The sequence below is a fragment of the Canis aureus genome, chromosome 29 (genome assembly GCF_053574225.1).
Source record: "Canis aureus isolate CA01 chromosome 29, VMU_Caureus_v.1.0, whole genome shotgun sequence".
NCBI lineage: Eukaryota > Metazoa > Chordata > Mammalia > Carnivora > Canidae > Canis > Canis aureus.
The window spans coordinates 7,718,352-7,840,247 of record NC_135639.1 but is presented as its reverse complement, the minus strand read 5'-3'; the positions used below and the strand labels follow the sequence as shown (position 1 = coordinate 7,840,247).

Below are 121,896 nucleotides of genomic sequence, written 5' to 3'. Positions count from 1 at the left end.
GCATCACTCATGTGATCAAGTCAGGCCTCTCCCTGGGCCTGGAAGTGTGGCATCAGCCCTGCCCCACCTCCAGCAGTCCCCCGGACTTGGGAAGATGGTCACAGACAACAAAGTGGCAAGCCCGGCATTGCCTCCACCCCAGCTCCGCCCCAGCTCCGAGCCCATGACTGTGCTCTTCCCTGAGGTGGGACAGCACGGGAGGCCTGTCTGGCGGGATGGGGAGTGTTGGAAGCAGGGAGTGGGGTGCAGGAGGGCTCAGGGGTCTGTCTAGGCTTCAACATGCTTACCTTTCACCCAGCTGAGGACATCGCATTAACAGATGAATTTCAGAATTCCTTCTTTAATAATTTTCTCCTCACGGCTAAGGCCAAAGAGCTCTTCGTGTGCTTTTCTGGCTTTCTTCTGCACATAAGACTTTCTAATGTGACCTTCCAATTTTCTACCTCATTTCCCCTATACCCGCTTTTCCTTTTTTTCTCCAATTTCTTCTGACTCGTCTATAGATTTTGTACATTGATGCTATCATATTCCCTCTGCAAGAGGTCTCCTTGGGGCTCTGCCGGGGAACATGCAGTGTGATAACAGCCCGCCCTCCACTCTCTCCCCTCCCATACCTGCTTCAAAACTTCAGAAAGACTGTGTAGGTTCTAATCATATAGCATCTTCCAAACCCTTCCCAATGTGTCCTCACCGTCCATGACCACAGTAACTAACGCACATCTCCCAAGGGACAGAGGCAAAGAGGCAGGAGGGAACCTGCGGCGTTCGCCTTCCATGGGCCCTGTCTTCTACGCGGGCACAGCGTGCCCCATCACTTAGGTCCTGGTCCCCCACCGTCCAGACACTTCCTTCCTCCTGATGGAGGGAGGCTCAAACAAATATGCCTCAGTTTACCTTTTTTACTGCTATGCACTTTGCACAGCATGCCCCCATCGGCCTCCTCCAGCCCCCCTTCCACCCCCTTCATCCTTCACACATTTGCTTTCTAAATTTGGAACAGTCCCGTGTGTTCCAAACCCAGTCTGGGAAACATTGCCACCTAAAATACACACATACACACATGCACACATACGCACACATCAAACTTCCAGGGAGAGAGTTGGTGGCCTAACCTGCAGTCCTCAGCCTTCAGGATTTCAGGAATCTGAAACTACTTTCAATTTTGAGTTGAATCAGGGGCTGACATTGGGTTGCCAGCTTGAGAAAAAGCAACAAATACACAGAACAACGCAGAGCAAGAGCAAGCAAAGCGCCGTCTCCTATCCCCACACTTCCACTACAGGAATCCCATCAAACAGCAACGAGGATGGGAACGGAGGACGCGCCATGCAGAGGGCATTCCTGTAAGTCGAATACCCTCAGCTTTATGAAAAACTCATTACATTTTTTAAATTTTCCATATTTTGCCTTAGAGCAGGAAACGCTTGGTTCTTTCCTCATTTATCCACAGAGACCACAGTTTGGAAATTTCTTCTTCAAAGCATGTGAGAGGCAAAAATTCAGAAGCCACGATGTTAACACAGAGTCATGCCGGTTCCCAGATTCCTGGGGCAGGGGTAGAAGCGGAGAGGAAAGGGAGGAGACCAAGATTCAGAAGGCCTGGCGGTGGCCGTGGCTTGCCCCAGGTCTGCTTGACTATCCGGCCTGCCCTGGCTCGGACGGCGCTGCTCGTGCACCTGTTCCTAAGCTCATCTCCCCCAGGAGGGAGTCTAGACCGTAAGCTCTTTGGAATGACACGCTTTGCTTTGGTTTTCTTCTTCTCCCCCAGGCCAGGACTAGGGGGGAGTTCATCACTTTGGGGGCCCCCGTCTTGCTGCTCTCCCGGCACCACCACACTCACCGGCTCCCTGGTCTCTCTCCAGGCCGCTCGCCCCTCGGCCAGTGCCCTCCCTTCTGCCTTCCCAAATGCTCTGGAACCCCCCACCCACTCGGGGTGCCTTCCCGGGAAGCCTCAGGAGCCTCCCTGTCCCCCGCAGCCAGCTCCCCTTCCTTCTCAGCTACCTCCAGCCATTCTCGAGCGCCGCACCCCATGCTGGTGGCATCACACACTGCCATAAACGTGGGAGCCTGCCTTCACCCAGGAGAGGGTTTCCCCAGGCCTGGGCTCCCCTTCCTCCCTGGGAACGAGGGCGGACTGTGCAGGACCAAGCTCTTAGGCAAGAGGAAGAGACCTGGCACCTGAGGGTAGGACGGAGCTGGGCCTTCTCGGCGTGCTGGGGCCCGCTGTGGCCCCTTGCCCTATGTAGGGGACACTCGGCCACTTGCGGCCACACCCCAACCCTCCTAGCCTTTCTGCAGGCTCCCGGGGCCCAGTCCAAGCACCGCAGATATGGTGCTGGCGAATGACCGTGCCCACAAATATGACAGTCCCGGGGCTATATTAAGGTTTTATGAGTCTCTTTGTAAAACAGATTAAGAGATTCAGTGTGAAATTCTTCTCCTCTTTTTAAGAGTCCCCCCTTCCCCTCGGCTCCCATCAGTCACACCAACCCTGGCTCCAGTTGCCTTCTCTCTGTGTTTTGCAAGTTAAAATAAAAGCTTCTTTTGCAGAAACAGATGGGATGAGCTTTCCTCCCCTTCCCATCCAGTGTTACTACTGGATTGGGTTACCGATCCCATTTTTCTTGGCACATGGGCATCGGGGAGGCTTTCTAAATGGTGTGTCTTTCCCTCCCCAAAAGCTGCTTCAGCGAGGACATGATAGGATGGCCAACTGGCCTTGCCTTCCCGGCTTCAGTACCGAAGCCTCCATCCTGGGCAAACCAACATGGTTGGTGCCCTAGAAGGAGGGCTTGCTGCAGAATCATCGAATGTTCGAGCCCTGGATGTGAAGATTTCCAAATGATACGAGCTGCAGAATCCTTATTTCAAATAAACACTTTCTAGAGCACCGTGGGTGGACAGCAGGCGGGCGGGAGCCTGCAGCTCGAGGCTGCTTCACTCTGTGCTGCTGAAAGAACAAGCCTGGGACTCCCAGTCTCCCCAGTTGCCTTCCAACTCCCTCCAACCCCTAAGCAGATGGGGGTCCCTCCTCACCCCAAGCACAGCCCTGGGGGAGACTGTGCAGTGGCCGTAATGACAGCAGATGAGAAGTGGCAGCCCCAGAGGGAAACGCCTCTCCAAGACCGCACGGCAGGCGGCCAGAGGGCTCCGACTAGAACTCTTCTTCATTTCCAGCAGAGGCACCGAGATGCACCAGCCCGCACCTTCTGGCAGCGCCCCCTTCATCCTTCACACATTTGCTTTCTAAATTTGGAACAGTCCCATGTGTTCCAAACCCAGTCTGGGAAACACTGCCACCTAAAATACACACATACACACACACACATGCACACACGCATGCGCGTGCACACACGCGGGCCACCTGGGCCGTGGCTGTGAAGGGAGGCCGGCCGCCCACTATCCGGCGCTCTGACTTTCCATGGCTTGGTCGGAACGGACAGAAGGAAATGCAGTGTTGAGGGGTGTGGTTCGCGTGTCTACACTGGGCCCTCCACCCGCTGCATCTCCAAGACTAATACCAACCTTCTTCGAAAGACGGTGGGTACTTACCAGCCACTGCTCACACCTGGTGCCCAGTGCCCACATTCTCAGCACACGGAGCCTCCGCATGGTGCTGAGTCCACCCTCCTCGTACCTCCGCAGTGGCCAGGCCCCCCGTTTACCCTGAGCCGACAAGCCTGCACCCTCCAACACTTGGATTCTGCTCCCCAGCCAGACCCGCAGACCCACCGGGATGAGAAATGGCCTGACTCATTTTGGGAGGCCTGCCCATCTCCCACCCTTCATGATGCTGGAGGGGTCCTGGGGTGTGAGGGCCCACTCCCCAGGCTGCTAGTGACAGCTGCCCCAGGGCAAGGGCTGGTTTCCAAGGACTTGTGCCCCCAGAACTGAAAACATGTCTCCGTCCCTGAGCCACCTGCAGGGGCGCCCCCTCCCCGTCTCCACCCGGACACCTGCTCTCCCCACAGGGGCTGGAGGAGGCCGATGGGGGTGTGCTGTGCAAAGTGCTTAGAGGTAAAAAAGGTAAACTGAGGCATATTTGTTTGAGCATACATCGATTTGAATCGAAAGGTTAGGAACACCTCACTGACAGGCCCTGGGGGAGAGGCTTTTATAGAGAAGACGCAGAAGCAAAGCAAAGAAATTTATTTGATTGACTATAGCTTAAGTGGTTGCTTTCCTGGCAGAAAGCTAGCTCTCTGCGATTCACTATTCTTAAGGGTTCATTTTCCGCCATTAAGGGCACCGACTCGGGCTTCGGTTTGGGTTAGCTTAGGTCAGCTGCCAAGGCATCAGAGCCACCCAGGCTAACGGCCTCCTCGTTTAATACTTTAACGCTGGTGACACGGTTCTTTAATTCCCCACTCTCACCAACTAGACAGGCAGCACCAGTAGCCTTGGTTGTCATAACTGTCAGCTCCTCTTGGACTTTTCTTGCTAGAAAGGCTCTTAGAGACTCCATGTTCTCCTTATAACACTGTGAAATGAAACAAACTGTAGCATTGCCCCCATTCTATGCACAGATAGGGAAACTGAGGCTCTGATCTGCCCAAGGACCCCTGGCACATCTATGAGTGCTGGTTTCCTGGCCCCCCATCCAGCATGAGCCAGCGTGGCCACTCTCCCTCATCCTGCCTCTGTGACAGCAGAGCCCCGATGTCACCCATCACCCCAGGGCGGGGAGGAGGTCCAAGGCCCTGGGGTCCTCATTTGATGAATGACAGAAGCAGGAAAGGAAGAGCTCCATGTCTCCTCCCCTTGTCCCAAACCCACAGTCAAAAGGTGGCTACACGTTGCTCCAGACCTTTCCAAGAAGGCCCGAGCTCCTGCTGGGGCTTCCTGCGTTCATGGGTCATTCTAGTGCTTTGCTCCTTGCAGGCAGACCAGTGCTAGAAATGCAAGCTGAGTCAGCAGCGGCATAGAAGCAAGCCCTGAGGACCAAGGAAAGGGCTCAGGAGGCCTGGATTCAAGACCTTGTCTCACTCTGCCAGCGGCTGGTGACGGAGGACAAGTCACTCCTTGGATCCTTTGTTTATGAAGGAGCCAGACCAAGTCACCTCCAGCTCTGTGCACCTGGCCATCTCTTTAGAATTAACATTTCAACTGGTCATGGGAGTCAGAGGAAAACCAAGAAAATGAAGATGATGAACCCAAAAAGATTTCATATGGGAATTCACACAATGCACACATTCGATTAAAATATGGGGAGATGCAGCAGAAGCCAGCCCGTGCTGAGGAAGCAAAGAAGGAACAGAGCCACTCCCAGTGGACTTCGTTGGAAAGAATGGCCTGTCGGGATGGTCTGGGGTGGGTCGGGGGCCTGCGTCAACCTCAAAAGCAAACCCAGGGCTGGGGTTAACCCAGATTAAGGGGCTTCGTGCAGGGCCCCAGTCTCCCGTGATGGGACCCAAACGGGGTACACAAGCACTCCCCGGGCAGTGCTGCATCCTCTGCGGCATCCACGCCCCGGCCTCCTCTGGCCACATGAGAGCCCTTGGCTCAGCGTCAGCCTCCTGTGCCCAGGCCACCAGGGAGGCCATGAGGAGGCTTTGCGGCTCCTCATAGCTCTCAGCAGTCTTGCATATCTCTGGGGGCTCCTGGAATGATCCAGACTCATATATAATTTCAGGGTTTCCTTACTTTTCCAGCCTGGCACTGAAACTCAACCTCTAAGTCCTTAAGAGAAAGAGCAAGAAAACTCCATCCCCTTTCTTTCCGCGGCACTTTGCAGTTTCACGTCTCTTTCGAAGACAACAGAGCAGGAGTCACCGCTGATCTCTGGTCGCAGGAGCCCAGAGATCAGGTGGCGGCTGACGAAGCTCACACACAAGCAGGCTTCTGATTGGTGAGGGGCAGCCCCCGCTCTACCTGCGGGCACCCGGCCTAGGGATACTGAGGTCACTGAGGGTTTCAAGTAGAAAACCAAAATGTCCCACAGCATCAGAAAATCGTGTGTATGGGACACCTGGGTGGCTCAGGGATTGAGCGTCTGCCTTCGCCTCAGGGCATGATCCCAGGGTCCCGGGATTGAGTCCCATGTCGGGCTCCCCGCAGGGAGCCTGCTTCTCCCTCTGCCTGTGTTTCTGCCTCTCTCTCCGTGTCTCTCATGAATAAATAAATAAAATCTTTAAAAGAAAGAAAATCGTGTATATCTGCTCTATCACCTATCATCTATCTACTAGGTATCTATCGATTGCCGATTATATCACAGACACTCTTCCAAGCAGTTCTCCAATATGAACCCATTGAGCCCCATTTTAGAGATGAGAAAACAAAGTGCGGAGAGCCGAGGTCACTTCGCACCAGCCGGTAGAGCCCGGGCTGGTCTAGAATGCGGGCTCCTATCCTCTGTGCCAGGCTGTCTAGGCAGAAAGGGGTAGAACCGAGGGGGGCCGTGGGGTGGCCCGGGGCTGCCCTGTGGGCTCAGCGGGCCCAGAGCTGGCTAAACTGAGCAGCCCCAAAGAAGCAGCAGGAAGGAGAGAGGGAGCCAGCCATCTCTCAAGCCCCCAGAACCCCAGGCCCCAGGAGCCAGGCGAGCCAGGCCATTCCTACTGATGGAGTAGGGCAGGGCACCTACTGATGGAGTAAGGCAGGAAGGGAAGGGGACCCTGCTGAGAACTCCCAGAGCCCTTCTCTCTGACGGGGAGTAACCTGGGTCCTGGCGGGGCCAGCGGGGAGAGGGAGTCACAGATTCAGGCATCCGTGGGCTCTTGCTTGGGAAGCGGGCGCCTCCCATTTGGAGTCGCCTCCAGCGCATTCCCAGGGCCAGCCTGCCCTCTGCTGGGCCTGTCTCGGGACCTGAAAACGGAGTCCTCATTCTCACGTCGGGGACTCAGGTGTCCCTTTCAGGTCCACGCTCCTAACCTGGGAGCGACAACTCACAAAATCAGTAATAGAGTGCCGCATAGCCCTGTGCCATCCACTCTACCCACTGATCTGGACCGAGAACTGTTAGTTTATGTCCTGCTGGTCAGTGAAATTGCTCCTTGAATTGCACAAAATGTGTGAACAGCATACTTTCTCCCAGCCGGATGGCAGAGGCGGTGGAGGGCGGGGGGTGAGAGGGCTGGGCTCCAGGTCACCCCGTCCCCACAGGCCCCAGTCCCTTCACATGTAAGTAGAAGGCAAGAGTATCGCTCTATTGTCAGAGTTAGAGCCCCTTGACCGACGGCCAATAGGTCCCTAACACGGGACCTTGTGACACAAGCCGTGGTTCAGAGTCCAGAGGCTACTTGGAGTTCAGCACTCAAGGCTCAAATGCCTAAAACATTTGCCCCAGGGCCTAACTGAAACCGTCGACATTGAGGGACAAGGATTGAGGTGGCACCTCACTTGGGAGTCCAGCCCCCTTTCCCCTAATAGCAGCAAGTGGCATCTAGACCCAGGGGCTCCTGTCCGGGAGGACCAGCTTCTCTCGGCCCTAGCTGTGCTTTCTCCCTCCAATCTCCACTTTTCCTCCGGATCAAAGTGTGTCTCCCTGCAGGTGACTCCCATTTCTCCCTGGGGACCAGCCCTCTCCCGGTGCTTGGGACTGGGACCCGCACAATAGAACAGAAGTGCTGTTCCCGACCACAGAAACATCCCGTCTCCCCCTAGGCCATCCCGTCTGATGCCCAGGCCAAAGCCGCTCTCCTCCTGCCCGAATCCAAGTGTCTGGGGTCCCTCTCCCAAATGCATCCCTAGTGTGGCTCCTCTACCAGCCTCCTGCCTTCCATTCTCATCCACGATTCTAGAACTGCAGCGTTCACAGAGCCTCTGGCCATGTCGCAACTTACATTTCAATCATTTAAAAGAACGTGAAATTCGACACCCAGCTCCTTGATCACACTAGCCAGGCTCCGGGGCTCGGTGGCCACACGTCGCCGGCGGCCACCGCCCTAGACAGCACAGGTACAGAATGTCTCCACCTCGGCAGAAAGTCCTGAGGGACAGCGCTGCCCCAGGATCTGTCAGGGAATGAAAGAGCCCAGGGTCCCCGCCTGTCCTGGGTGTCCTGCCCCCACGCCAGTCCATCTTCCACGTGGCAGGTGGAAGGGGCGAGGGTCACACTTTTGCTTAAACCCTCCCAATTGCCCATGACTGCAGCCAGAAAAAAATTCAAGTTCCTTCCGTGGCCGACCAGGGCTCAAGTTTACCATCATTCAATGGCATCTACGGAGCATGAACCCGCTACTGGGCGCCAGCCTGGGAGCTCCCAATAGGAGACGTCAGGGAGCAAAAAGTCAAGACTCCCTACCTCTGCGGAGCTATTTAGGGGGAGGTGGGAAAACAATAAGCCAACGTGGTAAATACATGATCATTGTATGGAAGATGAAAAGCACTATGAGAAAAAGAAGAAGAGCAGGGAGTCAGGTGGCTTCCTTGCCAGGTGACGGGATGCCCAGGCAGGGGCATCCCAGGGCAGAGGCCCCAAGGCAGGGGTATCCCTGGGGTCTGAGGAATGGCCAGGGGCCCATGGGCCTGGGACGAGGGAGCGAGGGGACATGGCAGGAACCGGGTCCCCGGGGATGAGAGCAGGCCGTGTAGAGGCCACGAGAGAGACTTGGCGCACGGCTGAGTAGTGGGGAGTCGGGGCAGAGGGACGGCCTCCAGCTCCCGCTCAGGGTGCCTCTCGGGCTGCCGCATGTAAGGAGACCGGGCGAGGGCCGAGAGCGCGGAGACCAGCGTCAGCCACTCGCCAGGAGAACGAAGCGGGCGTGGACGGCAGCCGTGGAGATGCGAGGGCGGTCAGAGTCCAGACTCGGTTGGAGGACTCGCCTGCAGCACCCCAGCCCGTGGGGTGTGGGTGAGAGGCCGGAGGCGAGGATGCTCCTGGCCGGGGCCTAGGCCATGGGAAGGAGGTGGGCAGCAGGTCTCCAGAGGTGGTGAAGGTCAGAGAGGGTCAAGAGTGCGAGGTGCCCCCTAGGCGTCCTGGAGGAAAAGGCCAATAGGCTGCTGGACGTGACAGTCCCGAGCTCTGGAGAGCAGTGTGGCCGGAGGAATGTCCTGGGGGCTGCCCCTCCTCGCCCCCCCTCAGCGTGACCGCCCGCACCCCTGCTCCCTTCCCGCCCTGGCCTCCTGGCCACCACCCTCCACCCTCCCGCACTACCCGGTCTCACGCTTTCCACGGCACAGCCCAGCCCCGAAAGGACCTCGCCTGGCTCTGCGTGGTCCAGCCTCCTCCAGGGGGTGCCCTGAGCTCCTCCAGGACGGACGCACATCTTGCTCGGGCTACGTCCCCAGCCGTCCAGCAGCCCTCGGGCCCTGGCGAACACTGCCGACCAGCACCCCCCTCCCAGGCCTCTTCTGCCCTGGGCCCTGCAGCCACCTGCTGCTCTTGTGCCAACGCCCGGAACGGGGCGGGGGGCCCCGCGACCTGGGGCCCCGGGATCCAGAGGGCCTCTGCTGCTCCGGGGACCCTAATGGAAAGGAACATCCTTCCTGAATGTGCAGGACCCAACCCGGAAGCCTCAGGGTACTAGATACACACACACACACACACACACACACACACACACGCACACACACACAGGGTTTGACCCTCTTTTCTCCTCCCTCCTCCCCCATCCATCCCTGGCTGAGAGCCTTAGGCAGGGAGCCCAGGAAAAGCCTGAGAAGCCAACTCGACCTGACTCTACGTACTTCTTAAAATGTGCCGCAGTGTACTGAGTATTGATTACTCCTGTGATTCATGACGAGGAGCGACTCCGACCCTTCTTTTCTAGGCAGTGGGACCAGTCAGAAGGCGCCTAAGGGGAAGGTACCAGGCGGGCAGCGCATCTTGTCCTGACCCCTGAGCCAACCCTGCCCGCAAAGCTCTTACATTGTCAGGAAAGTGCTAGAAAATGCGGGTAAGCACTGCAGAGACAGCGGCGATGCAGATCAATCTATTTGGGGGTGGGAGTCCCCGCTTCCCGGGAGGAGCACCCCCTGGAGGGGACTCCGTGCCCCCAGCACCTCCCGGGAGGTCCCCACCACCCTGCACCAGTCGGTGGCTCCCTAGAGCCGTGAGGTCGGTTCCTGCAGAGGGTGGCCTGGCGGGAGGACAGCGAGCTGCTTCATCTTCTCTGCCGGGATATGGTCAAGTCATTTGTGTGCTACTTTAATATTCTGGATGAGTGTCCTCTAGTTCCCAGCCTAGGAAGCTGGTGGGGGAAGGGCAGTCAAGAGGAAGGGGGCTTCACCGTACCCGCTGTGCGCCCACCTAGCAGGCACCCAGTGGGGAGGGGTGGGCAGCTGGCACTGGGCACAGTGGGTTGCACCAGGCTCCCCACCATCAGCTGCACCCAGGGAGGGGTCTCGGCTGCAGACCCCCAGGCCTTGGTCCCGCTCTTCTGTGTTTATGGGTGCTTCCCATAACGTTCTTGTCCCTCGGAATGCGCAGGCAGCACTGGGGACCCCAAGCCCTCACCCTCACCTCCTGACCCACAGCTCAGGAAGGCAGGACTCAGCAGAGGGACAGAATTTGGGGATCCCACCTTCCAGCTCAGCCTGTACTTCCAGCCCAGTAGCCCTACTGGGGGGACCAGGACCAAAGGAATATTCCAGAAAGCACTGAAATGAGCAAAGTCCTAGGTAAACCCAGCCAAGCAGGTCCCCCTGTGGTCAGCCCCACCTCCAGCCGCCCCAGCAGCAATTCCCCAGAGATTGTGTTTACTTTGTTCCCTCCGGATGTCACTATTTCTAGATCTTGACACCCTCTACGGGAGCAGGAATATGCTTTTGATGCCTGCAAGCCCGCAGTCGTTTATAAATTCCTAATTTGGGGCCAGCGGGGCTGCAGTGTAGCTGCTAGCACCAGGCCCGGCCAGCAACTTGCAGGGCAAGGCCCCTTGTCTTCTCGCCGGGTTCTGGCACCTTCTCGACTATGCTTCTCCACAGTGCCGGTCACCTTGTCATCTTCCCCAGACACCGCTGCTACCTTTTATTTTCAGCCCTCTGGCTGCTGCCCTCGGAGAAGCTGATGTGCTCAGGCCCTGAGCCCGGGTCCCCCCTGAAGCTCGGCAGTGCCGTGGTCCCTGTGCCACTTCCCCAGAAGGCCCGCTCCCGGCCACCTGGTTTTGCTGCAGCTGGAAGGGAAGCTACTGTTCGGGAAGGAAGACATTTGAGCAGATCTTTCTCAACTTTGTGTTTAGCATTAGACCACAGCTCTTGACGTCACAAGCCAGGAACCTGCCATGCTCCATGCTTTGTTTTTATTTGCGACGTGCCCTCCCCCAGGACTGTGGTGGTCCTCCTAACCAGCAATGCAGTTAGAGGGGTTTGTGGGATTAGAAGGAGCCCATGGGTTCATTTCCCCCAGGCCATGCTGCAGGGTTGAGGCAGGTGGAGTCTGATTTGTCTGCTCTCCAAGCTAACCCGATGGTTTGTCTGTCTTCTCCCCCCTGATCAGCAGGGAGCCTGCTCCTCCCTCTCTTTCAGCCCCTCTCCTCTCCCCACTCATGCTCTCTCTCTCTCTCTCTTAAATAAATAAATAAAATCTGGGACGCTTGTGGCTCAGTGGTTGAGCGTCTGCCTTTGGCTCAGGTCATGATCCTGGGGTCCTGGGATCGATGCCCACATCAATCTCCCTGCAGGGAGCCTGTTTCTCTCTCTGCCCATATCTCTGCCTCTCTCTCTCTGTGTCTCTCATAAATAAATAAATAAATAAATAAATAAATAAATAAATAAATAAATAAAATCTTTTTTAAAAAACCTTTTAAAAATGAATAAAATCTTTTAAAAAATAAAATGTAGAATCAAAATGCATCACAATAACAGAAAAGGGTAAGAAAATACAGTGTTCTAAGATCTGAACACTGTGTGGAAGAAATAAAAGTCTTAAATTATGTTAGATGGTAATAAGGAGGGGATATATATTGTAATTTCCAGGACAATTATGAACATACAAATAAAAGTATAATTTAGTGCCAAGTTTGGATAGGGAAAATAGAGTGATAAAGCTATCAACCTGTAAAGAAAATACGAAAACAATGGTGTGGAAAAGCAACATAAAACAGGTGCAACAAATAGCAAATACATAGTAAAATTGTACCTTAAAAAATCCCAACATATTAATGATTATGTTAAATGTAAATGGACTAAATATTCCGAGGAAGACTAAAATTGTCCTATCAGAGTTTTCTTAAAACTGACTTATAAATTAGTTACAAGAGATTCAAACAAGAGCAAGAGATGATAACACTGAAAACGACGCCCGATAAGCCCCAAATTGGAGGAAGAGACAAACCCACAATAATATTAGCAGATATTAGCACAGTCCTCTCGACAGAAATAGAAAATCAGTAAGGATGAAGTCTCAACAGCACGATCAGCTTGACCTAATTAACATCGTCTCCAACATTGACAGGACACACCTTTTTAAGGGCACATTTAATAAAATGAACCATATGTCGAGTCGTGAAGCAACCGCCAACAGATTTTAAGGGATTGACATCATTCACAGCTAAGTCAGTCCTCTGGTCACCGTGTCATTAATCTAGGAATGAATAACAAAAGGTCATTTCGAGAACTCCCATCTCTGCCCCACTAACCATCTCTGCCCCCAAAATCTATGTCCAGTTCTCTGCAAATCGTGGGCAAGCCCGAAAGAAGGAAAGGGAGCACTTCTCGAGCCAGACGTAGAGCAGCAACCGCAAGCCAGAGGGATCATTCAGGAGCCAAGACCATCCAAACCCAGGGGAGTATCAGATGCAAGTACGTGTCCTCAGGGCTGGGGGTTATTTATTTGTTTATGAAGATTTAATTGGCTTGATTAAGCAATTTGGGAATCGTGTTGCCTCTCATTTGGCAAGTAGAGGGGATCTCGCCGGGGCTGGGTTTTCGTGCTTATAGGAGAGGAGTCACAGCTCTGACATACAAGAGACAGAGGTGAACTAGGAACTCTGAACAAAGCCAGGGCCCTGGAAGACTGGCCCTCCCTTCTAAGAGAGACTAGGAAAACCAGAGATACACCTCAGGAATGAAGCTCGACTCTGCTCAGAAATGGTGAAGGTGGAAAAAGGCTCCCATTTGAAACCAAAGCTCCAAACCCACCCCACACCAGGCCTAGGTAGAGTTGCAGCGTGCACTGCCCACAACGGAAGGACATCCCAAACCAGAAAGTCTTTGCAAAATTTGGCTTCAGAAATGTGACCGCTTGGATCCAGGCCAAAGCAGAGACAAACACTTGCCTGGAGATACTTTCCTGCTCTGGGCTGGAAAGGCTCCCATAATAAAAACTGGTGACACCAGCTGAAGAAAGACTCACAATAATTTCTTTAAATCACAAACTGCACAAGGAAACAATTCTCAGTGAGGCCAAGTCAGCAGGGAAAGGGGACTAGATCCCCCAAGCATTTGCAATAACAAAACAGTTCAAATGAAACTATAAATCATACTTAAATGTAGGACTTACATTTTATGACGTGTGAAACTACAAATCATATTTAAATCATACATAAATTTAAATCATTTATAAATCACATTTAAATAACAGACTAGTTCAGTTGAGATGATAAATCATACTTAAAGCATGTTTAAAATGATTATGTAAAGAAGGAATGAGAACCGTATGGAAAGAACAGGATTCTGTGCAAAAATTAAATTTGAAAATGAACCACGTTGAAGTCCCACAACTGAAAACGATCCTGAAAAAAGTCATTTGAAGCCGAAAAACGATAGCTGAGCTCGCAGAGCTGGTGGTTTAGCAAGCAGAAAGATTTGGGGAGCGGAGAGAGGAAGGTAAGGATATTTCACAGAGTATGGTGCAGATAAAATGTGGGGAGCAGCTAGAACCTGGAAGGGATGAAGGACTGGGGAGGGGAGTGAGGAGGGCCAGGCAGGGGTCAGGGAGGATGGCCGTGAAATGACGGGTCTCCATCCGGGCACTTGCTAGCCCACCTGCCTCAGGTGGGCTCTGGCCACCACGACAGGAACCGACTGTTCTGGGCTCACTTCTCAGAGGAGGCAGGGGTGAGCTCTCTCCTCTGATGCCCATCCCAGAAGCTCGAGTGTTCCAGAGACGGCGGCCCCAGCTGGCGAGGGAGAAGCCTCGGAGCCCCTGGGATTGTGTGAAAGCCTGAGAGCCCAGAGCCTGAGGAGCCACAGGAAAGTGTCTCAGCAGATGCGAGCAAACTGGGATCACTTCCTGTGCTGCTTTCACTGTTTCTCTGAATGTCCTGGTGATGTGGGGCACGGGGGTTTCTCTGGGTTGTGATCTGCCCTTCAGAACCCGAGCTCAGCCCAGCCCAGCCATGCCCAGTCTAGCCCAGCCATGCCCAGTCCAGCCCAGCCATGCCCAGTCCAGCCCAGCCGTGCCCAGTCCAGTCCAGCCCAACCATGCCCAGTCCAGCAAACTCCTTCTGGAAGGACAGCAATTGAGGAGGGAGAAGAGAGGAAGTGGGAGGAAGGAGCAGAAAGTCAAAGGCAAAGGGGACAGAGGGAGGTCAGGTCTGTCCTGTTAGACGGGTCAAGCAGGATGAGTTACCGCTGCCCGTGGAGGTCCCAGACCCCAGGGTGTCTAAACTAAGGCAGGACAGGTGCTCCGTTAGCACAGGGAGGCCCTGGGAACAGAAGCCGGGGTGGGAGCCCAGCAGCCCCTGGGACCCCCGGAGCTCCTCCCTCCCCACCTAGGGAAGATTGGCCTGAGGCCAGGGGGAGCCGAGAGGTCACAGACCAAGGCCCCCAGAGGTGGGGCCTGCAGCCAGGCAGGCCTTTTGCAGGGAGCAGAGAGCAGAGAGGAGAGCACAGCAGGGAGATGATGCAGGGGAGGAGCGCGATGGTGCAAGCAGGACAAGGACATGCAGGGAGGGAGTGCTGAGGTCTGGGGCAGAGGCCGCAAGCCAGGCCCTCCAACCACCCACAGCCCCACCTTGGAGGCCTGCCGGGTAGGTGATGGCTCCCTTGGGGCCCTCCTTGGCCACCCACAGGCTGGCTCAGGACTGGGTGCTTGGAAGGGGGGGTTGGGAGTGAGGGTTGGGAAGGGGAGGCATCCCAGGTGGAAGGACCAAGGTGGGGAGGAGGTGTCTGGACTGCTGCCAGGTACAAAGAGGCTGGAGGAGCCTCAGCTCAGCCCATCGGAGCCACGTCCTGGAGGCGCCAGGTGGAGTGGAGGGAGCACTGGAGGGGGAGTCAGGCCGGTTCCCAAGGAGCCTCGGCTCTGCCCCTGGCCTTCGCCCAGCCTTCCTTTCCCTATGGACACTTTGGGTGTGACCATGCCTAGAGCCTGGAGGCCAAGAGGCAGGCAGGCGGGGTGCACGCCGGGAACACCCAGGACCACACTCCTCCCACATCCAGGAGCCTTCAGAGGGAGGCTCCGAACTGGCCGGAGGGAGACTTTGAGTCCTTCCGCCCTTGGATGCCCCGTGACTGGGCTTCCCCTTGGTTCCAGGGAGCTCCCTGGCCTAGGTGAGAGGCGGGTGGGGGGCAGCGGGGGTCCAGGTGGGTGGTGGACGTCGATCATCCATCATCGATCATCGATGCCCGGGTCGGCCTCCTGGCTGCAGGGCCCGCGCCGGCCACACGGGGGCAGCGCGGGGCTGTGTTTCCGTCCCTCCTGCTCCCCGTCCGCTGCCCCCCTGCACCCCAGAAGGCTGGGGACCGGCTGCCAGTCCCCGCCTCGCCCCTTTCCCCACCCCCTCTCCACACCCCGCCTCTGCAAAAACGCCTTAGGAAGTCAAGAGTCGTGGGGCGAGCGGCAGGTTTTTAAAATGCAACCCAGAGACCAGCAGATCTGAAATCCTCCAGGCCCTGAGCCTGGTCAGCAGCTAGGGAAACTGAGGCTCAGAGCAGTTACGCCGCTTGCCCAATATCGTCCCGCTCCCTAGCTCCCCGTCCAGCCTTCTCTCCAGGCACCCACTGCCTCCCTCGCCCGGCTGCTGGTTATGGGGTGGGGAGTCCCCCAGGCTTCGCTGTCTGGATGGCCGGGGGGCACACAAACGACTGCGGAGCCAGGTAGAAAGCCATGAATGCCACACTGGGTGGGAGAGGGACTATGAGGGGGGCCTCCTCATGCAGGTGGGAGGGAGGGTGGAATCCGGGGGCCGTCATGGAGGAGGAGGCGCCGCCCGAGCTTGTCCCTGGGGTGGAGCAAGAGGCTGACTCAGCTGAGCAGGGGGCAGGCGGGCGGGCACTCTGACGGGTAACGCCTTGGGCAGAGGCAGGGAGGCAGAGGCAGGGAGGCAGAACAGAGCATCGGTGGGGGGGACCCGGGCCTCGAGGGGGAGGAGGAGGTTAGAGGCTGACAGGGACGTCGCTGAGCCTGGCGTCCACGCGAGCTGCCTCGGTCTCTGTCTGTAGCACCCGGCCGGGGGGCGGGGGGTGCTGGCTTGGCTTTGGGAATTTCCTGAATTCCATTATGTTGAAAGTACAGAAAATGGCAGTTCTCCAGATTATCTCATGTGGAGGTAGGAGTCAACAAATGGTCTCCGCGGCGACCGTGGGGCCTAAGAGGAGACGTCTGGCGCCCCGTGAGCTCTGGAGGCCAGCCCCGAGGTGGGGGGGGGGGTGGCCTCTCCCCATTCCTCAGTCGTGACTCGAACTCGCAGCGGAAGGAGCGGGAACTGGGACGCTGAGCTCCGCCAAGGCCTCGGGCCGGGCGTCAGGGCCCAGGGAGCGCGCAGGCCGGAGACGTCAGGGGCTCCTCTGGAGGCCCAGCAGCCCGCTCGGGACACAGAGGGGATGCAGGGAGCGGGGCAGGAGGCCAGGGTGGAGGCCAGGGTGGATTCTCGGCCTCAACGTCCCCGGCAAGGCTGGGCACCGGGGCCGGGGCGGGGGGGCGGAGAGAGAAGGGGCGCCGTCGTCTGGATCCGTTCAGCTGTGTCCACAAGGCAATGCCCTTGAAGATGCCACCCGGGCCTGGCGGCAGCCCCAGCACCTTTGTCAGCCTCCCCACCCAGGCGGGAAGGCAATGCGACCACCCAGCCCCACCCACCTCTTTGCACACTCAGACTCCAGGGACCCAGAACTGAGGTGTGCAGGGTAAGACCCGGGTCCTGGAGACCAGCAGGCCTGACACCAAGGACCACCCCTGCCGCGTAGGAGCCGGTAGGGGCCCTGTCCTGCCTGTTCCCCATCCGCACGATGGTCGGCCCCAATAATGATAGGACCCCCCTCTGGGCTGAAGGGGAGGATCCAGGGGACCACGAAGGTGCGCTTGGCACAGCAGGTGCTCAGTAAACAGCTGGCGCCGTGATTACTGTCGCCACCACTGACCCGGCCTCCCCGGTCAGCAGATGTCCCTGAGTCTCCTCCGCTCCTGGCTGACGCTCGGGGCCTGCTCGGTGCTCTTGGCCATTCTGCAAAGTGCCCTCCAGTGGATTCCGTTTCCCACGAGTCAGTCATGTCTGTTCCCAAATCCATCCTATGCCACTTGCGCCTGACCTTATAAACGCGCGATTTAATTAAACACACAAAGCCGCGGTTCTCAGACTGTTTCGGATTAAGACTCCTTTCTATGCTTAAAAATTATCCAAGGCCCCAGAGATTCTGGTTATCTGGTTTCCATCCCTCGATGCTCACCCGGTTGGAAGCGACCACCCAGGGATTTGTGGAGCACCTGCACAGACCCCAACAGCTGGGCGACGTCGCTTGTACCCCGAGAAGGACAGGGACTGTGTGAGGGCAAACAACCTCTGGGTATGATCGTGAAACCAGTTTGGGCGGGGGCATCTCCCCGAGAGATTTCAGCACCCGGACCCCGTGGGAGCCACTGCTGTGGACTCACGACCCGGGAGAGCCAACAGGAACTGCTCGCTGCCAACCAGCCTGGAAGCTTTGAGGACGTCCTAGCACAGATGAGGGAGATGCGGTGGGAAAATGCCACAAAGGAGGAAGGACTCTGCCTTCAGACTTCGAGGCTGCTGCCTTGGGGTCCCCGTGCCCTACAGGGAGCCCAAACCAGAGCCCGGCACTGATTTATCAGGACGCTGCCTCTGCGAGTCACGGCCCAGGGCTCCTCTCTGCGCGCCCACCTAGGGAGGAAAGGCACTGGCCCTAATACTACAGGATGGACAAACTAATGCCCTTTAAATATTGTATGTAAAAATAAAATGTTAAAAACCATATATATGGTTCAGTAGGATTTCCCCTTTACCCAAGTTCCTGGATGAATTCCAGAGTTCCAGAGGCCGCCAGCACAGTGACTACCCTCCTCCCCGCCCCAGCCAGCCCATGGCCTCCCACCACAAATTTCCAGAAGGTCAGGTCGCCAGCCTTGCCAAGGCCTGGGAGGGTGTGTCCCGGGCTGGGGACAGCGAGGGCTGGGTGGGCATGAGGGACGGCTGCGAGGTCGGCGCTGGAGTCGAGGGGGGCCGGGTGAGTGGGTGGGGGGAGCTGGGGCTCAGGGGTCAGTCAGCAGGGCGAGTCAGGGAGGACCTGGCAGGGGCTCCACATTTCATCCTGAGCAAGCTGGGGGATTGAGGAGGGTTTCCGGGTACAGAGGGACGTGGTTTGAGGGATGTGTTAACAGGTTGCCTTGGCTGCAGGTTGCAGGGAAAGAGCTTGGGGGGTGGGGGGCAGGGGTGCTTGGCAGGGGTCCCACCATCGGGGGTGGGATGGTTTTACATGTAGGTGTTTTGTGTTTCTTTTAAGATTTATTTATTTGAGGGGGGGGGAGAGCAGGGAGGGGCAGAGGGAGAGGGAGGGAGAAACCTCAGCAGACTCTGGGCGGATCCCATGACCTTGAGATCATGACCTGAGCCAAAACCAGGAGTCTGAAGTTGTGCCAGATGCACCACCCGGGCGCCCCTACATGGAGGTTTTATCATTATTCAGGCCCAGTGAGGCCCACAGACCAGAAGACAAGTGCCACTGAAGACACAACGTGTCACTCACAGCTCCCAAGAGGAGGGGGCCTGCCAGGCCGCGCGGGGCCACCCCGGGGGTCAACCAGGGTGGGCCAGCACGCAAGAGCCTCTACGGTGGTTTCCAGGGCAGAAGTGGGTGAAGAGGGTGGTCACGCTAAGCAGGGTTAGGACGGCCAGTGGGAGTGACTTGGAAAATCTCACCAGGAAATACCGGTGGCAATGTGCTTTTCCTCCTGTTAAACAGGAGCCTGCGTATCTTCTATTTTGCTCGCTCCCAGGAGGATCCGGGCACAGGGGCGCCGAGCAGGAGCCCCGGCCTGGTCTGAGGCATGCTGGCTCTGCTGCCCGGGCCATTTGGGGGAAGCCGGGCCGCCAATCCCTACTCGGTTTCTGCCACAGACAGGGAGGGGAGGTCGCACGTGGGATGCAGTGGCCTCAGGAGGGGCCGAGGTCACAGCAGGAACGGGCCGCTGCCCTCAGCACCTCTCCCGGGGCCACCCAGGGGTGCTGCAGTTCTGCACTGCTTGGGTGATGCTCTGGTCTGTATCTAAGTGCTGCACGAGATCCCAGGTCCACACGGACAGGGACCGGGTCTGCTCTCCCGGGAGCCTCCGGCGCCGGGCACCCAGGCAGCACTCCGAAAACACCTGGTGAAGGAAGCAGCAAAGGAAGCGGCGAGGGAGCAGATACGCAGCCCCCACCCCAGCCCACCCCAACCTCTGGCCCACTGCCTCCTGCCAAGTAGATGTTCAGAAAATCTTTGCTAAGAAATTAAATTTTGAGTCTTTGTGCACTTTCTAGCTGCAGGGTGTCCCTTGGTGCCTCTGAGGCGGCGGGGTGGGGCTGGGCCCAGGGGTGGGCAGCCCACTTCTGAGGACTCTGCTGGCTCCTATGGGGGGAGCCGGTAGGTCGGTAGGTGGGAGGCCCAGGGGATTCTACTGCCCGTTCCATTGGGCAGAACAGAGTTCATTTCCTCTTGTTTTCCCCTAGAAGCTCCAGTCACCACCCAGAGCCCTGGGACAAAGGTCTGCAGAAACCGCTGCCCCATCCCCGAGGGCCTTCCAAATGGGGGTTGGTCGAGGGAGGAGTGCGGTACCTGAAAGGCTGGGGTACCGGCTGGGGAGCCCTGCTGGGGGCACGGTGCCTATACAGGTGGCACAGCGGGTAAAGGCATCGGCTTCGAAATTAGTAAGTAGAAAACCAGTTGCCATTCTGCTGCGACTGGGGATCAGGCCATGTGACCTCAGGCAGGTGGGCAGCCTCTCTGATCCTGTTTGTCCTTTTGTAGACCGTGGTCTTATTAACTGTCCCACTCGCTCACGAGGCCCCCACACCTGGGGATGTGGGAAAGGCCAATCTCAAGGTGATGGGGTGGGCGCCTCTCAGGTGTTCTCAAGGTGATGGGGTGGGCGCCTCTCAGGTGTTCTCAAGGTGATGGGGTGGGCGCCTCTCAGGCCTCCACTGGGGAACCTGGGCCTTGAACCCACCCTGTCTGGCTCCAGGCCTGGGGCTTATCTTCCTCCCATACCGTCCCTCTTTGGGCGCAGTTCGGTGGGTGCAAGTCAAACCATCCCTCTTGGTGGAAGAATGGTGAAGAATGGCTCCTGACTTGGGGGGGAAGCTGGACACGGTCCCGTCAGGACTCCCCGGGCCCGGCCTTTCTCTGCTCCACTGGGTCCCCGCTCTTATGTCACCATGTGGCCTTGGGAAAGCCATGCAACTCAGAGAGGCCCAGGTGTCAGCCTTGCAGAGACCTCCCTGCTTCTAAATCCTACCGCGAAGGGGCTCTGGGGGCCGGCAGAGCCAGGGTGCATGCTGGAAACCCACGAGAGCCCCAGTGGCCTCCCTGCTCTCCCCATGCCGTGCCCCAAGTAAGGAATCCCCACCGTGGGAGGGGGGCCCCCTTCCCATACCCCCCACACCCCACCCACAGGGCGGCCAGCAGATAATGGGCCCATCTGGCTCCTTGCCTAGTCCTCAGCGCAACAGTGAAGGGCGTGGGGGCAGCCTGCGTCCGGTCTCAGGAGCCCGCGGCAGGAGGATGGGCAGCCGCGCTCGGGAGGGCATGCTGTTGTCCCTCACAGGCCGGCTGCAGGTGCCCAGGGCGCCACCGTGTCCGCCCGGGCGTTCAGCCCCGGCCCGTGTCGGCTCTGGGGGAGCAGGCCGTGCAGCCCCGAGACACCCTGGGCTGCCATCAGTCCTCCCCCCTTCTGCCCAAGACCTGGGCTGGAGCAGGTGAGCAGAGGGGAAGGCGGAGGGGGCCGGGGGATGGCCGGGTGGGAGGGCTGGGGACAAGGTGGGGCCTGCCAGGGCGCCAGGAGCAGGGACAGAGTGGACTGCAGTCCAGCCGGCCCCAGGCTGCCCCCAGACGTGAGCCCGTGGAGGTCACGGCCCCGGGCCTCTCTCGGGGACCAGAAACCATGCGAACTATTTTGGTGGCTTTCAGAAGCTGCTCCCCTTGAAGCATGACTAACCCGGAAACAGCTGAACTTCAGAAACTCTCAACTGCCCTTGTGGCTGAGGCGGGTCTCCTGGGGAACCGAGAAAGTGACTTTAAAGGAAAAAACAGAACTTCTAAGCACTCAGCAATCTATCTGGGGTGGGGGGCCCCTGGGCTCACCTGGAGAAACACCCAGAACGGCTTGCAAGGTGACTTTGGGAGAAAAGTGGGTCTGTGGCCTGCCTGGCCTCCCCCCGTCCCGCTCACCCCAGCCACAGGACCTGCTGGACAGGAAGACGCACCACCTCGGGACGGATGGGTCGGGAGGGAAGCTTGGTCCTCTGCTGGGCAGCCGCCTGCCCCTTCAGATCTGCTTGGGCCCCACAGGGCAAAGATGCAAAGGCTGGGCCGGGGGCGTCCACTCCCTTGGCTGCCCGGCTGCCTCCCGGGGCCGCCCTCCTGGGGGTGACTGAACAATGACCCCCGAAGATGTCCACATCCTAATCCCTGGAGCCTCTAAGTCACCTTATGTGGCAAAAGGGCCTTTACTCAGGCCCTGAGACGGGGAGAGGACCCTGCATTACCTGGGGGGCCCAGAGTCATCCCTGGAGTCTTTCCGAGGGCAGGGAGAGGGGGACAGTCAGAGAAGGCCGATGTGACCCCGGAACTAGTCAGAGATTCGAGGATGCTACACTGAGGACCGGGGCAGGGATCACGAGCCATGGAAAGGGGAGGCTTCCAGAAGCTGGAGATGCCAAGGGAGCGGGTCCTCCCCCAGCATCTCCAGAAGGCACGGAGCCCACACCTTGGCCTTCGCCCCAGGAGACTGATTCCGGATTTCTCATCTCCGGAGCTGCCAGATAATCAACTCGTGTTGTTTTAAGGCGCTAGTCTGGCATAATTAGCGCCAGCAGCCGAGGGATCCTGGTCCGGTTCCCCAGGGCCACCCGCCCACGGGCCTGCCCCCTCCTGGCTGCTCGGCGGGAGCCCTGGCCCGGGAGGTTCTGGGAAGGTGCCTCTTCCTGCAAGTCTTAACAGGATCTGCCTCGCCCACAAGGAGAGCGGCTCCCCCAGGGTGAGATTTCGGGAGCAACAGGGAAACACCCGCCCACACCCAAGGCCTCTCTCCCTCCCTGCTGGCTGAGACCAGAAATTCCTCCAGAGCACGGCCTTTGCTTGTTCCCAAATAGGGGCATGGGGAAGAGGTCATTCCAAAGGGAGGTCAACATTAAGCTGTAAATGAGCGTTCCCTGTGAACTGGATCCCGAAGAGGGGGGCGCCCACACAGGGGAGAGGGTTTCCCAGGACAGGGAATCAAGGGACCTCAAGGCTCACCCGTCCATCCTGCCCCTCGTGTCCCACCCACCCCTCTCCTCTCAGGCTGGCTTTCTCTGCTGAGCCAAACTGGTCCTGGCTCCCTCATCAGGAGATGGGGTCCTCCTCTTTCCGGGTCTGGACTTGCTGGCCCCCCTCCCACAATACACAACTACGGGGGAGAGTGCTGGGGGAGAGACTCTCCCAAGGTGGTCTTTTCAGAAAAGGGGGACCAACCTGTGGTCCACACTGACCCCCTGAAAGCCCAGGCCTCTGGAACCCCAAATGTGGGTCAACCCCATCTCCTCTACCTGGCTGGCCCATCCCCCTGCAGCCAGAGGACCCTGAAGTGACACACACTCACTGCCCCCGGGTATGAGGGAAGCAGCCATCCTGGGAGCAGCCCGTGGGCACAGCAGGGCCTGTGGTCAGTCACCCCACCTTCCAACCCACACGGCCGACAATCACATGAGGCTGGTCTGTGGGCACGGTGGGCCCTGGCACCCGCACACCCATGGCAGGCCACTCGTGGGTTGTCCCTGGTGATGTCAGAGCTCTTCCCTCTCCCGTCCCATATGCAGGGGGTCCCCTCCCCCGGTGTGTGCAGAGAGCACACAGGTGAGACCCTGAACGATCTCGACGACTCATCTGTAAGCAGCAGGTGTGGTGGAGGACCTACCCCGGGCGCGCAGGGGGGCGAGGCACCGCATGCACTCCCGGGCCGGGTCACGGGGGCCACATTTAATTATGTTAAATATTAATAAAAGTACAGAGTAACTGTGGTTCACTTAGCATACCTTCCACTACCGAGGGTGTACAACTGAATACAGTCCGATACGCGGCTTTGGGGACACACAGTATCTTCAATACCAGGTCATGAGAAACGCTCCCATTCACTTTGGTTTTGGACGACAGGCTCTAGGACCGCCGTCCGGAACGACACCCGGGCCATCAGCAAGAACCGGGCTGCCTGTGAGAAAGCAGGGGCGCCAGGGGCGCCCTCCGGAGAAAGGCCCCTCGAGAGGAACTGTCTGGATGGCACTGATTGGCACCGAAGGGCTGGGCCTGCGTCTATAAAAAGATTTGTATCATAAACCAAATAATATTGGAAATAATACCTCCGGGAATACTTCTGTAAGAAGCAGAATCACACTACATGTTATTCACATGCATCCGAGTGCGTAGGAAAAGTCCTCTGTCGTAGTCGTGGGTGGGGCGGGAGAGCGAAATGTGTCCTCAAGTGACAAGTTCGTTGGCAGAGAAATCAATCCATGAAAAGGTGGTGTCCAGAGCGGAGGTGCCTCATCAGCAACAGAAGTGGAAGGTGCCCACGCACGCATGCGCGTGCACACCCGGGACTGTGAATAAATACACACGCACGCTGCCGTGACATCTCCCTGCAGCCCCTGGTGCTCAGGCCGGATCCCCTGCTGGCTGCCTGTGAGGGACTTAGGGCCAGGTAACTATCCCACAAAGCAGGTCTTCAGGACACACAGCTCCTTCAGTAGCAGGAACAGCTCGGCTACGGCCATACTGATGACCCTTGCACGCCTTCACCCGGGCGGCGCATCCCACCTCTTGGTGGCAGAAAGATGAGGACGCCAGAGCTGGACAGCTGAGCAAATCCTCACGTCTGCACACATGGCTGGACACAAAGGCATCCGCATGTTCTGACTTTGGCGTATGGGACTTGTCCAGAGAGCTCTGGTTCCCAGGAAGCTTCCCTTGGAAACACTCCAGTGCAAAACTCCATCGAGGTCCCACCTGGGGCTGTGTGCCAAGTGGGCTCGTGTTCTCTTCACTCTCTCCCCATCATTTCCAAGAAATGATGAGACCTTTAGCCCATCCACTGGTAAACCAAGCTGCCGAGCGGCCCAGTAAGTTCCATTAAGAATCCCAGCATACCATGCGCGGCCCACGTATAGCTCACTCATTGTGTTTCTGAATCAGAGCAAGCATCTTGTAGTCTGTGAACATAGGAAGGGCCTCTGGCCACACGTGGTGGAGAATGTGCGTAATGAGCTCATTTGGGGGGTGGGCGGCGGAGGCAGAGCAACAGAGAGCGTCCTTGGCCGGAACTAAAACTTGAAACACCTTCCAGGCCTGGTGGTGACCTTGAGTGTACGAGGAGAGTCCAAGAGGCCCAGATTTCCCAGGAAGAGTTCAACCCCTGGAAGGTGCTCAGTCTGGCATTAACTGCAACAACTTCCCTTCCAGTTAGAAACGGACTCTGTATTCTGATTATAAACTGAGTAAACTCTTGAGGAAACATCTAAAGAGGCAGAAAAGGGAGCTACGGCTAACGAGATACAGAAAGTGGTTTCAAACATTCATTTTCTAGTTAAACGTAAGTAACGCACAAGGATAGAATGGGAGATGGTCCGAGAAACAAATGTGCTACCAAAAATTGATGATTTTTTTTCTTCTCTCTCATGAAAGTGAAGTTAAGAGGGTTTATATCTGAAGAGAAAAAGGGTGGACTTTGGAGTAAAAGGAAAAAAAGGAAAGAGGCTCCATTCTCTGCCCAAACGAAGGTATTGGCCTGAACAGTGCTTCCAAACTGAATGGAAGTGTAAGCTCTGGCAATGCCATGGTGTGACCTCCGGCATGGTGGCACGACCTCCAGTGTGGTGGTGTGACCTCTAGCATGGTGACATGACCCCTAGCATGGTGGCATAACCTCAGTGTGGTGGCATGACCTCCGGCATGGTGACATGACCTCCAGCGTGGCGGCGTGACCTCTGGCGTGCTCAATCGGATCCCAGCATCGTCAGCCCCCAGCTATGCCCGTCCCCCAGCGCCCCCACCAGCACCGCCCGCCTCACCCCCGCAGCCTGGCCACGCTGCTGCAGGAGGGAACAGTTTCCCAAGTGGATTTCCAATGGCCTCGGCTGGAGAGGCCCTGCGAAGGGTCAGTTCCCAGATTATTTCACACCACAAATGGTTATGCTAAACACGTGCCTCGGGAGGGGAAGAAGAATCTTGGGGTTTTCTCCACACTGTGAGTAAAAGGGCCCCCCCACAAAGAGAGACTTTTCAATCGTGGTACAGTGGAAACCACAGCGGGAACGCAGCCCTCAGGTCTTCCTCCAGGCGAACGCCTCGTCAGCGAGCACCTGCGCCAGCCTGGTGTTGAAAGGCCCGTAGAAGTCCTGCAGGATCCTCTGGGTGACAGGCCACATGGGCCCCAGGTTCCGGTCCTCAGGACGCCGTGCATTGGACGCGGGGCTCTTTGTCATCAGGGTCTCTTGTTTCTCACCTAAGGGCCCTGAACAGAGAGAAAAGGCTCCCATGAGGCCAGAGGCACGGCAGGATGGAACCCCACAAAGCTCCCAGCCATGCTTCGTGTGTCGAGAGAGGAGTTCCCCTTCAGTGTGCGGAGATTAAAATGCTTCAGCTGGACCCATTCTGGAGTCGCTGAGGGTGAAAAGCAGAAGTGTCATCATGAAATAGCAGGGACTCCTGGGCCTGGGGTTGCACTCTTGCCCTCGGAAGTGTGGCTGGACCTGTGGGATGCAGCTCACCTGGGCCTCACCTCCTGGCTTCCTGGCCAGATACCCCTCGAGGGCAGGCACTCTTGGCCGCCAGCCTGTCCTTTGATAACTGTCCAACCTGCACATCCATGTGCTTAGATCCTCCTGCTAACCAGCCTGCCAGAATTTTTGTCCCTGTTCTTTCCACTTCAGGCTGCTGATGCAAAGGGCCTGTGGCTGGGCCATACTTCACCCTGTGTGTTGTGCTATGCAGGGTCCATGGGGGCAGGTAGAGGCCACCTATGCCCAGAGACTCCATGAGCTGAACTTTCTCCTGCAGCAAGGTCGTAGGGAGCGAGGCCCAGGAACAAGCCAGCCACCTCCACCCCCAGCCCTCTAGACCATAGGCCTCTCACTGGCTTAACCAACCGGATCAACGCTCAGGCCCTCGGGATGGTGACAAGGCCAAGGTCCTAAGCCTTTACACAGAAAACCCTATTCCAGTGTCCTTGGGTTGCATGTAATAGAAGGAACAGAGCTGCCTCACTGTCCGTCTCAGGGACCAAAGGCAAGCTCATCAAGGCAAGGAATCTACCAGCGGCCAAATCAAAGAAAAATGGTTCTGGGCCTTCAAAGGGAAGAGTAATCACACTCCCTCATATCACCAGCTCACCTATGACAAAGAGTCCCAAGGCCAGTGGTGGGCACACATACTTCAGGAAATATTCCCTCAACAAAATTCCCAGGCCGGATAATTAGACGGGGCTGCGGGAGATGAATGATGAGCTCTGCTCTAGACTTCAAGCAATCCTTGGGGGCACATCCACATGGGCAGCACGCCGTGTCCACATGCCCACCCCTACCAGCCATCACCATGGCCAGGAGCAGTGGGCCTTCCCAGACGTACCACCAGCCATGTGGCCCTGACAACATCAGGGGTCGCCAGAAATCTGGGACGAGGCAATGACCTGTCCATGCCCTCCTCCAAGCCTTGCGGCCTCTGCAACACTATTCCAGGCACACACTGACATCTCACCCATCCTCAGGGCTCAGGCCACTGACCATTCCTTCCATGAAGCCTTCCATCCTGTCCTTCAGCAGCTGGGACCCCAGGTCACATGTACAAACCTACTGCGAGGACACTAACCTTCCCCATCGTTCTATCAGTGCCTTGGGTTCCTTGAGCTGAGGCTTTCCTTCTCCTCTCTGTCTGCTACCCTGAAAGCTTCCAGATGAGGGGCCATCCCCTCACTACCCCAGCACAAGGCTCGGCGCCTGACAAACAGCTACTGAACTAGCCACCCAGGTCGGCCCACCCCTGCCAGGTGCACGGAGTCCAGATGTGACGCAGCGAGCACCGTGGCCAGCCAGTGTCCACGGAGCTCATGCCGGCTCCACGGTCTCCAGCGCGACATTCATACCGAGGTTGAGGAACTGGAAGACCCTGTGCATGGTGTACTTGACGTTGGATGCGTGGTCTTCCAGGCGAAGAATGAGGAATTGGTCTTTGTTAAAAACAGTGAGCCAATCCAGAAGGTACACAGCATACAGACCGACCTGGAGCCTCACCTAGAGCCAAAGAAGAAGGCAGGCGTTACCTCAGGAGTGATTCCCCCAACATTTTTCCCCAAGTATGATGGCATGTGTACAAGCCAACCCCAAAAGACTTATCCAAGCAAACAACTGCCTTCAAAGGATGGATTTTAAATGCCATGCATGCTCGAGTCCTCATGGAGGGTTCTGAGCTACCCACACAAGGGGTTCCTACTTGGCGTCACGTTTAACCCTCACGATGACCCTCTAGGTAGCTCCGTGACACATTAGTAGTAAAGACTGTGGTGAAGGAAGTGCCCCAGACTGTTTGCATGAACAGTGCCGACATTCTTTGCACAACGTCCTGGCTGTTTCTGCTCCTACACCCAGCACATGACGACCATGAGAAACACCAGTCAACGCCTCAGAGACAAGCCAGGTGAGGGAACTGCCATGTGCCCGGTGCCACCCGAACACCCGTGCCAGATGGCTGTGTGTACGTCCCGGCACAGCAGTGTTACATGCAGCCACTGCACGTCCGGGGTCCTCGTCCTTCTCTGCCTTCTCTCACGCCCAACTGCAAGCTTGCACAATGAATAACCTTGCCCAAGGGAAGTCTGACCCCTTGTCCCTGGATCCTAGGAGGTGACCTCTAGGTCACCTGGATGTCCTACCTCATAAGCATCTTTGCTCATCTGGGGCATCTGGCCACCCGACAGTACAGAGCATGAGTCGCCCCAGGAGCTTTGGGCCACACAGGCTCAGTCTGACCTGCAGCAGGGGCTGGGCAGTAAAGGCCAGCCACGTGGAGGTATGTGACTGAGCCCAGGCAAGAGCCTGGACACCAGGGCTTCGGTGGGCTTCCCTGGTAGGCAATGCTCAGTGCGTAGCGTCACGTGTGCTTCTTCCCCGCACAGGCTGATGGGTGATGGTTGTCCCTTCCCTGCTGTAAATCGTAACCACGAATACCACCGTCTTCAGTGCGCCCTGGGATTCCTTCCAATTACTGAGCCCCATGGGATCCCTGGGTGGCGCAGCGGTTTAGTGCCTGCCTTGGCCCGGGGTGCGATCCTGGAGACCCAGGATCGAATCCCATGTCGGGCTCCTGGTGCATGAAGCCTGCTTCTCCCTCTGCCTATGTCTCTGCCTCTCTCTCTCTCCCTCTGTGTGACTATCATAAATAAATTTTAAAAATTAAAAAAAAATACTGAGCCCCCAAACCACTTTTGGGGACCCCTGACTTACAAACACGTCATGACTCAGAGTGGTCCTGGCATGTTCCCGTTAACCTCGCAGCTGCTATTAAGCTCCTCAAAGCTTCAGGAAAGAACAGTCCTCTCCCCTTCCACCAAGGCCCCTTGTCCTGCACTCCTACTCCTGCGCCCCGGCCTCCCCACGTCCTCGGGACCCCACTCCTCTTCCTGTCTGCTGCTCTGTCTCTGCCACCTTCCCAGATGTTTCCATCCGCTGCCCCTCCGGTCAGGCCCCACTGCACGGTCTCCTCACTGCTGCTCCTGTCTAGTCTCCAGCAGCCAGCCCTCGCCTGCCACTACCGTAAACGGTCCCCACTCCCAACCCGCGCCCCCCCCCCCCACGGTGTCCAAGTGTGGAGAGAATTGGTCTGGCTTGTGCTCAGCCCCCAGGTGCCCCCTCCAAGCCTCGGCCCCTTTGGGCTCCTCCTGTCTTCCCCTAGCAGGGCTCTGGAGGCCCTGGCGGCCGTGCCCACTGCCGTGGGAGCAGACGACGATGGTGAGACAGTTGACCAGATTGACAACTTGTTTCCTCTCCCGCTATTCTTTTCTCATTCTGTTATTTTTCTTATCATGTGGGAGGACACAAAGGAAGAAAAACAGGGAGGGGGATCAGCTGTCTCCAAAATTCATCAGCTGCCTCCAGCACCCAGGTGGTTGCCTCTTTGTGTGCCAACCTGTACAGAAGACCCCAAGCTGGGCCAAAGCCACAGGGAAATGAGTATGTGCCAGCCTCAGAAATCACGTGTGCGTCGCCTCTAACACAGACAAACCTTTACAAGAACGTCTGCTTGAGTCATCAGCCTCACAGAACATTTCAATTCTCTGTCAGGCTCACGGCTGGCCCCTCTCAGGGAGGCCCTGCCTCACAAGGGCCATATCTTCCAGAGAGCCCGCTTTTGGAACTGGGGAACTTTCTAGAATCAAAGAAGCTGGTGTTTGTGACACGAAGGAGCACTGTATAATAGCCGGGATCCCACTCCTGACCTGGCCACAGGTGACAGACTATTTCTGGGCAGGCCTGCTATGTCCATCATGGGCAGAGCCCCCACCACTGCTCCCAGGGGGACAGAACCTGCTGGCTGAGGTCCTCCTGCAGCCGGAAACAGACTCGGGCGCTCTGCAGAAGGGAGGCGGGCTGGCTCCCATAGCAGCAGGCTCCCTGGTCTCCTGAACACCCCTCCCCCAGCCCGCCGCCCCTGTACCACTCCAGGAAAGCTCTGGTCACCCCGACTGACACTTTCTGGTGCAAGCAGCATCTCTGCTACAACTGTGCGCCATTAAGACCAACCTAGGACAGGCCCACTCAGAATTCTTCGCCTCTCCCCCGGCAGAGTTGGAGAATCAAAATGGAATGAAGATAAAAAGAGTATTTAGGGGAAGTGTCCGATTGATATAAAATTACAAAACATCAGAGCTGAGAGAAGCCTTTGAGGTGATCTGCCCCAGCCAACTCTTGATGGAAAAACAGAAGCCCAGGGAGGGGTGGGAGGGCCGGCTCAGGGTCAGCTGGGAGCACCCACCAGTTCTCAGTTCCCAATCGGGGCTTAGGTGGAACTCCCACCCAGCCTATCTGCTGTCTGCTAGTGCCAAAAACTCCTCGTTCATTCATTCACTTGTTCTGCAAATAATCAAGTGCATGCTACACACCAAATGCCCCACTTGCCAGTGGAGATGTGCTGCTACGTAACAGACACGGCCCCTGGCCTCCTGGAGCCTGGAACCTAGTGGGGGACCCAAGAAACCAACACCTGTAACCAGCAGCTGCAGTCCACGCTATCGGGACACACGCAGGGTGGGGACAGGGAGCAGACGGTAGATGAAAGCAAGACCGGGAGAATGAGAAGCCCTCCAACACCCAGGAGAGGCCTGTCCCCCGGAAAGGAAAGTGGGAAAAGGCGCTGGAACCTGTCTCTTCAACCTCAGGGGACAACGCTCTGTCTGGAGGGCTGCTAGACGGATTGCCGGGCCCACCCCCAAGGCGCTCGATTCTGGGGTCTGGGGCTCAGCCCGGCAGTCTGTGTTTCTGACAAGTTCCCAGGGGGCATCGATGCTGCTGGTCCAGGGACCCGCTCTGCAAACCCCTGCTCCGAGGCAAGAGGCTGGCCTGAGGACTGAACAGGAGAGCGTGTGGCCGCAGAGCAGTGATGGAGAGGGGGTGGCGGGGAGGAGGTGGGGGTGGCAGCCGGGCCGGCTCGCTCCTTCTGGTGCTGCAGGAGGGCAGTGAATGTCTTCAGAAGGGTCGTACCAAGGTCCACCCTGGGCTGTGGTTGAGCTGGGATTCAGCTGGAGGGAAATCTGCTTCCCTCATCCCAGAATTAAAGATTCAATCTCCTTTGCCTGGCTCTCCCCGCTGAGCAGGAGCTGGCCAGGGGCTGAAGAGTAACGGCCAATCTGCGATCTGTGAAACCCGCCCCCCTCTGTCCTGTGTACAGATGCTGCCCCTGGGCTTCTCTCTCTGACCAGAGGTGTCTGCTAAGCCACCACCTTGTGGTGGCTTCCCCCTTTTATCCCACCACCTCATCCTCATCCAACCCATCTGCACTTCTCTTCCACTATGCCTCCTAATTGTTTCTAGAAACCTGCATCCCCTCCTACCCTGACTCAGCCACCAGTTCTCTTACAGAAATCTCATCTCACCCCACCCCCACTGGCTTCCCTGTCTCTGGGATACACCCCACCCTCCCACCCCTGAGGGCCCTGTACACTGGGCACCTTTCTGAAATGCACAACTGCTACAACTATCCTCCCCTCAAGCCCTCCCTGGGGTCCCAGCACCCTCAGGATGAAGTCCAGACTTCCAAGGCTCACCAGAGCTCCTCGGTGATGCAGGCTCACACCTTCCTCTTACCATCACCCCACCACCCACATGACTATGTGCTGTGCTGACTGTAGTAAACACGGTCTGTGCCCACCTCTCATCTTTTGCATATTCTGCTCCCCTCACCTGGACATGTCACCAACTCCACATCCCTGGATGACTCATCCTTTCAGCTTCAACACAAACATTACCTCTCTGAGAGAGTCCCTCTGATGCCCTATGTCCGGGTAGCCTCTGCTGGGAGGCACAGCTCCTGTCCCAGCCTGTCACTCTCCCTGCTAGGGCTGAGGCTGCACTGGGCAGTCTGTCCTGCCATGGCTGCCATCCCAGCCCGCGGGCCACTCACACACATAGTGAAGTGGTGAATGCACGTGAAGGGTAGCAGAATACGCAGCCCTGAAATATACCACTTGGCGTAAGGATTATTTTGAAGGCAACTGAGAAGAAACAATTAAGAAAAGCTCTCTGCCCTCACTCTGTTTGCCTAAAAGCAGTAAATTTGTGAGGGTGCCCTCCTCCCCTCTTGGCCATGATGGACCAAAGTTAATCACTGGAGAAACTCTAAACCTCTGTCGGCCTGAAGACAGCACCAAAGATTTGACAGAACAAACCTTGCTAAAACTAGCCCTTATCACCCCCACCCGTTTATTTGCCTTCCCACAGTTTCCTGCCCTAGAAACTCAGTCTTTTTCCTTTGTCTGGTCACCTCTTTACAAACGCATTGTTCTCTTACCACGTCACATGAGCCTGAGTTCTAACCACCCCTGTGAGTTACTCATCGAGGATGCGTGTATCTGCAACACAGACATTAATAAGCTGGTGGTTCTTTCCCCTCTTGTTAATGTGTCTTTTGTCATCTAATTTATGGGGTCCCAACCAATGACTCTAAGACGGCCAGAGCCAAGGGATGATTTATTTCTCCCCTCCATGTGAATGAATATCACTCTGATCCTTCCAACAGCCTGGTAAAGCAGTAGTATTACTCCATTTTATGGGAAGCAACAGAGTCTCAGAGAAGCTCAAACAATCGTTCAGAGTCACACAGCTGGTAAATCCCCAGGCTGGGAACTGCACCCACACCACCATCTGACTCCACAGGCCACTCCTCTACCCTACACCCCTGGCCAGATTCTGTGCGGATCTGTGCCCTGGTCTGCAGCATCCTTGACAAACTAAAAACTCCAGCAGGAGAGCCTCAATCCAACCCACTGCCCAATGCACTCTGCCTTCCAGATGACACCCCCTCTGATAACGAGACAGTGAAACCCCTTGAGAGGTTTGTGAAGCTCCCCATGCCCAGGGGGTTCCCAGCCTCCACCTCCAGCACATCTGTGGGTGGTTTACCACATGATGCACTCTGCAGAGCAGCACTTGTGAACCACACCCCGGGACAGGGGCAGCGCTGGCTTCACTGTGAAAGGCTTTCCTGCTGCACAAATCTACTACAAAGGTACGCCCACAACCCAAAAGTGGTGCAGCAGAAATCCACCCTTAGCTAAAGTGTGTGGAATTCACCACCAGCAGTTTCTTTTGCATAAAAAAAAAAAAAGCAAGATGCATATGGCTATATTCCTGAAGGCGAACAAGAGAAAAGAAAAGAGAGATCAAGGAAAAAACATTTTTCCATTTAGGCCCTGCCAAAGAAACACTGAAAGTCACCGGTGGGCAATTTTTTTTTTAACCACCATTACAATCCACCACTGGAGAACATGCTTAAGACAGTTTGAGAGCTGGGTCCCCGTGTCTGCCAATCCTAATTGCAGGGTGCATTTTCGGAGCCTCGCTACATGGTAATCTTCCTAAATGCGCCCTCATTCCCTGCGGAGGGAGGAGAGAATTGTACCGGGGAGATCAGCAGGGAAGAAAGCCTGGTGCCAGCTGAAAGGGCCCATCCCTCTTACAGTTTTTATGTCCGTGCATATTTGTGTGTGCATTAGCCGCCGCGCAGAGGCCTGGGGAGAGGCATCTGCACATTCAAATGCTTCTCTGTGTTTATATGCTCCCATCCCATCCACCATGCCGCCTGCATAATAAGCACCACAGAGCCTGTTCTGAGGGGGGCCGGGCTTCCAGGATACGCACAGGCATGGCATTGTTGAGCGTGTTGTTGTAGACACAGGCACGCAAGGAATAATCGAGCATGCAATTTTCAAACAGCTGCAGAGCTTCCGTCACTTTTTCATGAAAGTCGTCGGCAGATTTATTCGAACTTGCGAAGTAGAGATAGTCGGAGTACAACCTGTGAATAAAATAAATGGATATTTTTACCGCCCAGGAATGTGAAATCATGCTTCTTGGGTGACAATGACAATCAACGTGCAATCACAGATCTCGTCTTGTTCATTAAGACTCTGGCATTTCTTTGTTCCCTTGCACATGGGCCACTTCCCTACCTCTTCTCACACCTCCCCACCCCTGCCAGGGCTACCCACACTCTCCTGGACTCAGACTCATCTACACTGGCCCCAGACAAGCCACCAGCACTTTCTTTGTTCTTTCCAGCCACTTGAGCGTGCAGCCCTGCTTTCCCTGTCCTAGTGAGCTCAGAAATGAGAGCAAAGTCAGGCCATGAAAATGTTATCTTCCTTCCGGTCTGTCTTCTCTCCTCCATCCGAGGCAACAAGAACATCTGTCGCTCTTATAACATTACAGTTCCTTGGGAAATTCCTGCCCATTCCACAGACATTCCAATTTTTTTTTTTAATACCACTTGATGGGATGAGCACTGGGTGTTATACTACATGTCGGCAAATTGAATTTAAATTTTTAAAAATGTAAAAAAATAAGTAAAAAGGTTTTTTAAAAAATACATGAAATGTATCTTCCTAGATTGGTAGGGAACCTATTTTTCAACGCAGTATAAAAACACGCCCAGATATGCATGCAGTCACCTCTAAATCTGTTTGCTTGTCCACGTCCATGGGTCCATTCATGCGGATCCCACCACATGGATGTGCCAGGTTTTCCTACAGGAACTGGTGGTGTGGGTTCCTTGGCTGAACTTTACTGAGGCTCCTCTAAACCTTCTTCCCAGCTTGTAAACGGCCACATCATCTCTGAATTGCCCAATTTCAGCAAGAATTCTGATGGGTCAGTTTAGCCAGAATCCCCCACCCTCTGATATCTGATTATCCTGGATGTGTGGTGGGTTCTTCATCCCCCCCAACACTTGGGGCATGTCTCATCCCCTCAGCCTGCCTTCAGTGGGAATCCTGCTACATCGGGTTGGCCAGAGCCCTGACTCGCTTACCCTGATGTGTCCTCTCAATAATTTCCAACCCACTGATCCCCACCCTTCCTTGGCTATAAATCCCCACTTTTCCCTGCTGTACCTTGAATGGAGGCCAGTATCTGTCCCCTACAGGAAACCCCACACCATGTCCTGACCTCCCTGCAATGGTCCTCAATGAAGCCTGCCTTCAGTCTTGAACAAGCACCAGAAGGACCTGCTTGCTTGCTTGCTTTCTCTTTCTTTCTATCTTTTCTTCCTTCAATAAATCTTCTGCAAATATATTTTACTGAACTCTCTGCATTACAGACAGATTTTTTTTTTAAGCATGGGATATTTCTTTTTCTTACATCACATAAATAAGCGGTAAGACAAGATGAGTTCTAACAACATAATAAATCCATCTCTCTTGGAAAGCCTTCCTGCCCAGGTTCTCTGGTGGTCCTAACTGGGAGTCTTGCTCCCCAAAGATGAGCTTCATTATCAGTTGCTGAAAAAGCCTTTGAGAAATTTTCTTTGCCTACTCAGGCATCTATCTGCATATTTTGTATTTTTGAAAACGCAGACGGCATCAGATTACATCGGATGGAGTCAGGCTGCAGACCTACCACTGTGGCACTCTCCTAATCACCTGGTTTGGAGGATTCTGAGCATCCATGAGAGCAGCTAACATGGTACACTGCAGCCTGACAGACACCTGATTCTACTTGTCGCCAAATAACTTTTTTCTTTAACAGAACTGAGCTGTGAGTTCCCACCCCTCTTCTTCTTTCTGCTTACAGAGAGGCTAAGTCTTTGTGCCTTTTCGATGCCCATCGCCACGTGACCTCCCTGCTGCACCCTTGCCTCATACACCATCCTCGGCCTGCCTGTGGGAACACGGAGCTGACGAGGGGCGGCCCCCTGACTCCAAGGACCCACATTCTCTCTTCTGCTAACACCATATTAACCCCCCCAACTTCTCCAAAGTGGCTTCACTCATTCCAGTGAAGGCAATTCAGTGAACCTTACTATGTACCGTATGTCTGAGGAGTACACATCTGTCCTGCCAATGGTGCTCCAGCCCCTCCCTGGGACTCAGCCACACTCACTGGAGCAGAAACCACAGGGCCCCCACTGCACAGGTCAGCTGCAAATGCTCCTCCCACACCTCTCCCCTCCAACTACTGTCATGGGAGAATATGCAGATGTACCGGTACCTCGAGCATGGCTTGTCAGGGACAAGAGCTTCTTCACCTCTGGCACAGTGCCTTTGACATGACCCTGAGAATTCATCCACAGCCAGTATTCACAGAGGACACCTGTGAGAAGTCTGAAGATGCCTGGGATCTGCCCAGAGATTGCCTAGAGTCTACATACACCCTGGCATGGGAGTTTTGTAGACCTCAACCTGTTCCATTAAACACTTCAAAAGGCTGTTTCCAGACTTGTCCTCAGTGATGCTCAGTGACTGGTGAGTTCACACCCCTCAGATCCGTGCCCACCTGAGCATATTACCCAGGATGATACCACATCTGCCCGTTACAGTGTCTCCCAACATCAGTAGGTTCATCATGGCATCCATTGCTGCAGGTTAGTCATAATATAATCTAGAAGCTGATGGTTAAATGCCAAAATCAGCTTTGCATGGACCTCACAGCAATTCAGTTGTATGTGCCAAGGCGTACCATGTGGTCATGAGTCCGATGGGGTACCATTCCCAGCTCACGTGTTTCTTATCAGTCCAACTGATATTATGGCCCAGGCCAAGAAAGTATGTCCAGGAAAAGTAACAGACACCTCTGAAACTGTCATCAAAATCTATTATTTAATAGGAAATCCAAAACCAATGACTCCTATAAGACTATCCACATTCTTTGGTGGTACTGGAATTCTATCCCATAAATTACTATCTAAAAACCCAACCACCAAGTCAAGTTTTCCATACTGAGAGTTGATTTTGTAGCAATATTTCTTGTGGACGTTAGGCTCATAAATAAAACAAGAGCCCCTAAAGCTGCCTCAATTTTAAGTACAAAGTAACTTCATGAAGAATCTGCTGATTCTATACAATTGTTTAGGGATTAGGAAGTAATTCCAGGGCACACACTGGAACATGTCTGATGTTCCAACCAGGTCAACCCAGCTCTGCCGGCGGGCAGGAGGATGGATTTTCATCTTTTGGAGGTGACGTGAAATGAACACAGGGGTCCCACCTTCTGTGAGTCAGACCCACTTCCTCAGGAGAGTGGAGGGGGGATGTCTCTGGCCTCTCAGACTCCCAGGAACCCTGGATCTGCCCACAGAACGTACAGCAGGCCTCGGGGTTCCCTGAAGCCCACATGCATGCCCAGATTTATATCTGCAAAAATACATCCTTCACGCTCCACTTTGTCAAAAACATCTGAGCAGAGTCTTTGTTCATCACAACAAATGGCCATCCTTCCCATCCAGATTCTATAGATCCCCTCAAAATATGTACCCAGTACCTGTGAATAGGATCTAATTTGGAAATAGGGCTCTTTGCAGATGAAATTATGTGGAAGATCTTGAAATGAGATCATCCTGGATACAGGGTGGGTTGTAAGTCCAATGACGGTGTCCTTACAAAGGAGAGACAGACACAGGGGAGAAGGCCCCATGAAGACAGAGGGAGAGGATGGGTGATACCACCATAAGCCAGGGAATACCAAGAGCTGTGGGACACCAGCAGCAGCTGGACACAAGCCTGGGACAGTCCCTTCCTCAGAAGCCCCAGAAGGAACCTACCCTCCTGATACCTGGACTTTAGACTTCTAACCATCAGAACTTCCAGAGAAGAAATTTCTGTTGCTTTAAGCCACCAGGCTTATGGAAATCTGTTGCAATGGCCCCGGGAAATACATGCAGGTTCTAACCTCCAAATGCCAGGAAGACTGGGGAGTCATTTCTGCCAGCACCTCTCTCCTATCCTGAAACCTCAGCAGAGTCCTGAGTGTGCAGCTGGATGGGGGCAGGTGGTCGGCTTTCCCAGAGACACAAGAAGGAAGGCGAAGGAAAAGCACTGTTTGGGTCCCCTGAAGAATGAGGCTCATGCTTCACAAGAATGTTGGCAATAGGGGATCCCTGGGTGGCGCAGCGGTTTGGCGCCTGCCTTTGGCCCAGGGCGTGATCCTGGAGACCCGGGATCGAATCCCACGTCGGGCTCCCGGTGCATGGAGCCTGCTTCTCCCTCTGCCTGTGTCTCTGCCTCTCTCTCTCTGTGTGACTATCATAAATAAATAAAAATTTAAAAAAAAAAAAAAAAAAAGAATGTTGGCAATAATCAATGCTGTGATTTCCCCACAGCTACCCTCTGGGAGGAACGGACCAGGTAGTGGCCATGGATGACTAAAAGCCACCTGCATGGTTTAAAGCCATTCAGAAAATGTTGAGAAGGGCAGCAAATGTATCAAGAATAAGTGTCCAAAAGCTGGAGTAGGCACACTCACGTAACAAGAGCTAAATCTAAACATCCACATTTTGGTCTTGAAAATCAACTGTACGATGATGAAACGGGGGAGAGAAGCCAAAAGGGAAAATACACAATAGGTTTAGCTGACATAAGCTCGTAATGAATCACCACAGAACTGCCTGGACACTTAAGCAGATCTCAGGATGCATTCACAAAGGTATGACATTGAGGACATGGGAGGGTGTCACCTTGCTCCACCCTAGCAGGTGGGGACCCCAGAGGAGGCTTGCCTACTTCAGTGCTAGGTACCAAATGGTGGGAGGAATGAGCTGTTGCATCTGAAGAAGCAAGCCTTAGGAGGAAGGACAAATGTTTCAATGACCAAAAGGCTGTCCTGTGCTGGAAGGAGACCTGAACCATCCTCCTGAAGGACCGACTAGTGAGTAGAAGGTTCTGTAATTAGTTTGATGTGAGGGAAAAAAAATCTCCAGCTGGGCCAGTCCAGTAGGAAACAAATGCCCCAGGGCAGGAGCAGTCAAGGCTGGGGGCGTTGCTGAGGGAGAGCCGGCTGACACCGACACCCAGCAGGCCCCCTTACAGCGTAGGGGCTGCCAAGGCCCCTTCTGCTGAACCACCTAATTTTCTTCTTCTTCAACCATCCCAAACAGATGGGTGTTACATTTGGCCAGGACTGTTTCCAACAGCAATTCCAAATATAAGTCCGAATACATTCCAGGCCTTCTGTGCTGTGGTTATTTTAGAAGGCTGCTGGGCGGCCCCATGCCGGGGGGTCGGCCCTTGTGGAGGTGCACTCAGCTCCTGCTTGTGCTGTGGCGGGGGGAGGGGGGGTCCTGGGTCCTAGCATTGCCATGAGGGAGAGTGGGAGAAAACATATGTGCCCGGCGGGGAGGGGGGGGGTGGCTTCCTCCAGAAGGGACCACATCTCTCCCATGGAAACAGAGGAATGGCCGTCAGGACCATCACAAAGACCCCACAATGTAAAATCGGGCTGGTTATGCCAAGGCCAGTGCTGATCTCTGCAATGACACAGCCAGGGTGCTGCTCTGAACCTACGTGAGCAGAGGTGGGGGCACTGATCGCCCCACACTGGAGGCAGCCACTACTCCACGGGCCGCCCCTGCAGGTCAGGCTCACACAAGTGGGCTGTGGGCTTCCATCCCCGATGCGGCTGCCCCTCACCAGGTCCTGTGCTGGGTTCCACATGCCTGTCCTTACTCCCTGTTCAAGACCTGCCCTCTGACCCAAGACACAAGCTGAGTATCGCCACCCTGTCTTAGGAGGGGAAGACTGGCCTTTGGAGAGATTAGGGGACTTCCCAAGGTTACGCAGCCCAGGCGACTTTGCGGCTGGGGTCCAGACAAACCCCAGTTTGCCTGAGTCCTGAGTCCCCTGAGCCAACAGGCCTGGCCCCAGCCTCAGAGCTTAGGGACGGAGCAAGTAGCAGCTGATGAGAGCAGGGTGCTAACCATCTGAGCCAATGGGCTTGGGTTTTGATGTTTTGATTGTTTTAGGTGCACAGTGATTTAGAAGCAGAAGTCAATGCTGTTAGAGAACTGGTTAATGAGGTACAGGAGACAGAAAAGCAATCACAACATGTAATAGAGCAAACACACACTCAGAATAAACACGGGGAGCTTCACTGCCACAATCAGGGAAAGCCAGTGTTTATGGAGAACCACACCGGACATCCAGAAAATGACAGCGACAACAAACAGGTGTTCAGGTAAGAGCTCCTGGAGTGACCTCTGAGCACGTGCGTAAGCTGACAGTCATTGGCTGTTGCAACAACTCATTTGCTTTGAATGGTTTTAGTTCTTAAATGGTGATGTGCTCATTGGTCAGCCTTGCTGCCATAAGGAGACCCACGCAAGTTCCAGCTCAAATGTCCCTAGTTCGGGGAGGCTGGTTTCTCCTCCTTCTGTTAATGGTCTTGTTCGTATCATTTTTAAGTTGAGATGTAATCCACATAGCGACAATTCAGTAGTTCTTAGCAGACACGCAAAGCTGTGCAAGCACCACCACCATCCAATTCCAGAAGGTTTTCATCACCCCGGAAAGTCGCTCTAGGTTTTAACTCCTCCGTTCCCAGGGAGGCTCACATGAGAAGTCACAGAGATTCCCACGCCCGCAGGGCCACACGTAAGGTTCACCTTCACCAGCTCCGTCTCGAGAGCCTGAGCAGTGCCACTGCTCCCAGTTACTGCTCCACGCATCAGACATCGGAGAGGGCCAGGCTCTGAGAAAAGATTGGGGGCAGACGCTGAGGTGGTGGGTGGTGGGGAGCAGCCGATGGCTCCTGGGCTGGCTCACTGCAGGCTGCGCCGGCCCTGACTTCACTGTGCGCCCACAGCGCCCGCCAGCTGCCTTCTCAACGACATACATGTGATGGTCCTATTTCCACCACCAGAAGCCCCCAGGAAGTGGGCATGCTCTCGTCTCACGCGTCACTCTCCTCCCACCAATGACATCACCAAGGTTCTGCAGCCACCCAGAGGATGATTACAAAAATGAAACCCAGAAAGCCCCCTCAGCACTCTCTATTTGCCGGCATCCAGATTCAAATCACCGATCAATAACTTCCTGACCTCTGATATGGTGCCATCAATAATGATTTATGTATATTTTTCCTACAAGGAAATAAAGACCATTTAATATGGCCGGGAGGCCCTTCTGTCTCACTGAATCATAAGCTGTGACTCTCTCACCAAGAGGAACGATGAAGCAGGACTGCCCGGGCCAGCTCATTGGGGGGAAAAGCCAAGAGTCATCCAAGGCCGTCCACATGGGTGACACTGATGAGGCTCATTTTCTGCCACAGAAGAACATCCAGGTTTGGGTCTAAACACATCCACATGGATGCAACATCTCCAGCTCACTGAGGTCATTTGGGCTGCGTTTTCTCCTCCTTTGGTGCAGCAGTGGAGTTCTGGGTTCACCTTTGTTTCTTCTAGAGCATCCAATCATGGGTCTTTAGTCAACATTCATGGAACAAAGAGTAGAACCTCTCAGAGGCAACACCAAACATCCCTTTGATCTATGAGCCTGGCATGGCTTACAGGCACTTTCACAGTTTGCCAGTGATCCTGATAGCAAGTGTCTGGTAGCAGGAAAGAAAAGGCAGTGCACAGGATCACCGGGCTACCCCTGGTTACAGCAGCAATGAAGCCAGGCCTGGATCCCAGGATCCCAGGATGTGGGACCTCATCACAGAGTGTGGCCATTGCCCCCTTCAGCTGGGGTGTGGCATGTGCTATCCCTCCCCTCCAAAAAAAAAACCAGCTCTAACTCACCAACCTCACTAATCCGAGGTCCCTGAAGTGACCTTGGATTCAGAGTGGGCTGAGTGTCCTCCCCCATCCTGGCCTGGTGGGCACACAGCTCACAGCCTCTGCAGACTGAGCGATGGGGGCCCCTCTCCCCGGTGTTTCTTGCCTTGCGCAAACAACCCGTGTTGGAATCATCAGGACTGCCGAAGACTCTGTAAATGTTTCCCAAAAAACTAAATAGTGTCAGACACACGGGAATTTTCAGCTTGACCATTCTTTTCTCCCCAGTAACAAGATGCGGTCCCTCACCAGGTGGCTACCCCAGAACGGAGTCACAAAGGCCCACGTTGTCCTGGCCACGACGTGGCCAGCTCACCCTCCCTGCTCTGATGTCTGAGGTCCCCCGGGCCCCTGGCCCCTGGGTGGCTCACAGTTCAGCCCAATGAAGGTGACCTCATGCCATCTTTAGGGCTCATTAAAGGCATACCAGTGACACCCAGACAGACAGCTCATTCTGAGAAGCAAAATGCCTAAATTGGCCAGAAAACTAATAGGCCGCTGAGAGCCTCACTACGGTCTCCTCCAGACTGCCGCTCATCCTTCATCCTCCAGGGTTTTAAAGACAAGGGCGAGGGTGGGAGCCAGAGGGAGGGAGGCAGGGCGTGCAATTGATCTGCGGCTGCTGTCACCACCTCGACACTCCAATAGCCTCTCCCCCCTCTAGCCCTTGCCCACAGAGGAGCTCTCTGAATTTCCCTTTAAGATAATTGACCTTAATAATTGATCTATCAGTGCTGAGGAACAGCGTGCTTTCTGATCCTCATGCGAATGTGTGATAGAGGAAACGTCACGTGACCCCAGAGCAACAGCTCTCTTCTCCTGCCTGGGACGTGTCTGTGGCACTAAATCAGTGCTTCCAGGGACCGAGAGTTGAGCTATTCAGAGAAGATCTTCAGCACAGGCCAAGCGGCGAGAGAAATCCTGGTTTCAGGTCAGAGGTCTACAGCAATTCCAAAGCATGGATCGGCACGGCTTCCAGCCATCTGAGCTCGAGGCCGGCCCTGGGATCACCATCCTGCTCACTAATGTGGAGTCCGTGCTTGGGCACCATGAAGACAGGGGTCCTTACTGCTTACAGTGCTTTGCAAATGCAGGGAGTCATCCTGCTGCTGGCTCACATGCCAGTCCCAGCAGCATCTGCCCTCAGCTGAGAAGATCTGCTCCACCCACAGTTAAGCCTCCCCAGGGCAGACCACGTACAGTGGCCCATGGGCGAGAGAAGCCTCACGGGCGACAGCTCTGAAGGGCCATCCCAGCCACACAAGTCCCGATGGCATCAAGAAGCCATCCATGTGACTGCATCACGGCCCAACTCTCCACCCCGTCACCCCCCCACACACCCAAGCTTTTCCCACAATGGGTCGCATAAACCTCCTGCATGCACACAGTGCTGTCTCCACATCCGCATCCTGAGGACCAGCCTATGATAGCAAGGACAGCTTGACTCTTCCATCAAACCAACACGGGCTCCAATCCAGCCTAGCCGCTACTAACCAGGTACTGTGGGTAGGGGACGTAGCCCCACAGAGCCCGCACACCTCCTTGCCAAGTTCAAAGGAGGCAATGCCTGAACCAGGCTTAGCACAGAGGGTGCCTGGAGTTAACGCTGAGGTCACTTAATCGAGGGCTGTCCCCACTCCTTCCATGAGACACAGGTTCCAGGAGGGCAGACAAGGATTTTGCTCTCCAATGTACATACATCTAACACATCAAAGGTGTCCAGTGACTGTTTAGTGAGCAAAGGAGTGCTCAGTCTGGCTACTGCAATTATTTACTACTACTGTAACCTAGTAATAATAGCTAACGATTACATAATATTTTGCATTTGTCCAGCACTGATTAAATACGTTACATACATTAAGTTATTCTCACAACCCTGAAAGCAGGACTATTTTCTCCCATTTCACCAATAAGTAAATGGGGCACAGAGTGGTCAAGTAGCTTGCCCAAGGTCACAGAACCAGTGAGTTACAGAGCTGGGGTTCCAATGTGGACCATTTGGCCCCCCAAGGCTATGACTCTATCAAGGTGACCCTGGTTTGCCGCTTGCCACCCGCACGCCCTACCCACCCCTGCTTTGCAGATGGAGTAAAATCCATAAAACTAGGATTGCTGTCTAAAGGCTTAACATCACTCATTACTCTGTCTGAATGACCAAACTACATGCAAATGGATGCGTTTCATTAAGTGCTTCATTCCCTCCCTTCCTAGTGCATCATCAGAAATAGATTAATTATTGATCCAGTCTAGTGGATTGTTGAAAAGTCCCTTTCTACAAGCAGATGAAGAAAACAACGCTCCAGGTGCCAAGGCTCAAGGAGTCAGGGTTAAAATCAAGTTCTCACTCGTAACTGAGTGGAGTTTTCCTTTCCGTTTGACCCATCATGGAACATGAGCACCCAGCATCCTGTGCAGGTCACTGCTGTACCTTGCATTAAGACTACATGCAGGTCCCTGGGTGGCGCAGCGGTTTGGCGCCTGCCTTTGGCCCAGGGCGCGATCCTGGAGACCCGGGATCGAATCCCACGTCGGGCTCCCGGTGCATGGAGCCTGCTTCTCCCTCTGCCTATGTCTCTGCCTCTCTCTCTGTGACTATCATAAAAAAAGAAAAAAAAAAAAAAAGACTACATGCAGGGGCAGCCCTGGTGGCTCAGCGGTTTAGTGCCACCTTCAGCCAGGGGTGTGATCCTGGAGACCTGGGATCGAGTCCCACATCGGGCTCCCTGCAGGGGGCCTGCTTCTCCCTCTGTGTCTCTGCCTCTCTCTGTCTCTCTCATGAATAAATTTTTAAAAATCTTTCTAAAAAAAAAAAGACTACACACGGAATTAAACCCAAAAAAATGGATACGGTAAAATCCTTAACAGATGGCGTGTGACCCTACTCCAAGGATCCCCTGAATGAACTACATCAGAGAGCTCAGCACCTCCCAGCCATTTGTCACAGTTAATGGAGGCGGCCTCCAAATTACAAGGCAAACTCTGTCAATCGCTCACAAATGAAGAGGCAGGAGGCTAACGGGAGATGTGTTGAAAAGAACAGTTTTTCTTACTATAGAGTCGAATTAAAGTAAGAAAAAAAATCTGCTTCTTAATTAACTAGGCCAATTTGGCCTACAAATGCTTCACTTTTTAAAACTGTCATTATCCCTTACGTAGAGAAACTTGCAGCGTGAAATTTGGCTGGCCCTTCTGGCCATAAGAACCAGCCTATCCACGTCCCACTATTCTTCTGTTCTCCTCCAGGGCGTGGGGGTGGGGGACTGGAGGCAAACTTACCATTTATATCTTTCTCTGAAAACTTAAAAGCAATTGATTTGATTCTTTTTGCAACTCCAACATTTTTAAAATCCTCTACCTCAGATCAATTCTAGAAATAAAGGCTAAATGTGAATCTGGAACTTGAAATAAAATCTACCCCCACCCCACCAATTTGTAGATGGAAAGAACAGTTTAGCCTAATCCCACTGGCAGCAAGCAACCCCCAGAACCTTCCCTTGCAGAAGAGCAAGGTCGCAGAACGACCCATGTGGGCTGATGGCCTGGGACCCAGTTAGACCAATGGGAACAGGAGTTCCAAGTGTTTGTTTCTTCAAAAAATCTAAACATTGAGTATCTATCATCCTTTCCGGCAGGGATGGCAAATAAGCCAGGCATTTAAGATAGGCCATGAGTCACGGGTTCCAAAAAAGAAATTCCTATTGTTGTATACTTTTCATCAATGTTTAAAAAGCAAATGGAACAGCTGTTGCTGTCAGTAACCCACACAGAATATGTGCATATGAACACACACTCCACTGTGCATGTGGAGGTTCTGCCTCCGGACACGGTGCCGCACTGCCAGCTTCCCTGCTCCAGGCTGCAGGGCGGGCACCCAGGTTCCTGGAGGGACAGACAGGGAAATGGAGTGCAGGTGTGGTAGGCAATAACCCCTGTTCCTTGGCATGCACACCCTGTAATCTCCTCCCCTTGGGTGTGGCCTGGCCCTTGTAGCTTGGTTCTAACCAACACAATGTGGTCAAGGGGATGGGCTGACACTCTAATGATCAGATTACAAAAGTTTATGACTTCTGACCTGTTAGATTCTCCCCCATGCTGGTTGTGATGAAGCAAGCAGCCATGTTGGCAAGACCCAGAAGGAAGGCACTGAGGGTAGACCATAGCCAACAGTCAGCAAAGAAAGGAGGCCCTCCTTCCAATGGCCATTGAGAAACTGAATTTCGCAAATGAGCATGTGAGCTTGGAAGCAGAGCCTTCCCCAGTCAAGCCTTTGGATGAGACCTCACCCTGGTGAAGCCTTCACGGCAGCCTTGAGAGACATCCTGAAGGAGAAGACATAGTAAGTTGTGCCAGATTCTGACCCACAGACACTGGAATAGTAAGTGTGTGGTGTTTTAATCTGCTAAGTTTTCGGGTGATTTGTTATGCAGTAGATGACTAATGTAACACACCAGGCAACCCAACGAGTGGGGTAGCCTCCTAACGAAGGCTGCCACCATGGCATCCCACCACTCCCCTCCTCAGCACCATGACATCCACCGTGAGACAGTCAAGGCCTCACTTCTCTGAAAAATCGCCAGCTCCCAAAGAGTAGGCAATGGGTGGGCCTTCATCCTTCATGGATATGTATATGCTCAGCACCCAGCACAGTGCCCAACATGTTGTCAGGGCTCAATAAATCTGTGAACTGATGAACTATCTCTGTTGAGGACCAGAATAGCAAGAAACCTTCACTTTCAGCTCCTACAATAAATAGTATTTATTCCAGAAAGCAAGCAAGCAAACAAAACAAAACATGGTGACTACTTGGAATGGCCATCTTGTGGCCCTTGAGCCTTCTAAAGGAAGGCAGACTTTTGGCTAGGTCTGAGAGGCAAGTTGGGCAGGTCTTGCTTCTGGCTCACTGTCTAACCCTGGGTGGCACCAGGACCCATCCCTATTCAAAGGCTCGCCTTATGGCACTTGCGTCCTCAGGTGTAGAATCAGATCTGCAGGGAGAGAGAGACACACGTAGGGAGGTTGACTCCACTCTCCAACAAGAAAACCCATGGTCTTTACTTTTGTCCACACTGATTCCCTGCTCAGAATGCTTCTTCCTCAAGCATGTTCCTTCTTTGTTGGCTCGGCAAATTCTTACTCATCCTCTAAAACCCAGCCTGGCTTCAGCTCCTCCGGAATAACTTTTCTAGGCCTCCCCACCTGGAGCTCATTCCCGCTTCTGTACACTTCTCACCCTCCCTCTTGCTCTGGCTGACTCCACAGGCCATAACCACCACAGCCATTCCTGGCTTACGACCAGCCGTGAGCTCCCCAAGCCCAGGGCCTAGAACAGGGTGGACACACACTGAACAGGCCCAGATGCAGACTGGTTCCCACTGCTCTATGACAGTGACAAAATGTCACAGTCTTGGCCCTCTGAGGTAGAGGCATGGCGTGACCTTCCTCAGAAGGAGAAACTCAGGAGATGTGACAGGAAGACATTCAGTGAGCAGAAAGCACACTCTTGAGAGAATGTTCCGACCTTGTGAACTGCTGCTTGGGGCTGTCTGGGGGAGGGAGGCAGAGCAGCTGTGAAAACACCTCAGTGGGCGGCAAGGGGTCACTTAGTCACTGAGCCTCTCCTTTCAAGGCTGACAGTTACATAATCGTGTCTACACGAGAGCACCACTGGTTTGTGTCAACTGTTCTCAGGCCGAGGGGGACTGGCCTACTCCATGAGCAGAAGGGCCAAACTCCCTGCTTCCCAAGTGTGGGAACTGGCAGGTAGGATGAGGGAGCTGCTCTGAGGTCAGTGGCTGCCTCAGAACTGGACCAGATAGATTCCTGAGGCTGAAAGGACAGAGCCAGAGTGGAACCATCTGGGCCATATAGATGTGTCTTATGGCGTAGCACCAGGAGGGCTGCCAGGGTGGAGACGGTGGGGAATAATCCAGTTCTCCTCTGACTAGATCACATTCGGAGCCGCAGGGCCCATTTCAAGAACTCCACCAGAAGGACAGAGATAAATTCAGGGAGGAGAGAAGAGGGCAGGACTTTAAGGCATATCTTTCTGGGGGCAACAATGTGAAACAAAGTGAGACAGGAAACCGCATGTGCATACAGTTGTGTGCATGCACACATACACACACCACTTATCTGCATAGATAAGCAGTCTGGAAGAAAATATATCAAATATAAATACCAGCTATTGGGTGGGAGATTATAGATTCTTTTTATAATAGTTTTCCTTGACAGATTTCCAGTGTACCTCCTAAAATTTCCACAGCAAACACGTCTTATTAGCATCACTGGCAAGGATGGTGAGGCCAGGAATGTGTGCCATCCAAGGAAGGCATTAGGGGTGTATTAGATTCCTAGGGCTGCTACCACAGCACTGCTACCACAGTCTCGTGGCTTGTAACTGCAGGAATTTATTCTCTGGCATTTCTGAAAGCTAAAAGTCTGAAATCCTGGTGTCGGCAGGATGGGTTCCTAGTGAGGGTTCTGAGGGTCTGTTCCAGGCCCATCTCTAGCTGCTGGTGCTGTTTGGCAATCCTAGGTGTTCCTTGGCGTGCAGACACATCACTCCGATCTCTGCCTCCATCACCACCTGGTGCTCTCCCCGTCTGTGTCTCCCCGGTCCAAACTTCCTCTTTCATAAGGACACCAACCACCCAATCAGGGGCCACCTTAACCCAATATGACTTCATCTTAAGTCCATCTGCAAAGACCCGTTTTCAAACAAGATCACATTCACATGTATGGGGTGGGGGTAGAACTACAACACATCCTTGTGAAGGGCATAATTCAACCCGTAACAAGAGGCAGGTCACCCAGTGGAAAGGGACACAGAGGGCTGGGTTGGCTTCAACACCTGGCTGGCCCTCCCATTTAGGGAGAGTGACACTTGGGTCTAGATGGTTCTACGTGAATAAACAGATCCAGCATGGATGCTCCCAAAAGACAAATGTGGTTTCAAAACAGGAGGGGTATTCTCACAGATTTGGAGTGGTCATCTTGGGTAGGGGGACTCCCGCCCAAGGGTCCAGCCTGAGGGCCCCTTATCTCTGATGTGGCAGTACCACGTGGATCACTGCAAAGTGATCGTCAGGTCCTGAAGCCTTCAGTTTCTGCCACGCACACTGGCTTTGTCGTGACTCAAGCATCACCAGCATTGGCCCAGCCACCCCCGCATCACCCAGTCCCACACTGGCTGTGTCTTGGCTGTACTGGGCAACCCCAGCTTTTTTACAACAAAGCAGCTCTGCCCGTCATTTCTGGAGACTGAACACAGTTTCTTTGAGACTAAACGCTGAGAACTGATGGAGATAAAGGCATCACACAAGGAATCATAGGAACCAAACCCCTCGCCAAACCCTGACGTCCCCTGAGTCCAAGGGGGTTTCACATGCCCTGACAGTACCCAAGGTGGGGGTCGCATGTCCCCAGGTCAAACAGGCCAGAGGGTGAGGGCCCACAGCCAGACCATGGGCAGGATGTCTAAGAAAACAATCCACAATTTGTTTAGACCCAGTGAAGATTGCACCAACAATAACATTTACATAAGAAATAGCAGTAACATTGCAAGTTAAGCTTGTTTATTTAAAAAAAAAAGAGAGAGAGAGCAGATCTTATTTATGACGAGAAGTCAGGCTGTTGCTTCAAAACTGCCTTTTCGCCCCAGATACGAGAACTCCAGAGTGCTCACCTCTCTACGGGGTCCCTGAGCATGACAATCAATTTTGCGTCCGGCTGGAAGGCGTGGATGAAGTCCTGGGTGAGAAAGGGCGGCTCTCCGTCTGTGCTGTTGTCGTAGAAGAACGTCCACGCATTGTTGTCCCACATGGTGGAGGCGCTGGCCTCCCCTAGAAACAGAGAACGCTGTGGATGAGCAGGGCTGAGTTCCAGGCCCCCCCAGGGCAGCCTGTGCTGGGGGCCAGACCTGGCTCCACCACCAGCATGCAGGCCTCCAGGAAGATGAGGCCAACAAGCAGCCTCTGCCACAGTGACCTCCCCTGCATCCACCCAGCGGTCTCTGGAAAGCAAGGTGATCCAGGCAACACTGAGCATCTGCTTCCTCCCAGCTCCTCTCTAGGATGTGTTTTTTAAAAAAAAAAAACCTTCTAGCAGCATCTGGGTCTCAATTTCACGACACTTGACTTTGCTCATGGTGCACAGCTCTGTGGCGTTTTAAGGGCCCACTGAGAATGTACTAGATGGTTTCCTTCAAAGAGCACCAAGGATGAAGGAGTAGTTTGGGTAAGCTGACCCTCATTAGGAAATCAGATGCAATCTGCATCGGATTTTCCCTGAAATCACAACCAACGGCTGGCTCTGAGACCAAATGAGACAAAGAATTTGCGGGAAGGCTCACGGGACCTCAGTCTTGGGTGCCCTGTCCTGTGTGCCCACCCACCCCATCACCCTGCACACAGCTGGCATTCATTCCATGCTGACTAGATGGACAGGAAGTTGGTCCTGCCCTTGTTTTATCATGGTCTGCATGAATAAGGGATAAAATGTTAAGTACACATTCTAGGACAGCGATGAGGCCAAGATATACACATTTCAACATCTCTCACTCAGATACTTGAACCAATTCCCTGACTTTTTTATATTTTTTTTTTTTTAGGAGAGTCTTCAGAGATTTAGAAAGAAAGGCAAATCGATCAATTACATACAAATTCAATTTCCCGACATTTTACATGGGTATTTGATACATCTCAAAACCACTTATTCAGGGAAAATCTGAGCCAAAAGCCTAGGGTCTTTGATCAGTGATGAGTGCATCACAGTAATGCAGGGAGTTGGCAGGGTCCTATCTATTCTGTTGGATGTGCAATCACATCCAGGTGAGCACTTCTGTTCTAGTCTTTTCTTTTTCTTTTTTTTAAGAGAATACCACAGAATTCAGGAAACGCAAGTCAATCAGAAGTCCTTTGAAAATTCTACTCACACTGAAACAAGAATATTAGAACAGAAGAAGTATCTAAAACCAAGTTAGCATAACTCTGTCAAATCTCATAAACTACTTCTCTAACCACAGAAATATTGGTCCATCCACGGTCCATCTATACATCCATCCACCCATTCATTCATCCTCCATTCATTTCATATCCATCTATCCCAAAAGCATTCATCTGGTGTCTACTAGGTGCCTGGCGCTGTTTGGCATCAGGATAGAGAAGGGAAATAAGACAGACAACACCCTCTCCTCTCTGACCTTATGACCCAAGGGAAGGCTGACAACTCTATAAATAAACAATCAGATCCTCAGGTGAGCACTTGGACAGGGCAGAGCGGGTGCCGTGAGAGTAGAGGCAGTGGCCTTTCATTGTGTCTAGAGCCTGTCCCACCCCTGAGAACCCGGTCACTTGAATCCTTCATGACTCCAGCCATTAGCCCAGACCACTGAAGAAAGGCTCTCTCTGATCCCTGAGCCAAGATGAAGACCGACCCTTACACTCTACCAAAGACCTAACCAGAGGAAGCTGAAGCAGAACTGAATCACATTCCAGGGCCTGGAGGAGCCAGAATGAAGGCTGCTCCAACAAGTCCATTGTACGGATGTGCAGGCTGAGCTCAGGAACGTGGAGACTGACTCATCATGTGGCACGTGGCTGGTGGCATGGGCGGGCTCACTGCCAGCTTTCCCCACGCCTCTCCACTACCAGAAAACTCCCCAAACTCTGCTTTAGGTAAATATCAGGGCAGAGAATTTTTTCTTTAATCTTCCTTTTTAAATCTGGAAATAAGTAAAATTAGAAAACCAAACTAAGGCTTTCCTTTTTCATTCATTATCTTAGTCTCTATTTCCTAGCCCTAGGATGTATATTTTTAGCTCTTTCATAAGAACATGAGACTCTCCCAGAGGCATACAGTGTGGGAGTCACAGTCAAATATTAATTAGACTTGTGATCTGAGGTGTGTGGACCCAAGGCAGCCAGAAAATAGCTAGTAGTCAACTCACACCAGGGTGGGGGTGGTATATGATCTCATCAGGCTCTCAGAACTTGATTTAAAAAATAAAACAATAAACAAATCAGGGCTTAGGCATGTAAGCCTCTCTCCTTGGACAGGAGAGTCAAAAGCAAAGAGACAGCTTTCACATGGCTGATTACAATTCCTCTCAGTCACTAACAGATTCATTCAATTTGGAGAATCAAAATATAACAAATTTAGGAAAATACAAAAACAGATTCCTGTCTCAGGTAACCAATTTAAGTAAACTACGTGGCCAGATTTCTCTCTTTCAGAAAGTATAAGTGGGTAAATGTCTTCTCCTAAGCTGAATCTAATACAAAAAGCAAATAGGGCTCTTTATAAAACTTTGTGAATTAAAAAAAATATTAATCAAACCACTTCACTTTGAATGTCTGAGGACATTAAGTTGATGAGGGCTAGGCTTTTTCAACAGCAATTCATCACCAACTATGAGTTAAGGCGGCATCTTGTTTCTGGAGAGATTGCTTCTGTCTTCACTGCATCCTGGGGCCAGGTATTCCAATAGCCACAATATTCAATCAATGACTAATTGGCTAATTACGTTTATGATCCCCCATCCAAACTTAGATCAGTATGTCATGAAAAGAAACCAAGCATGTGTACTTAATTTAAATAAAAACAAAGAAATGTCAACTTTTATAAAAAGCCATTTCAGGTATACTGGAGCCCCCACAGAACGAAAAAGTCTGCTAAATATTTCTGCTTTAGACAAATTGTGTCAGTGATATGAACATTTTACACAGGAGTAGGAGTGATGGCCAGGTCAGGAAGTGCACCCTCCACAGAGGTGGCAGGCAGAACAAAAGCTGGGCCAGCCCCAGAGCAGAAGGGGCCCGGCAGGAGCGGGGGGCCACCCCAGGGCAGGGGTGGCCCTGAAGGGAGCCACACAGAAGCCGTACCGATGATGATTCTGGTCATCCTGCTCTGCTCCTTTGCAGAGCTGGCCTGCAATCCTTGATGAATCTGGTGTGCAGCCAGGTCAAAGAGGTCCAGGTAATCTTCCACGGGGTAGCGGTCCCGAAGCCCATCTCTCAGGCGCACAATTCCTATGAGAACCAAGAGGCAGGAGTTACTGAGCACGAAGCTGCCAATGCTGGGTGGCGGCCTCCTGGGGAGTGACCAGGGAGAGATGTGAAGGCCAGGGGCCCAGCTGCGGCAGCCTAGGCTCCATCCAAGTAAACTGCAGGAGGAGGCTCCCAGGGAGAATGTTTCACCGATGCTCACCTCAAGGGGTGGAAAACCATCATTTGCAAGCGGCAGCCTCAAGCATGGCACACCTATTCAAGAATTCTAAATGCATCTGCTTAGAGGGCCAGCCTTTGGGGCTGGCTGACATACATACGTACCAGGTGGGGCCCCAAAGTGGCTGAGCAACAACAGCATTCAGAATGCACACACTTTATTAAACAGAAAAGGGAGTTGGGTTTTGTGGGCTTTTTTGAAGATTTTGAGAGAGAGAGAGAGAGAGAGAGAGAAAGAACCAGTAGGACAGGGACAGAGACAGAAGCAGGCTCCGTGCTGAGCAGGGAGCCCAACATGGGGCTTAATCCCAAGACCCTGGGATCATGACCTGAGCCGAAGGCAGATGCTTAACCCACTGAACCACCCAGGTGCCCCAGAGAAGGTGGTTTTTATCTAGCTTCTATCTCTAGCCTCTTTGATCAGGCAACTTGTCTGTACAAACAAGGGGAATTGTCCCAGAACCCAGGGACAAACAGCTGAAGTCACTAGTTATTTTGGCACTGGCCAATGCAGCCTAAACTTACCCCCTTGCCTTAAAAATGGGTGAATTTTGGGGATCCCTGGGTGGCTCAGTGGTTTGATGCGTGCCTTTGGCTCAGGGCGTAATCCTGGAGTCCAAGTCCTGGGATTCTCCTGGCATGGAGCCTACTTCTCCCTCTGCCTGTGTCTCTGCGCCCCCCTCCCCCCGCCTCTGTGCATCTCCCATGAATAAATAAATATTTGTTTTTAAATGGGTGATTTTCACGTGCAACAACATTAACAACACACTGCCCAAAACCACAGCTGCCAAGGTCAATGGAAAGGGGAGAGAAAACGTCCATGTGCACAAGAGCAAGAGGTTCCAGGAGACTCTGAGTCCCGGGTCCCAGAAGCACGCCCCTGCACTTCCCTCATCCCTGCCAGCAGGAGGCTGGTTCTCATTCGGGCGAATGGTGAGCGCTGCAAGGAGAGGGCCTGCCCACGTGAAACCCTGAAGCCGGGGCTCCCACAGCTGCCTCCGCCAAACCACAAAAGACACATTTACACTTCTGTCCGCTAGCTCCAGGAAGAACATCAAAAGGATTAAGTCAATTTGTCAGGAAACAAACAGGACTTGGGCTCCACTTGGGCCCTACAAAGGAAAAACACGTTAAGATTCCCTTCTAAGCAACCTGGTCCTGGACGTTGAAACACGCCCTGGAATCCCTCCCACCTCTGACATTTGTCAAAGTGACCAAACGTCTCCTGGCAGAAGGGAAAAGGTTAAGAAGAGGAAACAGTGACCCGAGGGCTGCAGAGTGGCTCAGGCTGGGCGGGGGGCCGGGTCCACAGTCACCCCTGGGGGGAAGGGGTGCTGGAGGCGAGGTCCCCCAGAATCCCATCCATGTGCTTTTCCTCCAGAGCAGCTCAGGGAAATGAGCCCCGAAGCAGCTGGAGGAGTGTTGGCCGCCCTGGAGGAGCCAGGCAGCAGCTCAAACCTCACCCGGAGAGGCAGCCTTCCTTCCTACAGTGTCCCCCCAGGGAGGGGTGGGGGGCTCCAGGGGCAGTGGCGCTGCAGAGCTGGGGATGGGTGCCCCCGGAGAAACACCCATCTGGCACCTGGCACTCACCGATGGCAGGTGTCCCAAAGCTCTTAAGAACGGCTGCCATTCTGCACCTTCCCCTTGCCCTGCATACAGCTGGCACTCAATAAGTGTCCTTGGGGCGCGCGGGAGCGGAGTCCAGCCCCGCGGATGTTTGTGGAGGGGACCCTGGACTAGCGAACTGTGCACTCTCCGCGTCTCAGGTGAGGGTCCTCCCCTCCTGCTGCCCTGCCTCCCTGGCGGCGCTCAGCACCACACCTGGCGCCCGCCCCACCGACCCCCGGGCCGGACAGATGGGACCCACGTGGACCAAGTTGCGCAAGAGGCAGGAGGCGGGGACAGGGAGAGGCGCATGCGCACGCAGGCCCCGCCCTCACGGCAGGCCCCGCCCCTCGCGGCAGGGGGGTGGGGGCTCGTGCGCATGCGCTCACCAAAGCGCTTCCGGGTCCACCAGTGGGGCTCCTTGATGGCGGAGAACTTGACTTCCGGGTGCAGCCGGAGGCGGTCGTAGAGGTCGGTGGTGCCGCACTTGGGCTGCCCGATGATGTAGAAGCGCGGCAGGCAGCGGAGGCGGAAGTGCTTCCCGCTGGCGTGGGACAGGTGGCCCCAGAAGGCCTTGCGCAGGGCGTCGAAGGTGGAGCGGAAGCGCTTGGAGTAGAGCACGTAGGAGTTGGTCAGGTACGGGTCGGTGGTGTTCCTGCCCGTGAACTCCTCGTACCAACACGGGCTCTTGCTATTTGGAAGAAATTTATTGGGGATTACTGAAAACATCTGCAGCGGGAGAGAGAGAGGGGGAGAGAGACACCCGGAGGCGGCGAATTAGCGAAAAACACGTTCTAAGCACGATGCGGTCACGCCCGATGCTCGCTACGGGTGTTCTCGCGAGAAGTCTCCTTGGACAATAGCTAAACCCGAAAATAAAGCAGACCTGGGTAAGTGGCCACGTTTTCCCTTGGCCCAACATTAAACTAAAACTTGGGAGAGAATGAAGATAAAATCAGGCTCAAAATCCGTTCTGCGGCGCTGGGCTCGGCAATCTTAATTAAATTTCACAGTTGGAATCTTTTTTTTTTTTTTTTTTTTTTTTACTAGATGTGTATTTAAATGACCCCATTCGAGGCAAAAATACTAATGAGGACCTGATAGGAGCAGGACGACGGTGATCTACAAAAACAACGGCAACCACCCCAGCCACCTTTCAAGTCCTACGATGGCATTACGGGAAGGGGTGGCCCTGCGCCCCTGCTACCCGGACTTCCCTCCTGGGGGCGAACACCGTCAACGGAGAGCCCTGGCACAGTGCCCTCTGATCCATGAGGCTGTCAAGTCCCCCTTGTTACACCTGAGACATTTTTGGGTCACGTTTCTTTACTGTGTTCCCAAAGGTGGTGATGGAAAAGGAAGCATCTGTTTAAAAAAAAAAAAATCAGCAAATGGAGATTAGCACAAGGCTACTCACGTGCAATTCTTGCTTCTTGAGATCTTCTATGTCTGGGAGCTGCCTGGTGGTGAACTCTATCCTGGCTGTGATGCTGTTGATAATTAATTTAATGCTTGGGTAGTCTTTGACATACGAAATATTATTTACAGAGGGTTGGTGATGGTGCTCTTTCCCGTCACTCGGGTTTTCACCGTCCATCAAGCTGGGATTGCTGGGGAAGGCTCCGTAATGGAAAGGCGAGGAGATGAGAAGCTCTTGGTGGGCCCCAGAAAGGATGTAAGACGCCATCACCAAGGTCATTATCATCAATCCAAAAACGAGGCTGCATCGCTTCCCCTTCTTGAAGCGCAGAAACCTGCCCCAGCTCTCGTTCCCCTCAGCCCTCACCTCGAGAACAGCAAGCAAGTTCATCTGCTTACCGTCCACACGAAGCACAATTTTGTTCTCGCCCTTGCACGCGGGGCACTCCGGGTGACTGTGAAGAGGGCCTCCTCCGCAGCCCACCTGCTGTTTGCGCTCGTTCTTGGGCAACAACTGTATGCAGCAATTAATGCAGTGCCTCATGGTAATGCCCTTGGACTGCTGGCGCACAGAGCCATGGGCGAGCCCCTGAGGAGCCCAGATATATGCAAGGTGTGCTGGAAAACGTTAAAGGAGGTCTTTTGATTATACGAGATGGTTTTAAGGCACCAGCAACGGAAACAAATATAATGTAAAAATGAGTAGGCACCAACGCACTAGAGAACGAGGAAGGGCCTTCTTTGGTTCAAGTTTGAAAGACAACAAAAAGAAGTGATCTCCAATTGTCATGTTCTGTAAGAGCCACTACAATCTTAGAAAAATCCCCAAGTTTGGGAGCAACGCTGCCTGTTTCAGGTTTTTCCCATGGCACAAAACAAAGTAGAAGAATTCTCGCTGGAGAACATGGAAACATCCAAGAGATTAGAAGAGATCATGGTCTCAGTGAGGGATGGGTCGGCATGCCATCCTTGGAGAGGCCTGTGAAGATTTCTTCTTCTACATCCCGTGTTCCTTTATAATGTTTCCTCTTCAGGGGGAGCAAAATCTTTAAGATGTCGGATTACCTAAACAACAAAGAAGTTTTATTACATTACATGATGATAGCAATATCCCTGGGATCACCTTCCAAGGAGACAAGTTCTCTTTTCTACTCCCGGTAGTTTTCGTTAATCTGCTCGGTCACAAGCAAGTCATAGAAAATCACATAGGATAAAAGGAGAGATTTGAGGTCCTTGGTGCTTGGCTCTGGGGCTCAATCTCTGCCACCAAATGTGGCTGCAGCACCAGCACCGCCAACCTCATATCAAACACCTCGGATTTTGTACCGCCCATATATCCTTTAACGTCCCAGCCATGCCACAGCTAAGTACTGAATCCCCAAATCTCAGAACGTCACAGTCCTTCTCAGATGCATGCCCAGTCAGTGACTATAAAAGTTGAGAGATTAACTGAAGTACCTGTGCTTTTAAATCAACAAAATATCCAAAAAAGCACCTGGTAGGGTAGGAGCATGCAGAGAAAATATGTTTTTTTCTCTCCCAATAGCACCAATAGTCTCTTACCGAGAACTAACCTTTATTATCAGTTTAGGAGGCAAAAGTTAATGAAAATTTAGAAACACTGCAATGATTCTCTCCTTCAGCAGAGTGTATCATATAAAAAACCATTTGACTTTAAGTTATTAAGCAATTAAACCCAACGTGCAGTATTCCCCTGAGTAACATAACACTCAGACCCTGAAATCATTTTTCACTTTCATCATCCTGGGGAAAACATGATTCTTAAAAATCCATTAACAGAATTCTGTGGTTATAAAATGTATTGTTGCCCACATGACACTTCTTTGTAGGTGTTGTAAAAAAAGCAAAAAAAAAAAAAAAAAAAAAAGACTTAGTTTCCAATAATGGTAAACCAACACTAATTAGCTGTGTGACTTCGAGTGGGCCATATAACTTCTCTGAGCTTTGCCTCCCTCCCTAGTAAAATTAGGGTAAGAGTACCTCCTTTATAAGCATATAGGAAGTACTAAATTAGTTAAGACATGTGGAGAGTTTGCATAATGCCTACATGTAGTTATTAGCGGCCCCTAAAAGGTAGGCAATTTTTATAATAGCATCATCAATGACCATTACTATTATGATTTTTAATTGTCAGTGAATGCCAAGAACATTCAAAGTGGAATCAAAGAGGGGAGATCCTATCATGTTATTTTTCCTACTGCGCTTGAGGGTTACCCAAGAGCAGTAGACTCACCCCTCCAGCTTGGCCCACATGCACAGCCCTCAAACAGTCCTGCTTGTCCCCAGAGAAAGTGGGATTAACTAAGCCTGCATTAAGGCCTCCTCGTATTAGCTAGAAGGCTGAACAATGAGGACTCACCAGCAGAAACCTTCCCTTCCCTTCCCTTGGACAGAAAACCCATGCTTTATCAAAATACGTTGACCAAGAAATAGCCAAGCAGTGCTTCCTAAAATGTCTTCCACTCAGTGTTCTGCACGTTGTTGATATGTGTTCTGTGCCTAAATTACTTGGTGGAAAGGTAAGAAGGCCAAAAATCAAACAAACTTCTTTACAACAGGACTTTTTGGGGAACCTTTAATATGCCAGTGAGCCCTGTGGCTCCGCAGGAGAGGAATATAATACGCAAACCTTCCAAAACATAATTGGCCATGGAATTCTCACGAATGTCGCAAGGAACAAGCTTGAGAAATGCTCGTTAGTAAAGGCTGAGATTGGGGTCAGGACGGTTCCGGGAAGGGCAGAAGAGCGGGGGTGTGCAGGGAGCAAACCACTCTGGAGCCAGGCCAACATCCGGGGCTCTGCCCCTCATCTCTGAGAGAGGTTGGAGGGACGTGACAGGAGCCTCAAGGCTCGAATCTGCCTCCCACTCGCTCCACCACCCTTGACCCATCACTTGGTACAAACAATTCTTCCAAACCAAAGAAACAAAAGGGCAAGATCCCCTACTTGGAAATCCTATCACTAAGCCAAGAAAACATTTTTTTTACATTTTGAAGACAAGGCCAAGCAGGGCTAAAAGGAGGCTCCAACCAGGATCTCAGTGGGGAACGTGTTCGCACCCTTCTGTGCAGAAAGTCTAATTAGATTTTTTTTCAAAACAGTCTTTGAAGCCCTAAGACAACAATGTACAAAAAAAAAAAATCTGGACAAAATATTCCTAAACAAAAACAAGGTTTGTTTTACAAGCCAAGGAAGTGAACAGATCTGGATAGTTGGGGAAGTTGACAGTCTTAACAGGAGGCTCTGGGATTCGGTGAGCCCAAGCATTTGTACCCTTAGGGTGGCTGCACACTCCAGCTAGGCCTCTTCCAGTCTTGCTTCTTGAACATAAATTGGGGAGCAGAGAACTGGGGTGACGACACGTTCGTTTGTCCTTGTGCTCCGCAGATCTTTTCTAAAGAGCAAGTGTGGACCAGCCAGTGCTGCAGATGCAGTGGACCTGAGGGCCCTAAACCAATAGAAGATGGGGAGTAACAGAATAAAAAATAAACATGTGGTCTCTGTCCCCAGTTCCTGGCAAATAGCTCCTAAAACCCTTGAAATCTCCTAAGTGAAAGGGTGAGAGGAACATCTTTTTTGTTATTCATAACAAGCCCCCATTCGACCACAGTGGAATTTATGCTGTGACTCTGGGCAGCACCCCTGAGAGCTTCAGCTTGGGGCTGGTGGCCAGAAAGCACAAACCTTGGTTAGACAGTCAGAGGTTGGGACTTACAGCCCCACATACCCAACCTCCAGGGAGGCAAGTGAGTTCATCACCAAGGGCCAATGATTTATTCATCACGCCTATGTCACGGAACCGCCATAAAAACCCTGAAATGACAGGATTCCGAGAGCCTTCTAGTTGGTGAACATGTGGAGGTGCTGGGAGGTGGCTCGCCCAGAGAGGAAGGCATGGAAGTTCCACACCCATCCCCCCATATCTTGCCCCACGCACACGTTTTCCATCTGGCTATTCCTGAGCAGTAAGTATCCTTTACAACAAACTGGTAATAGTAAAGAAGGCATTTTCCTGAATTTTCTGCCTTGTTCTAGCTGAATTATCAGACCTAAGGAGAGTATTTGTAGCCAGGTTAGACAGAAGTTGCATAGCCTAGGGACCCAGTACTTGCAACTGGCGTCTGAAGTGGGGGCAGTCTTGGGGGCCCGAGCCCTTAACTTATGGGGTCTGTGTGAGCTCCAGGTAGTTACTATGAACTGAACTGAATTGTTGGACACCCAGCTGGTGTCTGGAGAGTTGGAGTTTGCTGGCATGAGGAAACATCAGGGGGACCCTCTTTGAGAAAAAACATAAACTATCTTACATTTACAAGTTTTACCAAAACATACAACTGGTTTTTAGTATATAAGATACCCCTTGATGTCAATGAAAAAAAAAGTCCTATGACTATATCCCACTCGTGGCTGGGTCCCTGTAAGTGCAGAGCCTGGAGCTTTGAGGCTCCCAGCCCAAACCTTGTCTGACCGGACGGGAGTGGTACAGAAGTGCCCAGGACAGGGAGGCTTTTCCCCACCTGGAGCTTACATCCCACCAGGAGTGAGGGGCTACAGGGCAACAGACAATAAACGTGACAAAGGTGTAAGATCATCCCAGACAACGATAAAGGCTATGAAGAAAATACAAAGAATACAATGAAACCATGACAACAGGCATTCTCCAAGGCAGCACTAGGGCCAGATAACTCTTTGCATCAGGGGCTGTTCTGTGCACTGAACTCCACCCCCAGGTGAGACTTGCAGTCCAGAAGAAAAGGGGTCCAGCAGCAGGATGTCCAGGGAAGACTAGTTGGGAGGGGCCACCTGAATGATAAGAAGGAAGCCATCCATGTGGGGATCGGGAAAAACAAAGACCCCGTGAAGGGGAGAAGCTGGGGATCAAAGCCGAGGGGGACCACCAGGAAGGTAGAACCCTGGGCTTTGGGGCAGGTAAGGGGTAGGAACCAGATGAGAGAGGAAGCAGGAGCCAGATCCTGTAGGGCCCGGGAGGCAAGAGTCAGGGCTGAGATTTGTTCAAGTGCAAAAAAAGGATGCATGCCATGTATTCTCTCGAAAGGATCTTTACAATACGTATTACTATTAACTAACATAACCGATGAAGAAAAATCGAATTACTGTGACTGTATTGAAGGGAAAAGGGACTGCCGTTATACTCATGAATTGGCCTTTTCCATCCGCCACAAATCACCCTGAGAACAGTCACACAGAAACCTAACACTTAGGTGGTTCTTCTTTAAAATATAAAGTGATGCATGTCCCTTGCACTTTACCTGTCTGGAATGTCCACATTTTGGTGCCAGTCCTCAGATAAGCGAGGACCCTTGGCGTTCCCATGCAGCTACTAAACCAAAGTACTCAGGTATACATTTCAGTGAGATCCCTTCCCAGCCTGGGCTCAGTGCTGCGCCCTATGGAGGCAGACAGTGAGTGTGGGAACCCATACCCCCCTGCGAGATCAGATGACTGGTCCCAAAATAGAAAGCGTTCAATTACCCAGCCCTGGCTAGGATGCCCCCTATTAACCTATGCACCCCAAGCATCATTAGCAAGCCATTTATAACAAAATTGTAATTGAGAGACCCAGAAATACCACTTTAGAGTAAGTAATTGAATGCCCCCTCGGTGTAAGATCGATAAAGGGCATCCAATTTCACCCTAGGAGAAACTTATTAAATTATTGTAGCTATGAGCTGATAGAGCAAAAGAAAGATGTACAAAACTTCAAAAGAAATCTGGACAGATTTAAATAAATAGCTTCATTTAGGTAGACCATTTACATCTACCCTCTGGGAGGAGAGAGGGAAAAAATAGCTAATTACATTATTTTACTTGCATGTTTTAAGGGAAAAAAATTTGATGGGTCTTAAGTAACCTTTACTAAAACACAAGGCTTTCTTCTGATTAGCATGTCTCACTGCTGACATTTCTCTTTGGGCTATGTATATGGAAATACATTTCTTCAAGGAATATTCATCAACAACTACAAGAAGGAACATTTTTCATATTTAGCTCAAAGACATCATAAGATTGTCTCTGAGACTGAGAAGCAGCAAGCCTGGAGAGTCCCGTACAAACAACAGATTATCAGCTTCAACCTCGTACCTGGAGTTTTACGCTTTTAATCACAATGCAGTCAGTCAACAGAACAAAGCCAAGACCCCTGATTATCCCTCACTGGCCACAGCACAGTAGAAGGAAGCCAGTCAGCAGTCCTGCGGGCCAGGATACCAACGCGATGTCCACCTGGTGACTTCAGGCAAGTCACTCAAGTGATCTGGGCCTCTGTGTTCTCAAAAGAAATCCTTGATGGTAATAAATCACATATAGCATTGGAGCTTGGGTGCCAAAGCCAGAACCTGGCTTTGACATTGGCCAAGTCATTATAGTCCTCTCCTGTTTTCCCTGGATGTAAATGGGGAATGCTCACAGGACCCATGCTGTGAGCACGAAGTGGTCAATTCACATAAAGTCCTTCAAAGAGCCGCCCATAGGAAGTGCCAAACAAATGTTAGTTCTTTTAAATATGGATATAGTCCCGGCCCACAAGAGGTGTTTGGTAAGCAAGCAGTTAATTACTATTTTCGGTAGAGATCTCACTATTGGTTCCAGTTTATTATCTTACCCCATAATCCACTTTTGGTCACATGAATGACTTTGCAGCTTCTCCCTTTGGCTTGAGTGGGAGACTTGCTTTGGCCAACAGAATGAGGGAGAAGTGACCACGTGCCAGTCCCAAGCCTAGGCCTTAAGACCCGTCCCACATACTCACTTGCCCTCTGCACCTTTGCTGTCACCATGGGAAGAACATGGTGGCCTGGCAGTGCTTGGGGTGGTTGGGTATGTGATAAAAGCTTATGGATACACTCTTCTGCAGGTTATAAACACTAGGTGTTACTAAGTTAAACTGGTATAATTTTACAAGTTCCAAAAAATGGGTTTACAGGAGTAAAGTGAATCATGAGTGATTCAGGCCAAAGCAATTCATCCAAAGACCCAGTAAATCAACTGAATCAATGCTTTTGCCTAATAGAACCCCTTGGCTAATGCCACAAGCAGATATGCCAAAACAGTGCTAGAAACCCAGATGGCAGCTGCTCTCGAACAAGACATAACTGCCCAAATGTCACGCACTAGGTTACTTTCTGGCAAAATGCGTGTTTATGACAACCGCAGCTGTTATGCTTTGTTATCTGGACAACTGACCCCATTCTCCCCACTTCCTGTTAAAGACCCCTTCCTCCCTGCCTCGCTCTGGAGCCACTATGCGTTCTGTGCTTCCTTGAGCAAGCCCGTCCTATAGCCTAGTCCTTAGGACGTCCTTGCCAGATTTTACCTTTCCTGATAACGGAGACACCTCATCCGTGCTTTGTCTAAAACAGGGGTTTTCACACTGTGCAAACTGCAGGGTCTTCCTGATGGGCCCAAAGCGTGTGTCATCTGAAACACAGGCAGTTCGTAAAAAATTATTTTTAAAGCATATTTGACTGTATAGTAAGTTCATCATCAACACAGCTGTTAATAAGGACTACTTCCCATGCCTTACGGTATAGAAAATATATTCCAAACTATTCTTTCATCCTATAAAATACATCCATAAGAAAAAGGTATTTCCTCTGTGATCAGATCTTCACAGGATGCAGCTCCTCCTTTGTATCTAGTGTAAGAGGCCCAATGCTCTGCAACTGCAACTCTGCACAAAGTTGGGATGTAGCAAAAAATGTCTTCTGAGAATCCAAACCAAGTGTTACAGGCTTTGGAGTCAGGCAGACCTGCATTTCGATCCAACTGCACTCTCTCCCAGCTTTATGATCTCAGACAACTAACCTGACCATTCTGTGATTTTATTTCTCATCTGTAAAATGGGAATAAAACCATCTGTGTCACCTAAAATGGATGTGAGGAAGAAATAAGATAATATACATAAAATGCTTCCTCCGGCATCTGGCACCTAGCGAGCCTCAATATATGACAGGTGTCCTTTGCATTCTTATAGAAGCCCTCAGGCCCTCACTCCAGGCCTACTTGCTTTCAATGTATACATACTTCTAGGCACAGGTGTCCAATTTTCCTGTCTGCAGCTGATTTGAAGTAATGAATGAGAAGAGACAGGTGGCGGTGAGAGGCAGGCACACAGAAGAAAGAAGAGCCAAGTTTTACAGCAGAAATAAGATGCCAGTGAGCATTGCTGACTGTGATCACTTGGTGCCCCGATAACCAGGGTGGGGAGCCCTGGAAAGCCTGAGACAGCAGTGGGTGCAACTTGGGAAAAGCCCAGCACCTTCAGAATAATCATCCATCCATAATCTGCTTCAGTGCTTAACATGGAGCGTCAGTGCTCCAGAAATGTGCCCATCCGCAGAGGTCTAAAGGTCTGGGCTAAGCAAGCCGCCTCTTTACAAATGGGAGGTTTAAGAGCAGAAAGGAACTCATGGAGGATTCCTGGGGACTTCTACCATAAAGTCCTTCATGCTATGACAAACCTGGAACACCTCAAAAATGATGGTGAGGAGTCAGGGTGCAGGTCAACAACGGGACAGGCTCCAGGGAATCAAACCTGCGGGTACCCATTCTACTAGGCCCACATTTCACAGACGAGAAAACTGAGGCCCAATATGGTCCTGTACAACCCCAAGGGTGAGCATCTCATTACAGAGATCCAACACCCTGATCCCTATCCACCTGCCCAGGCCCCACACCTCCTCAACCCAACCTGAGGAGCCCATCCTCACCCCCACCCCATCACCCTGGCCTGGCTCTCAGAACAGTCTGGAAGTTCCTTCCAGCCCCTTGCCTCCCTTTGGAAATTCTCTTCTAAAGAACAGATTTGCACAGAGATACAGGATAGGGGGTCCTGGATATGTGGGAGGCAGACGTGGGGCGAAAGGCAGGTACCTCCTCCAATCACTTTGTCAGCCCGGGGCACTGAGTCTTAAACTGTCTCAATACAGACTCATCATGCAGGTGCATCTGCTCCAGCTGCAAAGTGTGACGGGCACCAGGACAGTGACAAAGTTGACAGAGGCTGGCCTGGTGCCAAGTGTGGGGCAGGGGACAGAGATGGGGGCTGGTCCGTTAACAGAAGGCTGGAGCTAAGAGAGCAGGGAGGAATGGATAGGACCCCATGTGGGGGAGGCAGAAGAAGCCCCCTGCGCCTTCTTATGCATCAAAGAGAAAACCCTGGAACCTATACGACTGAGGTGGTGGCTTCTCAGACTGTGCTTTTAAACTTTGTAGCCTCAAAAGCAGCACCTTCCCAACGAGGCAGCAAACTACTGCACATGGCCCCTGAGCTGATACTTCCCAGTGGGAACCTGGCTGGTCACCCAGGGCAAGTCACGGCACCTCTGGGCCTGTTTCCTGGTAGGTAAAACCTGGAGCTGGCACTACCTCCTTCAGCCCGAACACTCACGGGAGTCTGATTTGAAGTGAATGTTTCCCTGATACCAACCCACTGTCTTCACTTGCTATGTCTTCTAAGGCTGCTAAGAAGCCAGCGGTCTTGCAGCAAGTGCTGAAAGGCTGGTGCATACCACCTTCACGCTAGGCAAAAAAAAAAAAAAAAAGCTGCACAATTAGCCCCAAAGACATAAAAGTGTCTTCTCCTTAGCTCACAACACCTTTAAAGCACATGTTTATCAAGCACCCACTGCATTTGCCAAAGCTACAAATATGAAAGCCCAGGCCTTCTGGAATATTCCATCTTAACTCCAGAACAAAGTCTCCAGAGGCTCCAGAAAAAATGTCCACCGTCAGAATTACACAGAATTACACATAGCCCCCAAAGCCCACCAGGCCCTGACTCTGCAGACCCCGGAAGAGCCAGCACCGGCTCGCAGAGCTGAGAGGCGTCCTCACAACAGGGACCCTGATCCCACCAGGGATCTCTGGTGGTTGAAGGCGGCGGGGACACTCCGAGCCCCCTCTGAGCTGGTGGCTCTCCAAGAGGGTTAATGTGCCCCAGCAACCTGTGCAACTGCCCAATACATGCAGGGAACACAGCCAGACACCGTCTCTGCGCCAGGTGCAGCACGATGAGGTGTCCCCAGCAGGAGGGAAGGGTACACAGGAGGCTTTAGGATGCTCCTGCCACAGCTGGCACACGATGACGTCTATGTGCACAAGACACTAAAGGTCTTTTTCTGAAACCAATCGGGGGGAAAACTCTTTCTTTTCACTCATTTTATTACTCCCAGGGTAATGCAAATCCATCCTAGATTGAGGTACTAGATTTTCCACTCAAGCTTACAGATCTACTGATGGTGGTTTTCTATTAAGGTAGAACCTACCAGAGACGAGCTTTCACAATCTGCTGCGAAGCCTGCCCACCTAATGGCTCTTGGCAAGGAAGCAACAGCCGTCACATAAAGGGAAAGCATTTCAAGGAAGCAACGTTCAGTCTGTTTTAAGGCATTCAAAATTCAATATCACCCTTTGTGCAGACTGAGATGTATACCTCAAAATGTGGTTTTCAGGGACCCCAGAGGACAAGAGTACCATGTGAGGTCCCTTTTTTTTGTTTTTTTTGAAGGGGGGTGTGGGGAGGAGCAGAGGCAGGAGAAAATTTCAGGCAGATTCTGTGCTGAGAGCAGAACCCAATACGGAACTCGATCTCAAAACCCTGAGATCATGACCTGAACCAAAATCACGAGTCAGACCTCAACCAGCTGAACCACCCAGGTGCCCCAATGTGAGTTCCCCTCTGGATGGCAACTTTCTGGGGTCAGCACTGGGACCCCCGTGTTACATGTGGGAGACTGAGGCACAGCTGGGGTGAACACATACCCAGAGAACCAAAATGCAACTGCAGGCCTGTTTGGCTGCAAAGCCATGAGCTCTGTCCCGTAGCACACCACCATGGAAGACAGCGGCTCTGGGAGAAACCCACTCAGAAGTTGAGGCTCCCGGGGCAGCAAGAGGTGCTGCTGCAGTTCCGTGACTCTCCCTGTAAGCTCTACAATGGCAGGGTTGGTGACACTCAGCCCTGAATTCAAATCAGTGCAGGCACTAGATCTCCCACACAAGCTTCAATATCTACTGTGCCTAGCACCAGGTGGTACTCACTACATCTTTTTTTTTTTTTAATTAATTAATGAGTAAAGAGGTAAACTTCCAGCAGATAATCCATAACAGGGCTTTGGCCACTTATGACAACGATAAAAGTGACAAGAGCTAAAATTTATTAGGGCTTCCTTATGCCCAGACACCAGGCTGGGACTTTGGGGATTATCTTGTTTACGCATCATGACAATCTAAAGAGGACAGCACAATTAGCATTTCCACTTCAGATGGGAAAATTGTGGCTCAGAGAATTTGATGTCCTACCCCTCCTCCTCCATATGACTCAGAGAGTCATAGAGTCTCTCTATGAGAGAGAGCTGGGGATCCTGGGAATCAGTAGGCCTGGGTGGAGCACCTGCCGTGCCCCTTAACCAGCTGCGTGACTGGATGCAAACCCCGGCACCACTCAGACCCCTCAACGTCTTCTTCCCGAAGCAGACACATCACAACAGTCCAGTGATCTCAGGAACCCAGGTACGTGATGTATTCTGTTACGATTCTTTTCGCATGCTTTCAGGGTTTCCAACACCTGTCACGACAAACCTTAACTGACAGGAAAAAGGGACACGATGTGGGTCGATGGGGTTATTATAGCTCTTGTGCAGCGAGACTGCGAAGAAGAGAGGCAGATTCTAGTTGCCTTTCAACAATGTTCCCCTAACACAAACAGGAAAATGAATACAAAGCAGCAGCAGCTCCCAGGATAAGGCACAGAGATGACATCTCAGGGCCATAAGGAGCAGGGTGGCTCTCCCCAGGTGGAGTCCCCAGAACCCTCCCACCTGCTTGGACAAGAATTCAGGAAGAGTGGAAGGCCGTGGAAGAGCAGAGGAAGCCCAACCCAGATGTCCTTCAGTTCAGAAGAAGAGAGGTCTTGCATAGACATAGCTCACATGCTCAGAACCAAGTGCGAATAATGATCTTGCAGATGTACAGCGGCACCCTTCAATGAATAAATTAAGGGCAGCACAATTGAATGGGGAGCAGCTGCGTACTCCCCACCAGATGGCTTTGCTGATCTGAATAGTTTTAAACATTGTTTTATTTCCAAAGATAAGCAAAATAAGAATCTGGTTAACCCTTGAATAAGAAGAACCTCCTGAAAACACTTCTTCAGAATTTATTTCTTTTTGATGGCAAGAGTGAACAATATGACTGATTCTCAACGTTCGCAGAAGGGTTTTAGAACAAGGTGAAGTGAGATTTCTCCAGGTTGCTGTCTGCAGGCAATGGACATTCACTGTCTGCCCACAGGCCTGGCCTTTACTAGGTGTGGCAAGAGGCAAGGACCACTCCAGCACCAACCCAGCTTGGGTGTAGAGACCCCAGGGGCGTGGGCAGGTGCACCAGCCCCCAGGAATATCGGGACCTATGCCAACCCTCCCGAGGGGCATGGGCAGGTGCACCAGCCCCGGAATATCGGGGGCTATGCCAACCCCCCCGGGGCATGGGGAGATGCACCAGCCCCCAGGAATATTGGGGGCTATGCCAGCCCCCCAGGGGTGTGGGCAGGTGCACCAGCTGCCAGGAACATCAGGGGCTATGCCAACCCCCCTAGGGGTGTCGGCAGGTGCACCAGCCCCCAGGAATCTCAGGGGCTATGCCAACCCCCCTAGGGGTGTAGGGAGATGTACCAGCCCCCAGGAATATTGGGGGCTATGCCAACCTCCCCAGGGGCATGGGGAGATGCACCAGCCTCCAGGAATATCGGGGGCCATGCCGGCCCCCCAGTGGCATGAGGAGGTGCTCCAGCCCCCAGGTATGTGGGTAGGTATGCCAGTGCTCCAGGGGCGTGGGAGGTGCGCCAAGGGCTGCAGGGAGCTACAAGACAATTTGAAGCTTCCATGTTCAAATATTCAAACATTTCAAACATTACCAACATTGTTCTTAAGTGAAGTTAAGCTCAGATCTGTCACTAAATGACACAAAATGTGCCCATCAGAATTGCAGCTTGCCCCAGTGGGTGCTGGAGGTGAGTTTGCTGTAGGGCAGCGGGTGGAGAACCCACAGGAACCCAGCACCTGTTCTGTGCCAGGCACCGGGCTGCCTCCTGTCCACCTCGAAGATGAGGCCAAGCTAAAGGTACTGTCTCATTCTGCAATTGCCCCCTTCTGCAGGTAAGAAAACGGACACTGAGCAGTGGAGCCTCTTGTCCTAAATCACACAGCTCGTAAGACGCAGAGCTGGATTTAAACACGAACTGAAGCCCAAACTGCCCATCCCTGTGGGGAGGGGGGGCCCACAGGCGCACACGCCAGCCGTGGAGGTGGGCAGCCGGAGGGATATGCTCTCCACTTACACTTCTCCATCTGACTTCCGAGTCCACTTACACAGGGCAAGTATCCCTTTCATCACCACAAAGACAGTAAAGGTGAAGTAGCAGTAATAGATATTGAATAAAACAGCATAACAAGTGGGCAGTGGACAGGGTCAAGGCCCCCAGGACAGGAGTGCTCATCTCTGAGCCTCAGTTTCCCCTTCTGTGAGAAATGAGTGCACTCTTGTCCCAGTCCCTGGCTCAGGTGGCTGGGGCTGAGGGGGTGGCACCAAGGCCACAGCACCCCTCAAGACAGGGTTTGGCGGCACTAAAGGGATTTGTGCAAAGTACAAACATGAGATGGAAGCCTCAATTCATCCCCTTAGTTCTCAAGTTGCTTTTGCATTGATAGCATCTTCCCACCGGACGTACTATAACATTTAACTGTCACTTAAAAAAAATCCCATTCCCGTTTCACTAGGAATGCTGTGCCTGGGAGTGCGCCCTGCCTTCCCTGCCACTGCTACGGAAACCCTGGAGGGCGTGCTCATTGATAACCACGTGCACCCACTGCCCAAGAGGGCACCAAGGGGCCCTGAGCACAAGAGGCCCCTGGAGGACACCTTGTGCTGTTCACTGATGCCAAATGAGGCTCTGACGCTGATGACCTGGGATCAAGCATCAGATGGGTACACGGGCACAGAACGGGCATGTTGCTCTCGTGGAAGGAGGAATGTGGTGGCAGAGAAAAAAGAAAACCAAAGTGAGAAGTATGTGAACACACACACATGCCCATCTGGTCGCTGTGTGCCCGTCTGCTCATCTGCAAAATGGAGACCAGGCTACACCTGCCACAGAGCCACAGGCATCAAGTGGGATGATCCACTCGAGGTGCTTGGATGCCGGCCGCTGGCGCCAAGCACCAATAATTGGCAAGTGGACCTCCATCCTCATGTCTCCTCCTTCTCCCCCTCCCACCACTGCTGCGAGGGTCTCAGCTCTGCAGGAGGGCTGCCCACCCGCTGTATGAAGACCCAGCCAAGTCTGGCTGCGAGGCAGGAAGGAGGAAAGCCGCAGAGGCTTCAAATGGGCCAGGTCTGGAGAAACGGAAATAGGCCAGTGGAGGAAGCCCTCGGTGGTGAGGACGTGGGGACGAAGACGCCAATGCCACCAGGACACCCGGAGCCAAGCGCTGCTTCGTGGATGGAAGGAGAGACCCACCAGAGGAATGAAGTTACACGGTGGTGGTTTCGAGGCCTCCTTTACACATTTTAGAAAACAGGCTCAGTGTCTGATAACCTCACTCAACTCTGGCATCCACAGTCACAACTCTGTAAAAGAAACAGGTCAAGCAAGGGTTATTTATAGACGAGACGAGTTATCCCCCCAGACATTGACCGTGGATATGCCCAGGCGACGGCAAAGGAGTCCTCTTCTCCATTAAGTGGAGACACTCGAAGTGTTTAGTGGCCCATACTTTCCAAAAAGCCTGAGTTTCCATACTTGAAGCCGGAGAGGTGAACATTTGATAAGTTTTATAGGAAAGGTTACGTTCTCCAAGAATACCTCCGTTTCTCTCAAGCCACATCTCTGCCCGTCTCGAGGATGAAGGGGGGGCGGGGGGTGCAAGCCCAGGAGACAAAGCCTCTTTCTCAGCACAGGTAGGGATAGCAGAGTGGAGGACTAGGAGCAGCTACACAGCACATGAAATCAGACAGCTCAGCTGCAAGATCCTCCGTTCTGCGTAAACAAAGCAACCTCTTCAAATTAACCACAGAAAAGTGGAATCTTTTTCATAAAGATCTGGAAAGCCTTCAGGCATCATTATGAAGGTCAGGACTTATGTGCACAGAGCTCAAAAAAAAAAAAAGTCTCACTCTTAAAAAAAAAAATTTTTTTTTTTTGATTTTTAAAAAAGTCCTTGCGGCTGACTTCCTATCAAGAACCGCTCTGGTCTCTGTTTCTGCAAAATAAATATTTGGCTACAGTGTACAGTTGTTGAGACCCAAAGTCGGCTCACAGGCAGTAAGAATTTCTCTCGACATAACCCGAGTGTGTACGTGCTGCCTCCCCATCCTTCCAAAGGCCCGGCAGAGGCTGTGGGAGCAAAAACCGAGCACTGGACCTAGACAGGAGTGTGTGGTGAGCGGAGCAGGAACACGGAAGCTTGGGGGCACCGGCGGCCCAGAGTCCCCAGCAGATCCCGAAGCACTGCACCCACCGTCTGACTTTGGGCAGACCACCTCACCTCTGAGCCGCTGGGCAGAGGACATTATCTACTCTCCCACCGTACTCCAGGAAGGTTAAAGGAGAAACAGAGGCCCTGGGTGCCCCCTCTGCCCCACTACCATCCATCCCACTGCCCCCCCCCCCATTCCCTGGCCATCTGCCATCTCCAACACCACCGGCCTGCTTGGCCCATGAACTCCTGTCACCCTTCTGATGTCAGCCAAGGCCCCCCAACCCCGAGCCCCAGACCAAGTCGGACCCCACACTCATCTGTCCAACCCTTCCCATCTCTGTGTGTGTTTCCTGGACTGGCCCCCGCCCTGACCACTGTCCTGTGAGCTCCACGGCAGCAAGAGTGTCTCTTCTACTCACACTTAACCACCTCTTCGTAAAGGGAGAAAATCAGAGAGGCAGGCGGGAGGCAGGCAACAACACATATAAAAATACAGCACGTTGCAAACAGAGAATTCCCAATAAATGCGGGGGGGGGGGGGAAGGGATGGTATTTAAAAGAGAACTTAAAATCCTGCCATGCTGAAATCCTGCGTCTCTAGGATTAATCCTTCCGTCACCGAAAACCCACCTCCTGGTGTCTCCAGGGCCTGCACCAGCTTCCAGCCTGGGGCCGTGTGCTGGCCCCAGGGTCCCGACCCCTGCGAGGGCCCCCCCACCGCCCCAGGTGTGCAGGGGCCTGTGACAGCACCTCATTCCCGCCAATGTCACCCCTCTTCTAAATTAGCTTTCGTACTTAAGAAGACACAAAATGCTATGTCTTCATAAATTATAGGATTCTTATCTGCGGCCAGAGGTTTGCTTCTTCCGTTCTGTGTTTACCCATCTTCAGCTCTGATGACACCCCCTGCCCCGTCTCAAGCATGTTTCCGAACGCACTGGGACGCCCCCACTTCTCGGCACTCGATGCCACAAACCCCAGGACTGAGTCCCAAACAAAAGGGAAATGAAAAACCCCTCCGCCCTTCGGATCGTTTTCGTTTCCTTCCTGTAAAGGCTCTGGAAACATTTCAAAGACGCCAAGTTCGGAGAGTGCACCAAAAACCCAAATTGCCTCTCCCTGCCCTCCTCGCTTTCTCTCTCTTCTCCTTCTGCGGCCCACCTGCTCCTGTCCCCACTTCTCTACTTCAGGAGGGAGAAAACACCAATTCCCCCTAAAATCCAATGCGTGCCTCGATTTAATTAATTTGAGGGATTTCCTGGGGTCCACGGGTGGGGGGAGTCCGCCACAGGGCTCAGGGCTGGGGCGGGCAGGGTGGCCAGCGTGGCCCAGTCGCTTCCCGGCCCCCCCAGTTCACACAAACCAGGGCTCGAACCCTGGGTGCTCCTGCACCACCGCCGCCAGGACACGTCTGGCCCAGCTTCTGCGTCTGTTCCCAGGCCCTCCCCACGCTCCCCTCCCACGCCGGCGGGAAGAAACGCCTCGACGCTGTCACATGGCGATGGGGGCTCATCCTTTTTCTAAATGTTCCTCCACCGGGATGACTTTCACTTTCTGATGACAGTTACGACCCGGCTGGACCGTCCTTGGCCGACTCAGTGTTTCTGAGGTTTTCACACCCTTTCTGCAGTCGTAAAACCTGAAGCAAAAGTGAACGATTGGGAACAAATCCCCAAGATGCTAGAAGTGGCCAAAAGCATTCACTGAACACAATCTGGAAAAGAGATGGAGCCGTTTCGGCTTGGTCAGGGCAGCACCCCTGCCTGGACGGCTGGCCACCTCCCTGGGGACCCTGCGGGGCCTTCTGGCCACAGAACCTGCGTCGGCACACACCTCGGCTTCGGCCTCCTGCTCTGGCCCCATCCGCCCCCGCCCCCCTGGGGTCTGACCAGCCCCCCCGCCACAAACGGGTTTTGCAGATGGAGCAGAGGAGCTGTTTGCAAATCCCAGAGTAACCGGCTGGCCTCAGAGCATCGCCGGGCATGCAGGCCCCCAGCCTGGGCGATGCGACAGCAGCCTCCAGACGCCACATTCTGCACTCATACCGGAGGATGCGGTAATGTGCCAAGACTCCTGCGAGCAGCATGCTTCCATCCTCCTTAAAATCCTCTCGGGGGATTTCAAAGAAGAAAATAAGAATGTTGTTCAAAGGTAGCATGAAGCTCTTACATACCTATCTTTCATGGATATTTTCTGGCCAGTAATTTCCATTCACATCAATGAAACTGTGGCATCTCGTTCAGACCCACCTGCTTCGTCACCACGGTTAGGCCTTGAGGAGAGAGGCAGAAGAGAGCCGGCGTCTGTCCTGCCCTCCTAACCCCTGCCATCCCGTTGGGTACGGAAGCCTCCAGAACAGAACCACACACCTGGGAGATCACCCAGTTTCAAGCTCTCATTTCACAAGGAGACGTCAATCTGCCCAAAACCTGAACTGGCTTTCAAGTCTGATGAGCAGGGGAGTTGGAGGATGTTATGTTGGGGGCAATTAAGCTCTTAACTGGAAGCCTAAGGAGCCAGGAATTTTAGGAAACAAAGTTAGAGATAGGTAAATATCCAAATTCCCCAAGTAGAGATGGATTTTCAAATTGCATGAAAAGTTGCGTCTAAACACCTAAAATAGAAGCAGCTATCCAGATACTTCGTGTCAAAGCTCCCCCAAGGTTTGCCTGAGTTATTGAAACAATGGAAACAAAAAATGAGCATCCGGCTCACTCCGGGAGTCACTGTCTCCAGGTCTCACCTGCTTGCGGGGTCACAGGCAGAGCCGGGGAGCAGGGAGAGAGGGGTCTCCATGGGGGAGGGGTTCCACATGCCAACCGCTCAGGAGTGGGGTGGTGGCTACGAACATGGGGGTCATCCCACCAGCTGGGGCTCTTATTCTGGCTCCAAGGCCTGACCCCAAGCCCACATGAGTTCCCCATCTGAGAACTGGGGATGATGATGAGGATGTCTAGTCTAAGCAAACTGAAAGGAGGATGGATAATCCACGGACAGTGATGGGGAAGGAGCCTGGCACCCCCTAAGTGCTTGAATAGACAGCAGCCATCCCAATCACGCTTACCCTCACCATTACTATTACTCCCATTCCTGTTATTATTTCTGCTCTTTGGGTCTGTGTTTTGCTGACACGTCAGGTAGTTCTCTGGTCTGGTCTGTCTCCCTCGGCTCCGTGTTTCATTCTGGCCTCTTCTAGAAGGCTGGCTTGCCAGAATGCATCAGAAATGAATTACTTTGCTTACTGTCTGTTGCAACAACTGATCCTTCGTATTCTAATCCAGAGAAAGAAGATCAAAACACATACATTTTCATGTCTTCTAAGTCAGTTTAAAAAGAACTGCTGTGCTCTTATAAAAAAAAAAAAAAAAATCCTGCTTTCCTATCAATGCTTTGATAGCCTTAAACACACACAAGCGCACGCACACAAACACAGAGAGAGAGAGAGAGAGAGAGAGAGAGAGAGAGCCAGAAAGACCAAGGAAACAGTTCTTTTAAAAATAATGGGCAGCCCGGGTGGCTCCACTGTTTAGTGCCGCTTTCAGCTCAGGGCCTGATCCTGGGGACCCGGGATTGAGTCCCACATCAGGCTCCCTGCATGAGGTCTGCTTCTCCCTCTGCCTGTGTCTCTGTCTCTCTCTCTGTCTCTGTCTCTCTCTCTGTGTGCGTGTGTGTCTCACAAATAAATAAATACAATCTTTAAAAAATAAATTAATTAAATAAAATAAAAATAAGACCTTGGGAATAACTGCAAAGTGTTCCATTTTGACTAAAAAAAAAAAAAAAAACAAATACAAGTGATTAAAACAGGATCATTTTTATCCTAGAATGGTAGGTTTGATTTTGGGCCTCAAGCCCACAAAGAAAGCATTAGCAGGGAGATAATCCAAGCTAGGAAGAAAGTATCCAAACAGGTTCGAGCAAGCCCCTCTCTGGGCTAAGCTGCAGTCAGGCTTAAGTGGGACACGGCCAGTCAGGGTGGGGACTCCGCCTCTCAGAGGTGGGGAGGCAGCCCGTCCCTGCACAGACATCCAGCTCAGCATCGTGCCCCAGAGGCCTCTCCCTCGGGGGCTCCCAGGCTGAGTTTCACCCCACAAACTCCCCACAAGCCGAAATCTCATGTGACTGCCCACATCCCTTAAAACTCCCAAATGCAGGAAGAACTGGGGTCACAGACAAATCCCACCAGCTCGGCAACCATACAAATCAATGCCACACAGACCATATGTACAACCAGGTGACGCAGGAGTCTAGTAAGGTTCAAGCTCGTCCCTGGAATGGATGACAAAGGGCGGAGACTGTGTGAACCACGTAACATGGCATGAGTTACAGGGTCTGGGCCTCAGGAAGCTGCTGCCAGGGGGACCCAAGGTCCCCTGGCAAGTCACCTGGTGCCTGACCCCTCATGCTGTGATGTCACTGTCAAGGTCAACCAGTACAGAAGGAGAAACTCAAACACGCAGTGGGCAGGGCCTATGGCCTGGTAATAGCTGAAGAGGGCGGGGTATTTACTGGAAAGTTTATAATTTCAGGTGTAGAAATTCGAGTCACTAACTTTAAACGGCCAAGCAGAGGACCGATGAGCCAGGCTCCAAGTCATCCGTGAGCTCCCACTGGGGGACACCTGAGACAGAGGCCAGCCGGCCTGTCCCTGCTGAACCAGACCCCGACCCTTCCCTCAGAGAGGCACGGATTTCCCTCACTCTGCTTCCCCACATACATGGGACTCTTCCAAATTTGGACACATGGTCCCACCTGTTTCCTGGGACGACAAGAGAATACTGATGTGGCCCAGGGCGCTGTCAGGAGCAAACGGCAGAGGAAGGTCAAGGGGACAAAGAGAACACTGCACAGGTGGGAAGTTTTCTCTTTCAATGTGTAATGTTTTGGTGGCGTCCAAGGAACAGTTTTTGGAAGGAAATAGAATCCCCTGCACTTAGAGTTTTAGAATAAGGTGCAATGTTGGTCTGAGTCTCCTACCCACTCACAAACCAGAGCCCCCAAGCCCACCCACTGGGGTTTAACTTCAAGGAGGCCAGTCCCTCACCCCCAAGGGCCATAATCTGTCTTCAGACAGCATGTCCCCAATTTTTTAAATTTATTTTTTAATATATTTTACTTAAATTCAATTTGCCAACATATAATACCCAATACTCATCCCATCAGGTGCCCTCCTTAATGCCCGTCACCCAGTCAACCCATCCCCCACCCACCTCCCCTTCCACAACCTTTGATTGTTTCCCAGAGTTAGGAGTCGTTCATGGTTTGTCTCCCTCTCTAATTTTTCCCCACTCAGTTTACCCCCTTCTCTTATGGTCCCTTGCACTATTTCTTATATTCCCCGTATGAGTGAAACCATGTGATGATTGTCTTTCTCCAATTGACTTTTCTCACTCAGCATCATACCCTCCAGTTCCATCCACGTTGACGTAAATTGTAGATACTCATCTTTTCTGATGGCTGGGTAATATTCCATTGTATATATTGACCACAGGTGCCACATATATTGACCTTTATCCGTTTATCTGTCGAAGGACATCTTGGCTCCTTCCACAGTTTGGCTATTGAGGGCGTTCAGCATGCCCCAAATTAACCCATTCAACAAAGTCCACAAAACCCCACTGTGGTGTCAGGCCAAGGGCACAGCAGTGAACCAAACAAGGCCTGTGCGGTGGGCTCGCAGGCCCGGTGGTGGAGGCATCCAGAACCCCACAGATGGGCTAAGTGTGGGGGTGAGTGAGAGCTGCTGCACCACAGTATCTGCTGGCACTCGGGTGAGCTCTTCTGAGCACCACAGACCGCCACACCTGCACGGGACTCGTCCAGGGGGCTCCCACTCCCCTCCAGAAACACAGGGGCCGAGGCCACGCAGAAACGAAATCGGCTTCACTTTCTGGGATACGTTTCTGCAGCTTAGCTTTCTATCTCCCTGGAGTGGGGCATCCGAGCAAAGCTCATTTCCAAAGGCAGCCCCAGGAGAGACGTGGGAAGGGCAGGAAGGGCAGGGCACTGGGGCGGCGCACCGATGGTGTTCCCCTCCTCTGGATGAGGTACCCTTGAGGCCAGGTGTAGGGCCGGATGTGTGATCAGCCCCAAACCCCACTTCTAGGTGAGCAAAACAACAGGAGACAGCAGGCAGCCGTCACCTCCTCCCGTTACCTGGCACAACTCCCAGCACGGAAGGAGAAGCCTCAGAGCAGCACGCCCCACAGAGAGAGAGCATGGGCCCCACAGCCAAGCTTAAACGTTCCAGATCAAGTTCATTCTCACCTCTCTTAGTCACCCAGACCTATCCACAATAGAATCCTTTCAGCACGTATCAGCACCAGAGTAATCAGTGGAATTGCTTGCGTTCATCCAGAAAGAAAGTTAGAGCGCGTGGCGCTAAGTTTCTGCCCCATAAGAAAGCAAGAGAGACGCAAAGGGCACGCAGGCAGTTTGACATGGCGCGGACGCCCCAGCGCCATCCAGCCCTGTCGCCTCGATGAAGGCAAATGTCCTCCCATCGGATGGACACCTGTTTCCTTCCAGAGGCGCCAAACCAAAGCCGCCTCTGCTTGTGCATCTCAGAGTGACTAACAGAGCTCATAACCTCTTTGGCTTATTTTCTGACCCAGCTCGCAGTCAGACGGCTAATGACCTCCAGCTGCCAGGTCCTAAGGGCTCCTCCGGGGTGGACGTGGCCAGGAGGCCGCACCGGGGCCTGCTCAGCTCGGCGGCCCAGCCAGGCACGCGGCAGGGGTGAGGTGTGCGGGGCGGGCTGGCTCACGTGTTCTTTCAGCCTCCTCTCGTAGGAGACTTTCTGGGGCAGAGGCTGCATCAACAGCAGGCCCAAGGCTCCCTGCGCCACCGCCAGGAAAGGGAACTCGCCGCTGGGTCCCTGGTCTCCCACTGTGCGGCCAAGAGGACCCGCACCCCCAGGGAGGGAGACACGGAGTCCTCACCTGGGCCTTAGACGGTTCCTCTCTGCAAGCTGCTTCCAGAGAATTTCTCAATCTCCCAATGGAGAAAGAGGATGGAGGTCCCAGGAACCCTGTCCCTGGAGGAAGCCCAGGTCCCCTGAAGGCAGAAGGCAGGAGGTGCTAGGCAGTGTGGGCCACCCTGACCGCAGGGACGCAATGCTGGGGGTCGGGGCGGCCGCGCCTGGAGTGGTGGCTCTCTCCAGGAACCCAGTCTCCAGGAACAAAGACTCCACACTCTCTGAACATCACAGACAGAACCACAGGTCCCAGCACCTCACTGGGGTTTGTGACCAGGACCCTCCTGTCGCTTAGCCAGCAGCTGCAGACTGCCCCTCCAGAGGCCTGCTGGGGCCTTTCCCTCCCTCCCCCCGGGCCCAGAGCTTCCTTCTGCCCACCCTCCGCCAGCCTTGTCCATCATGACCTGAGAGTCCCCGACAGCCCCTGTACCCCGGGCTAGAAGGCTCGATGCATCAGCCAGCATGCTTGTGCACCACTCCCACCCCTAAGGTCTCCCCTGCGACACACTCATCACCACTGCAATTAAACGACCATTTGACTAAGTGCTTATGTCTAGTCCGTCCACTAGACTCTAAGCTCCAAGTCTGCAGGGCCCCGACACGTCCTACCCACCGATTCCCCAGCAGCCAGCGTTTACTTCCTTGCCTGTGTCCTTCTGTGGGTTAGGGCTCACGGACTGGGAACACCAAGGCATCCCCAACACCTGGCTGTCCATAAACATTATTTCTCTCCCACCCTCACATCTCCTACATCACAGCTGTGGAGCAAGTCCTAGGACCAAATCTCAGCCCAGCCACTCCCAGCTGGCTGACCCCAGGCAAGTGACTGACCTCCTCTGTGCTTGATCTGCCTGTCTGCGAAACAAATATCACATCATCTACCTCTCGGGGCCAAAGGGGAGATTAACTGAGTTACGTGAGGTACTAACCATGAGGTCTCCAACAAGACAATAGGATTTTCTTCTATCTTTATCATTTCCTTCTATTTAGGGCCACTGTCCAGGAATGCTGGCTCACAGGCCCAATGGGAACCTAGTGTCTGGTTCATTGGTCCATTAACAGGTCCTACTAAGTGTGGCTGTGCTAAGTGTGGCACGGGGCACAGTAGGTAGACCAAACAAGGTCCCTGACCCTGTGGAGGTTCTGGGGTTTGCAGAGAAGAGAGATTATTCTAGCACATTCATCTTTTCATGTCTCTCTCTGTCTGTCTGTCTGTCTGTTTCTCTCTCTCTCATTTTTCACTTGTGCATTGATACTTTCTTCCCCAGTAGCTTTAAACCAGAAGTATTATTTAAGTTATCTCAGACTCCCACACCAGGTAATAAAAATATAGTGGGCTTTTCTCCTATTATTTTTCTTTTCAAAATAAAAAACAATGACCATGGATGTCTTACCAGGGAAATGAAAGAAAACCAGCTTCTGCTTGCAAACGAAGATGCTAAGCCCGTTATTTACTGAAAAAGTTATGCACTGGCCAAGTGCTCCCTTGAAAGGGAGGAGCTGAACCCAGACCAGCAGGTGCAACACAGGGTGTCCGGCCCGAGGGCGGGATTCCCGCCTTGCTACCTCTCCCCAGCCAGGAGGCAGAGAAGACCCTTCCTTCTTCTCTCCTGGAGCTCACAGGTCCATTCAGACCCATCACCCTGTAACAATGAAGGACAGCACAGCTCCTGCTGCTCCGAGCTCACGTCTCCAATGACCTCTGTCCAAACCGAGGACAAAAGGAGGAAAACCCAACACACAGTAACTCCCCCGAGACGAAGCTCCGAAGAGCCGACCTGGGCAGCTGTCCACGAGTGTTCTGAGCCGAGCCCCGACCCCTACACTCCCTCCCCATTAAAAAAAAAAAAAAAACTTTCATTCTCATCCTAGGGCCCCAGTTCCGATTCAAAACCTGCAAAGGCCAGGCTCTCCTTTGCTGGAGCCTCCCTTCTCTTTGGCAGCCGGCCCCGGATGCTGCTTTCTGCTTCTCCACTGGCTCCTAAGAGAAAAAGGCACCCACTGAGCGCATGCAAGTCCTGGCTGGCGGTGCTGGGCGAGAACAAAGGCTTCACACAAAGGAGAGCTGGGCCTTCCAAGGCCTGCGGCCACTCGCTCCAGAGGAGGATGCTCCAGGACCGGAGTCTCCTAGCTGAGGTGCACTGCGCCGCCCCCTCCTTCGTACCCCGGGAAGTGACCAGAGTAACCTACAGTGGCCCCAAAAGCCTGGACTCTGTCGGGGGGGCCTTCCACTCAGCTGGGAGGGCAGGGCCCACACGGTGAATGCCAGAGATGAAAAGCCGGGAGGGGATGGGCTGCCGCCCCTCTAGGGACTGAGACACAGGATCCATTAAGTGGCACCAGATAATCACTGTTTGTCAGCCTTTTATACCGTGCAGTGAAAAATCACCAGGATTTTAGCTTTAGACTCACACACGCGTGCACACACACACACACACACACACAATCTAGAAGGGTTTCACATTCAGGGTTTCTCTTCTGTAAGCTGAGCTCTCTGACCACGAGTTTGCTTGGAGGATTTGTGCCCTGGGCTTGTCCATTCTGAAGAGCACAGTGGTAGATTTTTCCAGATTACTAACACTTGGCACCCAAGAAAAACACAGGAAATCCCACCAGCAGACCAGGACAATCGCTCCACGAACCAACTCAGTTCAGCAAATCTCGCCGGAGTGTGCCCAGGAGTCGGGCACACCTGCCAGGCCCCACAGAGTCCACGGGGGTGATGCATCTGCAGCCCTGCCCTCCGGCTTCTCATGATTGACCCTTCACGCAAGTGAAATTCTCTGTAATCTTTCAGGAAGGGGCTCCCATTTGCATGTTGCATGGGGCCCTGTAAATTATACAGCCGCTTGCAGAGATATCTTAAGAGTTATGTAATTAGGATTAAAAGGAAAGAGAAATCATGCCCAAAGAGCTTCTCTTATTCCTGGTACACGTACCCTTGAAAGAGCAAGTACCTAGAAACGGCATTACACCTCATCACGGGTCTGAGTAGGGACCTTTCCCAGGGCACTTGGGAATCAGCATCCTGCATTCTATAAACCAGCAGCGAGGTTACCACAAGGCGTTTCCATGAGGCCATTTATCATCACTCTGATCTATAGCAGCATCTCCTCTAATGCAGCTTTGCCTGACAATTTAAACAATATGGGCCCTTTAATTTATCACACTAATGCGATTACACACTCATCCCAGAGCCCAGCACCGCGCACTCAAGTGGAGGCCCCTTCTGTGAAACTTACGGTGGAAGCTTACACTCTTCTGGCCCCTTTAAATGGGGAAATCTTTACCTTAGTTGAGCGATGGGCTCATTCCACCACCTGCAAAGAAAATGAAGCCCTTGGACAAGGGCCCTGCTCCGTCAATTTCTACAACCATCACCCAGACTGCGAGGTTTAAACGCCATTTACAAACAAGCTTAATTTTAACCTTCCTTTGTGGAGAATGCAAAATCAATTAAGTATCTGCTGATAATGCCCTCGTATCTCGTTTTGGTGGCATCTCACAATTAATGCTGCCCATGAGGCTGACAGCGAGCAGCCTCACACATGCCTTCTGGTTATTATGAGCATCACTCTGACCCACAGCTGAGCACAGGGGGTTCAGACACAGCATGCTGCATGGGGAGTTTGCATTTTTAAGAAATCGGCTTGTAGATGGTTTAATTAAAATACACCAGAGCATAATTCAATTGGAATTGAGGCTTCCATCAAACTAAATCAGGCAGCAGAGATCTTCCCAACCTTAAAAGTAGCTACTGTTTTTTCACCAGTAAAACCAACTGTACTCAGAAACTAAAGGAACATGGAAGGAAGGAAGGAAGGAAGGAAGGAAGGAAGGAAGGAAGGAAGGAAGGATGGATTGATTGAAAGGACAAGACAGATTCTCCACCAAGCCCCATTATGTTGCAGTTGAGGAAAGAGGTTCAGAGAGGTCAAGCAAGCAGCCCCAAGACACACAGCCGTCAGTGAGAACTGAGACCAGAAGGGTCAGCGCCTGAACAAGGAAGGCAGCCCTACAAGGTGAAAGCATGCAACCTCTGAAGTCAGACCACCCGGATTCAAGTCCCACTCCACCTTTCGCCAGCTGCCAGAACATGGGCACAGTGAGCCTCTCTGGCCTCAGTTTTCCCATCTGTAAGTGGGGGTGTGAAGCGTGTCTATATCAAGAGGTGCCGAGAGTAAACACAATGTAGATAAAGACCAGCACAACCACTCAAAGCCTGGACTCAAGCTTCCCGATTCCCTGTTCTGGGCTCTATCACACACTGTTCCTTAGGGCCCCTTAGATCTGAGAATCCCTCAAATCAGAGGATGCAGGCTGCCTATGTGCAGGCACCAAGGGTGATGCGCCCCGGGAGCACTGTGTAGGCGCAGAGAGGATGTAACACGCACACATCACGGATCTTCTGGTATCAGCTGACCAATAGAAACCAATTTTAACTGATGGCCAACTGGAAGAGATCCAAAGACAATCTAAAAGATAAACGACAACATTGAAGTTTATGAAATTCTAAAGTGCTGCAGATCCCTAGATTTAATAAAATTAAGTGGCAACAGAATAGGGTCTTTGGCGTAGTGACGGTATTTTACCAATGTCAATCTCCTGGTTTTGATAGTGTTCGATGGTCACACAAGAGGTTATTGTTGCAGGAAGCTGATTGAAGAGCACGCAGGAACTTGGTACTATTTTTTGCAACTTCATGTGAGTCCGAGATTCCTTCAAAATAAAAAGCTACCATAAAATTATGAGGCAGCATCTAGGAATGCCAAAAGATTAAGGGTATTCTCGGCAAGTTTTCAACACGTCAATACAGTCACAGTTTCCAGGCGGGATAGCCCCACGTGGATTTGGAAAAGGACGCTGGGTGAACATCTGGAATGATTCTAATTCAGGCTATTGGGGCGGGGGGGGCGGAGGGAGAAACCTCTTTCTGTTATTTTTCCATTTACTAAACTCAGGGAAATTTATGTTTTGTCCAGAGTTTAAAAACCCATCACAAACAATAAAAAATGGAGCTATACATCTACTACAGCTAATGATAAACATCTATAGGAAAACTTTGCAATGTTACTTTACACCCTTAAGAAGGACCAGAGAGAGATTTAAAGTCTGAAAATAATCGATAGAGGGCAGCCCGGGTGGCTCAGCAGTTTAGCACCTGCCTTCGGTCCAGGGCATGATCCTGGAGACCCGGGATCAAGTCCCACGTCGGGCTCCCTGAATGAAGTCTGCTTCTCCCTCTGCCTGTGTCTCTATCTCTCTCTCTCTCTTTTTCTGTGTCTCTCATGAATAAATTTTAAAAAATAAAATGTTAAAAAATAAAAAGAATTGATAGAAACAATCTGTTGAGGCCCTATGATATGTCAGGTTGACCAGTGGGCCCTTGGACCTGATTCCCCACCAAAAAAGCTGTCATTAACCTGTCCTGGCATGAACTGACTACATGTTGCATGGAGCAGTCTAGGTGTGCACAAGGCCCAGAGTATCCTGCAAGAGAGGAAGTGGAAGATCTAGAGGCCGGAAGACCAAATTGGCTGATCCCATGGAGCTCATGGCTTGGCAGGACCTGGGTTGGGAAGGGAGATGATTCCAAGAAAGGGACAATGAATGGCAGGGCCCTCAAGGAGCTGTCACAAATTCAGGTCATCAGCCGTGCACTCACCTTGGGAACCTCCTGGCACTATTTCAGTCTTGTGTTGATGAACACAGTTTCAGCTGCCCACCCTAGGGCTTCGCCTTCAAGCACATGTTTACATAAAAATAACCTCTGCTCACAAGCCAAACCCTAAGTGAGAGGACAAGGAGGATGGGGTTTCTCCTGGTTTCCTGCTAGCCCTATTTCTGCAACTGCAGCAGCTGTGAGCCAGCCAGCATCAGACAAGTGTTCTTTACCCAGAGATGTACAGCGAGTGAGAAGGCCGGGCTGTAGATGATAATTTGGAGGAAGACAAAAGAATGGATGTCACCCCCCAGTGTGCTAGAAACCAGGTCCTCTGACCAGCTCTCCCGTCAACTGGTCCCCTCTTGGGGTCTTGGCACTTGCTGTTCCCACTGCCTGGGACTCTCTTTCAGAGCTTCAGGTGGCAATGCCTTCTTATTCAAGGATCAGCCTAGATGTCCCCTTCTTGGAAAGGCCTTCCCTGATCACCAGAGAACATTCTGTTCTCTGATATTTGTGAAACTGTCCACTGTTTGTCCCCATGAGAATATATGTTCCATGACCACAGGGACCGGTCTGTCTAGGTGCTGCTGCATTTCTACCTCAGGTGCTCACTCATTCCCAGTGTCAGGTGCTCACTCATTCCCAGTGTCAGGCACAGAGTAATTCCTCAATCGGGAGAGTGACTCTTAAGGGAAGGTAGAAAGACTGAATCAAAAGAGCTGGTTGAAGGGTCAGGCTCCCAAATGATTCTTCATGTTAATGAGGCTGAAGGATCAGGGGCAGGTCCCTTCACCTCCACAGGTCGTGGCTTCCCCAGGTATAAAGGGGCTGTGGGCAGGACAGGAAAATGAACCAGGGCACCTGTAAGACCTTTGCTGTCCCCACACTGGGGGCTAAGATTTTCAATTACCCAGTGTACTCTTGCCTTTCTTCCCTTCACCCGTGTGTCTATCTATCTGTCCATCCATCCATCTAATCATTCTTTCCTATAGGCTAGGCCCTGGAAATGTAGCCTTGAGTAGGACACACTTCCTGTCTTAGAGGGTAAGTAACGTGTCTTTAGTGGTACATGTTAAGGAAGCAACCCCTGCAGTACCAGCTAAGCGCCACGGGAGACCCCTGGGTCTCTGGCTGGGCCGCTGTGGAGATGGTGGCAGGGCAGCTCACAGGGAAGGAAAACAGACCTACAACCCCACAGAGGCAGCAGAGTGATGGAAAAGATATGATGGTCACATCCAAGGAGTCTGGTCAAGAAACCCAAAGAGAGTAACTAACCATCCAAGTCCCAACAGAGACAAAAAGGCTCGTTCCTTAGGATCACTGTGGAGACGATCTACTCCCCCGTTTGCCATGGAAGAACTCGAAATTCTCCTTAGAATAATTATAAACACTGCTAAGTCCCACCAATGGTTCTCAGCTAAAGAGCTTACTTAACACAATGCCCGCACACGCGTCCCCACGCACACACACAGATGCCCAGGGCCCACTCCCCCAGGCCTGATGAATGACTGGAGCACATGTATTTCCTTTGAAAAGCTCCATGGGGGTTTCTGAATTCAGCACCCAACCTTAGAGCCAGTGGGTTTCCTGCAAAGTTACCTTCTCACCACAGTGTAGAGGTGCAGGACGATGTCCCTGACGACGACGTGAAAGGTATCCCTGAGGATCTTGAAGATGGACTTTCTGAAGCATCCAGAACATTCAGGCCCTAAAACACTTCTATCTACTGCATCAGAACTTCAACGGGACCTGGAACTGAGTGCGAGAAAACCTAGTCTGGTAACACAGCTCGACACTCCAGGGTGAACCCCTAGCCACGCCAGCCGCCCGCGCCCCCGGAGGGGCCCCCGCTGGCCTGCGCGGGTCTGTCAATGCTCTGGCCCAGTGTAATGTTTTAAGAACAACTTCATAATGTACCCTGAAGTCACAGCCACAGCCCCTTGTTTATAGGCTCAGCCAGATCAGATAAAATTTCATTCTCTGAATTGGTTCCTAATTTAATTATTCCCCGGATAAGCGTTGGCCTCCTATTGCCGCAGGGAAAAAGAATGAGAAGGCACTGGCGCCGCACGTTCCAGTTCTGGTTTGGCAGCTGGGGGCGGATGAGCCATTCCCGGGCCTCTGTCGGGTCAGAGGGGGGGACAACAGCGGGCTTGGCAAGGTGGTCACCCATGGTCCACCCCACACCAGGCAAGAGGATGAGCTGGAGTTTAACTAAGGGTTCAGGAAGAAGGATCAGGGCAAGTGGACAGACTGAAAACCAGGATCCAGTCCTGCCTCTGTGTGGTCTCTGAGGGCCTCGGTTTCCCCAGTTACAACGTGTGGCTACACTATGATTCCCCGAAGGCCCTTCCAAGCTCTAAAAGTCAGACAATCCAGAAGGGGCACAGAAACCCATCTGAAGATTACGCCTTCCCTAGGGCCAGGGAAAAAAGTAAAAAAAGCAAATGACTCTTATTAAGAGCAAGTAAAGGGGCGCCTGGGTGGCTCAGTCGGTTGATCAGTTGCCTTCTGCTCAGTCGTGATCTCAGGGTCCTGGGATCGAACCCCGCGTCCGGCTCCCTGCTCTGTGGGGGGGAGCCTGCTTCCCCCTCTCCCTCTGTCCCTTCCCCTGCTCTCTCCCTCTCTTCCTCTATCAAATAAATAAAATCTTTCAAAAAAAGAGCAAGTAAAAATGTAAACTATAACCTTAGAAATGGACATGTGTCCACACAAAAACTTGTACATGAATGTTTACAGCAACCTTATTCATAAGACATTAAAGATGGAGAAAATGCAAACGTTTATAAAAAACATAGTCTTGGAGCACCCAGGTGGCTCAGTGATTGAGCATCTGCCTTTGGCTCAGGGCGTGATCCTGGCATCCCGGGATCGAGTCCCACATCGGGCTCCCTGCATGGAGCCTGCTTCTCCCTTTGTCTATGTCTCTGCCTCTCTCTGTGTCTCTCATGAGTAAATAAATAAAATCTTTTTTAAAAAATGGTCTAACCATACAACGGAATATGATCTGCCATCAAAAGGACTTCAGTACTGAACATGCTACAACATGGTGAACTGAAACTACGATGGCAAGTGCAAGAAGCCAGTCACAAAAGACACGTGTTCCACGATTCCCGTCCTACAAAAGTCCAGAACAGAGAAACCGACAGAGATGGAAAAGTAGAATCCTCACTGCTCAGGGCTGGGGGGCGGGGGGCTGACAGCTAACGGGTACAGGCCTTCTTTCTGAGATGATGAAATGTTCTAAAATTGAACGTGATGCTGGTTGCACATGTATCTGTAAATATACTCAAAACTACTGATTTCTATACTTTAAATGGGTGGATTTAATTTAAACGTGTGGTATGCGAACTACATCTCAATAGAGCTGTTTTTTAAAAAAAAGAATAGGTTGAATGGACCAAAAAAAAAAAAAAGTCTGTTGCATAATTGTTAAAAATAAACCAGATGAGAACTTTGTAAGATAAATACACACACACACACACACACGCAGGCACATGCACGCGCATACACACACCCCTCCCTCAACAGTTTTGCAGCTTCACGGCTGGTCCAAAAGGTACAGAGCTAATTTTCAGTGGGTAAATCTGCTTCTTCCATAAACCAAAAACACTGCTGACTCAAACGTGGGCAGGCCTGCATTTTTGTCTACCAATTTGTTTCAGTTTTAACAGCTGAAAGCAAATTTCCTTTCTACCACCCAAACGGCAACCAAGCTTTTAATACATCATTTCACCTAGCTTTTAATACATCATTTTTATTCTCTGAGTCAAGTTTTTCCAATGTAAAGGATCCTTGGATTTGCAACCATCAACCTGTGGGCAGGTGGGTTTTTGGGGTTTTTTGTTTTTGTTTTTGTTTTTTTGGGTTTGGTTTTTTTTTTTTGGCCCGGGAGGTGCTCCTGAGGAGGCCACATTTAGTGCCCACTCTTCTCTCATGTCTAGTTTCTCACAGTTGCGGCAATAGTGGGTATAAATAGCTTTTCAGCTAGGACGTCACAAAGGTCAGGCTGCTCCCACTCTCATTAATCGGAGCGTCCCTTCATCCTCTTATTTATTCCAATAAGACTGATAACATGCTAAGGCAAGTTCAGCATGTCCTAAAAGCAACTATTTCCTCTGACTTTTGGAACAGCGCTCTTGGGTTACTGGCCCACTGTGGGGCTGCACACCCAGGCCTTCCAGGATCATGCGATCTTTATTAAGAACCGTGACAGAGAATATGGGGGGGGGAGGCTTACATCACTGTGGGTCAGGTTAAAGAGGCCCACAGAAAAGGCAACTGTGAGTTTCCCGCAGATCAAGAACACCCAGGCACACAGGAAGTAGTCCTTCCAAAGGGCTCACTATTTCTAAGGCCGGACAAAAAGGACTAGGATAAGGAATAAGGAATGTTCACTGATGGGTCAAAGTAAGAACCAACCAGAGGAACTTCCATGCCTAACACTGGATAGCCCAGGGCAGCGTGGGGGTTTGAGCCCTGGTTCTGCAAGCCTCTCCCCTCAGACTACCTCTGTCCCTCACTTCCTCTCCCATGTCGGGCTCAGCATCTGGGGAGCCCAAGAAGGAAGAGCTCCCAAGCACAGGGAGGCCTGAACTCCTATAATGAGGACGCTATGCCCTCTGCAAGATGGAGATGGGGAAGGCAAGATGGAGGACTCTTGCTACCTCAACTAAGTCCGGTGCTAAGGTAACAGGTGCAGCATATGAAGAGGAGTCGGCCCCACCCAAGGTAAAGAGCCTGGATGGCTGGGAAGCAGGGACAAATGGGCCCTGGTACTAGGCAACCAGGGGCCATGCCCCCTTCCCCTCTGCCCTCCACCCTGTGATGATGGAGAGCTTGCCAGGTGTGGGTCAAGCCTAGATTTGGAGCTGGCCTATCACCCAGGTTGGTTGTCTCCCAACAGGGCAGCGGACCTCTACTTCTCCATTTGTTGAGACTTTGGGAGGCAGGGTTTCTAACCAGGGCTGCCACAGAGGGTTTTGAGAACAACTCCCTCCACCCTCCAACACACACACACACACACACACACACATACACATATTCACAAAACATCAGGAAACATCATCCTGGCCTGGCCCAACTGCAGCCCCCAACCCCTCACTCAGTAGAAGAGGGCAGAGACAGGTGAAATGGTAATATTCCATCTCCAGCAAGTATCTGACAAAGCAGGCTGTTCTTCACACTTGAATAAAAAGCCAAACTGTCCCCAAGAATCTAATGGAGGATGACATCCAACAGAGGCCTTTGGAGTTCAGCCATGAACCAGAAATGAGAACTTCCTGCTCTCTTCACCAGACCACAGGATGGCCACCAAGCCCTCCTTCTTCTCCACATCATCCTAAAGCAACAGCAATGCTAAAATCAAGCGTCTGGTTACATGACCCAGAGATGAGCCAGCTGCAGCCAACCCCCTGCCTGGATGTCCAGGAAACTGAGGACAGAGCAGCCAGCCGATCCCATGGGACCTGGGCCAAAACTTGGCCATCCTCAGAGTGGCTGCAACTGAACAGACAGCGTGATCAGAAATGCATGCTGGGAAGCACAAGCGGCCCAGATTCCCCAGGGCAGCCCTGCTCTCCAATAACCCTGGAATCCCTCACGTGCACAAGCAAATATGGTTCTGTGTGTGTACGTCTGGAAGGCTCTCTATATAAACAGGTTCACAAATCAGAGGAAATAATCCTCTGCAGACCAATAGTCTGATTTTAGGTTTGGAAATTATGGTCCCAATAAATACACGCCAGGATATACTTTATATTTTTAATGCAAATATTTACATTCCAAACAAAGGCGCGTGGAACTTAAAGACAAGCTATTTATGCCAGCTATAAGAAATGCTAACAGCCCCCACATTTCTTCCCTGAGTGGATGGCTCCTGTTTATATTTCTGAAAAGCCAACCAAATGTCCATAACAGTTCTCCCCAAGACACTCAAGACACACAAAAAAAGTAATTAATGGCCCAAAAACCTAATGCCAGGAAATCCATGGTTATTACATTAGGCTCTTGACTCTCAGACATTTAGTGGCAAGCTAACTCCCATACTGTGCTACCAAATTGGGGACTCTTTGATATCCTCTGGGTCACACCCAGGGGCCCATGTAAAATCCAGGAAGAGTCCAGGAAAAATGGGCTTTTGAAAGAATCATTTGCAGTGGATGCATTAGTTCAATCATCGCCAGTCCCTCCAGACTCCGTAGGGGCCTAGCCATGAGCGGGCCTCCCAGACACCGTCCGCACCCTCGAGAGGCTCACCAGGCTGGGGCGGGCAGGTGGCACCCAGGAGACTAGTGCACTGGGCTCAAGGTGGAGCTGGACAGAGTAGAATGCAGCTCAGAGGAGGAGAGCAGCGCTTGGATAAGGGATGGAGGGCCACAGGGAAGAGGCGCCAGACGTGGTGTGACTTCCTGGCAAAGGTTTCCTGAAGGCGATGGGGGCTGTGGGGCCTGGTGGGGAGCCAAGAGGAGGTGGACGACGTTCTCCCGGCCAGGCTCTGGGTGAGCCTGCACCTCCCCTGGGGAGACCCCCCTCGCAGTTAGAATGCATCCTGGGGGTGCCCAGTGAATCATCATCTCACCGCGGTGATCACTCCCACGTGCTGCAGGTGACAACATGTCACTGACAGGTCTTGCCGCCTCACCTCGATGCCCCCCTGTCCTCATGGGCCCCATCTGTCAACCCCCATCAAGGACCAGGCCCAGGGCTCGGCATTACTACTCGCTGTCCGCAAGGGACTCTCCTAGCCCATGCCCGATGTTTCCTCCTGCACAGAGGGCGCTCCGCCTGCGTGTCTGCACCTGGGGGTGTCTACACTGTCCCAGCAGCCTGGGGGGAGGAGCCGGGCATGAGGAGCCCGGTCTTGCCTTCTCCCACCCGTAGAATGCATCTGGCCCTGCCAGCTGCCCCTGGAGGAGGAGGCTGCCCCGGGGGGAGCTGCAGCTTTCCCACTCTGCCTATGACCTGGGGGTGGGGAGCACCGGGGCAATAGTCGGCGCCCCTGCCCAATGCCCTCTGTTCAGGGCCACGAGGCCCGCCTGCCCACCAGTTCAGGCACATTTCTCTGACGTCAGCTTCAAGCAGGGACGGACGGCCAGGAAGAGGAGTTCGACGTGGGGAGACCCCTTGAGCCCTAAGTTCTGTGACCTCTAATACTCAAAACACAATACAAAGTAGAAATTATTAACCCCCTCCTTACCGATGAGCAAACTGAGGCTCATCAGGGAAGGTCAAGCCACTTGCCCAGGGTCATGGGTAACAGAAGAAAGAAACAGAGGAGGGACTTGCCCAGGCTCACCCACCACCCACGCTGCGCTCCTGGGGCCTCCAAGGGAGTTTTACCTGGGGTAAAAGAAGGTCTGCGTGGAGGCACCGAACACTTGGTTCACCGCACACATGAAGGTGCAGGCTGAGCTTCACTTGCATCAGCGTAAGGAAACGGGTGTCACGAGGGGCAGACAGAGCTACCCAGCCCCTTTCAGCAAGGGGATGACACGACATCCCACCTTCCCAGAGTCTGGGACGCAGCTTCCAAGCTCACAGCAAAGGTGCGCCAGGCCCAGGCCCTTGGGGCGGGTCCCTACGAGGCCACAGTAGAGCAGGACAGAACCGTCCCTTGACCCAGGGCTGGCCCGGGAGGGACGCTTTCACCAGCCCCCGTGGTCTTGCCTCCCGCACCGAGCCCACCACTGACATGTTTGCCACAGGGAGCAAACGGATCAGTAGTAGGAGCATATTCCCTTTCAAGAGAAAACGTGAAACCACCAGGTCCCGGCACACTGCAGGAAAAAATAATTGCGGCCGGTCTGTATCTAATTATTTGCCCATGTTGGGGTATTTCCCAGGCACCTGGGTGACTAGGCTGCCTGCTTCAATATTTTCATCACAAACACAATTCTGGAGAGTGTCCAAGTTTCCATTATAATGACACCCTCTGCTTCTGAGGATCTGCCAACCTCACTTTCTTCTGAGACCCAAAAGTCCTGGACCAGGACGAGCTCTAGAGACGTGGCATAGGTGTCAGGGAGAGAGAGCCCGCCCCAGCCAGAGGGCCCTCCCCCCGCGAGCCTGCTCAGGACCCTTTTAAGCTTACAGTGGGGCTCAAGACGTCACATTCAAAAGCAAGCCACCCAGCACGTTTCCGGGGAGACCTGCCCCATCTGCCCCCTGCTTAATTCTGACCAGTGGGAACACAACCCCACGGATCCACAGCCTGCCCACAGTGTGAGCTGAAAGGGTCAGAAAGAGGCTGTTCATCCAGCCCCTCGCACACAAGAAGAAATAGCCCCGAGAGGGGGAAGCAACCAGCCGAAGAAAACCCCGAATAGGATCTGGGTGTCCTGGGGCTCCTGGCCTTATGAGGTGTCAGAGAAGCCCTCTGGGGTAGAATTTGCTAGAAATCATGCCTCCTAACCCCAAAGTACACGCATCTACCATCTGCATCAAAAGTTGTACGTGCAATTTCAGGGAGTTCAGAGACATCCTCTGCCCCTGGTTACGAGCTCTAGAGCTCAAGAAATACCACAAGGGCTGACGTTTATGAGTGCCTACTGTATGCCAGGCACTCCTCCAAGCACCTGGCAGGTGTCAATGCATGTATAGGACAGCAGCTGTCAGGCCAGGGCATGAAGTCACCCCAGGCCTCTCCAACCCCAGAGCTGCTAACCATGCCCTGCCACGCTCTCAGCAGCCTTATGTAACTGCCTTGTGCAAGCTCTGCCTCGCCCACTAATTGGGTGCTGCCCTGATGCCCAGTGCTGCCCCTAGGCCCCTGCGCACCTGGCCCAAGGCCCACACCTGGGGCCACCTAAATGCTGCACATCGCTGCCAGGGATGAAAGAGACGCCACTCGAGGCCTCACATCCCTTTTGAAACCAGCAGAGTCCGAGAACCCCCTTTCCGTGGCCACCTCCCCCTAACTTAACCACTTGCTGATTCACGCTCGCCTTCCCCTTTTGGGGAGGCCACGATTGTTATTCTCTACCCTCTTCTGCTGTCATTTCTTCATCCCTCCTCCTGTACAGCTGGAAGGCTGAAAACTTGGTCTGGGTGATCTCAAACAACCTCCCCACCCTCTAATTGAAACAAAAGAGGGGGGGACAGCGATCTGACCTGCCTGGCTCAGGGCCAGCTGGGAACTAGTAGGGACCCAGCAAATGACAGCTGTCATGACTGTCTACCTCCCCAACCCCCATAGGTTAAAAAAAATTTTTTTTAATCTGTATTGGCCCAAATCAACACAAAACCTTCACTCTTCTTCTCAGCTCTCTAGATGGGATAGACTAACTAGGTACCTGCCACCTTTATGCTTTGTTTTGTGCTGTGAAAACACGGGTCATCGTCTCCCAGGGCTTTACTGTAAAGAAGGGGCGCCTCAGTAAGGAAATCAGATCTCAGCACTTGAGAACAATAAAGAAATACATTGTGCATGTCCAAACATTCAGCCTCCCGATACCTGGTGGGCTAAGTGAGAACACAATCTCCCGATTCACACGACAGAAACGAAATCACCCATGGAAGGAAGTGAATATCGCTCTCGAGCCTCCCAACATACAGACTGGGGTGGCAGGGTGGGGGGAAGACAGGCTGCAGTATTCTCCACGATCACTGGGAAGGATCACTTCTAAATGACACGCCGCTAAAGAGTGACCGCCGCTTGACTGCTCCCAGAAATGACCCTCCCGTGTCAGCCACTACGTTTAAACAAACATAGCTTCTGCTTTTAGAATTTAAGGAAAGTCCTCTCTCTCTCTCTCTGACACATGGTTCCAAATGGCATCTCTGCAATCCTGGACCTACTGAGGCCCCGGTAAGGGGATGGATTCCAAAGAAGCAGACAGGAAAAGTGAGAGCTGCCAACCACAGAGGGTGTGGATTCACCTGGGAGCGTCCAAGAGGCCCCCCGCACAGCATAGTGGGGGAGAAAAAGCAGGCCCAGGAGCTAGGCATCAGAGACCTAGACTGACTCTCCACTTTCCGGCTCTTGGGCAAGTCACCCAACTGTTCTGAGCCCAGATTTCCACATCTGTAAAAGGAGACTCCTCCCCAACAACCCACCATCTCCAGCACCGAACAACCCACCCCTTCCAGCACCGTTCTTGCCATACTCTCCCTCCTGACTCGAGGTTTATTTGTCCATCTGGCACAGGTACTTCTGGTACTCCCCATCCTGCAGGGGCCGGGGCTGGGCCTGTCCTATAACCGTACCATCCCCAGATGTTCCATCATGGGATCTATTTGGTAAATGAAATTATATGAAAAGTTTTGGCACGTCACTTGACGGGAGCTCATCAAGTAGCCACTCACTGAGTACATGATACACAAACACATGAAGAAGCCCGGCTTGGGCCACAGCCACGTGGAGACCCGTCAACTCTTAGTCTCTGAGCCCTTGGGGCTCTGAGCCCATTTCTATCATGTGTCACATCTCCCACGGTGGGACACTCCTCCCATTACACATACACAGGGCCAGATGTCAAGCTTCAAACCCCCTGGCACTGGACCCGCCCCAACCTTTTTGTCCAATTCTAGAACTTGAGCACACGCTTGAATATCCACGCTTGAAAATTCTCTTGAAGATTAACAAGACCTGCAAGTCCATTCTTCCCCAACTGGCCAAGCCTGAGTCAAAGCTGCCCCCTATGGGGCTCACCTACTCAGGTAGCTCCAGAATCTCCCTCCCCTCACACTCCTCCTACACTTTCAAGAGCAATTTCCAGCTGGGCCCTAGGTGGCCTTGGGACAACCACAGTCTAATCACGACCTGGTACGAGTCTAAAGCTTCTCACAGTGCAGATTCAAAGGGCCTGGGGTTCCTGTGGCCCAGCTGGCTAACTTGGGAGATTCTTTTACGCTCTCCTCCAAACACCAAATAAGCACAATCCACCTCCTAACCTCTCCCGCAAACACTGCCTCTTCCAGATGCAGAGATTAATCCTCTCTCTTTCTGGCAGGTGGAAAACCAAATGCCTCTCCTGGCCAGGGCCAGCAGAGACAGAAGAGAGAAAGGTGCAGAAAGAGCAGCCCTCACAGAAGCCACTGTGACAGTGCTGGGATCCCCGGCCAAGACAGTGGTTCAGGCATCACAAGCTCTAGTCATCAGAGAAAAGCAAGGCACAGTGGGGGCAAACGTGCCCTCACTCTCCCACCACTCCCTCCTCCCATGTCCTGGATAAATTAATGCTGGCTGCTTGCTTCCACCACGAGCCAGCTCACTACAGTCATGCAATGATCCGAAGAGAAAAGACAATGTCGAATTTCCTTCCCAGGGCCCTAGAGACGGTTCTCCTGGGGAGCCAGACCTTGAAGGGAAGGCCAGACCTGCAGCTCCACTTCTGGCTCAAATATACACGGAGAGGGAGACCACAGCAAGCGGCCTCACCTGGCTGGCTCACGCTCCCCATCCAGGAGGAGGCAGGAAGACCATTTTCCTGCCAGTCTTCCGGGAGTATTGTAGACAAAAACTTACCTGATTAAAAACTACCTAATTAAAAGGTATTTTTATTCACTCGCTATTTTAAGCAAAATCCTATATGACTCCTAGGTATTTAGGTACCAATTAAACCATCCTGATTCAACATGCAGTTTGTAAAATTAATAAGTGCCATCTTCTGTAAGGGAGGATTCCTGATTTTGCAAAAGCGGGGGGCGGGGGGTCGTGGGCAGGAAAGCCAGGGTGAGGAGCCGAGTGGTAAGGTGCTGGAGAGGAACTTGGGGCAAATCTCCAGACCTCAGTTTCCTGCGGGGTGGGGGTGGGGGTGCCGCAGGGGGTGCAGATGCCCTCAAGGTGGCTTTCTGCTCCGTCGCCGGGTGGCTGCGCTCAGAGCAACCGCAGCTGATAAAGGGGCTGGGGACCCAGCGAAGAGCCTGGAACCGGAGCTCGCTGCTCAGTGTCACTGATCGGCGCGCCAAGTCCCTTCACGGGGCGGGGCGTCCTGGGGCTTCCCGAGAGCACAACTTCATGCCCCAAACTCCGTGCCACTGACCCACCCAGTGCACGCGGGGAATGGGGGAACGGGGGGGGTCCCCCCTCCACAGGAGCTAGTCTCAGCCTTGCCGCCTGCTTCTCCAACCTCCCCACGCGCGGCGCAGACATCCAGCCGCCAGCAGCCGGCAACCGAGCCCAGCCTTGGGTGCCGCCGGGCTCTCCAGCCGCGAGGGGGCCGGGCCGGGGCGCGGGGCGCGGGGCGCGGGGCTACGCGGGCCCCGGGGCCGCGACGGGGCGCCCCGCCCAGGACCCGGGCGGCTCCGAATCCTGGACACGCGCGCACGCGCCGGCCCAGCCATTCGCCCCGAGGAGTCTCCAGGCGCTGTCACGGCTCTTCATTCATTCCCCAAAGGCGACGTTCGTCCCCCCGGGCGCCTCCCTCCCGCCACCCCGGGGCCCGCGGGGGCCAGTGCGCCACGCGGCGTCCCCTCCCGCACACTCACCCCGACGCCCCCGCGCCCCGGCACGGTCGCCCGCGTCGCCCCCGCGCCGGGGCCGCTCCGACCCGCCGCGCTCCGCTGCCCGCGCCCCGCCGCCCGCGCCCCGCCGCCCGGGGCCGCCCCCGCCGAGCAGCGCCGGCAACCCCCGGGCCCCGGCGCCTCCCGAGCCACGGCCGCCGCGGGGGGGGGGGGGGGGGCGGGGCGGAGGGCCCGAGGACGGGGGAGGGGGCGGGAGCAAAAGTTCAGGCCGCTCGGGGCCCGGCCGCGCCCCCGTCTCCCCCCACGGCCGCCCCCGCGGGGTCCCCCCCCCGGAGCCGGGTCCCAGCGGCGGCCTCCTCCGCCCGAAGCGGCCGCGGGACTGGAGCGGGAGCTCGGGAGGCGGCTCCCGCCGGAGCCGGGGACACAGAGGCGGACGCCCCGCTTACCTGCCCGGGGCTGCGCCTGGAAACTTCCCCGAAGTGCGCGGGGAGGGGGAGCGGAGCCTCCGGCTGGGGAGATCCCCGCCCCCTCCACCGCCCCCAGCGCGCGCGCCGCGGAGACCCCGGGGTGTCCGTGCGTCCGGCCTCCGGCTGTGCGCGGCGCCGCCACCCCTGCTCCCGGTCCGCGGCCCCCGAGCCCCGGCGGCACGCTCCCGAGCCAGGCAGGGGGCACGCGAGCCCCGGCGCCGCCGCCCCGCAGCCCTCCCCGCGGGGTCCCCGGCGCGCGGGGCGCCCGGAGGCGGCCGGGACGCGGCGGGGCGCCGGGGCCTCGGGGAGGCCGGGCCGAGCGACGCGGGGCTCCAACCTGCCTGGGCTCGGCGCGCTCGCAAGTTCATTGTCTGCCTGGGCCGCCGCCGCCGCGCCGGGAGCGCCGGGGAGGGAGGCTGCGCGCAGCTCCGCCGGCCCGGACTCCCCACGCCCAGCCCCGCCGCCGCCCGCGCCGCCCGGCCGGATCGCCGAGGGGCGCCGCAGCCCCGAGCCGGACCCCCCCGCCCCGCCCCGCCCCGCCCCGGCCCGCCCCGGCCCCGGCCCCGGCCCCGGCCCCGCGCCAACTTGTACCTGCGAAGCCCGAGCGCAGCCCCGGAGCCTGTGCGGCTCGGGCCCCGCGGGAGCGCGCCCAGCCCCGCGCCTCGAGCCCCGCATCCGGGGCGCGTCAACCTGACTCCCCGAGCGCAGGGAGGAAAAGTTTGGGAGTGACGTGCGGATGGCGAATGAAACCTCCGAAGAGAACCCTCCCCCCGCCCCATGTCGCGCTGACACCCAGCGGCTCGAGTCTGGAATGTGAGATCAAGGCGTGTGCGCCGCGCGGTGGGTTGGGTCCCCGCCCCCCGCCCCCCGCCCCCTCCAAGTAAACACGGCGGGGGTGATGCGGTGATTCTAAATGGAAAGCAAACCGAAACCCCTCGGGTCTGCCAGAGACATTTTTAAGGAACTTGGCGGTCTGCAGCCAGCCCGTGCATCGGTATGCAAGGCCACGGCGCTGGTGGGTTCTGCGCCCTCTGTTGCATTTTTGCAGCCCGCGAAGGCCAAGGCCCTGCCGGGCTCCTTGGCCCAGCCGGCTTGCTTCTGCCGGGAGGGGCAGGCTCGGCGGGCCCCGGAGCCCTGCCGCAGTGGCCCGGACGCGCCCGCTCCAGAAAACCACCTGGGCTGGCCGAGGCCGAGGAAGCGGCCCCAGGGATCCACTCCCCGACTCTTGACCCAAGATGCCATCGCTTAAAAAAATAAAAAAGACCCTGGATTCGGGAAGACTCAACTCCAGGGGCGCTTGGGGCACCGAGCCCAGCATCTCAGGAAACCGGTCCAAGGGACTGGGAAGAAAAAAAAAAAATCTTTGTCTTCAGTCACACAGCCTTTTGCCTGCCCATGTCCCCGTGGCCACGGTCCAGCATCCTCGTGCTCAGAGGAGCCAGAAGTGAAGCTGAAAGTGTTTCCCAAGTGCTGCTGCAGAGTGCTGGCCCTCGGCTGAAGGGGGCTTCCTGGGCCTGCCTTCCCAGCCCGCCTCTCCTCTGCTTCTGAAAATCTGATCTCTATTTCAGGAGGCTTCATCTCACTTCCCCTATCCACCACCCCCCCCAAACACCCTAGCCTGCCCTGGGGTCCTAAAAGTGATGCTCAGCATCCACCCCTCCCTCCCCCCAACTAACGCGGAGGTCACAATCAGAGGATTATAACTGCAGATGGGGAGCTGGATGAGAGGGGAGTTCTTCAAAACTGTGTCTTGTTTTCCTGCAAATAAATGCCCCTTACATAAAATCTGCGAAGAAAGATTGATGCAAGAGACCAGCCTCAGAATGGCAGACGGCATTGCTTTCTCCATGTAGACTCCACTTGGTGACTTTTGTTCATTATTATTTTTTTAAACAAAAACCTTTTTCTGAAAATACAATGAGCTGCTTTTTGCACGGTTCACAATTCCCAATAGATGATGATGCCATTTTTCAAGGTCTTATACACGTTGTGGCTTTAGGGCTTATTTATTAGCTCCCAAGAAAAGCCTGCCTTTCAGTGAAGTTTATATACTCAAGTAATTGCATCGAGGGACACAGTGCAGGGCGCTGTTAAAGAGGGCTAGTTGTACAGTTGTACGGGGAGGCCCTGGGCCAGGCAGCTGTCAGACCAGAGTGTGCAATGGGTTTAAACAAACACAGGGAAGGTTCTATGGAAACACGCAGGAGGAAATCCCCTCCTGTAAGGCTGTGTGGAACATTATTCCGTGGCCACACATACCTCCATCTTTCCTCTCCTCCCTCCAAGTAAACACATGACCCCGTTATGGAGATGGCGCTGGGCCCACCCGGATCACTTTCAAATTCAGGTGTCAGAAATCACGGTTGACACGGAGCAAATTGTTTTTAAGTAAAATCTCGGTACCACTTTGATACGAATTCCACTAGGGACTTTCCAAAAGTATTTATGCACGTGCCTGAGATTAACTGGAGGGCAATTTTTTGCCCTCCGCATTCATTTCACGAAATTATGCAAGAATTGCACTTTGTCTGTTATTCTGGAGAGTCGAGAGAACCCCCAAATGCCAGATGTGTGTCCGTGAGCGGATGGATTGACAGTGAGATGCGTAACTGTGAGGGAGGTTGGTGCCAGTGTGACACTGTCAATTAATAATGGGTGGAAAAATGAAGATAATTTAAGAAAACAAATATCCCCTCCCCCATGTGCACGCCCTTCCATAATTCTGGAGTTAAATTGCCCAGTTTCAAGCCATATCTCTGACACCTACTAGTTGGGTATATGTGACTTTCTGTGCCTCAGTTGGGATAAATAATAGCATCTACTGGTGGTCAATCGAATTAAACTGATCCCATGGGGTATTACACTGCTACACCCTAGTTGGGGCCTCAAAGAGCATGGAATATATTTCCCCATTCCTTGATTTTGGACTTGGCCATATGACTTGCTTTAGACAATGAGATCTTAGGGAATGTTACTGAATAAGAAGATTGAGATGTGTTGCAGGGCTAGGCTTGCTGTCTTGTACTCTGGTGGCTTATAATGAGAAGATGTCACAAGAAGCTGCTGCCTCTTCCATCACAGAAGGAACACACATGGAGCAGACCTGAACTCAGCTGGTAGCCCGGAACAAAGTCACCCCACCTATAGCTGGCCACAGAACTGCCTCAGCCAACCTACAGACCCATGAGCAAAGGGGGAAATGCTTGCTGTAAGCCACTGAATGCCAGAGGTTGTTACGCAGCATTATCACGACAGTAGCTGACTGATGCATTCCCTTGGCGGGCTCGTGTGAAGATTCATGACAAAATGTTTGAAAAATACTAAGCACAATTCTTGGGACATAGTAAGAGCTCAGAAATATTTGTTGTGATCAGCAATCAACATTATTGAAAGTAATTCCATCCATAACAGTCATATAATAAATTTTTTTAAGATTTATTTTTATTTATTTATGATAGACATAGAGAGAGAGAGAGAGAGGCAGAGACACAGGCAGAGGGAGAAGCAGGCTCCATGCCGGGAGCCCGACGCGGGACTCGATCCCGGGACTCCAGGATTGCGCCCTGGGCCAAAGGCAGGCGGGAAACCACTGAGCCACCCAGGGATCCCCCACATAATAAATTTTTTGACCAAGGTTGTGAATAGGCCCTTGCACACTTGTGAACAAGTGAACCAGTATTGCTCAAATAAAGACTATACAAGACACTACGAGGACATCAGAGACTGAAAAGCCAGGGACCTACCATGGTGACCGAGTGACATTCATTCACTCCCTCATTCATTCAGCAGCCATTCCCCAAACACCTGCTCCATGCCACACACTGGAGTAAATGTTGGAGCCACTAAGATGTCTGTGTCTCCATCCCCTCCTAAACATGAGGACCTCTGGAGCCCCACCATGTGAGAAGCGCTCTGCTAAGCACTTTTGCATGCTACATCACTTGACCCTCACCACAGCCTTGTAAGCCAAAAATGAGCCAGTATGACTGATCCTCATTTCTCAGGCAAGAACAGAGGCTTTGAAACCAAACCACATAGGGGAAGGGCCCAAATCTGTAGATTCGTGTGAGCTGATGCCAATGAATTCAATTTAATGGCAGGCACGCCTGATGGGATAGTGTAGTGAGAACCAAGTAAAGGGGTGAAAGCAGCTTGGGCCACTCTCCATGCCAGCTATGTGCTAAGTACTGGGGAAATACTGAGGCTCAGAAGACCCAGGTTCTGCTCCAGCCACCAGCTGTCTCCCTCTCTGGACTTTGTGTCTCCAACTGGAGGGGGAAAGACTTGAAAGCTACAGTCTGGCATTTTACGGAGCTACAAATTCAAGAGGAATTGCTGTAGAAAGTCCCTTTTTTGGGGATATTAAGGGATGTGAATCATGATTCTGGGAACTGGAGCCATTATTTGAAAGTGGGGACCGCAGACCACTGGGGAAGAAAGGAAACAAGGCCAGGCTCAACCAACAGCAACCTTGTCATTGGTCATTCCACCATTAAAGTATTGAGGCTTGAGCATTTGGGGTCTTCCAGGCACCCCCTAATAAAATGTAAAAGCCCACAAAAGAAAACCCAATGTTAGATACCTAAAGGCCCTAGCTATCAGCTAACACCTTCATATTCAATTAGCACATTAGCAGACACTGGGATGGAGTTTCAGTTCACTTTCACCTGTTCCCACAGCTGAGGTGGTTTCCAAAGGGACTGCATGGGGGTGGAGGGCTGCGGGGAGTCGCCTATGTGTGGAGGGCCTGCACCTGGGTGTGAGGGGTCCATGGGGACCAGCGCACAGGCTCTCGAATGCAGTTCAGCGGACCTGGCTTCGGATCTCCACCACCAGCAACGACCTGCCTCCAGCCCTGTGACTTTGACAAATTTAGACTGCTCGGTAACCTGAAGTGCATTTCAATTTCATAAATTTAGAAATGCTCTGGTTAGACAGATCCCTTCTGCAGTAATGCATCCATTAAGTGCACTTTACGCCAATTTTGGTATGCTAATCCATCACAAATCGACGTGAAATTTAGGTTCTTGTGAAAATTTCCTACACCCGATCCAAAACCTCTACCGGATTTAGGGTAATAACAAATTGTGGTTCCTTAAAGCTGCAGACTTCAGCTCTGCATCGAAACTCCCACGAAGAAAGGAACGGGGCCAGTTTGAGACAGTCATCGGAACCTGTGTGTGCACCCTGAGCTCGGCCTCCTCCCCCAGGGGCAGCTCCCTTACGCCTTAGGTGCTGCTGCAGCCTGAAAGCATCACCTGAGAAGTCCGAACTGAGCGGCTGGAAGTCCTGGAAGGGAGGGCAGAGCAAGGTCCTGTGAGTGTCAGAATTCCCGGCCCCAGCTCAGAGCCTGGCCTTGCAGATACACCCGCTAAATGCCTGGTCAATGACCCAGCTGGAATCTCCTGGCTTGATTGGTGCCTTGCCCATCAGACTTAGCTTCCTACGATTCTCACAATTTCCTAGAATCAGATGTCTTCCCCACCAATGAAGATCGGAGAGCCCAAAAGCCAGGGCAAAAACCTGAAGGCAAATCAGTTGAGGACCCCAGCTGATCTGAGCCACGACAGCACCATGGGAAGAGCCTCTTTATCCTGCAGCGTCTGAGGCCAGGAGTGAATGAAGGGCCAGTAATTGGCGATACAAAGAACGTGCGGGTGATGAAAGAGACATAATGTCATTGCTGTCACCGCCAGAGACTCTGCTGCTACCAATTGTGGAAGGGCAGCGCCGATTAACTAGGTGTTTCTAGCTGCATAATAGACATTTTGCCAATAAGGTGAAAGTTTATAGCCGGTAGCATTTTCACTTGCTTCTGTCCTAAGATCTACAATCTACCCAACAGCAAAAATGAGCTGTTGACTTGGTAAATTTAGAGCAGCATTGCCTGCCCTAGATGTGAAATACCTGAGCCTTCTAAATACATTTCATTCTCCTGGCTGAGCATTTAATGCAGTCAAATGTTACAAAGCAGTGCCGGGGAGGGTAATGGGAATGACGCCCACACGCAGAGGCTCTGAGCGGCTGTTCACGATTTGCACTCCCTCCCTGCCCGGCTTCGCTGCTGAGTCCAATCCAGACCCACTTCAGGCTCTGCAACAGCCCTTTCTGTGCAGGTCCCCACCACACACCTGCCCAGGTGCCTGGTGCCAAAGTCCCAGTGTCTTCTTTAGCACTTTGGCCTCCAGTTACCCACTGTCCTCTTCCCAAAGCCTGGCTCACCTTAGAAGCCTGGGAGGTTTTAAAAATTTGGATTCCTGAGACACCTGGGTGGCTCAGTCGGTTGTGGATCCAACTTGTGATTTTGGTTCAGGTCATGATTTCAGAGTCATGAGATCAAGCCTCCCCCTCATCAGGCTCCACGCTCAGTGGGGAGTCAGCTGGGGATTTTCTCTCTCCCTCTCCCTCTGCCCCTCCACACCCCCAACCCCTCACATTCTGTCTAAAATTTTAAAAAAATGAGTCTCTAAAAAAGAGAGAGAGAAGATGTCATACAGGCTTGGTTGGTCAGACTCAGATATTTTTGGCAAGAAGGCTTGGTGGATGGTGGTGTGTGGAGCACATGACCTCTGGTTGTCTTTCTTCTTGTGATGTTAATAGCTAACAATGTTTCTAAATCCAAAATTCTAATATTCAAAATCCACTATTCTTTCTTCATTTATCAGATGGAATACTTGTATAAAAGTGAAGTTTCCCTTGTCCACTGCTGTTTTACCTTGTGGTACAGTTGGTAAAGAGAAGGCAAGGTAAATGCTTAATTTTAAAGGTAAAAAATTCTTTCATTTACTGTTTTCAAAAGCAGGGTTTGGTTGTCCAGCATCCTCCAGTGGTGACCAATCAGATTTACTTCTGTTGTTGCTTTAATCCTATAGGGTTGGTGGCCCTATGAGAAAAGGGAGAGAGAGATGTGTCTCCCAAGCATGCACAAAGATGTCATGGAAGCACACAGTGGGAAGGCAGCCACCTGCAAGCCACGAGAAGCATCAGGCTGGGATCCACCTGGGAGGTACCTTGATCTTTGACTTCCCAGCCTCCAGAACTGGGGGAAAACAAATTTCTTTTTTTTTTTTTTTTTAAGATTTCATTTATTTATTCATGAGACACAGAGAGAGAGAGGCAGAGCCACAGGCAGAGGGAGAAGCAGGCTCCTTGCAGGGAGCCCAATGTGGGACTCGATCCCCAGGACTCCAGGAGCACACCCTGAGCCAGAGGCAGACGCTCAACCACTGAACCACCCGGGGAATCCCAGAAAACAAATTTCTGTTGTCTAAGCAAAAAAACAAAGACCCTGAACAAAGCCCAGTGAGTGTGGCTGTGGCTATGGTGCAGTGTGGGGTGCTAGGAGGAAGTGAGCACCTGGTTCAGGGGGCCTCCCCTCCAACCCGGCTGAACCTTGCTCGGTGCACTCGGGTACTTAGTGAATGGGCTTCCAGTCCCCAGGCTCAGGTTCTGCAATTGGATGACCCCCTGGTTTGCTCTGAGACCCTGGGGGGTGGGGGGAGGCTTCCCTTCTCTGGACCTCACTTCCCTGCTCCTGACATGAAGTGGGGAACTGGATTATCTCTTGAGACTATGCTCTCGCCAAAGGGGGTCATTCGGATCTTGATTATGCCATCAATGAGAAGCGGCAGAAAGTGTTCCCTATCCGTTATCAGCCTTCCACTGCTGTGAAACAAATTACCCCAAACTTAGCGGCTGAAGACAACATCCATCTGTCACCTTGGAGCTCTGTAGGTCAGAAGTCTGGCGGGCTCTCTGCTCCAGGTCTCAGGAGAATGAAGTCACGGTGCCAGCGAGGCTGGGCTCTCATGCACGGGTCCTGGGGAAGGAACCACCTCCAAGCTCATTCAGGTTGTTGGCAATATTCGTTTCCTTGCAGTCACTGAGGTGCCCATTTCCTCGGTGGTTATCAACCGGGGTGCTCTCTCTCCTCCTAGGGGCCCCCCTGCATCTTTTCATGTGCTCTCCCCTGCCTTTCTCTTCTGCTTGCTTTTGGGGCTCCTGTGGTTACTCTGAGTCCACCAAGGAGAATTTGGGATGTTAGTAATGCACGGTGACCTCCCTCTCTGAAGGTTGACTTCAACTACCTGCAAGGTCCTTTTTGCTATGTAACCAGCACATTCACAAGCAGGACACTAGGGACAAAGGTGATGGGGGTCAGTTAAAGTTCACCCGACCACCCATCTGTGTTAGGAAGTCCAATAGGGGGGCACCTGGGTGGTTCAGTGGTTGAGCGTCTGCTTTTGGCTCAGGTCATGATCCTGGGGTCCTGGGATCAAGTCCCACATCGGGCTCCCCACAGGGAGCCTGCTTCTCCCTCTTCCTATATCTCTGCCTCTGTGTGTGTGTGTGTGTGTCTTGTGAATGAATAAATAAAATCTTAAAAAAAAAAAAAAAAAGGAAGTCCAATAGGCTGGTCTCTCCTGCAGACCATTCCTTCAGCAAACATTTCCTGAGTGTGTGGGGGATGCTCCCCGCTGAGCTTCTGAGATGGCACCCTTGCCCTCTGGAAGCCCCCCCGCCATCGGAAAGGATAGAGACAGAAAGAACCAGGTGCCTGTCCTGGGGCCCCGGACCCCGGGCCCATGGGGGACAGGTGTCTCACGCATAAGAAGCTGGCCCAGGCAAGGGTCCCAACTCCCAGGCATTCCGGCAACTCTCAGCTTTTGCTCCTTCTGGATCTCCCTGTGCGATGATTTACTTTACTGCGTTCTTTCCACACACTCACGGGGAAGCGATTTACATCCTGAAACACACTGACAAAGTGGGGAGTTGCTTCCATAATGAAGTGTGCGCAGAGTCAGGGGAATAGAGGAACGACATTGGCCACGGGCCGACGATGATGGTTGACGCTGGAGGTGGGCTGTCAGGCACCCATCTCCGTTTTGGGTCTGAGCTTGGAAACGTCCACAATAAAAAGAGCTTTTCAAATGAATTTTGAAGGGATGGAAAGGCCACTCTCATTTGCTATAAGAGATGATCAAAAAGTAAATATAATTAAAAGAAAACAAGGTGATTAAACCCCAGCCAGGTACTGATGGGTATTTTCTCCTTGTTAACAAGGAGATTAGCAAGTATCAGAATTTAAGGGAAGGGCTCAGTGGACTTTCTCATTGGTGTAAGGTTTTGGTTTTTTTTTTTTTTTTTTTTTTTGAGATTTTATTTATTTGAGAGGAAGAGAAAGGGAGAGAGAGCACGCATGGGGGGAGGAGGGGCAGAGAGAGGGAGAAACAGACTCCCTGCTGAGCCGAGAGCCCCTCAAAGGGCTCGATCCCATGACCCAGAGATCAGGATCTGAGCCCAAGGCAGATATTTAACCAGCTGAGCCACCCAGGTGCCCCTCACTGGCATACATTTTTGAGAAGACTTATCAACTTTCTTTAAATCTTTCTCAGTAAGCACAAAGCAGTAAGCAACTCAGTAAGTTGTATTTAACACCGGATCCATGCATCCCTAATAGCCTCTGTGGTCAGAGGAGCTCTGAGTCACCTTCCGACCCTGCAGTGGCCCCACCTGGAACAGTGGTGTGCTGTCTGGGGGCGTCAGGGAGGGGCCAGGGGGTGAAGAGGGACCAGCTGGGAGAGCTGCTTTAGGCAAGAAAGCTTGGGTTCTAAGCCTACTTTTGATGCCTCTCCCCTTGCTTGGGCACCTTGACCTCCTTCTCTAAATTGTCCTCCTGCCACCCCTTAGGACTCAAGACCCCAAGCACTGCTCACACCTCCACCCTCAGCTGCAAGCCCGCCCTGGGAAAAAGCCTAGGCCTCCACCTTCACTGAATGACCAACTAAGGCGTTTTGCCTCCTGGCGCACCACCTCCCCTCCCAGATATAGAAGAGACTGCAGGTGGCTTTGTCAGATACTTCTTTTTTTTTTTTTTTTAAGATTTTTTCCTTCCTTCCTTCCTTCCTTCCTTCCTTCCTTCCTTCCTTCCTTCCTTCCTTCCTTCCTTCCTTTTTCTTTCTTTCTTTCTTTCTTTCTTTCTTTCTTTCTTTCTCTCTCTCTCCCTTCCTTCCTTCCTTCCTTCCTTCCTTCCTTCCTTCCTTCCTTCCTTCCTTCTTTCTTTCTTTTAGAGAAAGAGCACATGTGTGTGCAAACACGGGGAGGAACAAAGGGAGGGATAAGCAAACTCCATGCCAAGCACAGAGCCCAATGCAGGGCTCGATCCCACGACCCCAAGATCACAACCTGAGCCGAAATCCAGAGTTGGCTGCTTAACGGTGCCCTGCTTTGTCACCTTCTAAATCTTAGGCATCCTGAGCACTGAAGAGGCTGAGACAGGAGGCTGGCTTCACAGCTGGGCCATCGATCCAGAATTGAGCTGTGGGCCCTTCTGGTCAGTGGTGGGGTTAGGCCTCCTGACCTCCTGGCATCTCTCAGAGGCCTGGTCTCCAGCCTGTCCCAGCCTCTCAAGGATATGGACAGAGTGAGAAGATGGGCCAATTGCCTGGCAGGATGGAGGCCACAGGGAAAAGGAGCAAAAGGAGAACCAGTCCCTCCCCAGGAGTACCAGGTGCTCTCCCAGCCTCAGTACTACAAAGAGACAGAGGAAGACATGCATCCAGGCACTGTGCTGGGGCCTGGCCCATCACCTTAGACTGAGACACTGCCAAAGCAGACCAAGGTATCCGATAGGGAATGGTGGGGTCTGAGGCACCACGGAGCTCACACACCATCCCAGGAAGCAGCTGGCTCCCGGTTCCTGCTAGATGAAGCATGGGAGCCAGAAATCTGAGTATTATTGTGAAATAGCCCAATTTGCAAAACAATATTGAATTGGCAACTAAATCTAGGGGGGGGAATGTTCAACACATTAGGAGCCAACCCAGTCAGATTGCAGGAGACAGGAAAGATGTCCATGGATCACAACCTCTGTAGCTTTAAACCAGTGACTTCCAGACACCAGCTAAGCTGTGATGGCCGGGGTGAGGGTAAGAGGATATTGCCCCATTTTACACGTTAGCAAACTGAGGCTCATGTAGTTGGCCAGAGGCACACAGCTTTACCAGTGGCACAGCAGGAGACAGGGTAGGGCCCATTGCCCCTTGATTCAGTGCTCTGTTCGAGGTCCCCCCTCATCCCAGAAATGGGCCAGGTGTCCTACCCTAGCAGGTTAGCACCAAAAGGGTGGAGCACTCAGTCAGGAGTCTCTTTCAAGAGCCTGAGAGAGCCACCAGTCACCTCACTCCTGATTCACATATTTATTCACCAGTAGCACATGCCAACAAGGACTGTGAGCCATTTTCAGATGACGATGTTACGATTAAGTCCTCTGAGCCATTCGTCATCTCTTGTTTACTCCTTTTATTGCCTGGCCCACGCCAGGCTGTATCACGGTAAATGTGATGTATCTGGCCTCTGGTTGGCCCCTCGGGAGGGAGAATTCTGGGAGGGAGGAGCCCAGGACCCAAGAAGCCAAGAAGTAAGAAGGACCTTTCCTGGGCAGAGAGGCCTCTGGGCCTGGCGTCCCCCTTCCCAGAGCCAGGAAGACCCATCATTCTTACACCAAGAGGATGGGGATGTATGCCACCTGAGTCCTGGTCCTTGCCTGCCTCCCACAGGCACCCACTCGGGGAAGCTGCACTGGACATGAAGCCTAGAGTCACCCTCTCCCATCCTCGGGGGGCCGGGCTTCCAGGAGCCGTGGGTGCAGCCTTCACACGGGGCTTCCTTCCTGCCTCTCAGGGGCTCGGGGCTCTCGAGGAGCCGGTGCCTTCAAACGTCTGCCTCCAAGGAGCTGAGTGACATTTCTCTCTCTCGCCAGGAGCCACTGACACTGACGCATACATCACACATCTCAGCGACCAAACTGAGTCATTAGTTTTCAGGCTGTGACCAGGACCTAGAGCTGCCTTCCTGGCTCGGGTCATTGTAAAAACAATGATTTCTTCTTTCACTTCAGCCCGAGAGCTGAGCTGATATTTGAAGATTCAAGGAATCAAATATTCATAGAAACGACTGTATGATTCTTATTTGGAATATCAATTATGGAAGGGATGGACAGAACCAACCCTTTTCTGTTAAGCCCCAACCAAGGAGCTGTCCCTAGTCTCGGCTAAAAGCCCAACATAAATAAACAAGGTCTCACCTGCAGCTGGACACGCCGTCAGGACCTGCTCCGGGCGAAGTGCTACGGTCACAGCAGCACCAACAAATCCCACATTGGGCATGCCTGGGGCTTCACAATTTACAAACTTTCATATTTGTCCAGTCTTTGAGCCCCCAACTCCAGCTTTTAAATATCTATACAAGAGGGGTGCCCGGGTGGCTCAGTCGATTAAACATCTCTGTCTTGGCTCAGATCATGATCCAGGGCCCTGGGATCGAGCCCCACATGGGGCGCCCTGCTCAGTGAGGAGTCTGCTTCTCCTTCTCCATCTGCCCCTCCTCCCGCCACCCCCACCCCACTCCTGCACACACTCTCTTCTCTCTCTCAGGTAAATAAAGTCTTTAAAAAAAATAAAATAAAGATCCAGATGGGAAATACTAATGCACCATTTTTATAAATGAAGCAGTAGCTCTGAAAGGGGGCAGTTCTTGCTCAGACTCCACTAAAAAGTGTAACTGGAAGGATTAAACCCCAGGCTAATGCTCTCCCCGCCAAAAACCCTCTTTACTTCGCGGAAAATCTCAACCTCCCTCCAGCCCTGAGAGTAGATGTTCTTCGACCCATTTCATAGGTAAGAAACTGAGGTTGGGAAGCTCTGTCTTGGACGCCTTTCCAAATCCCTTGTAACGTTCATGCACCCAGCCTTCCACCCCCAGGATGTTCCCGGCACCCCAGGATCCTGACCCGCTTTTCCCCGGGATTAGAAACCCACAGAGATGGTGGCATTCACGTGTGTTTTTCAGTCGTTGTTGCTTTCCAGCCCGGTATTTAAAAAATAACACACCGAGACCACAGAACACAAGGTTTTCTGCACCTTGGCTAATTTCCTGCTGACTCAGGCAGGCTGGGCAGGAGCCAACCGTGGTAACTTCTCCGGCCCTGTGTGAGAAATATTTATTGTTGAATAGTCCTCTGTTTAATAAAAGGCAGCCGGGCCTTTCTACGGGGCAGAGAGGCTCAGGCAAGTGTGGCTGTATTTCCCACGCCTGCCACCTCTGGGCCAAGTCATTCGGGAGGACCCCTCGGCTTTTGTAGCAGGGCTTGGGTCTTCCCTCTGCAGAGGACCTGCAGCCATGACTTACATAAACCAGAGTGGCACTTCTGTCCCCAGCTTCACTCTCCTAGTGAGCCAAGCAGAGGACTTAACGCCTCTGCACCTCCATTTACCCTCCTGCAAAATGGCCAGAATCAAATGCAAGTATTGATGGCCTTGTAAAAGGCCCACCTCTGATTCATCCTCATAGTCTCCCTGTTGGGGGTGGGGGGACTCCTCCCTGGAGGTCGACCTGTGGGTCTATGCGGACTTGAAAGGAGCCTTTGAAATGCCAGAACGAGTGAAATAAGTCAATCGGAGAAGGACAAACATTATATGGTCTCATTCATTTGGGGAATATAAATAATTGTGAAAGGGAATAAAGGGGAAAGGAGAAAAAATAAGTGGGAAATATCAGAAAGGGAGACAGAACATGGAAGACTCCTAACTCTGGGAAACGAACTAGGGGTGGTGGAAGGGGAGGTGGCGGGGGGTGGGGGTGACTGGGTGGCAGGCACTGAGGGGGGCACTTGACGGGATGAGCACTGGGTGTTATTCTGTATGTTGGCAAATTGAACACCAATAAAAAATAAATTTATTATTAAAAAAGAAAGAAATGCCGGAACGCAGGCTGGAAAAACAGAAAAGAACTTGGGGCACTCGGATAGTACCTCTGCTACTTAATAATGCACGAGGCTTTTTATGATGCTTATGGGAACAGCTCCTGTCTGCGGAGGGGCTCGCTGAGAGAGCCACTTTCAGGAGGGAGCCCTTCAGCATAGATTGGAATCCCAATCCCAGAGCCCAGGGGGTCAATCACATCTCAATTACCTCCACAATTACAAAGCAGGATATTGAAGGGTGGGCCCCCACTCCCCACCCCAGCCGGGTGGCTTGTCCCCTGCCTTAAGGGTGTACTTCTGCTGGTGGCAATTAGCACCTCAATTTTTTGTCCTACCTCTGCCCCGCTCCCCCCGCCCATTGGAAACTCGCAGACTGAAAATTGATCAGAACTTCAGGGGCTGAGATAACAGATGGTGCTTTTTAATCTGTCAGCCTCCCTCTAGTTCTTGTAGGACTGGCTGGCGGCTGCCTCCTCCTCCTCCGAGCAGGGCCTAGCATGGCTCTGCCAGGGACGGCTGTGGTCTCTCTTGAAAGCCCTAGAATATTGCATCCCACTGGATGCACCACTGAGCCCCCCTCCCCATTTCCCCCCAAAGCCGCCTCCCTGATGGCCATCTCAGGGAAAGGCAATCACCCAAATGCAGAGGTTGGAATTACCCTGAACTCCTGCCCTCTCCCTCCCCTAAGTTTTAGCTGGTCTCTTGATCCCACTTGTTGATAGCTCAAGGACACATCCTCTCCTCTCTTGTCCTGTTGCCGTGGCCCCAACTCAGGCCTCTACTGGCCTCCTGCAGATTCCAGCTCTGGCCTCCAACCTCCAACCTCCAACCATTCCAGCCTTTTGCCTCCCGCCTACCCCCCACCCCCCATCCACTGCAGCCAGCACTCTCTAGCTTGACCCACTGTCACATCCTTACCACCACTCGGCTCCCAACCCCTCCTTCCTTTCTTGCTCTCAGTGCTGCAGGAACCCCGAGCTGCTCACAGTTTCCCAGATACCCTCCTCCCTCTGGGCCCTGGGCCTTTGAATATATTGCTCCTCCAGTCTGGGAGGCCCTCCCCATCCCCGTCTGAGCGGCACACATTTATTGCTGACTGAGGATCCATGTGCTCCCCTGGATTTCCCAGCACCCCTTGCAGTTAGATTGGCCACGTGATGAGTTCTGGCCAGTGTGCTGGCAGGAGGATGACATTTCTGGCTGAAGCCTAGAGGAGCGGTGGGAGCTCCGTGTGCTTGCTGGCGAGGTAGTGGACCCCAGGCGATGGCAGCCTCAGTCACTGAGCCATTACAAGGAGGACAGCTGGATCTTAAGTCTCTGGACATACAAGGCTTGTGTGTGAACAAGAAAAAAATCACACACGTCAAACCCCCAAGGTTTGAGGGTTGTGGTGATGACAGCAGAGGCCCAGTCCATCCGAATCGACAGCCTGCCTGGTGGGCTCCCTTCCCTTCACACAACCAAGAGCTGCCTCCTCTAGAAGCCTGCTATCCAGGCCCCCCAGGGAATCTCAGGGCCCCACTCTGGGCTTCTGGAGTGTCCTAGGGCTTCCCCAAGGGGAAGAACTTTGTCTTCATCTGCCCTATGGTCACCATCACCATCAGCAGCATCTATCATTTCTTCACTACCGTCTAAATGCTCTACGCACATTCCACATCTCATCTCATCTCAATAATCATCCTCTTAGTCCATAGCATTTATTGTTCCCATTTTGCAGACCAGGAGACCGAAGTTCAGAAAGGTTATGAGGTTTGTTTGGGGGCCCGGCTGCTGAGGGGCCATCTGTGCAAGCCCAGGTACCCACCGCTGCTGGACCCCTCCTTTAGCCACTTTCATATCCCCAGCACTTAGCACAGGTTCTAGCACACAGTAGATGCTCAGTGAAGTTTGTTGAATCAATACACAACTGGCTCTTGCTTTCTGACCTTCCTTTTATGCAGTAGAGGCTCAGGGGGAAAGGCGCGACTACCCAAGGGGTGCTAGGGACAAGTGGAAGGTTATGCCTAGAAAGATCCTCAGCAGGCCCTTTCCCTCCAGGGCAGGGGGCTATAGACTTTCCTCTCAATTCATTTTGCAGATTTCTGTGATGATCCTTTTTTTTTTTTTCTTTTTAAAGAAAACTAAAGAGGATGGGATGATCACAGTCCTCATCGGATGCTTCTACCTTGACACTAGAATTCCAAGGCTTTGGTCCCCCCAGTCCTAGAAGAGTTTCCTGCCCTCCTCTGTGTGCAAAGCACATTTCAAGTGTCTTACCTTATTTGATTCTGAGATACGGGTTATCCTCTTCCTAGATGAGAACATCCAGGGCCAGAGATGTTGGGCAATTACCCCTGTTTGGCAAACTAGTAAGATGCCAAGCTGCAGACTCTCTGCCATCGGAGCCCACATGGCCTTCCCCACTCCATGCTGCCTCTGTTCTGGGCGGGGGGGGGGGGGGGCGGGCAGAGGAGGCAAACTGGGCCAGTCCTGAGGCTGCTGGTCACGGATGCCAGGATTGAGAGCAAAAGGGGAGCTTGCAAGCCGCTCTGGTAACCTCTTTCTGGCATTATATTCAGCACAAGGGAGCCATTATGCTGATTATCTTCCTTCCCGGGCAAAAAAGAGAAGCAAACCCAAAGTAACAAGTGGGAAGACTGTTTGGAAGACTTGGGGAGGCCAGCTCCAGGAGGGGCATGGAGGAGAGGTGCCAGGTGAGCAGACAGTTTGGATTGTGTCCTTTAATGGCTGGCTGTGATGGTGTGATGCAAGGCTCTGGGGAGAAGAAAGACAGTGCCATCCACTGTGCTGTGATGACTGCTCAGCTGACCAGTCTCACAGCCTCCAGGAATCAGCTGAAGGTAGTATTTGTCTTTTTCCACCAGCCTGGCCTGATTTGAGATCCCCTGAGACAGCCAGTTGGGTTTGATTCACTTTTCATGATTGGCTCATGGCTCCCATCTAGGGATTGGAAAATCCACAACCAAAGGCTATCAAAAGAGACAGAGAGGTGGGTCCCTCTTCTTCCTTGGTACAGTGACTTGTCTGTGTCTTCCCAGAGCTGGGGGCAGTGGGGAACAGATAGAAAATGTGCTGGTGGATGGATGGATGGATGGATGGATGGATGGATGGATGGATGGATAGATGGATGGATGGATAGTTGGATGGGTGGATGGATGGGTAGATGGGTGATAGATGGATGGATGGCAAGACAGAGAGGCACTGTTCGGTCAAAAAGCATGAGGTTGCTCCAAAGGCTCTTCTGAGGGGGTCTTCGGGAATCAGGAGCAGGTAGGACTGGAGTCTGGGAGGAGCTGAGGACCCTCTAGTCCAGGCCACCCCTCACCCTTTCCAAGAACCTTCACCAGGTGTGGGAAACCACACATGGAACAGTCTGTCCACCCAGCCACTGAGGACATGCCATGGTCTAGAAGGACATCAGACATATAATGAAATAGGGCATCACCAGAGGCACAGTGCCCATCCTCTCTCGGCCCTGGAGATAGCACCGCACCTAACTTGTCAACATTGGAGATCTTGCTTAATTGGAAACAGGACCATGTAATCACAGCCATTCCTTCCTTATTCCCTTTACCAATAAACAACAGTGGAGAACTCAGAAACCTGAAGCCCAGGAAGGACCAGTGTGGGAACTTCAGAGAATAGAACAGATCACAAAATGAGGACGTTTGATGTCATATTGCTGCTCAGATGAGCCACGCAGCCTGAGGCAAACACCTACCGTCCTCTGAATGCTCATTAAATGTTGGGTAAATGGACCACGGGATGTTCTGGGCCCTCAAGGGACATTTGTGGGGCGTCATCTCAAAATCTCATGGGTGCCTCTTCTGGGTGAAGCACGTGGAATCACAGGTACCTGAGTTGAGACTGTGGCTCTTCCATCTTCTGACTGGATAACCATGAAGGAGTCACCTCAGGCCTCTGTACCTCAGTTTCCCCAACTGTGACACGGTAGGGGGGCTGTGAGACCATGTCAGGCAGAGGAGAGGAGCATGGCTCTTTGGAGGAATTGGAAGCAGACCATTAACACGGGGTGGCAGCGCAGGGCTGGAAGATGGCCCTCGGGTCTGTAATTAGAAATGAGCATTCGCTCACTGTCACTCGTACCTTCCTAGCATCATATTCTCTTCCGCAGATTCACTAATACACCTTTGGGTTCATCTCAGATGGGTTGTTTCTCCAAGGCTTTCTGTGTTGGCTCAGCTAAGCTGCAGCCCTCCTGAATCCACCCTCATGTTCAGCTGGTCTTAGAGACACCCTTCCCTTTTGCCCTTGACTTCAAACCTTTAAGGATCCTAGGTCCCTCTTCTCCTTCCTGAGAGGTACCTGTGTGGTGGTGTTTCCATCTACTTTCAAAACTCCCACAGTGTCCCCAAGACAGCAGCCTACGCAGCCAGCATTGCAAATGAACCCAAGGTATGAGACATTCACACTGTCTCTGGTGGTAGAGGCTGGAAGTGTAGAGATTACATTGGTTCCAGGGAAAATGGGATCCTCATATCCAAGAATCAATGCAAAGAATGTCTTTGTTCTAGAACATTTTCTGCATTTGCCCCCTGACCTCATTTCCCTAGAGTCTTCCTAACCCTGTTGCGTGTAAATGGAGGTCTGAGATCAGCTGTTCCTATTAGCATATGAAAAATCTTCCTGTTCTATTGATTGCCATTACTTGAGTCCCCTCTGTAATTCCTGCAGACTTAGGAGCAGAACATGGCGTGAACACAGAAAAATGGTGAGGGGAAAGGAGAGAGGGAGCAGGAACCAACAATAAGCCTTTGCTCCTAGTGCCTGTACTTACAGCTCCCACCCTGGGGAGGAGCCCAACAAGAGCTGAATAGGATGTCAGGGACCTTGCCAAGCAGGCCAAACACCAGTCCTTGTGACAGCAGGGAAACTGAGGCAGGGACCAGCCCTGGAACTGGGCCTGCTTGGCAGAGGGAAGGAAAGACCCCAACAACTACTCCACAGGTGCTCCTGAGAGGGTGCCAGGTTCACGGGCCCTGGGGGACCTGCAGGGTATGTCACCTAGTGGCTTGGTTAAGGGTCTCATATTCCCACCACGGACCCCAGAAAATCTGGTCAGAGGCAGTTGGGACCTAGTACTCTTAATAACGTGACCATCACCCACTGTCCCACTGGGCAGAACACTCTGCCCAGCACCCTGGAGATGGGCAGTAAGGAAAAGCCGTATAGATTTCTGCCTCTTTTTAAAGACTGTATGTAAAGGATGCGGGCAGGGGCTTCTGATGAAGATGGAAATAGAACATTCCCCTCTGGCTTTAAAAGTAGAAATGAATAGCCTCCCGAAGAAAGAAGAATGCTCTGCTGGGTAATATTGATTATCTTTGGGGTCAGAAATTGTTTTGCAGTTGTTCCTGATTGAAAGGTTTTCTATTAATTCCTACCGGCAGGCACAATAAGAAATATTGAATACCTAATTGCCTTTGAAATAATTACACCCCCCAAATGTAATATCTTAACCAAAGCATCGCACAATCGATGCTGAGCTGAACTAGGGAGATTCGAGAGACAACGGAAGGTCAGCCCCGTTGGGCCGGGGGAGGGGACTGCTAGCGCCCCGGGCTTTGGGGTTAGAGCAGTGGTCTGCTGCTCCCTGAGTCCTGGCTTCCTTCTCCCTGGCTCTGGCCCAGTTGCGAGGTGGGTGCACAGCAAGCCCTCCCACCAGGACCCGGCGTGGGGAGAAGGATAGAGCACTGAACTAGCAGAGCCATCGTCCTGACCCAGGGACCATGGGGGAGCTAATCAACCTCCTATGTTTCTGTCTCTCTCTTCTGCAGAAGGAAGCTGACGGAGAGCAGCCCTGGGGGCCGGGGGTTGGGGAAAACAACTCACTGATGGAGGTGGAAGCATTTTGTCATCTCTGAAATCATCCGTTCACTCATTTAAAAAATATTTATTTAGCCCCTGCTCTCCACCAGCACGGACCTAGGACCTCAAGTGACAGCTGGATAAATAAAGAAGACCGAATCCCTACCCTCAGAGAGATTAATTCTAGAGGTCTGCAGGCGACAAGCAGAGAGGAACGCTGGTGACAAGTGTGAGAAGGAAAAACAGATCAGGGACAGGCGAAGTAAAAGGTTGGGGAGGGAGCAACGGGTACAGGTACAGGTGTAGGTATAGATGTAGAGGAAGAGCGAGATTGCGATTACGAGGAACTGGCTCATCACGGAGGCCGAGAAGCCCCACGATCTGCCGTCCGCAAGCTGGGGACCCCGGAGATCCAGGGGTGTAAATTCCAGTCCAAGTCCAAAGGCCTGAGAACCAGGGACGCCAAGGCTGTACGTCCTAGTCCAAGGGCAGGAGATTAATTTCCCAGCTCAGTAGGCAGACAGAGAAATAAAATTCAACCTTTCTGCACATTTTTGTTCTATTCGGCCCCTCAACGGATGGGCCAATGCCTGCCAACCTTGGGGCGGGTAATCTGCTCTGCTTTGGTCTAGATTCAAATGCTAATCTCTTCTAGAAACACCTCATGGACACCCCCGGAAATCATGTCTAACCAGGTATCTGGGCACCCTGTGGCCCACTGGAATTGCCACAGAAAATTAACCATCCAGCTAAGATTTCATAAAGTCCAATCAGCAACGCAGAGGACTTATGGGCCACCCACCCTCCACGCATCGGTAGTCCCTCTAGAAGAAATCTTGGGCCATTTTTTTCAAATCCACTCATGTCCCTGGAGATTCTGACGAGCAGCGCTTCGGGATTATGCCCCTATTTGCATATGCCAGGCACTGGTCTAAATCCCGTGCATGGATGCCACTTGTCAATTTTAGCAATCAGAGAGAGAGAGAAAGGGAGGGAGAGAGAGGGAGGGAGGGAGGGAGAGAGGGAGGGAGAGGATAATCCTTTAAAGATTCCCATTCCACAGATATGATACAATGGCTTGGGGAGGTTAAGCAATCTGCCCCCTACCAGCATAGAAGGGGCTTCAGAGCTAGATTTGTGGCCAGAGAGTGTGACTCCAGTGCCAGAGTCTTTCCCACATTCCAATCCCGCTTCCACACCTGGGGACCCCCCGGCCCCCAGCTCTGAGGCAATGATCCATGTTGACAAACCACTCATCTGTCCCAACAAACCCAGTTGCCAGCTAGGAAAAGAGTCTCAGAGAGGACTAAGGCTTCCCAAAGAACAACTTCGTATGTTGAAGGGGAACCCCATGTGATTTGGAGCGAGAAATCCGGGTTCAAATCCTAGTTCCACCCCAAGGAGCTAAGCCACAAGTGGCTACAAAGCCACAAGTGCCTCTCCTGGGGAAGTGGGCGCTCTGACCCTCTGTCACATGCCAGCATTTGGGACTGTTGTCCTAAGGACAGAGAGGGCTTGCTTCTCAGAGAGCCCCCGTGACTGCCTGCCCACCGACCTCTAGGGACGTAAGGGGAGTCGACACATCTTATGACATCGCCACCGTGTCCCCGGGGCGGGGGTGCCTTCCTGCCACCATGAGATCTTTAGAGCCGACTTGCAGCACCAAGAAGCTGTGCCCTCCTCTCATCTTCCAGCGGAGACGCCGCTCACACCCATAGTGCCATCAGCACACCACTTTCAGGGCCCTGGGGTAGAACTGGAATAGTTTAAGTGACTGTTCTAATTGGGCTCCCTTTCCTCTGCTCCCCCTCCACCTGCTTTTTAAAGGATTTCTCCTGCAGCCCCTTCTGTGCCTGCTCTGATCTTCATTTATTCAGTCAACAAACACTTGAGCCCCCAGTGTGTGCCAGGAGTTGGCAGAGGTGACCAGACACTGAGCGCTGCACATTAGGAAGCGAGGCAGAAAGAAATTATGTGGATCTGTGAAACTCCAGTCCCAAAAGCCTAACTGCTTTCTCCAGTTGTCTTCAAGGGTAGGAGCCGGCCCAGAATGCAGGACCCCGGGGGCCCCCGCCTCCCTCAGCTCTGCGACCATGAGAAAGCCACCGAGCCTCAGTGGGCCTCAGGTTCCTCATCTATAAAATGATGAGGTTGGACCAAAGTCTTGTCTCCCGATCAGCACCGTCCAAGTAGAACTTTCTGCGATGATGGACACTTCCTCTACCCACGCCGTCCAACGCAGCGGTCACCGGTCACATGGGGGTGTTGAACACTCGAGGAATGGAATTTTTGATTTTAGATAATGTTTATCAGTTTGAACTTAAATCAGCCCACGTGACTGGTGGCTACCACGTGGGACGGGGCAAGCCTCTCTGCCCTCCTTCCGTGTCAGACGCCCTGATTATACGGAAGCAAGAGCCACCACCAGCTCCGTCAGGTACCTACGCATTCTCTGCACTGATCATCGAAATAAAGAGACAGATGTTCAGAAGTGAAAACAATTCTGATTTTCAAACAGGTTGGTTTCTCCTCCCAGAGGCAAAGACCTCATGCCCCTACATGAGACCCGGAGGCCAGTCCGAGCGCCCTCTAGTTCCAGGCAGGGCCTGGGAAAGTGCTGGTGGAGATTTTTAGAAGCGCCGGCCACCGGGTCCCCACTTGCAGCAAATTAAGTTGGAGTCTCAGGGCCTGGAGCTGCCGTGATTCTAACGGGCAGCCACTGTCTCGCCCATGGCCCCCTGACCTACAGGGAAGTAGGATTTGTCCTGCCCACATAGCAGCCCATCTCAGAGCCTGAGCTGGACCCCAAGTCCCCAAACTCCTGGGCCAGGCAGGCTTTGCTGCAGGGTTGGTGGGACCAGCTGCGGGGCCTGTGGAGACGGCCTTCCTCCTGACTCCTCCCCACATCTGAGCTGTGGCCCAAGCTGGGATTCCAGCCACCTGAGACCTTTTAACTTCCCAACAGCAGGTGCATCCGTCAGCCATGCAGACACCCTCAAGGATGGTGTAAAGCCACGTCCCTTTCCCATTGGGGTATATTATTCAGGGCTCCACAAATCTGAGAAAGAGTTATTTGTAAAAGATGTAGTTCTCTGCTCCTAAGATAACAGATATGCCTACGAGGTCATTCCAGACATGGGAAGACCCAGCATCAGGAGGGTGAGGCTAGGGGTGGGGAGGGTTGGGGAGAGGCAGCAGGGTGTGTTGGGTCAAGGCCACCTTAAAGCCACAGAAATGGCCACCAGTTCAAGGCTGGGTCTGCTCAGCGTCCCCATCCCCTGTGCAGGGACTTCTTTCTGGAAGCCACTTGGTGGGGATGGGCGTCCCCACCCAGACACCGCTCTGCCTGGGAGCCCTGTCCTCACTCTTGGCTACTCCCTGAATCCTTCCACGCACCTGCAGGTCCAGCAGCTGGCTCACTCCCAACTCACATCTGGTGGGCAGGGATGGCTTCTTTTGCCGGTTTTATTTATTTCTGAAGCCAGTCTGGTCTGGTGACATAGCCATGGTAGACCTGGACTCAAATGTGAGCTTCCCCGCTTAACAGCTATGTCATATTCTTTTTTTTTTTTTTTGCTATGTCATGTTCTAACAGAGCTTCGATGGCTTCATCTATAAAATGGAACCCGCCTTCCGGGTGGCGTGGAGGAAGGGGCTTCCTTGGGGCGGTCCCACACCTGCAGCAAGGGCTCCACAAATGTTGGCTGCTTTTTCTCCCTCTGCCTCACACCTGCAAGTTGTCAGCTGCCCCCAGACGTGGGTCCAGGTCTCATTTTCTTTTGTCGTCTCTTGAGCATTTCTCAGTGCCTGGTAAAGGGCTGAGTACGGTGGGCCTTTGGCAAATACGTGCTCAGTGTTACCAATGCCAGAAGGAGAAGACACGGGATTGCCTCCCCTCCATGCTTCTTCCCCAGGAATTAGAATTGAAAATTACCTTCCTCTCACTGGTGAACCTGACAAACAGAGCATCTTGCAGGCATTTCCTCAGTTACGCACATACACACACATGTACACACACTCGGCATCAAATACATTCCCTTCAAACAATAGGAGGAAATGAGGGCAACTGGGAACACTGCCTGACTATTGCAGAATTGTCCAGAAGGCTCCCACTGAAGATGGTAGCGGTGTGAAGAGGAGACCCAGCAGCCAGTAGGCTCAATAGTGAGAAAAACAGGAAATGGGAGGGGGGTGCATGTGCTGGTGTACTGCCCGTGGAATGCACTCCTTTCACAAATGCGGATGGAACCAAGGCCACTGCAGCCTGGGGTGCTTTCTGACACCCAAGAGTTGTTCAGGCAGAGGGTGCAGCCCCCAAGGATGGGAAGATGGATCCAGGGGAGTTGTAGGGGGTTAGGAGCTCTCTAGAAGACTCGGAGGGCCCAGGACTCAGTAACCCTCTCTAGAAAAGCCCACTCTCTCTTTCTCCCCTGGAGAATCCTGGTTTTCAGTAGGATTTGTGATGGAAAAAGGGGGTTAGGGACTGTTGACTAATCAGTACAAGTCCTGGGATGGCTCAGGAGGCCTGAATCCTAATCCTGGCCACACCAGTGCCTTGTTCAGAGCAGAAACCCACACAGAGGGCTCAGAAGGGGAGTTGACTTAAGGGTGAGCAGGATTCAGGTGGGGCTGGCAAGTCATGAGGACTCAGAGTCTCTGTCTTTCTCTGCCTCAGTCTCTGGCTCTCTTTCCCTCTTCCCTGGACCACGTGGTCTCTCCATTCCCCCTTTCTCTCTTCTCTCTCTCTCTCTCTCTCTCTCTCTCTCTCGATCTGCTACGAGTATGTGTGATGTTGCTGCTTCAATGCCCACCACACACTGACCAGCCTCCTGGTCACTTGGTCTAGCACTTCATTTCAGAAATTTCTATAAAGTGCCCACCGTTTGTTTGCCAGACACTGTGTGGCACCAGGACACAGGCTGAGCAAGGCTGAGTGACCCTCATGGGCTCACCCTGTCATTCCATCGCTCTGGGGAAATAATTGGATTGGTCACTGGTCTTGGATGACTGTCATCCGGTGCAATCGGCTACAGCAAGAAGAGTCACATGATGCCAAATTGATGACTAAACTTGAAGCTGCTGGGGAGCTCCAGGCCGGCCAGGTCCAGCCGGCCACCTGTCTTGGAAATAAGGTTTCAATGGACCGTGACCATCTGCATTTGTTTACATATTGTCTGTGGCTGCTTTCACACCAAGCTGGCAAAGTGAGTAGTTAGGCCAGAGATTATGTGGTCTATATAAGCCTACAACATTTCCTATCTGGCACTTTACAGAGAAAGGTGGCTGAACCCTGAGCGAAGACCCCCAGGTGTCAAAAACCGATGAGTGCCACAAAGTACTATGTGAATGTAAGGAATTATATAGCGAAATTATGCTGCCAGGACTTCAAGAGTCAGCAGGACCGCCTGTGTAACGTATTGAACATTCTAGGTATTATTTTCCAT

The 121,896-nt window shown here is 52.7% G+C and overlaps 1 protein-coding gene and 1 long non-coding RNA gene across 11 annotated transcripts; one reads left to right on the top strand and one right to left on the bottom strand.

The window, feature by feature from the left end:
• Positions 1–23,247: 23,247 nt before the first annotated feature.
• Positions 23,248–97,641, bottom strand: CHST15 (carbohydrate sulfotransferase 15). Of its 10 annotated transcripts, none has more exons than XM_077877302.1 (10): positions 97,453–97,641; positions 70,388–70,497; positions 63,185–63,288; positions 55,831–56,897; positions 54,803–55,142; positions 52,467–52,613; positions 49,271–49,427; positions 33,681–33,837; positions 27,416–27,563; positions 23,248–25,789 (listed from the first exon to the last, which is right to left on the bottom strand). In XM_077877302.1, the coding sequence occupies exons 4-10, from the start codon at positions 56,374–56,376 to the stop codon at positions 25,599–25,601; spliced, it is 1,686 nt and encodes a 561-aa protein (XP_077733428.1). In that variant the 5' UTR covers positions 56,377–56,897; positions 63,185–63,288; positions 70,388–70,497; positions 97,453–97,641; the 3' UTR covers positions 23,248–25,598. The 10 variants fall into 10 exon arrangements, with proteins under 10 accessions (XP_077733428.1, XP_077733424.1, XP_077733433.1 ...); XM_077877298.1 differs by lacking the exons at positions 70,388–70,497; positions 97,453–97,641 and adding exons at positions 82,917–83,043; positions 85,589–85,882; XM_077877307.1 differs by lacking the exon at positions 63,185–63,288.
• On the top strand, positions 54,766–59,349 carry LOC144300978 (uncharacterized). Its single transcript, XR_013367722.1, has 2 exons — positions 54,766–55,303; positions 55,464–59,349. It is a non-coding gene; the product is annotated as an uncharacterized LOC144300978 (long non-coding RNA).
• Positions 97,642–121,896: the final 24,255 nt, after the last annotated feature.

Bases quoted from the DNA above. Each gene is read 5' to 3' on its own strand.
- CHST15 (XM_077877302.1), bottom strand. From the start codon at position 56,376: ATGAGGCACTGCATTAATTGCTGCATACAGTTGTTGCCCAAGAACGAG. The intron at 49,428-52,466 runs GTACGGCTTCTG...CTCTGTTTCTAG, and splicing joins GATGACCAGAATCATCATCG to GGGAGGCCAGCGCCTCCACC. The intron at 33,838-49,270 runs GTGAGCACTCTG...TTTTATTCACAG, and splicing joins CTCAGGGACCCCGTAGAGAG to GTTGTACTCCGACTATCTCT.